Source organism: Salvelinus namaycush, chromosome 5 (genome assembly GCF_016432855.1).
Source record: "Salvelinus namaycush isolate Seneca chromosome 5, SaNama_1.0, whole genome shotgun sequence".
Classification (NCBI taxonomy): Eukaryota; Metazoa; Chordata; class Actinopteri; order Salmoniformes; family Salmonidae; genus Salvelinus; species Salvelinus namaycush.
The window spans coordinates 17,429,693-17,573,871 of record NC_052311.1 but is presented as its reverse complement, the minus strand read 5'-3'; positions in this window follow the sequence as shown (position 1 = coordinate 17,573,871).

Here is a 144,179-nt window from a genome sequence, read left to right as displayed (position 1 = left end):
GAATGCCTTCCTCTCATGCTGGTCTATATTTGCCTATTACAAAACAAGAAAAAAATCCCATCTATCAGAGTGGGAGAAAGGAATCATCTTCGCATGTTCTGCCAGTCACATTCTGTTAAAAGTCTCCAAGGAACACATCCCTGGGTCGCTCCTCTATTCAGTTCGCAGCAGCTGGTGACTGGAACGAGCTGCAAAAAACATTCAAACTGGACAGTTTTATCTCCATCAATACATTCAGAATAAATCATGGACACTTACTGACACTCATATAACATGTGTATATACTGTATTTTATACCATCTGATGCACCTTGCCTATGCCGCTCGGCCATCGCTCATCCATATATTTATATGTACATATTCTCATTCGGTAGTTGTTGAGCAATTGTTAGATTACTTGTTAGATATGTGTGTATTAGGTAGTTGTTGAGAATTGTTCGATTATTTGTTAGATATTGCTGCACTGTTGGAACTAGAAGCACAAGCATTTCGCTACACTCGCATTAACATCTGCTAACCATGTGTATGTGACCAATAAAATTGTATTTTATTTTATTTGATCATCAATTAAATTGTGAGTTTTAATACTTGGTTGCAAATAATTTGCAGTCAATGAATGCCTGAAGTCTGGAACCCATAGACATCACCAGATGCTGGGTTTCTTCCCTGGTGATGCTCTGCCAGGCCTTTACTGCAGCTGTCTTAAGTTCCTGCTTGTTCTTGAGGCATTTTGCCTTCAGCAAGTGAAATGCACGCTCAATTGTATTCAGGTCAGGTGATTGACTTGGCATTTCCGAACATTCCACTTCTTTACCTTAAAAAAGTATTGGGTTGCTTTCACAGTATGCATCGGGTCACTGTCCATCTGCACTGTGAAGCGCCGTCCAATGAGTTTTGAAGCATTTGGCTGAATCTGAGCAGATAATATAGCCCTAAACACTTCAGAATTTATCCTGCTGCTTTTGTCAGCAGTCACAGCATCAATAAATACAAGGGAACCAGTTCCATTGGCAGCCATACATGCCCACAACATAACACTACCTCCACCATGCTTCACAGATGATGTGGTATGCTTCGGATCATGAGCAGTTCCTTCCCTTCTCCATACTCTTCTCTTCCCATCATGCTGGTACAAGTTGATCTTTGTCTCATCTGTCCATAGGATGTTGTTCCAGAACTGTAGACCTATTTAGATGTTTTTTCGCAAACTATAATCTGTTATTCCTGTTTTTGAGGCTTACCAATGGTTTACATCTTGTGGTAAACCCTCTGTATTTACTCTGGGGAAGTTTTCTCTTGATTGTTGACTTTGACACAGATACACCTAAACTCAGCAAAAAAAAAACATCCCTCTTTCAGGACCCTGTCTTTCAAAGATAATTCGTAAAAATCCGAATAACTTCACAGATGTTCATTGTAAAGGGTTTAAACACTGTTTCCCATGCTTGTTCAATGAACCATAAACAATTAATGAACGTGCACCTGTGGAATGGTCATTAAGACACAAACAGCTTACAAACGGTAGGCAATTAAGGTCACAGTTATGAAAACTTAGGACACTAAATAGGCCTTTCTACTGACTCTGAAAAACACCAAAAGAAAGATGCCCAGGGTCCCTGCTCATCTGCGTAAACGTGCCTTTGGCATGCTGCGAGGAGGCATGAGGACTGCAGATGTGGCCAGGGCAATAAATTGCAATGTCTGTACTGTGAGACGCCTAAGACAGCACTACAGGGAGACAGGATGGGCAGCTGATCGTCCTCGCAGTGGCAGACCACGTGTAACAACACCTGCACAGGATCGGTACATCCGAACATCACACCTGTGGGACAGGTACAGGATGGCAACAACAACTGCCCGAGTTACACCAGGAACACACAATCCCTCCATCAATGCTCAGACTGTCCGCAATAGGCTGAGAGAGGCTGGACTGAGGGCCTGTAGGCCTGTTGTAAGGCAGGTCCTCACCAGACATCACCGGCAACAAGGTCGCCTATGGGCACAAACCCCCCGTCGCTGGACCAGACAGGACTGGCAAAAAATGCTCTTCACTGACGAGTCGCGGTTTTGTCTCACCAGGGGTGATGGTCGGATTCGCGTGTATCGTTGAAGGAATGAGCGTTACACCGAGGCCTGTACTCTGGAGCGGGATTGATTTGGAGGTAGAGGGTCCATCATGGTCTGGGGCGGTGTGTCACAGCATCATCGGACTGAGCTTGTTGTCATTGCAGGCAATCTCAACGCTGTGCGTTACAGGGAAGACATCCTCCTCCCTCATGTGGTACCCTTCCTGCAGGCTCATCCTGACATGACCCTCCAGTATGACAATGCCACCAGCCATACTGCTCGTTCTGTGCGTGATTTCCTGCAAGACAGGAATGTCAGTGGTCTGCCATGGCCAGCGATGAGTCCGGATCTCAATCCCATTGTCTGGTACCTGTTGGATCGGAGGGTGAGGGCTAGGGCCATTCCCCCAGAAATGTCCTGGAACTTGCAGATGCCTTGGTGGAAGAGTGGGGTAACATCTCGGAGGAAGAACTGGCTAATCTGGTGCAATCCATGAGGAGGAGATGCACTGCAGTACTTAACGCAGTTGGTGGCCACACCAGATACTGACTGTTACTTTTGATTGTGACCCCACCCCTTTGTTCAGAGACACATTATTCCATTTCTGTTAGTCACATGTCTGTGGAACTTGTTCAGTTTATGTCTCTGTTGTTGAATTTTGTTATGTTCATACAAATATTTACACATGTTAAGTTTGCTGAAAATAAACGCAGTTGACAGTGAGAGGACGTGTCTTTTTTTGCTGAGTTTACCTCCTGGAGGTGTTCTTGAACCGGCCAACTGTTGTGAAGGGGTTTTTCTTCACCAGGGAAAAGATTATTCTGTCATGCACCACAGCTGTTTTCCGTGGTCTTCCAGGCCTTTTGATATTCCTGAGCTCACCAGTACGTTTTTTCTCTTAGTAAAGAATGTACCAAATAGTTGATTTGGCCATACAATGTTTTTGCTATCTCTCTGATGGGTTTGTTTTGATTTTTCAGCCTAATGATGGCTTGCATCACTGGAAGTGACAGTTCTTTGGACTTCATATTGAGGGTTAACAGCAACAGATTCCAAATGCAAATCAACTCTAGACCTTTTATCTGCTTACTTGTAAATTAACTAATTAAGTGATAATGCCGAGAAGCCGGTGTTTGTTGAATATATTGGCATGTGTGTTGTTAAACCGTGTCAACATATCTAACATACACCGGCTTCAAGGACATTGTCACTTTTATACAACAGGTTACCAACATAATCAAATAATGATTGACATATTTTCATTAAAAACGTTATTTTGATGAATTTATTGGTACTATTTCATCCTTCCACAAGATATAGCCCCGACACAAATCTAGGGATGCTAGAGACGTTCTTTTTGTTCCGTATCTATGGATGCGACCCTGTCGTTCGTTCTAAATGTTCCGTTGACATACTGACTGCCAACGTTCTTATCCCTTGCTTGCTAGCTAGCCAACTATGGCTAATTTACAGTCACGTCAAAAAGCCAGAATAACAGCAAAGTAGCTTAATTTACATAAACTGGTTTCTAGTTAAGATGTATTTGGATACATCCAACAACTTTGCCTGGCAGAAAAAAATGTGCTCTCATCAGGACACTGTTCAGACAAAAAAAACACAATCAATGACATTCATTTGAGCTGATTTTTATACATGAAACTACACATTTTCTTTGTTATCCACCACAGCTGACTTAAGTGATAATGCCCGAGAAGCCAGTGTTTGTTAGATATATTGGCAGGGGTGTCTCCCTTGGGTCCAGATGATTCTTTGTGGCCTCGTTATATGCGAGAGTGGCATATCTGAGCTGGGCCATGTCCTTATCGGGGATGGGAGGGTGGCTGTTAGTGATATATTTTCCTTGCCACCTTAGCTGTTTGATGTTGCCCAGAAATATATGATTTGAGGTGGTAAATTCAGTGTCCTTCATATGGCACCAGCTTCGACCGATGGGTGGGTCATTTAGAAACCGGTTGAGCCCACTACGGAGTGCCAGGTAGCTACTTGTGCTGTACTGCTCCCCCTTCCCATTTGGCACATTTCCATAAAACTTTCGAGAAGGATGATAAACTTTGAAGTCAACAATTTTTTTATTCTCTGCTAGCCAGCCCTCGAAGCAACGCAAAGCCCAGTTTGTATTCTTAACTGTGTTTTTTTCTTTCTTCGTTTTTTTGCTTCTTTAGGCCGTTCAACGCAGTATCCTACAAATCTTGTTGCCTGGGTATTATTGCTCTCTCTTTTCCCCATTCATCCATAGTCATGCCACCGAAAAGATCAAAATAAATGTTCCACTCATCCATTTTAGTTTTTACAACAAAGTATCAATTTAGCCAGTCAACTGAATTTCTTTTGCTATGACAACCAACTAAAAATGATGTAAGTGTCGTTGGGACACATTTACTTTATATTCGACCGTGGAGATCGCAATTCAATATTGAAACAATATTGAAAAGGTTGGAGAGACAGACAGCATGGTTTATACAAATCTCTGCTGTAGAAAACCAAATGCTAGTCTAAAAGAAATGGGAGATAATGTCTAGATGCTTTTTATAGTGGAGATCAACTGTATACATTTCCTGGCAGGGCTGATGAGACAATGGATTGCGCAGTGAGATGGAACAGAGTAAACAGGCATTTCAACGTCATAGATTTATCCGGTGGTAACTTGTGAAATAGACACCGGCTGGAATGCGGTTTTAACCAATCAGCATTCAAGATTAGAACCACCCGTTGTATAACGAGGGAATAACATACACCTGGCCATGGGACAGTTGAGCAGCCAATTGCCCAATTACTTTTGGTCCCTTAAAAAAGGAGAGGGGGCACATATAAAAAGTGCTGTAATTCCTACACGTTCACCTGATTTTGATGTAAATACCCTCATTGTAACGATCATCTGTTGAAGAAGGAGTGGACCAAAGCGCAGCGTGGTACGTGTTCATGATTTATTAATAAAACTGAACACTAAATAACAAAACAACAAAGAGAACGAACGAAACCGAAACAGTTCTGTCAGGTGCAGAAACACAAAACAGAAAACAACTACCCACAAAGCATCGGCGGGGAAAAGCTACCTAAGTATGGTTCTCAATCAGAGACAACGATAGACAGCTGCCTCTGATTGAGAACCACACCCGGCCAAAACCAAAGAAATACAAAACATAGACCAAAATAGAGACGTAAAAAGATCTCTACGGTCAGGGCGTGACACATTCATCAGCTCCAATATGCTAGTAAACAGCTAAAATAATAATAACTTGGTCAATGTCCAAATATTTATGGACCTGACTGTTTATACAGTGTGTATAAAAGGAGTAGAGGTTTTCCTCTTAGACTTAACATACTATACTGAACTACAATACTGGGCAGGAGTAAAACCCCACCCTACAGATCCTGAAAAAGAGTACTGTCCAGGAGTAAAACCCTACCTTACAGTCCTGAAAACAGTACTGTCCAGGAGTCAAAACCTACCCTAACATACAGTACTGTCCAGGAGTAATACCCTACCCTAACATACAGTACTGTCCAGGAGTAAAACCCTACCCTACAGTCCTGAAAACAGTACTGTCCAGGAGTAAAACCCTACCCTAACATACAGTACTGTCCAGGAGTAATACCCTACCCTAACATACAGTACTGTCCAGGAGTAAAACTCACCCTACAGTCCTGAAAACAGTACTGTCCAGAAGTAAAACCCTACCCTAACATACAGTACTGTCCAGGAGTAAAACCCTACCCTAACATACAGTACTGTCCAGGAGTAAAACCCCATTCTGTCTTGAAAGCTGCCACCCATTCTATCTACCACCATCATTAGAGTGTTCAAAGTTATATTCACTTGTTGGACAACACTGTTACAATGACTACATCTACCGTACTTAATTGGACAGTTTGGTCATCCCAATCTCTGGCCAGAAGAAGATGAGTAGTGTTGATATAGAGGTGCTGGTTGAGGTTGTGTTGATATATATATTTTTGTTTGTTGTCATTTTATCAGACGTTCTTATCCAGAGTAACTTAGAGTAGTGATTGCATACATTATTTGCTACTGGTCCCCCGTGGGAATCAAACCCACAACCCTGGCATTGAATGCACCATGCTCTACCAACTGAGCCACACAGGATAGAGGTGCTGGTTAGGAGTTCCAGCACTGAGTCAGCTTTACAAAAACACCCACAGTATTTCTGTCAAAGCAGACCTGAACCTTGGAAGTGAAAGCCTTCAAGAGATGACACATTTAGAAACTGAAGCCGCCGGGCTAGTGCAAATCCCTGCCACAGTAGAATCACACAGCCTGCTCGACCAGAAACACATCCATGTTGATTCTTGATGAGGTATACAATGTGACTGCTCTGTAGGGAGAGAGGTCTGTCAAATCATGGCCATCCATTTGAGTTGCAGGATCAGTTGTCCTCAGCCACTGATACAGGGTTTGGTATTTTCTATCCCTATAATGGTTAAGGTTAGGATTGAAGGACAGGGTAATATGGTCCTAAATCAATGTTCAAGAACATCTTCTTCCTTGATCCAATAACAACCGAAAAATAACTGATGGAGGATAAAGAAAATGTGTATACATTTGCGTGTGTACCTTGCATGTTGGACAAAACAACCATTAGGATGCCTACCAATGTAAACAGACAAAACAGGAAGTCGACGTGTGTTACATGTAGCCTGTTATTTTGGAGGGTTGGTAATGTAGCCCGTTATTTTGGAGGGTTGGTAAACCACATGACAAGAGAATGCCCCAGTTTCGTTTTCTCTTCATTCGAATGGAAGGTTGCCAACATGTTTGAGATGTTTGTGTGTTTGTACAAAAGTTTGAGGAACAAAAGGATAAATAAACAATATTCAGCATAATATATACTGGTTTAATTGAAAGAACAAACAGTAGCTATTCAAGAAGATACACAGTATATAACTATACTCTTCATTTTGGGACATGGTCACTATGTGACAGTTGAGACAGTACATTCACTATAACTATATTCATGCCCTAGGGAGTGCTTTACTCACACAGAGACAATGAGCTCATATTTTCAACATCAATTAGTCATTGCATTGTTCCTCTTTCTCCAATGGCCTCTAGCAACAGACCCACCCACTTGAAACACACAGAGTGTTCATGGGACAGTGTCATCTAACAACAATGGAAGCCCCTAAACAACAGAGCAAAGCTATCTTTCTCTTCTTGTGAAAACAAGTTTTTTTTTTTTTTTGCACGTCAAACAAAAGCATGCAACAGGGCAGACGTCTCAGAAAAACCCACATTCACACCTTCCTGCAGCTCTGACAGATCTGTTGTCATGCAATGGCCCCCGTCTCGCTGGCAGTAGTTCTTCACATGGCACAGCTAGACGAACCTCTAGAGCTGGGGGGTTAGTCATATCAGACAGTGACAGTGGCTGCTTTTAGAGACATTGATTAACACTCAAGAGTGTGATGATGAACCCCATTATCTGTCCCTTACAAAGTGCTAACAGGCACAGATTACACTACGACATTCACCTTGTCATCATGGCCATCTTGTGCTATATTGAGTTTGTTTGGTTCCACTTTTTCTTCAGGGACAAAGTATGTTTGATATGCAATCAAAGCAAACACAGACAGTAAGTAGTGGACAACAGGCTGGTTAACAAATGGTAATCAGAAGCTTTAAAATAGTTCTCAATTAATAAACTACAAATCCATTTACACTGACTACAGGCAAGGAGACGGCAGCAGAGGCCGAGGAGCTTTAGATTGGTTCTGTGTGTTTCAGCATCCACTCCTTAACCTTTTCCATGCCCTGCCAGTCCATCTCAGCCCCCATCAGCTTCATATGGTCAGGTAGTACATATCCAGCCACTGCAGCTGAAGGGGAGAGGGAACAATGTGAGGGACACACACGTGAGCAGCAACCCAGTGCCACACACCACAGTAGACTGGCACGCACACACATGCACACACGCACACATGCCACATACCACATGTCACATATCACATGCCACATATTACATTCCACATATCACATGCCACTAGCCTATTCAACCTCTCATTGGTATCATCAGAGATCCCATAAAATTGGAAAGCTGCCGTGGTCGTCCCCACCGTCATCCCCTCTTCAAAGGGGGAGACACTCTAGACCCAAACTGTTATAGACATATATCCATCCTGCCCTGCCTTTCTAAAATCTTCGAAAGCCAAGTTAATAAACAGATCACCGACCATTTCGAATCCCACCGTACCTTCTCCATTATGCAATCTGGTTTCCGAGCTGGTCATGGGTGCACCTCAGCCACGCTCAAGGTCCTAAACGATATCATAACCGCCATCGATAAAAGACATTACTGTGCAGCCATCTTCATCGACCTGGCCAAGGCTTTCGACTCTGTCAATCACCGCATTCTTATCAGCAGACTCAATAGCCTTGGCTTCTCAAATGACTGCCTCGCCTGGTTCACCAACTACTTCTCAGATAGAGTTCAGTGTGTCACATCGGAGGGCCTGTTGTCCGGACCTCTGACAGTCTCTATGGGGGTGCCACAGGGTTAAATTCTCGGGCCGACTCTTTTCTCTGTATATATCAATAATGTCGCTCTTGCTGCTAGTGACTCTCTGATCCACCTCTACGCAGACGACACCATTCTGTATACATCTGGCCCTTCTTTGGACACTGTGCTAACAAACCTCCAAACGAGCTTCAGTGCCATACAACACTCCTTCCGTGGCCTCCAACTGCTTTAAACGCTAGTGAAACTAAGTGCATGCTCTTCAACCGATTGCTGCCAGCACCCTCCCGCCCGTCCAGCATCACTACTCTGGACGGTTCTGACTTAGAATATGTGGACAACTACAAATACCTAGGTGTCTGGTTAGACTGTAAACTCTCCTTCCAGACTCACATTAAGCATCTCCAATCCAAAATGAAATCTAGAATCGGCTTCTAATTTCACAAACAAAGCCTCCTTCACTCATGCTGCCAAACATACCCTTGTAAAACTGACTATCCTACCGATCCTTGACTTCGGCGACAGTCATTTACAAAATAGCCTCCAACACTCTACTCAGCAAACTGGATCTAGTCTATCACAGTGCCATCTGTTTTATCACCAAAGCCCCATATACTACCCACCACTGCGACCTGTATGCTCTCGTTGGCTGGCCCTCACTACATACCCGTCGCCAAACCCACTGGCTCCAGGTCATCTATAAGTCTTTGCTAGATAAAGCCCTGCCTTATCTCAGCTCACTGGTCACCATAGCAACACCCACCCGTAGCACACGCTCCAGCAGGTATATTGCACTAGTCATCCACAAAGCCAACACTTCCTTTGGCTGCCTTTCCTTCCAGTTCTCTGCTGCCAATGACTGGAACGAATTGCAAAAATCTCTGAAGCTGGAGTCTTATATCTCCCTCTCTAACTTTAAGCATCAACTGTCTGAGCAGCTTACCAATCACTGTACCTGTACACAGTCAATCTGTAAATAGCACACCCGACTACCTCATCCCCATATTATTACTTACCGTCTTGCTCTTTTGCGCCCCAGTATCTCTACTTGCACATCATCATCTGCACATCTATCACTCCAGTATTAATGCTAAATTGTAATTATTTTTATTGCCTACCTCCCTACTCTTCTACATTTGCACACACTGTACATAGATCTTTATATTTTTATTTTATTTTGTGTTATTGACTGCACGTTTGTTTACATGGAACTCTGTGTTGTTGTTTTGTCGCATTAAAAAAATAAAAAAAGAATTATAATAAATGCCACATTCCACATGTCACATGTAACATACACAGAAGCAGTATTTAAGTAGGTTTTTTACAGTAGTCATATGGTTTTTACAGTAGTCTTGTGGTTTTTACTGTAGATGCATTACAAAGGGAAGCACGGCTGAACATGCAGTAAACATTAGTAGATTACAGATTCAATTACATTTACAAAATGAAATTGCTAGCTTTGTTTTCTCTGAAACAAATAGAAAGTAATATCACTGCTGATGAAGTTCATACATGGTTTCTCAAGAAAACATGCAGGTGTTGAAAGCTGTCTGTAAACTACGAGGGGGATTTTCTGAGGAAATAATCTCAACCTGTAAATCTGAAAGTCTGATGTGTATTTACCCCATGCTCTCATAGCTACTAGCTAGATGTCGCAGACAATTGAACCCTTCAATGTTTTTTAACCTTCAGTCATTAGAGCTACATACTATAATACAGTCCTAATAATGACCTAATGTGTATCACAGAGATTCTGTCAAATTACACACACACACAGTAATTTCACTGACCCAGTCTCCATGGACTCCTTTCTGACATTTTACAATTGGGATTCTACATAATAAATAGCACATGAACTGTAATAAAGGAAATTCAATTAAATGAAATGTCAGTGTTATTGCAGATGTTCATTAAGCTGACACCAGCTGTGATGACAGGTGAAGATGTTTTATCATGATTGCTGATGATGTCTTTATGATATCTGCTGTCATTAGAGTAAGAAGACCTCAGGACAGAGGGTACAAGTAAAGTGTCACCACACCATGTGTTTCTTACCTGTTGCGGCTCATGAGGGAGGTGTCAATCAGCTTCCTGTCATACGGGACTAATGCCACGTCTCCAAGGTCAGGTAATTATGGCCATACTGCAAGAGACAAATACAAAGGGCAGAAAGTCATTGATTGTCAGTCTTTGGCTGTGTTTCTAGCTGACTACATTGCAGACACATGCCAGATCTTACAACATCTGGGCTCTTTACATCTGACATTTTACATGCAACATCTGACAATTGACATCATATTATGTACAGCAAGCATACAGTATTTTCACAGCTTTAATACATTCCCATCATAGTTAAAAATGCATCAGTATTTAGCCACACTTATCTGATGTTTCCACATGTTCAATATAGAAGCTTTAGTTCTATAGTTTACCTACCTTAGCATGAGCTGGTACGATGACGACAACATCTTCAATACGGATCCCAAAATAATTTTACTTGTAATATCCTGGTTCTGGACGAGATTACAATCTGCTTATGAAATATAGATCTCCATTCTCTTCCTTTTCATTCAAGTCAAAATGGCAGCCCACAAATCTAAATAAACCTTATGGCATCAATATGTTCATTACAGATAAGGAATCAGGCTTTTACAACCATAAGACACATGACATTGACATTGGTTTGCTCTTTTCTGACCAAATCAGGAACACATTTGATTTGGTCAGATCTTATAGAGGTGAACATGCCTTCCTAGAATGGAATGTTTATGCTATGAAAGCCAGCAGGCCCTGTGATGGAATGAAGGTTATACATCCAAACACATTGTACAGCTACCCTAATCTTAATCAAATATTTTTAATAGTGGAGTGGAGGATTTTTTGTAAAAGCAATTCCTTAAGCACGAGAAAGAACAAACAGCAAAATGATAAAGTACGATTAACACATTTCTTTCATGTCACATGGGCGTTGACTACAATAAAATCATAACAACTCTGAATAACAGTATCATGAAACACTACACTCTTATTAAAATGGTGCCATCTAGAACCTAAAACAATTATTTGACTGTCCCCATAGGATAACCCTTTGAAGAACCCTTTTTGGTTCCAGGTAGAACACTTTTGGGTTCCATGTAAAACCTTTTCCAGAGAGGGTTTTACATGGAACCAAAAATAGTTCTACTTGGAACGAAAAATTGTTCTACCTGGAACCAAAAAGGGTTCTCCTATGGGGACAGCCGAAGAACCCTTTCGGAACCCTATTTTCTAAGAGTGTACTAAATGGTAGACTAAAAAGAAACAATGATAAATGTATGTAAAGCCATCATACGCACATTTCCACGCCGTGGCAAGCCCTGTGGCCGTGGTTCAGGTCCACTTCCCACAATGCCCGGCGCCCCAGCAACTCCATGTTTACAGCCATTGATAAACAAAAGTGTTAACGTGCCCTGTGGGGTATACTACAAAACAGGATCAATGAGCAGCTAATTTTGATACTTTGATACACAACCAGAAATAACTGTTGATTGTCTGGTTCATTAAGAAAGCTAAAAGTATATATGTGTTTTTGGTTGTTGAGATAATTAGACCAAGCCCATTTCAAGCTTATCTTTCGAAAACTAAAAATATTTCAGAATATTCAGCCTTTACAATCACTTCTTGTTTGCATAATTTAAAACAGGGATGGGCAACTTTGATGGGGGTGGGGGCCACAAAAAATCTGAACTCATCATGAGGGGCTGCAGTTGCTCACGGGTATGCGTACCCACATCCATACACTCCACACCACATTGCGAGTAAAACATTTTGGTGGCTCCCCTCTTGAGAGCGGAGACAAAAATATTTTTGCACAAAAATACATTTTGTGCAATTATACACATTTTGCCATGGAGTGTAGAGAACTTTATGCAGTTTTAAAGCAAGTTTGCTGCAATTCTACACATTGTGTCATGGGGCGGAGAGAGATTTTGAAATTTTATTTAAAAAATCCAGCAATTCTACACATTTTCCATAGGGTAGAGAGAAATGTTTGCAGTTTTCAATAGGATATCTGAGTGAGACTGACTAACAAAATCAATGGGGCCCCCCCGGCCAGTAATTCAACTATAACAAGTTTAGATAGCTGGTCTCTAAACTAATTTAGCAATCTGATTGACTATCAGTGACTGACATAACAAGAGAACATCTGCTGGTGCACAACTACATTTTGAAAATGCACCTTGTGTATTGTACTATTACAACTCTCAACAGTATTGAATTGATCCGAGGACCGCCAGTTGCCGATCCCTGCTTTAAAACATGTATTTTTCCTTCCTCTCTTGAAGTAATCACTGATTTAACACAACTGAATAGGTGACTGTGAAACTACATGTTTCCTCATATACCTTTCAATACAGTCATAACAGATCAAGAGCCTCAAAGAAGGAAAAATGCATTTTCAAAGTATTCATTGAACAGGTCCTCAGACAGACCGAGAGTGCTTTGTGTAAAATAAATCACCTTGCTGGGGGACAAGTAGACAAAATACCGCCCTCTTGTGGTTGTATTGAATGTCACTCTAATTCTTTTACATATCCACCAGTAGTAACCCCTGACAGTGTGATGAGAATGAGCAGCTGTTTCTGAGCACTTGTACATTGCATTGCATTCACCTTCTGTCCCTGAGGGGAAGATGGTCCGAGAGATGCCAATATTTCCCATGAGCACACAAGTAACGGCCTCCTTTGGTGTGAGAGATATAGACAGGTGTTGATAGAGACTTGGTTTGAAATGATAATTATAGACATATGAAATACCTGTAGGCTGTATATAAAGCTGCTGAGACCCGTAGGGCCACCTTAATACATAGCTGTACTATCTGCATGTCAGTGGGGGTCCTCCAGTCAACAGTTTGTGTGATGTCAGTGGTCTCATCTCTACAAGAACACAAGTGGGTCACAAGAACACGATATCAAAGAACACAAGTCATGGATCACATTTGAATCAATATGGATAATAACTGAAACTAATGTTTTCTTTCTAGGTCTATGGTTTATACTACACCCTCAGCTGTTCTCTACTCACAGATACTGGCCACCAGGGCTATGGTTTATACTACATCCTCAGCTGTTCTCTACTCACAGATACTGGCCACCAGAGCTATGGTTTATACTACATCCTCAGCTGTTCTCTACTCACAGATACTGGCCAACAGGGCTATGGTTTATACTACACCCTCAGCTGTTCTATACTCACAGATACTGGCCACCAGGGCTATGGTTTATACTACACCCTCAGCTGTTCTCTACTCACAGATACTGGCCACCAGGGCTATGGTTTATACTACATCCTCAGCTGTTCTCTACTCACAGATACTGGCCACCAGGGCTATGGTTTATACTACACCCTCAGCTTTTCTCTACTCACAGATACTGGCCACCAGGGCTATGGTTTATACTACACCCTCAGCAGTTCTCTACTCACAGATACTGGCCACCAGGGCTATGGTTTATACTACATCCTCAGCTGTTCTCTACTCACAGATACTGGCCACCAGAGTCTACCATCTCATCTAGTCAGCTTTCTACTGGTTGCATTAGAAGGGCTATAATACAACGTTTGTGACAAAACAATAGAGTTAGTGGTACTGTGAGGCAGATACTAAGTAACATTAGGAGACAAGGTGGAAAAGATAGTTCCAGATACCTGTGGTGGGCCAGAACAGCATTGGGCCCTCTGGCAGATATGGTTTCAAAGCTTGGTCCCCTGCTGTTCTTCTACTTGCTGTCAATTGTCAAAGGGGTTCAAGTGCTTTTACTGCATTTCTATACAATTTTAAACTCTAAAATGATATTTTTAGAACAGCAAAAACAAACAAAAATTACCCCAGCCTCATTTACCTCAGTCGATCTACAAACACATAGCCAATTAGCTACACAGTTAGCCACTACACATTAACTCACATTAACCTAGCACCGGGATTAAACACTATTAGTAAAGAGCCCAGTTGCTCTCGGGTCTGCGTGTAATGGGCAGTAATATTTTTTTATTTATTTAACTAGGCAAATCAGTTAAGAACAAATTCTTATTTCCAACGACGGCCTACACCGGCCAAACCCGGACGACGCTGGGCCAATTGTGCGCTGCCCTATGGGACTGTCACGGATTCCCCCGGTACTGCTGCTCATTCCGTGCACCAGCTCCGGAGTTCTACGCCACCGGCCTCTAGGCGTCACTGAACTGTTTCATTACGCACACCTGGTTCCCATTCCCCCCTGATAGTACTTGAATATATATGCCCTTTATTCACCATTGTCTGGTTGGTTATTGTTCCCATGTCACGTTGGTCTTGTGAGTACCTGTGCTTTGTTGTTTCGGCTTTTGTGCAGCGTGTTGTCACGCCCTGGCCATAGAGAGGCTTTTTTTTTTACAACTTCGGCAGGTGCAACTGGCCCGTCTGATGCCGACGCAACTGCCCCGTCCGACGCCGCCGCAACTGGCCCGTCAGACGACAACGCAACTTCGGCAGGTGCAACTGGCCCGTCCGACACCACTGCAACTGGCCCGTCTGACGCCACCGCAACTTCGGCAGCTGCAACTGACCTTGACCATCCCTGTGGTCGTCCTTGAGGCCGGTGTCATCCCACAAAACACCAGTCTCAACGTCAACAGTTAAGAGGCGACTCCGGGATGCTGGCCTAGGCAGAGTTCCTCTGTCCAGTGTCTGTGTTCTTTTGCCCATCTTAATCTTTTCTTTTTATTGGCCAGTCTGAGACATGGCTTTTTCTTGGCAACTCTGCCTAGGAGGCCAGCATCCCGGAGTCGCCTCTTCACTGTTGACATTGAGACTGGTGTTTTGCGAGTACTATTTAATGAAGCTGCCAGTTGAGGACTTGTGAGACGTTTGTTTCTCAAACTAGACACACTAATGTACTTGTCCACTTACTCAGTTGTGCACCGCGTTGTACGAGCTCATTCGTTTCTTGGCAATTTCTCGCATGGAATAGCCTTCATTTCTCAGAACAAGGATAGACTGATGAGTTTCAGAAGAAAGTGCTTTGTTTCTGGCCATTTTGAGCCTGTAATCGAACTCACAAATGCTGATGCTCCAGATACTCAACTAGTCGAAAGAAGGCCAGTTTTATTGCTTCTTTAATAAGTCAACAGTTTTCAGCTGTGCTAACATAATTGCAAAAGGGTTTTCTAATGATCAATTAGCCTTTTAAGAATGACAAACTTGGATTAGCTAACACAACGTGCCATTGGAACACAGGAGTGATGGTTGCTGATAATGGGCCTCTGTACACCTATGTAGATATTCCGTTAAAAATCTGCCATTTCCAGCAACAATAGTAATTTACAACATTAACAATGTCTACACTGTATTTCTGATCAATTTGATGTTATTTTAATGGACAAAAAATGTACTTTTCTTTCAAAAACAAGGACATTTCTAAGTGACCCCAAACTTTTGAACGGTAGTGTACATGCAAACATTAGGCAATGCGTTGACGTAGACTAGCAAGAATTGGTCTGAGAATGGTCAATATCAAAGACAGACATTTAATTAACATTGTAAAATGAATGGATTCACATACAAGGCATAAAGCTTAAGTTACAAGCGTTAACAAGCATGACATGGCATTATTTCGAGCATATACTGTAAATCCTAAAGTTAACTTAGAGGACAAAGCATGAACAAAGATATGCTTATTCCATGGACTGGATACAGGATAACAGCGATACGCTTATTCCATGGACTGGATACAGGATAACAGCGATATGCTTATTCCAGAAGCAACAATAGCACTGATCAGTAATTTATTCCCCACGTTTCTTAATGATTTTAGAACATCAAGTATGATTGTTTAATTAATGAAGGGATTACTGTGAAATCTATCCGTTTTATGCAGATTTAAAACTTTTACAACTTTAAAATAGCTTCACTGATGAACATTGCTTGCTCATTGGGGTTTTAGGCTGTAAAGCACTTTGTGACAACATCTGATGGTAAAAGGGCTTTATAAAATACATTTGATTGATGCCTATCACTATGAGCTTTTTTTGTGTATGTTTTTTCAGTGGAATTCCTCTTTCTTTTCATAGTTTCATTCAGCTAGAGATAGGGATTTGAAATGAGAGGAGGTAGACAGGAGAGCAACGCAGTCAGCAGGTCTAGTCAACACAGTCTGCAGGTCTAGTCAACACAGTCTGCAATTCTAGTCGAGTCAACGCGGTCTGCAATTCTAGTCAACACGGTCTGCAATTCTAGTCAACACAGTCTGGGGTTCTAGTCTAGTCAACACAGTCTGCAATTCTAGTCGAGTCAACACAGTCTGCAATTCTAGTCAACACAGTGTGGGGTTCTAGTCTAGTCAACACAGTCTGCGGTGCTAGTCTAGTCAACACAGTCTGCGGTGCTAGTCTAGTCAACACAGTCTGTGGTTCGAGTCTAGTCAACACACTCTGCCGTTCTAGTCAAGTCAACACAGTGTGGGGTTCTAGTCTAGTCAACACAGTCTGCGGTGCTAGTCGAGTCAACACAGTCTGCAATTCTAGTCGAGTCAACACAGTCTGCAATTCTAGTCGAGTCAACACAGTCTGCAATTCTAGTCGAGTCAACACAGTCTGCAATTCTAGTCGAGTCAACACAGTCTGCAATTCTAGTCGAGTCAACACAGTCTGCAATTCTAGTCGAGTCAACACAGTCTGCAATTCTAGTCGAGTCAACACAGTCTGCAATTCTAGTCGAGTCAACACAGTCTGCAATTCTAGTCGAGTCAACACAGTCTGCAATTCTAGTCGAGTCAACACAGTCTGCATTTCTAGTCTAGTCAACACAGTCTGCGGTGCTAGTCTAGTCAACACAGTCTGCAATTCTAGTCGAGTCAACACAGTCTGCAATTCTAGTCGAGTCAACACAGTCTGCAATTCTAGTCGAGTCAACACAGTCTGCAATTCTAGTCGAGTCAACACAGTCTGCAATTCTAGTCTAGTCAACACAGTCTGCAATTCTAGTCTAGTCAACACAGTCTGCAAATCTAGTCGAGTCAACACAGTCTGCAATTCTAGTCAGGTCAACACAGTCTGCAATTCTAGTCGAGTCAAAAAAGTCTGCAATTCTAGTCAACACAGTCTGCAATTCTAGTCGAGTCAACACGGTCTGCAATTCTAGTCGAGTCAACACAGTCTGCAATTCTAGTCTAGCCAACACAGTCTGCAATTCTAGTCGAATCAACACAGTTTGCAATTCTAGTCAACACAGTCTGCTGTTCTAGTCTAGTCAACACAGTCTGCAATTCTAGTCTAGTCAAAACAGTCTGCAGTTCTAGTCAACACAGTCTGCAATTCTAGTCGAGTCAGCACGGTCTGCAATTCTAGTCGAGTCAACACAGTCTGCAATTCTAGTCTAGTCAACACAGTCTGCGGTTCTAGTCTAGTCAACACAGTCTGCGGTTCGAGTCTAGTCAACACAGTGTGGGGTTCTAGTCTAGTCAACACAGTCTGCGGTGCTAGTCTAGTCAACACAGTCTGCGGTGCTAGTCTAGTCAACACAGTCTGCAATTCTAGTCGAGTCAACACAGTCTGCAATTCTAGTCGAGTCAACACAGTCTGCAATTCTAGTCGAGTCAACACAGTCTGCAATTCTAGTCGAGTCAACACAGTCTGCAATTCTAGTCTAGTCAACACAGTCTGCAATTCTAGTCGAGTCAACACAGTCTGCAAATCTAGTCGAGTCAACACAGTCTGCAATTCTAGTCGGGTCAACACAGGCTGCAATTCTAGTCGAGTCAACACAGTCTGCAATTCTAGTCAACACAGTCTGCAATTCTAGTCGAGTCAACACGGTCTGCAATTCTAGTCAAGTTAACACAGTCTGCAATTCTAGTCGAGTCAACACAGTCTGCAATTCTAGTCTAGCCAACACAGTGTCACACCCTGGCCTTAGTTATCTTTGTTTTCATTATTATTTTAGTTAGGTCAGGGTGTGACATGGGGAAGTTTGTGTGTTTTTGTATTGTCTAGGGTGTTGTATGGTTTAGGGGGTTTAGTAGAGTAGATGGTTTAGTGTTCAGTGTAGGTGTCTAGGAAAGTCTATGGTTGCCTGAATTGGGTCTCAATTAGAGACAGCTGGTTATTGTTGTCTCTGATTGGGAGCCATATTTAAGGCAACCATAGGCTTTAGCTGTTTTGTGGGTAATTGTCTATGTGTAGTGTTTGTGTCAGCACTATCTGCATTTATATAGCTTCACGGTCGTCTGTTTGTTGTTTTGTTTCGTTTTCCTTCTTATTATAAAAAGAAGATGTATTTTTCACGCGCTGCGCCTTGGTCCTCTCTCTCTCCCTTTGACGATCGTGACAGAATGACCCACCAAACCCGGATCAAGCAGCGTGACAAGCGGCAACAGGATCAAGGCATCAAGGATTCATGGACATGGGAGGAGATATTAGATGGAAAGGGACCTTGGGCACAACCGGGAGAATATCGCCTCCCTCGTGAAGAGCTGGAGGCAGCGAAAGCCGAGAGGAGGCGATATGAGGAGGCAGCACGGAGGCAAGGCTGGAAGCCCGCGAGTACTACCCAAAAATTTCTTGGGGGGGGGGCTAAGAGGTAGTGGGCCGAGGGCAGGTAGGAGACCTGCGCCCACTTCCCAGGCTAACCGTGGAGAGCGGGAGTACGGGCGGACACCGTGTTACGCAATAGAGCGCACGGTGTCTCCTGTACGTGTTCATAGCCCGGTGCGGGTTATTCCACCTCCCCGCACTGGTAGGGCTAGATTGGGCATTGAGCCAGGTGCCATGATGCCGGCTCAAAGCGTCTGGTCTCCAGTGCGTCTCCTCGGGCCGGCATACATGGCACCAGCCTTACGCATGGTGTCCCCGGTTCGCCTACATAGCCCGGTGCGGGTTATTCCACCTCCCCGCACTGGTCGGGCGACGGGGAGCATTCAACCAGGTAAGGTTGGGCAGGCTCGGTGTTCAAGGGAACCAGTACGCCTGCACGGTCCGGTATTTCCGGCGCCACCTCCCCGCCCCAGTCCAGTACCACCAGTGCCTCCTCCACGCACTAGCCCTATGGTGCGTGTCTCCAGCCCTTTACTACCAGTGCCTAAACCACGCACCAAGCCTCCTGTGTGTCCCCAGAGTCCTGTGCGTCCTGTTGCTGCTCCCCGCACTAGCCCTGAGATGCGTGTCCCCAGTCCGGTACCACCAGTTCCGGCACCACGCACTAGGCCTAATATGCGCTCCCAGGGTCCAGTATGCCCTGTTCCTTCTCCCCGCACTAGCCTGAAGGTGCGTGTCCTTAGCCCGGTGACTCCAGTTCCGGCACCACGCACCAGGCCTACAGTGCGCCTCATCCGGCCAGAGCCATCCGTCTGCCCAGTGCCATCTGAGCCATCCGTCTCCCCAGCGCCATCTGAGCCATCCGTCTCCCCAGCGCCATCTGAGCCATCCGTCTCCCCAGCGCCATCTGAGCCATCCGTCTCCCCAGCGCCATCTGAGCCATCCGTCTCCCCAGCGCCATCTGAGCCATCCGTCTGCCCAGTGCCGTCTGAGCCATCCGTCTGTCCCGAGCCATTAGAGCCGCCCGTCTGTCCCGAGCCGTCAGAGCCGTTAGTCAGTCAGGAGCCGCTAGAGCCATTCGTCAGTCAGGATCTGCCAGAGCCGCCAACCAGACAGGATCTGCCAGAGCCGCCAACCAGACAGGATCTGCCAGAGCCGCCAACCAGACAGGATCTGCCAGAGCCGCCAACCAGACAGGATCCGCCAGAGCCGCCAACCAGACAGGATCCGCCAGAGCCGCCAACCAGACAGGATCCGCCAGAGCCGTCAGCCAGCCATGAGCAGCCAGATCCGTCAGCCAGCCATGAGCAGCCAGATCCGTCAGCCAGGCATGAGCAGCCAGATCCGTCAGCCAGCCATGAGCAGCCAGATCTGTCAGCCAGCCATGAGCAGCCAGATCCGTCAGCCAGCCATGAGCAGCCAGATCCGTCAGCCAGCCATGAGCAGCCAGATCCGTCAGCCAGCCATGAGCCGTCCAGCCAGGATCCGCCAGAGCCGTCCAGCCAGGATCCGCCAGAGCCGTCCAGCCAGGATCCGCCAGAGCCGTCCAGCCAGGATCCGCCAGAGCCGTCCAGCCAGGATCCGCCAGAGCCGTCCAGCCAGGATCCGCCAGAGCCAGCCAGCCAGGATCCGGCAGCCAGCCAGGATCCGCCAGAGCCAGCCAGCCAGGATCCGCCATTCAGTCCGGTGCTGCCCTTCAGTCCGGTGCTGTCCCTCAGTCCGGAGCTGCCGTCCCTCAGTCCGGAGCTGCCCCTTATCCTGGTGCTGCCCCTTATCCTGGTGCTGCCCCTTATCCTGGTGCTGCCCCTTATCCTGGTGCTACCCCTTATCCTGGTGCTGCCCCTTAGTCCGGTACTGCCCCTTAGTCCGGTGCTGCCCCTTAGTCCGGTGCTGCCACTTAGTCCGGTGCTGCCCCTTATTCCAGTGGGGTTAAGAAAGCGGGTAGTGACTATGGTGGGGTGGGGACCACGACCAGTGCCAGAGCCGCCACCGTGGACAGACGCCCACCCAGACCCTCCCCTAGACTTTATGCTGGTGCGCCCGGAGTTCGCACCTTAAGGGGGGGGTTATGTCACACCCTGGCCTTAGTTATCTTTGTTTTCATTATTATTTTAGTTAGGTCAGGGTGTGACATGGGGAAGTTTGTGTGTTTTTGTATTGTCTAGGGTGTTGTATGGTTTAGGGGGTTTAGTAGAGTAGATGGTTTAGTGTTCAGTGTAGGTGTCTAGGAAAGTCTATGGTTGCCTGAATTGGGTCTCAATTAGAGACAGCTGGTTATTGTTGTCTCTGATTGGGAGCCATATTTAAGGCAACCATAGGCTTTAGCTGTTTTGTGGGTAATTGTCTATGTGTAGTGTTTGTGTCAGCACTATCTGCATTTATATAGCTTCACGGTCGTCTGTTTGTTGTTTTGTTTCGTTTTCCTTCTTATTATAAAAAGAAGATGTATTTTTCACGCGCTGCGCCTTGGTCCTCTCTCTCTCCCTTTGACGATCGTGACACACAGTCTGCAATTCTAGTCGAATCAACACAGTTTGCAATTCTAGTCAACACAGTCTGCTGTTCTAGTCTAGTCAACACAGTCTGCAATTCTAGTCTAGTCAAAACAGTCTGCAGTTCTAGTCAACACAGTCTGCAATTCTAGTCGAGTCAGCACGGTCTGCAATTCTAGTCGAGTCAACACAGTCTGCAATTCTAGTCTAGCCAACACAGTCTGCAATTCTAGTCGAGTCAACACAGTCTGCAATTCTAGTCGAGTCAACACAGTCTGCAATTCTAGTCGAGTCAACACAGTCTGCAATTCTAGTCAACACAGTCTGCAATTCTAGTCAACACAGTCTGCGGTTCTAGTCTAGTCAACACAGTCTGCGGTTCGAGTCTAGTTAACACAGTGTGGGGTTCTAGTCTAGTCAACGCAGTCTGCTATGCTAGTCTAGTCAACACAGTCTGCGGTGCTAGTCTAGTCAACACAGTCTGCGGTTCGAGTCTAGTCAACACAGTCTGCAATTCTAGTCGAGTCAACACAGTCTGCAATTCTAGTCTAGTCAACACAGTCTGTGGTGCTAGTCTAGTCAACACAGTCTGCAATTCTAGTCGAGTCAACACAGTCTGCAATTCTAGTCAAGTCAACCCAGTCTGCGGTGCTAGTCTAGTCAACACAGTCTGCAATTCTAGTCGAGTCAACACAGTCTGCAATTCTAGTCTAGTCAACACCGTCTGCAATTCTAGTCGAGTCAACACAGTCTGCAATTCTAGTCTAGTCAACACAGTCTGCAAATCTAGTCGAGTCAACACAGTCTGCAATTCTAGTCGGGTCAACACAGTCTGCAATTCTAGTCGAGTCAACACAGTCTGCAATTCTAGTCGAGTCAACACAGTCTGCATTTCTAGTCTAGTCAACACAGTCTGCAATTCTAGTCGAGTCAACACAGTCTGCAATTCTAGTCGAGTCAACACAGTCTGCAATTCTAGTCAACACAGTCTGCAATTCTAGTCAACACAGTCTGCAATTCTAGTCGAGTCAACACGGTCTGCAATTCTAGTCGAGTCAACACGGTCTGCAATTCTAGTCGAGTCAACACAGTCCGCAATTCTAGTCTAGTCAACACAGTCTGCAATTCTAGTCTAGTCAATACAGTCTGCAATTCTAGTCGAGTCAACACAGTATGCAATTCTAGTCAACACAGTCTGGGTTTCTAGTCTAGTCAACACAGTCTGGGTTTCTAGTCTAGTCAACAGTCTGCAATTCTAGTCAACACAGTCTGCAATTCTAGTCAAGTCAACACAGTCTGCGGTGCTAGTCTAGTCAACACAGTCTGCAATTCTAGTCAACACAGTCTGCAATTCTCGTCAAGTCAAAACAGTCTGCGGTGCTAGTCTAGTCAACACAGTCTGCAATTCTAGTCGAGTCAACACATTTTCCAATTCTAGTCAACACAGTCTGCCGTTCTTGTCTAGTCAACACAGTCTGGGGTTCTAGTCTAGTCAACAGTCTGCAATTCTAGTCTAGTCAACACAGTCTGCAATTCTAGTCGAGTCAACACAGTCTGCAATTCTAGTCTAGTCAACAGTCTGCAATTCTAGTCTAGTCAACACAGTCTGTGGTTCGAGTCTAGTCAACACACACTGCCGTTCTTGTCTAGTCAACACACTCTGCCGTTCTAGTCAACACACTCTGCCGTTCTAGTCAAGTCAACACAGTCTGCGATGCTAGTCTAGTCAACACACTCTGCCGTTCTAGTCTAGTCAACACAGTCTGTGGTTCGAGTCTAGTCAACACACACTGCTGTTCTAGTCTAGTCAACACACTCTGCCGTTCTAGTCTAGTCAACACAGTCTGCAATTCTAGTCTAGTCAACACACTCTGCCGTTCTAGTCTAGTCAACACACTCTGCCGTTCTAGTCTAGTCAACACACTCTGCCGTTCTAGTCTAGTCAACACACTCTGCCGTTCTAGTCTAGTCAACACAGTCTGCAATTCTAGTCTAGTCAACACAGTCTGCAATTCGAGTCAAGTCAACACAGTCTGCAATTCTAGTTGAGTCAACACAGTCTGCAATTCTAGTCTAGTCAACACACTCTGCCGTTCTAGTCTAGTCAACACACTCTGCCGTTCTAGTCTAGTCAACACACTCTGCCGGTCTAGTCTAGTTAACACACCTTGCCGGTCTAGTCTAGTCAACACAGTCTGCAATTCTAGTTGAGTCAACACAGTCTGCAATTCTAGTTGAGTCAACACAGTCTGCAATTCTAGTCTAGTCAACACACTCTGCCGTTCTAGTCTAGTCAACACACTCTGCCGTTCTAGTCTAGTCAACACACTCTGCCGTTCTAGTCTAGTCAACACACTCTGCCGGTCTAGTCTAGTTAACACACCTTGCCGGTCTAGTCTAGTCAACACAGTCTGCCGGTCTAGTCTAGTCAACACACTCTGCCGGTCTAGTCTAGTTAACACACTCTGCCGGTCTAGTCTAGTCAACACACTCTGCCGTTCTAGTCTAGTCAACACACTCTGCCGTTCTAGTCTAGTCAACACACTCTGCCGTTCTAGTCTAGTCAACACACTCTGCCGTTCTAGTCTAGTCAACACACTCTGCCGGTCTAGTCTAGTCAACACACTCTGCCGTTCTAGTCTAGTCAACACACTCTGCCGTTCTAGTCTAGTCAACACACTCTGCCGGTCTAGTCTAGTCAACACACTCTGCCGTTCTAGTCTAGTCAACACAGTCTGCCGTTCTAGTCTAGTCAACACAGTCTGCCGTTCTAGTCTAGTCAACACACTCTGCCGTTCTAGTCTAGTCAACACACTCTGCCGGTCTAGTCTAGTCAACACACTCTGCCGGTCTAGTCTAGTCAACACACTCTGCCGGTCTAGTCTAGTCAACACACTCTGCCGGTCTAGTCTAGTCAACACACTCTGCCGTTCTAGTCTAGTCAACACACTCTGCCGGTCTAGTCTAGTCAACACAGTCTGCAATTCTAGTCTAGTCAACACACTCTGCCGTTCTAGTCTAGTCAACACACTCTGCCGTTCTAGTCTAGTCAACACACTCTGCCGGTCTAGTCTAGTCAACACACTCTGCTGTTCTAGTCTAGTCAACACACTCTGCCGGTCTAGTCTAGTCAACACACTCTGCTGTTCTAGTCTAGTCAACACACTCTGCCGGTCTAGTCTAGTCAACACACTCTGCCGGTCTAGTCTAGTCAACACAGTCTGCGGTGCTAGTCTAGTCAACACACTCTGCTGTTCTAGTCTAGTCAACACACTCTGCCGTTCTAGTCTAGTCAACACACTCTGCCGGTCTAGTCTAGTCAACACAGTCTGCGGTTCTAGTCTAGTCAACACAGTCTGCAATTCTAGTCAAGTCAACACACTCTGCCGGTCTAGTCTAGTCAACACAGTCTGCGGTTCTAGTCTAGTCAACACAGTCTGCGGTTCTAGTCTAGTCAACACAGTCTGCCGTTCTAGTCTAGCCAACACAGTCTGCGGTTCTAGTCTAGTCAACACAGTCTGCGGTTCTAGTCTAGTCAACACAGTCTGCCGTTCTAGTCTAGTCAACAGTCTGCAGGTCTAGACTACACAGTCTGCAGGTCTTGTCAACACAGTCTGTGGTTCTAGTCTTGTCAACACAGTCTGCGGTTCTAGTCTTGTCAACACAGTCTGCAATTCTAGTGTAGTCAACACACTCTGTCGGTCTAGTCTAGTCAACACAGTCTGCCGTTCTAGTCTAGTCTACACAGTCTGCAGGTCTAGACTACACAGTCTGCAGGTCTTGTCAACACAGTCTGTGGTTCTAGTCTTGTCAACACACTCTGCCGTTCTAGTCAACACACTCTGCCGTTCTAGTCTAGTCAACACAGTCTGCCGTTCTAGTCTAGTCAACACACTCTGCCGTTCTAGTCTAGTCAACACACTCTGCCGTTCTAGTCTAGTCAACACACTCTGCCGTTCTAGTCTAGTCAACACACTCTGCCGTTCTAGTCTAGTCAACACACTCTGCCGTTCTAGTCAACACACTCTGCCGTTCTAGTCTAGTCAACACAGTCTGCCGTTCTAGTCTAGTCAACACACTCTGCCGTTCTAGTCTAGTCAACACACTCTGCCGTTCTAGTCAACACACTCTGCCGTTCTAGTCTAGTCAACACAGTCTGCCGTTCTAGTCTAGTCAACACAGTCTGCCGTTCTAGTCTAGTCAACACACTCTGCCGTTCTAGTCTAGTCAACACACTCTGCCGTTCTAGTCTAGTCAACACAGTTTGCAATTCTAGTCAAGTCAACACAGTCTGCAATTCTAGTTGAGTCAACACAGTCTGCAATTCTAGTCTAGTCAACACAGTCTGCAATTCTAGTCTAGCCAACACAGTCTGCAATTCTAGTCTAGCCAACACAGTCTGCGGGTCTAGTCTAGTCAACACGCTCTGCCGTTCTAGTCTAGTCAACACAGTCTGCAATTCTAGTCTAGCCAACACAGTCTGCAATTCTAGTCTAGCCAACACAGTCTGCAATTCTAGTCTAGTCAACACAGTCTGCAATTCTAGTCTAGCCAACACAGTCTGCAATTCTAGTCTAGCCAACACAGTCTGCAATTCTAGTCTAGCCAACACAGTCTGCAATTCTAGTCTAGCCAACACAGTCTGCGGGTCTAGTCTAGTCAACACGCTCTGCCGTTCTAGTCTAGTCAACACAGTCTGCAATTCTAGTCTAGCCAACACAGTCTGCAATTCTAGTCTAGCCAACACAGTCTGCAATTCTAGTCTAGCCAACACAGTCTGCAATTCTAGTCTAGCCAACACAGTCTGCAATTCTAGTCTAGTCAACACAGTCTGCAATTCTAGTCTAGCCAACACAGTCTGCAATTCTAGTCTAGTCAACACAGTCTGCAATTCTAGTCTAGCCAACACAGTCTGCAATTCTAGTCTAGTCAACACACTCTGCCGGTCTAGTCTAGTCAACACACTCTGCCGGTCTAGTCTAGTCAACACACTCTGCCGTTCTAGTCTAGTCAACACACTCTGCCGTTCTAGTCTAGTCAACACACTCTGCCGTTCTAGTCTAGTCAACACAGTCTGCAATTCTAGTTGAGTCAACACAGTCTGCAATTCTAGTCTAGTCAACACACTCTGCCGTTCTAGTCTAGTCAACACACTCTGCCGTTCTAGTCTAGTCAACACAGTCTGCCGTTCTAGTCTAGTCAACACACTCTGCCGTTCTAGTCTAGTCAACACACTCTGCCGTTCTAGTCTAGTCAACACACTCTGCCGTTCTAGTCTAGTCAACACACTCTGCCGTTCTAGTCTAGTCAACACACTCTGCCGTTCTAGTCTAGTCAACACACTCTGCCGTTCTAGTCTAGTCAACACAGTCTGCGGTGCTAGTCTAGTCAACACACTCTGCTGTTCTAGTCTAGTCAACACACTCTGCCGTTCTAGTCTAGTCAACACACTCTGCCGTTCTAGTCTAGTCAACACAGTCTGCGGTGCTAGTCTAGTCAACACACTCTGCAATTCTAGTCAAGTCAACACACTCTGCCGGTCTAGTCTAGTCAACACAGTCTGCAATTCTAGTCTAGCCAACACAGTCTGCGGTTCTAGTCTAGTCAACACAGTCTGCGGTTCTAGTCTAGTCAACACAGTCTGCCGTTCTAGTCTAGTCTACACAGTCTGCAGGTCTAGACTACACAGTCTGCAGGTCTTGTCTAGTCAACACACTCTGCCGTTCTAGTCTAGTCAACACACTCTGCCGTTCTAGTCTAGTCAAGACACTCTGCCGTTCTAGTCTAGTCAACACACTCTGCCGTTCTAGTCTAGTCAACACACTCTGCCGTTCTAGTCTAGTCAACACAGTCTGCGGTGCTAGTCTAGTCAACACACTCTGCAATTCTAGTCAAGTCAACACACTCTGCCGGTCTAGTCTAGTCAACACAGTCTGCAATTCTAGTCTAGTCAACACACTCTGCCGTTCTAGTCAACACACTCTGCCGTTCTAGTCTAGTCAACACAGTCTGCCGTTCTAGTCTAGTCAACACAGTCTGCCGTTCTAGTCTAGTCAACACACTCTGCCGTTCTAGTCTAGTCAACACACTCTGCCGTTCTAGTCTAGTCAACACAGTTTGCAATTCTAGTCAAGTCAACACAGTCTGCAATTCTAGTTGAGTCAACACAGTCTGCAATTCTAGTCTAGTCAACACAGTCTGCAATTCTAGTCTAGCCAACACAGTCTGCAATTCTAGTCTAGCCAACACAGTCTGCGGGTCTAGTCTAGTCAACACGCTCTGCCGTTCTAGTCTAGTCAACACAGTCTGCAATTCTAGTCTAGCCAACACAGTCTGCAATTCTAGTCTAGCCAACACAGTCTGCAATTCTAGTCTAGTCAACACAGTCTGCAATTCTAGTCTAGCCAACACAGTCTGCAATTCTAGTCTAGCCAACACAGTCTGCAATTCTAGTCTAGCCAACACAGTCTGCAATTCTAGTCTAGCCAACACAGTCTGCGGGTCTAGTCTAGTCAACACGCTCTGCCGTTCTAGTCTAGTCAACACAGTCTGCAATTCTAGTCTAGCCAACACAGTCTGCAATTCTAGTCTAGCCAACACAGTCTGCAATTCTAGTCTAGCCAACACAGTCTGCAATTCTAGTCTAGCCAACACAGTCTGCAATTCTAGTCTAGTCAACACAGTCTGCAATTCTAGTCTAGCCAACACAGTCTGCAATTCTAGTCTAGTCAACACAGTCTGCAATTCTAGTCTAGCCAACACAGTCTGCAATTCTAGTCTAGTCAACACACTCTGCCGGTCTAGTCTAGTCAACACACTCTGCCGGTCTAGTCTAGTCAACACACTCTGCCGTTCTAGTCTAGTCAACACACTCTGCCGTTCTAGTCTAGTCAACACACTCTGCCGTTCTAGTCTAGTCAACACAGTCTGCAATTCTAGTTGAGTCAACACAGTCTGCAATTCTAGTCTAGTCAACACACTCTGCCGTTCTAGTCTAGTCAACACACTCTGCCGTTCTAGTCTAGTCAACACAGTCTGCCGTTCTAGTCTAGTCAACACACTCTGCCGTTCTAGTCTAGTCAACACACTCTGCCGTTCTAGTCTAGTCAACACACTCTGCCGTTCTAGTCTAGTCAACACACTCTGCCGTTCTAGTCTAGTCAACACACTCTGCCGTTCTAGTCTAGTCAACACACTCTGCCGTTCTAGTCTAGTCAACACAGTCTGCGGTGCTAGTCTAGTCAACACACTCTGCTGTTCTAGTCTAGTCAACACACTCTGCCGTTCTAGTCTAGTCAACACACTCTGCCGTTCTAGTCTAGTCAACACAGTCTGCGGTGCTAGTCTAGTCAACACACTCTGCAATTCTAGTCAAGTCAACACACTCTGCCGGTCTAGTCTAGTCAACACAGTCTGCAATTCTAGTCTAGCCAACACAGTCTGCGGTTCTAGTCTAGTCAACACAGTCTGCGGTTCTAGTCTAGTCAACACAGTCTGCCGTTCTAGTCTAGTCTACACAGTCTGCAGGTCTAGACTACACAGTCTGCAGGTCTTGTCAACACAGTCTGTGGTTCTAGTCTTGTCAACACAGTCTGCGGTTCTAGTCTTGTCAACACAGTCTGCAATTCTAGTGTAGTCAACACACTCTGTCGGTCTAGTCTAGTCAACACAGTCTGCCGTTCTAGTCTAGTCTACACAGTCTGCAGGTCTAGACTACACAGTCTGCAGGTCTTGTCAACACAGTCTGTGGTTCTAGTCTTGTCAACACAGTCTGCGGTTCTAGTCTTGTCAACACAGTCTGCAGTTCTAGTCTAGTCTCTTCTCACCATCTCTCTCCAGCTCACAGTTGCAGTCCATTTAGCGTTCAGCCTTGACCCAGTAGTGACTGTCTGTCCAGAGGACTGTTGTTCTGGGTCACCACTGCTGTGCCTACTAGGGAGGGTTACATTACATTACTGGCTGAGGTAGAGTTAAGTGTACTTTTTAATGCATAGGCTACTTACAGGACAGGTACATAACAGAGGGACTTACATTTTGTAATCATTGGAACTGTTGTATCAACTCATTCACAGCATTATCATAACAGAATCATAATAGTTGTTTTACTCTTTGTAACACTGGTGTTGACCTCTGTGTTTTTCGTAAACGGCCAGACACAGAAGAATCTGAACGTCTGGCACATTCAAATATAAAATAACCTCTTATTCTCATGGGAGATATTCTAACAGTACTCAGAATGATCCATTATTCTGCCTGAGCTCTAGTACAGAAATGGCTTTGATCATCCGTTCATGTCAGTCATTAGTCCAGGAATAGATCTCCCCATCAATCTGTCTATGGAAGCTCCCTGATTCAAATCTCATCTGTCACTCATCAATGGCCCTTTTATGGTGGGGAGGGGTTAATAGATGTGAGAAGGAGAAGCAGTGAGGATGGAGGAGTGGAAGAGGGGAGTGGAGGGGAGGAGGACAGGGGTTGGTGGGGGGGTTAGGAGAGGACAGGGGAGTAGAGGAGAAGGAGGAGGGAGAGGACATGAGGAGGAGGAGGAAGAGGAGGAGGTAGTGGAGAGGAGGAGGAATAATCAATCAATCAATCAAGTTTATTTTATATAGCCCTACGTACGTCAGCTAATATCTCGAAGTGCTGTACAGAAACCCAGCCTAAAACCCCAAACAGCTAGCAATGCAGGTGTAGAAGCACGGTGGCTAGGAAAAACTCCCTAGAAAGGCCAAAACCTAGGAAGAAACCTAGAGAGGAACCAGGCTATGAGGGGTGGCCAGTCCTCTTCTGGCTGTGCCGGGTGGAGATTATAACAGAACTATGCCAAGATGTTCAAAAATGTTCATAAGTGACAAGCATGGTCAAATAATAATCATGAATAATTTTCAGTTGGCTTTTCATAGCCGATCATTAAGAGTTGAAAAACAACAGGTCTGGGACAGGTGGCGGTTCCATAACCGCAGGCAGAACAGTTGAGACTGGAATAGCAGCAAGGCCAGGCGGACTGGGGACAGCAAGGAGTCACCACGCCCGGTAGTCCCGACGTATGGTCCTAGGGCTCAGGTCCTCCGAGAGAAAGAAAGAGAGAAGGAGAAAATTAGAGAGAGCCAAGATTTTCAAAATGTTCATAAATGACAAGCATGGTCAAATAATAATCAGGAATAAATCTCAGTTGGCTTTTCATAGCCGATCATTAAGAGTTGAAAACAGCAGGTCTGGGACAGGTAGGGGTTCCGTAACCGCAGGCAGAACAGTTGAAACTGGAATAGCAGCAAGGCCAGGCGGACTGGGGACAGCAAGGAGGCATCATGCCCGGTAGTCCTGACGTATGGTCCTAGGGCTCAGGTTCTCAGAGAGAGAGAAAGAAAGAGAGAACGAGAGAATTAGAGAGAGCATACTTAAATTCACACAGGACACTGGATAAGACAGGAGAAGTACTCCAGGTATAACCAACTGACCCTAGCCCCCCGACACATAAACTACTGCAGCATAAATACTGGAGGCTGAGACAGGAGCGGTCAGGAGACACTGTGGCCCCATCCGAAGATACCCCCGGACAGGGCCAAACAGGAAGGATATAACCCCACCCACTTTGCCAAAGTGGGTGAATAAGGGAGAGAGGAGGAGGTAGGGGAGAGGAGGGGGATGAGGTAGGGGAGAGGAGGAGGTAGGGGAGAGGAGGAGGTAGGGGAGAGGATGAGGTAGGAGAGAGGAGGAGGTAGGAGAGAGGAGGAGGTAGGGAGGAGGAGGAGGTAGTGAGGAGGAGGTATGGGAGAGGAGGAGGATGAGGTAGGGAGGAGGAGGGGGAGGTAGGGGTGAAGAGAGATGAGAGATGATGTGGAACTGAGAAGTAAGGAGGTGAGATGAATGGGAAGGACTGAAACTGAGCCACAGGAGGAGAGGAAGGGAGTGTGTTATTTTAGGATGGAGGGGAGGGGAAGTAAGGGAGGAGGGGAGAAAGGGAGAACAGAGGAAAGAGAGAGACCCACCTGCAGAGCCTGTGAAGCCTGTCATAAAGGCCATCCGTGCGTCACATGTACTCACTCTGTAGGAGATACACACTGTCAGCACCACACACACACACACTTAGTCACCACGCGTGCACACATGCGCAAACACGCACACACACGCACGCACGCACACACACAAACACACACACAAACACGCATCTGTCCCATGGATTATGTAGGCAGAGATATTAAGGGAACTCATAGCCTCCCTCAGGCCCTGCAGCCATATGGTAGTATTGACGGTGGGTGTCAGGTACTGAAACAGACAATAGAGAGAGCCAGAGGGCTGAATTCCAACCTGAAAATCGATGTGTGAATCGCCTATTGTCATGAAGGCATGATTAACATCAAAGTCATAATGTGGGATTTCTCAAAACAGGATTGGACCCAAATAGAGAGTTTACTGGTACCTAAAGTTCCTCTATTTGTCCTGACTGAATTAATTAATTAAAACAACAGTGCAACAGAGCAATATTTAGTGTAGATTCCAGGGTCTGTATTCATAAAGGGTTTCAGAATAGGAGTGCTAATCTAGGATCAGTTTAGACTTTTAGATTCTAATTAATTAAATTATATTGACAGGGAGGACCTGATTCTAAATCAGAACTCCTACTCTGAGTCTCTTTATAAAAACAGACACAGGCTAATTTTGCCAATCAGTGAACCTTGGAGTTGTAAAAGCAAGGTTAAAAATGTTTTATTGAACCTTTATTTAACTAGGCAAGTCAGTTAAGAACAAATTTACAATGACGGTCTACCCCGGCCAAACCCTAACGACGCTGGGCCAATTGTGCGCCGCCCTATGGGACTCCCAGTCACGGCCGGTTGTGATACAGCCTGGAATCGAATCAGCGCCTGTAGTGACGCCTCTAGCATTGAGATGCAGGGCCTTAGACCGCTGCACCACTCAAGAGCCCAATACATACAGTGTGTCTGACCTGATTACACATTCACTATACTGTATACACTGAACAACAATATAAACGCAACATGTAACATTTTCCAGAGGCACAAATATGTTTACATCCCTGTTAGTGAGCATTTCTCCTTTGCCAAGATAATTAATCCACCTGACAGGTGTATCATATCAAGAAGCTGATTAAACAGCATGCTCATTACACAGGTGCACCTTGTGCTGGGGACAATAAAAGGACACTCTAAAATGTGCAGTTTTGTCAGACAACACAAAGCCACAGATGTCTCAAGTTTTGAGGGAGATTGCAATTGGCATGCTGACTGCAGGAATGTCCACCAGAGCTGTTGCCTGAGAATTAAATGTTAATTACTCTATCATAAGCAGCCTCCAATGTCGTTTTTGTGAATTTGGCAGCACGTCCAACTGGCCTCACAACCACAGACCATGTGTAACCACACCAGCCCAGGAACCTCCACATCCGGCTTCACCTGTGGGATCGACTGAGACACAACCAAAGAATTTCTGCACAAATTGTCAGAAACCGTCTCAGGGAAGCTCATTTGCGTGCTCGCTGTCCTCAACAGGGTCTTGACCTGACTGCAATTCGGCGTCGTAACCGACTTCAGTGGAAAAATGCTCACCTTCGATGGCCACTGGTACGCTGGAGAAATGTGCTCTTCACAGATGAATCCCCGTTTCAACTGTACCGGGCAGACGGTTAGCGTTGTGTGGGCGAGCGGTTTGCTGATGTCAACGTTGTGAACAGAGTGCCCCATGGTGGCGGTGGGGTTATGGTATGGGCAGGCATAAGCTAAGGACAATGAACACAGTTTAATTTTGTTCATGGCAATTTGAATGCACAGAGATACCGTGACGAGATCCTAATGACCATTGTTCATCCGCCGCCATCACCTCATGTTTCAGCATGATAAATGACGGCCCCATGTCGCAAGGATCTGTACACAATTCCTGGAAGCTGAAAATGTCCCAGTTCTTCCACTGTCTGCATACTCACCAGACATGTCACCCATTGAGCAAGTTCGGGATGCTCTGGATCGATGTGTATGATAGCGTGTTCCAGGTCCCGCCAATATCCAGCAACTTCGCACAGCCATTGAAGAGGAGTGGGACAACAATCCACAGGCCACAATCAACAGCCTGATCAACTCTATGCGAAGGAAATGTGGAAAATGGTGGTCACCCCCCTATCTTTTTTAAAGGTACTGCATCTGTGGCCAACAGATGCATATCTGTATTCCCAGTCATATGAAATCCATAGATTATGGTCTAATTTATTTATTTCAATCGAGTGATTTCCTTATATAAACTTTAACTCAGTAAAATCTTTGAAATTGTTGAAGGGTGAGTTTATATTTTTGTTCAGTGTATTTACTTTGAGTCCCCAGAAGTGACCCTGTACACAAGGACACATGGTATAACAGCACTAAATCAGGGCTAGATCATCATACCGGCGGGATTGTAGAGCAGTTCCTCTCAGACCCACCATCAACAGGAACGACATTCCAGCTTCCTGAAATGGGTAAAAAAATGATGAAGAAGAGACCTTCAAAATGTTTAATTATATGTGTCAGCACATTCCTAGATCAAAGTGTACCGTTGTTGTTCAGTCACTGATTTTATCAAACATTCCTCCAGGGGCAAACAAGGAGTAAATGCAATTGTGAGAAAATGATAAACCGTGGAAGCTCTGCAAGTAGGGAAAAGCCAGCCAAATCGTGTGTAATAATAACTCTCTTAAAAGCACAGTACAACACAATAGTTCTCTCAACCAAGACAATGAGAGCAATCAAAAGATATTCTAGAAAGCATGTCAGAATGGCATTGATAAGACTGTCATCCTTATTAGATTCCTTCTCAGGCAATTTCCATGCAAAGATATTATAATAAATAATCCAACAGGCATGACACAAACAGCAGGCTGAGGGATGGATCTCTTTGGCTGAGGGATGAAACTTTGGCTGAGGGTTGGATCTCTTTGGCTGAGGGATGGATCTCTTTGGCTGAGGGATGAAACTTTGGCTGAGGGTTGGATCTCTTTGGCTGAGGGATGAAACTTTGGCTGAGGGTTGGATCTCTTTGGCTGAGGGGTGGATCTCTTTGGCTGAGGGATGGATCTTTTTGGCTGAGGGGTGGATCTCTTTGGCTGAGGGATGGATCTTTTTGGCTGAGGGGTGGATCTCTTTGGCTGAGGGATGGAGTTTATTGGCTGAGAGATGGATATCTTTGCTCATGTTGATGCTGCCACTTCTCTCTTAACAGTCTGAAGAAGCTCCGGCAAGGCATTTAAAACAACATTCCCCTCAGGCTTCCCTTATTTTTCTATTTCCTGGTTAGAACTAATATAATTAATAGAAGAAGCAGGCATTTCTTCTATTTAATAGAAGTGGTCTCATTGAAATCAAATCTGTTTTGCAGTGCAGGAATGTTCTGCACAAGATGCCCCCTTGCTACATTACATGTCACACCCTGATCGGTTTCACCTGTCCTTGTGATTGTCTCCACCCCCTCCAGGTGTCGCTTGTTTGAAGGTTGAGTTCTAACTGTTGTCTGTACTGTGGTGAGGCAGGACATTATATAGCTAACTGCCCTATTAGGAAACACCTGTCTCTGGTTGGTACAAGTACTCTGGTGAGCCAGACTGGGAGTTCCCTAATTCCCATCACCCACACACCTTGTTTGTGCTTTTGCTGTGGGGAGACCAATCTAAGTCTCTCCGAGTGCTCATTGACTCTGGGGCTGATGAAAGATTTATGGGTGCTACCATGGTTTCTGAATTGGGTATTCCCACTCAACCTCTCTCTGTCCCCATGGATGCAAGGGCACTGGATCGCCGTTCTATTGGAAGAGTCACCCATAGCACTGTGCCCGTTCATTTACGGGTATCAGGAAACCATAGTGAGACTATACAGCTCCTCCTCATCGATTCACCTCATGTTCCTGTGGTTTTGGGGTTGGAGTCCGTTTTGTCATTCTCTTTGCCTTAAAATGGAACAGCCGTCCTTGAGACGTTCCCCGCAGGACGTGAGCAAAGCCACGGATGTCTCTGCCGTCCCCACTGAGTACCATGACCTCCTGGAGGTTTTCAATAAGGCACGGGCTACTTCTCTTCCCCCGCACCATCCTTATGATTGTGCCATTGATCTCCTCCCAGGCACCACACCACCTCGTGGTCGTCTATATTCTCTATCCGGCCCAGAGACCAAGGCCATGGAGGAGTACATTGAGGAATCTCTGGCTACTGGAGGCATCCGTCCATCTGCATCTCCTGCCGGCGCAAATGTGTCCCGCAAATGTGAGTTTCACCGCTCAACATTCCCCTTCCTGGGATATGTCATCGCTGATGGAAATGTCCAAATGGATCAGGAAAAAGTGAAAGCGGTGGTGGAGTGGCCTCAGCCTACGTCCAGGGTGCAGTTGCAACGTTCCCTGGGGTTCGCTAATTTCTACCGCCATTTCATTCGGGGCTACAGCACTCTGGCGGCCCCCCTCTCGGCACTCACCTCTCCCAAGGTACCGTTCACATGGTCTCCAGCGGTTGGCAAAGCCTTCGTGGACCTGAAACATCAGTTCACCACAGCACCCATCCTCGTCCATCCGGATCCATCCTGTGAATTTGTGGTAGAGGTTGATGCTTCTGATGTTGGAGTGGGGGCCATCCTGTCCCAGCGATCTGCACAGGACCAGAAGCTCCATCCTTGTGCCTTCCTGTCTCATCGTCTCAGTCCGGCAGAGAGGAACTATGATGTTGGCAACAGAGAACTCCTGGCTGTCAAGTTGGCGCTGGAGGAGTGGAGGCATTGGCTGGAAGGAGCAGAACAGCCCTTCGTGGTCTGGACAGATGATAAAAATGTGGAATATCTCCGTACAGCCAAGCGCCTTAACTCCAGGCAGGCCCGGTGGGCTTTATTGTTCACCAGATTCAACTTCACCATTTCCTACCGCCCAGGGTACAAAAATGTGAAGCCGGACGCCCTCTCCTGCATATACAGTTCCTCTGCCACACCCTCGGTCTCTGAAACCATTCTCCCTACCTCATGCCTTGCTGCTTCAGTGGATTGGGATATTGAAACCTTGGTTCGCAAGGCCCAATGTTCCCAGCCTGAACCTGAAGGGGGCCCGGCTAACCGGTTATTTGTTCCTAACTTAGTCCGGTCCCGGGTCCTGGAATGGGCTTATTTCTCAAGGCTGACCTGTCATCCAGATTCCCGTCATACCCTAGCCTTCAACCGACAATGTTTCTGGTGGCCCACAATGGTTCCTGATGTCTCTGCCTTCGTCACAGTGTTTTCATCAGACGGAGGGAGCCCAGTGACAAAGTCCAGAGAGACACAGTGTGTGCTCAGAACAAGACTCCACGGCAAGCTCCTTCTGACCTCCTTCAGCCACTACCTGTCCCTCATCGTTCCTGGTCCCATATCTCTCTGGACTTTGTCACTGGGCTCCCTCCGTCTGATGAAAACACTGTCATTCACTACCCTCTGCCAAGGAGACGGCCCGGCTTATGGTGCAGCACGTCTTCCGGATCCATGGACTCCTGGTGGACGTGGTCTCCGACCGGGGTCCTCAGTTCTCGTCTCAGTTCTGGAAGGCGTTTTTTTAAATAATTTATAATTTATAATTTTAGAGCCTTCACAAAAGCCCACAAGGTACAGATGGTCCCCAGACATCCTCTTAACCAGGAGTTTCAGCTACTCCCCTCGGGGCGATGTTACAGGGCACAAAAGACATAGGGCCAAACGATCCTTTGTCCCAGCAGCAGTAAGGCTCCTGAATGTTTAAAACCAGACCAGAGGGCTGGCCTACATCTAACATTGTAGTTGACAGTGTGTTCTGTTGTGTATATAGTGGACAGATGATCATTGATTGCTCGTGAATTTTCTACAGTTTGTATTGTCTGTATATGTCCTTTTTTCTATCTTCCATTATGCATTTATATTTTTGTTCAGTATATCTTAAACACGACAAGAAAGATCTGCTGAGTTTATCAGGTGTGTATTCATTAGTACACACCGTAGCAAACAGTAACAAAACATTTTGCAACAGAAAACATTTTGCAACATAAACAAGAGTTTCTTATTGTACACATTCAGGTATTCCTGTGTTCGGCCTATTTGCTTCCCTTTGGTGCCTAATGAACTTAACCCTGGAGAACCACATATCCACATTGAATGACTAGGTCTACACTGAGTGAGGTTGTTAATGGAGCTGTTAAGTTAAAGATGAACTTGTGATGAACTTGGGAAGCTCAGATGTACTTCAGACTTTGATCAAAATACTGTAGCCTCTATGGGAGCCGGGAGGCGAAGTTATGATATGCAGCTGTTAATGTTTGGTCAGTGGCCACCATCTGTTGTGTACAGGGGAAGATGCTTACAGGTCAATAAAAACACACAGAGCACAGATGTTTTACCGTTGCTCAACTGCTAAACACACATGAACACCAGAATACATAACCTGGCCACAATAGCATCATGTGATGAGCACTAAATGGGATTTTTGTTGTTGTTGATACAGTGGGAAGAAGAAGTATTTGATACACTGCCGATTTTGCAGGTTTTCCTACTTACAAAGAATGTAGAGGTCTGTAATTTTTATCATAAGTACACTTCAACTGTGAGAGACGGAATCTAAAACAAAAATCCAGAAAATCACATTGTATGATTTTTAAGTAATTAATTTGCATTTTATTGCATGACATAAGTATTTGATCACCTACCAACCAGTAAGAATTCCGGCTCTCACAGACCTGTTAGTTTTTCTTTAAGAAAAACCCTCCTGTTCTCCACTCATTACCTGTATTAACTGCACCTGTTTGAACTCGTTACCTGTATAAAAGACACCTGTCCACACACTCAATCAAACAGATTCCAACCTCTCCACAATGGCCAAGACCAGAGAGCTGTGTAAGGACATCAGGGATAAAATTGTAGACCTGCACAAGGCTGGGATGGGCTACAGGACAATAGACAAGCAGCTTGGTGAGAAGGCAACAACTGTTGGCGCAATTATTAGAAAATGGAAGAAGTTCAAGATGACGGTCAATCACCCTCGGTCTGGGGCTCCATGCAAGATCTCACCTCGTGGGGCATCAATGATCATGAGGAAGGTGAGGGATCAGCCCAGAACTACACGGGAGGACCTGGTCAATGACCTGAAGAGAGCTGGGACCACTGTCTCAAAGAAAACCATTAGTAACACACTACGCCGTCATGGATTAAAATCCTGCAGCGCACGCAAGGTCCCCCTGCCCGAGCCAGCGCATGTCCAGGCCCGTCTGAAGTTTGCCAATGACCATCTGGATGATCCAGAGGAGGAATGGGAGAAGGTCATGTGGTCTGATGAGACAAAAATAGAGCTTTTTGGTCTAAACTCCACTCGCCGTGTTTGGAGGAAGAAGAAGGATGAGTACAACCCCAAGAACACCATCCCAACCGTGAAGCATGGAGGTGGTAACATCATTCTTTGGGGATACTTTTCTGCAAAGGGGACAGGACGACTGCACCGTATTGAGGGGAGGATGGATGGGGCCATGTATCGCGAGATCTTGGCCAACAACCTCCTTCCCTCAGTAAAAGCATTGAAGATGGGTCGTGGCTGGGTCTTCCAGCATGACAACGACCCAAAACACACAGCCAGGGCAACTAAGGAGTGGCTCCGTAAGAAGAATCTCAAGGTCCTGGAGTGGCCTAGCCAGTCTCCAGACCTGAACCCAATAGAAAATCTTTGGAGGGAGCTGAAAGTCCGTATTGCCCAGCGACAGCCCCGAAACCTGAAGGATCTGGAGAAGGTCTGCATGGAGGAGTGGGCCAAAATCCCTGCTGCAGTGTGTGCAAACCTGGTCAAGAACTACAGGAAACGTATGATCTCTGTAATTGCAAACAAAGGTTTCTGTACCAAATATTAAATATTAAATATTAAATATTATGCTTTTCTGATGTATCAAATACTTATGTCATGCAATAAAATGGAAATTAATTACTTAAAAATCATACAATGTGATTTTCTGGATTTTTGTTTTAGATTCCGTCTCTCACAGTTGAAGTGTACCTATGATAAAAATTACAGACCTCTACATGCTTTGTAAGTAGGAAAACCTGCAAAATCGGCAGTGTATCAAATACTTCTTCTCCCCACTGTATATATTAATTTATCTAATGATATAATTGAGAGACAAGTGATCCATCAAGCTACCAGAAGGGGTATTTGCGCCATGCGTGTTTCATGCAGAGGGCATCTAAAGCACTTGAAGTTTTTTCTTGTTACTTCATCACGTTAAGATAAACATAACTTTATAGCCTATTTAATGCTATGTTGCCATACTTTTCTCTAATTGGTGGCTCGGTTGCCTTTATTTGCAATGGATAACAGTGAAGAGCCTATATACAGCCTTTTTCATGTGTGTTATAACTTGTTGTGTAATTTGTGTTATAGTGTGTGTTGTAATGTTATAATGTGTGTTGTAATGTGTTATAATGTGTGTTGTAATATGTTCTAATGTGTGCTGTAATGTTATAATGTGTGCTGTAGTGTGTTATAATGTGTGTTGTAATGTTAGAATGTGTGTTATAACGGCTGTTGTAATGTTATGTGTGTTGTAGTGTGTTATAATGTGTGTTTTAATGTTAGAATGTGTGTTGTAGTGTGTTATGTGTGTTGTAATGTTATAATGTGTGCTGTAGTGTGTTATGTGTGTTGTAATGTTAGAATGTGTGCTGTAGTGTGTTATAATGTGTGTTGTAATGTTAGAATGTGTGTTATAACGGCTGTTGTAATGTTATGTGTGTTGTAGTGTGTTATAATGTGTGTTTTAATGTTAGAATGTGTGTTGTAGTGTGTTATGTGTGTTGTAATGTTAGAATGTGTGCTGTAGTGTGTTATGTGTGTTGTAATGTTAGAATGTGTGCTGTAGTGTGTTATAATGTGTGTTGTAATGTTAGAATGTGTGTTATAACGGCTGTTGTAATGTTATGTGTGTTGTAGTGTGTTATAATGTGTGTTTTAATGTTAGAATGTGTGTTGTAGTGTGTTATGTGTGTTGTAATGTTAGAATGTGTGCTGTAGTGTGTTATGTGTGTTGTAATGTTAGAATGTGTGCTGTAGTGTGTTATAATGTGTGTTGTAATGTTAGAATGTGTGTTATAACGGCTGTTGTAATGTTATGTGTGTTGTAGTGTGTTATAATGTGTGTTTTAATGTTAGAATGTGTGTTGTAGTGTGTTATGTGTGTTGTAATGTTATAATGTGTGCTGTAGTGTGTTATGTGTGTTGTAATGTTAGAATGTGTGCTGTAGTGTGTTATAATGTGTGTTGTAATGTTAGAATGTGTGTTATAACGGCTGTTGTAATGTTATGTGTGTTGTAGTGTGTTATAATGTGTGTTTTAATGTTAGAATGTGTGTTGTAGTGTGTTATGTGTGTTGTAATGTTAGAATGTGTGCTGTAGTGTGTTAGAATGTGTGTTGTAGTGTGTTATGTGTGTTGTAATGTTAGAATGTGTGTTATAATGGCTGTTGTAATGTTATGTGTGTTGTAGTGTGTTATAATGTGTGTTTTAATGGTATAATGTGTGTTGTAGTGTTATACTGTGTGTTGCAATGTTATAATGTGTGTTGTAATATGTGTGTTGTAATGTTGTGTTATAATGTGTGTTGTAATGTGTTGTAATGATATATAATGTGTTCTGTAGTGTTATAATATGTGTTATAGCGTTATGTGTGTTGTAATGTTATAATGTGTGTTGTTGTGTGTTGTAATGTTATAATGTGTGTTGTAGTGTTATAATGTGTGTTGTAGTGTTATAATGTGTGTTGCAATGTTATAACGTGTGTTCTAGTGTATTATAATATGGGTTGTAGTGTTATAATGTATGTTGTAGTGTGTTATGTGTCTTGTAATGTTATAATGTGTCTTGTAATGTTATAATGTGTGTTGTAATGGTATGTGTGTTGTAATGTTATAATGTGTGTTTTAATGCGTGTTGTAATGTTATAATGTGTGTTGTAGTGTGTTATGTGTGTTGTAATGTTATGTGTGTTGTAGTGTGTTATAATGTGTGTTGTGAAGTGTCCAGTAGTTTCAATGAACTGATAACACAGGATCCGAATGCTATGTTTGAGCCATTGGTGTCTCTGTTGTGAGACTTTATGGCTTAATGGGAGCACAACTCAATGGATGTCTCTTAATCTATAAAGAAGGAATATGGAGCCTTGTGTTTCTATCTGAACAGAGCAGACTGCATCGTGTGAGTGTGTGTGCATGTGCGTGTGTGCTTCACACTCAGGAAAACAGAAACACACTCTGGGTCACCATCATGACCATTAGTTTTCCAGCCTCCCCATTTACTAACTGTCATGATAATAAAAGCCAAAAAGGTAGGACCATAGAGTAAACAGAGAACTATCAGGGAATATTAACAGGGAAACAGACCCGACTAATGGAGCCAACCCCTCTCCCTGACTCTCTTCCAGAGTTATTACCTGCAGTGATAACCAGCCATAAACAACTGAATGGAATGTTTATGGCAGTATTTGTGATATGCTTATGGCCATTCCATTACCTGACCAGAGGGAGGCACATTTGCACCATACTTGTTTCACACAGAGAGCAATACAGTGAGCATGATGCATTTTGTCCTTACTTTATTTCATTTTTATAAAGATTTTGTGTTTTGATGCAAATGTTGATGGCGGCAGTGGGGTTTAAGTTATCACTACTGTCACAATATTAATTCCTTGAAAAAGTGAAATGGCAATGAGGGCAATTTCAAAATGCATTTTCAAAAAGGTCAACCTGTCAGCTGTTCCTCAGTTGCTTTACCCACATAAAATATGGGAGAATCTCAATTGATTTTCCTTGATTTCTCGCGTCCTCTCTCCTCACCTCCTTCTCAAAACCCATTAGATGAGAAGGTCAGAGGTCCCTCCCCTCTGTTCATCTCATCCAATAGGTTTTGAGAAGGAGGCGAGAAGAGGGGATGTGAGGAATCATGGAAATGAGATTGAGATTCTCCCTAGGAAACAGGTTGAAATGACCTGCTTCTACCTATCAAACCAGTAGGGGGCACTAATTACCAACAGAACCTAGAGACAACACTCCCACTAGTTGTGTTTAAATTGTACCCTGGTCTGATAGATGCATTGACCACGGTCTAATACAGTATGTGTGGGATATGTTCAGTATAAAGGTCTATAGTCAGGATTCAGTGGCTGTCTCTCGCTGTTATTCGTTCAAATGAGGCTGGTGGCGGCTCTCAAAGTTATGGACTGATATTAATAAATGGTAGCCCTGGCAACACTTCCATGTTCAGTGGGTGAGTCGGAGTAGCTAGCTAGTACAGACACAGAGGAGGGTAGGGGGCTGAGGTGGGTTGGAGTAGCTAGCTAGTACAGACACAGAGGAGGGTAGGGGGCTGAGGTGGGTTGGAGTAGCTAGCTAGTACAGACACAGAGGAGGGTAGGGGGCTGAGGTGGGTTGGAGTAGCTAGCTAGTACAGGCACAGAGGAGGGATAGGGGGCTGAGGTGGGTTGGAGTAGCTAGCTAGTACAGACACAGAGGAGGGTAGGGGGCTGAGGTGGGTTGGAGTAGCTAGCTAGTACAGACACAGAGGAGGGTAGGGGGCTGAGGTGGGTTGGAGTAGCTAGCTAGTGCAGACACAGAGGAGGGTAGGGGGCTGAGGTGGGTTGGAGTAGCTAGCTAGTGCAGACACAGGGGAAGGGAGGGGGCTGAGAGGCCACAGGCACCTACTGTACTGTTAGACCCAGCATGGCTGCTTGCTAGCAAACCAGCCCAACCTATAGGAAACCGGCAAATGTCTATGGACGAGACACAGTAAACAAAACAGAGCAATACATCAGAAATTTCCAAGAACGCTGGTACCATATCTTTAATTGTAGATTTCAACACTAGCTAAAACAAGTAAATATGTTTACAGTCTACCTTGCAGATATTCCAAACGCAGGAGGCATGAGGGTTGTTAGATGATGCAGGAAGGCTGAGGGATGTTAGGGGATGCAGGAAGGCTGAGGGATGTTATGGGATGCAGGAAGGCTGAGAGATGTTAGGGATGCAGGAAGGCTGAGGGTTGTTAGGGGATGCAGGAAGGCTTAGAGATGTTAGGGGATGCAGGAAGGCTGAGGGTTGTTAGGGGATGCAGGAATGCTTAGAGATGTTGGGGGATGCAGGAAGGCTTAGAGATGTTAGGGGATGCAGGAAGGCTGAGGGTTGTTAGGGGATGCAGGAATGCTTAGAGATGTTGGGGGATGCAGGAAGGCTTAGAGATGTTAGGGGATGCAGGAAGGCTGAGAGATGTTAGGGATGCAGGAAGGCTGAGGGTTGTTAGGGGATGCAGGAAGGCTTAGAGATGTTAGGGGATGCAGGAAGGCTGAGAGATGTTAGGGATGCAGGAAGGCTGAGGGTTGTTAGGGGATGCAGGAAGGCTTAGAGATGTTAGGGGATGCAGGAAGGCTGAGAGATGTTAGGGATGCAGGAAGGCTGAGGGTTGTTAGGGGATGCAGGAAGGCTTAGAGATGTTAGGGGATGCAGGAAGGCTGAGAGATGTTAGGGGATGCAGGAAGGCTGAGAGATGTTAGATGATGCAGGAAGGCTGAGGGATGTTAGGGGATGCAGGAAGGCTGAGAGATGTTAGGGGATGCAGGAAGGCTGAGAGATGTTAGATGATGCAGGAAGGCTGAGGGATGTTAGGGGATGCAGGAAGGCTTAGAGATGTTGGGGGATGCAGGAAGGCTGAGGGATGTTAGGGGATGCAGGAAGGCTGAGGGTTGTTAAGGGATACAGGAAGGCTGAGGGTTGTGAGGGGATGCAGTAAGGCTGATGGTTGTGAGGGATGCAGGAAGGCTGAGGGATGTTAGGGGATGCAGGAAGGCTGAGGGTTGTTAAGGGATACAGGAAGGCTGAGGGTTGTGAGGGGATGCAGGAAGGCTGAGGGTTGTTAGGGGATGCAGTAAGGCTGATGGTTGTGAGGGATGCAGGAAGGCTGAGGGTTGTTAAGGGATGCCTGAAGGATGAGGGGACAAATGGGGTTGTTTAGCCCTGGACCTCAGTTTCTCTCCACAATCCTTCACCCTGGGTGTCCTAACCCAGGGTTTCCCAAACTTGGTCCTGGGCCCCGCCCCCCAGGTGCATGTCTTTTTTTATTCTCCCTAGCACTACACAACTGATTCAAATAACCAATTCATCATGAGGCTTTGATTATTTGAGCACCTCAAGTACCTCCAACAGCACACATTTTTGTTGTAGCTCTGGACAAACACACCTGACTCAACTCATTGAGGGCTTGATGATTAGTTGACAAGTTGAATCAGGTGTGTTTGTCCGGGGCTATAACAAAAATGTGTGCTGTTGAAGGTAGTTGAGGACTGGAGTTGGGAAATCCTGTCCTAACCAATACACAATGACTTGGTATAGAGATGTTGGGATATAATTGTTGTTTTGGTCCAAATTCCTTTATCTCTGTGGGATTGATATTTTAAATGTGACCATATTTTTTGTGAAGCAACAGAGGCTGTTTGGGTTCTGTCAACGGAATAGAAATCAGAGACAGAGCCACAGACAGTAGATGCCAGAGAGCGCCCCTCTCTCTCTTTCCGACCTACAGGACTCATCCATTGTAAACATCTGAAATATGGTATTATTTAACATGGGTAGAGGGAAAGAGAGAGGGATGAGTGTGTCAGTATGAGAGAACTATCTAGGTCAAATAGGGGAGAGGCATTGTGCTGTGAGGTGTTGCTTTATCTGTTTTTTTTAAAAACCGGGTTTGCTGTTTATTTGAGCAATATGAGATGGGAGTGCATGCAATAACGGCTCTATATAATACTGCACGCGTTCTTGAATTTGTTCTGGGCCTCCCGAGTGGTGCAGCGGTCTAAGGCACTGCATCGCAGTGCTTGAGGCGTCACTACAGATCCAGGTCTGATCCTGGGCTGTGTCGCAGCCGACCGTGACCGTCAGACCCATGAGGCAGGGATGTCCTTGTCCCATCGCGCTCTAGTGACTCCTGTGGTGGGCCGGGTGCAGTGCACGCTGACACGGTCGCCAGTTGTACGGTGTTTCCTTCGACACATTGGTACGGCTGGCTTCTGGGTTAAGCGAGCAGTGCGGCATGGCAGGGTCGTGTTTCGGGGGACGCATGACTCTCGACCTTCGGCTCTCCTGAGTCCATACAGGAGTTGCAGCGATGGGACGATGAAAAGACCGCTGGTGGCATGTCTGGTGGGGTAAGTGTGTGTGTCAGAGCTGTGTGTAAGTTGATTATGCAAACTATTTGGAATTTTCAACACATTAATGTTTCTTATAAAAAGAAGAAGTGACGCAGTCAGTCTCTTCTCAACTCTTAGCCAAGAGATACTGGTATGAATGGTATTTATATCAGCCCTCTGATTACAATGAAGAGCAAGCCATGTCGCTCTGTTCTGGGCCAGCTGCAGCTTAAAGTCTTTCCTTGCAGCACTCGACCACACAACTGGACAATAATCAAGATAAGATAAAACTAGAGCCTGCAGGCTTTATGGAGTGTGGTGTCAATAAAGCAGAACATCTCTTTATTACGGACAGGCATTTCCCCATCTTTACAACCATTGAATCTATATGTTTTGACCATGACAGTTTACAATCTAAGGTAACACCAAGGAATTTAGTCTCCTCAACTTGTTCAACACCCACACCATTCATTACCAGATTTAGTTGAGGTCTAGAATTTAGGGAATGATTTTTACCAAATACAATGCTTTTAGTTTAAGAGATGTTCAGGACCAGTTAATTACTGGCCACCCATTCAAAAACAGACTGCAACTATTTGTTAAGGGTTTCAGTGACTTTGTTATCTTTGGTTGCTGATGCGTATATGGTTAAATCATCAGCATACAGCATACATGGATAGAGAGAGAGAGACAGAGGGGGAGAGACAGACAGACACGCAGACAGAAACAACAAAACAGAGACAGAGGTAATACAACTCCTCTTATGAGCTGCTGTATCAAAGATCTGGTAGCTTTGTGACCTCAGTCATATATACAGAGTAGAGTAGTAAACAGCTACTAGCCACTGTGGGGTCACTCACGTCCACAACCCTTTGTTTAAAATGCCACTTCAAGGTCCTCGGGAAGCACATTACAAATCAAACTGTTTCCCTTTGATTACATCTAGCCTATATGACTGTACAGATGTAGGATCTTAATTTGATCACCCTGTTGCAGAAGAACTTTACTGAAATGCAAATGTAAGACTTTTTGTGTATTTGAGGTTTAAAAAGGCTTCTGAAGTTTGTAATTTCCACTTTGACATTTCAGATCTGATTTTCCCTTACAAAATATGTATCAAACTCTACAAAAAAATATCCAAGAATTATAATTCACATTTCCTGTTGCTGCATGAATATCTTCCTGCTGTAGCAAATTGGTTCAAATTAAGATCTGTAGCTGAATCTTGGCATTGCTTCTTTGACAAAGTTTTTCTCCCCTCAAAATGTCGACAGCCGCCCCAAAAAGTCTTAAGTGCTCAAGATAAACGACGGAAATCAACACACTTAACATTTTGTTCTGCATTGCAGAACAATTCAGATGTGATTGCATTTTGCCGCGTTGGAAAAATACAACCTCTTACAACTTCTTGTTATGTGCACCATAAAGTGTCCAAAAGTTTCCAACATCTTGAAGGCATTACAGATTTCAGCACTGGCTTCGTTAAATAAGTCTTCTCTTTCTCTGGTACACAAAACATAATTTTGGGTGCTTCAGCTGAGTAGGAGCAATATCTCCTCCTTTCATTCTGTTGACAAAGTGCTCTTCAATGTAGCCAGGAGCCAGGAGCACAACTGAAAGCAGATTGTGCAGACAGATAGGTGAAACGAGGGATAACGTGTGCTGTAAATCAGGTGAGGTAAACTAACACACTGAGGCTGAGACCCACAGATAGAGACAGAGTAACACCATGGCATAGTATCACTGGTGTTGTGCTACATTGCGTTGATTACACCATTTGAAATAAAAGCGTTTTGGACCTTGTAGATTGTTGGAGTGTAGACAGACAAACATTGCTTTGGTGGTCAATCTTGAGATATGTTTAGGCAGTACTTTTCCTATGAACATACTAAGGCCACACCAGACACTACTGGGCAGGACATAGGAGAGGACTGACAGACTCCCATGACTGGAATATAAGAAGGATGACACTGGTGTCTGGTCAAGGGTGGACACAGAGGAGGCATGGGTGATGTTGTCTGTCACTCTATGTGCTGGATGACCAGGCAAGCTTTGAGGCACCTCGAAGCTCTGCTGGGTTGTGTGCGCATCTTAGGTAATGGGGATGAGATAGTGAAGAATAGCGGGATTAGGAGGAGGTCGGGAGGGGTCAGGCAGGACTTCCCCCTCAGTTCTTTTGCGCCACACACACTGAGGCATTTTTCTTTTTACAAAATCAGCGGGTGGTCCCTGGGGTGCCGACCCCTCGCTACGCATATACACATATAGAAGACACACACAGACATGCACACACGTACACACACACGCCCTATGCAGTCCCAGAACTGGAGATCCAACTGAGCTACGTTCCAATCAGCAGAATTAATGAAGAAGTATCATGTTTTACCGTCGAGTGGTGTGTGAGGCTCAGGGGGAACAAATGGGTGGAGACTGTTATTTCTCACGTCTGTCTTCAATAATGTAATGGACCCCGGGTTACGAGATAGCATAGTGAAGGCAATTTGCAGAACTTTGTGTCACAGCTGAATTATTTTGGCTGACAAGCACATCACATGTAATCAGTAATACAATATAAAGATCCTAATGCTACGTCCTCATGAATATTTAGTCTATTCAACATACAAGGAGACATGGTGTTGAGCTTCATCAGGGGGTATTTGGTGCAGGTAGTGTGTGTGTGTGTGTGTGTGTGTGTGTGTGTGTGTGTGTGTGTGTGTGTGTGTGTGTGTGTGTGTGTGTGTGTGTGTGTGTGTGTGTGTGTGTGTGTGTCAGTGGAGGCTCCTCAGATGAGGAAGGGGAGGACCATCCTCAGTGGATTTCAGATTTTCTTTTATAATGAAACATTAAAAGGTTATCATTTTTAGGTAAAACTATACTCTATATTTTCACATGTCACCAAATAATTGATTTAAACACTATGTTTTGCAATGAAGGTCTACAGTAGCCTCAACAGCACGGTGTTGAGGCACCATGGTGCAGCCGGAGGACACCCCCTTCCATAGACTTACACAGTAAATATGACAACTTCCGGAGGACGTCCTCCAACCTATCAGAGCTCTTGCAGCATGAACTGACATGTTCTCCACCCAATCAAAGGATCAGAGAATGAATCTAGTACTGAAAGCATAAGCTACAGCTAGCTAGCACAGCAGTACATAAAATGTGGTGAGTATTTGACTCAAAGAGAGAGAAAGACAATAGTTGAACAGTTTTTAACAACTACATTTCTTCAAAAAACGAAGGAGAAGCAAGAGAGAGAAAGAGAAAGAGTGAGCGCTATCTATATACTGTCTACGTATATATATTTGTGTAACTTTCACATTCACTTACTTAGCTAGGAAATGCAGCTAGCTAGTTTAGCCTACTCAAACACCCTGCTCAAAAAGAGAGGGATGCTATGTTACCAAGCTGGCTATGGCTATAAACTCTTCCAAGTCAAGGTAAGCTTTTGGTTTTATTAATTTATTGCCACAGGGGCCCGCCGGTGTAACTGCTAAACTGCTTGCTGTACACTGTACTGCATGATTGTAGCGGGTTTACTAACGCGTTAGTTCTAATAGACTATAATGTGACAACAATGTGGTCTGTGTGTAGCGGTTAGTGGTTATGATATGAAGATTTGGCTTGGAAAGGTTTTTTCGCCTGGTCACAGACTGCTGATGTGTTGTGCACTGAAGTCACAACCGAAGGGAAAAGGTGAGAGGAGGAAAACGTGTAGATGCGAGAAGTAATTATCTAACGATCAAAGCGATCATGCTGTTTGTATGTGGCTGCTATGAAAGTGAACTGTGTTTACGTGTAATCAGGGGTGTATTCATTCCTCCAATTCTATTGAAAAACGTTTCTTTAACGATAGAAAACCTAACGAAACATGGATTAACATACCTGAATTTGTCCAGTAGAAACTCTCGTTTGCAACTGTTAGACTAATGATTACATCCTAGTTCAGCTAGATGCAGGAAAGAGTGTGCAAGGCGGTGTTGAATGTGTCAATGTCGGTCACTTTGATTACTCAGATTTGTCTCGGTCTGTGCACCTACATTGTAAAGTCATGTAGCAACCTCATGATGGGTCGAGGGAAAATTTGTGTATCATGTAGTAGCCTAAACCTATCGATGTTACATTGAACTGGGTGAACGGAATATGAGTGACAGTCATCCAATATGCTGTAATAGAAATAAGGCCATGCTCATTAACAAAATAATCTGCACTGACCACCGCTGGTGTGTGTGTGTCCAGGAGCATGTGTGTGTATGATAACAAGGAATCTGTAAGAGGATTTTGCTATTATGCATTCATGGCTAAAAGTGTTGCATTTGGTGATAAGCACACACACACACACACACACACATCCAATGTCATCAGAAGCCTAAATTAACCTCAATGAACCAAAAAGGAGCCTAGAATAACCTAAGAAGACGATGATAACCCTTTATGGAGGTTAACACAGTGTTATGGGGAAGAAGACTGATAATAAACACCAAAGATAATTATTCACCTCTGAAGGAATTATGTGAAATATCTAAAGATTAAAAGCAGGGAATTCATGTACTTTGGAATTACACTGTACAACAAATAAGAATAGTTTCAGAATGTCATCATTCTACATTCAGCGCAATGAATGTAGACGGGATTAGGCAAGACTTGTTGGCAGCGACCAGTATAGCAGAGGAGAAAAAACTCTCCTGTAGTTTGTTCTCTCTCTCTCTCTCTCTCTCTATCTCTCTCTCTCTCGCTCTCTCTCTCTCTCTCGTTAAGGACAAGAGCTGCGACACTGTAGCCGAGGTTCAGGATTTACAGCTGGAGCTGCTGAGGTGCTGCTGGCATGTTGTTCACAGCGCTTTTGGGAGATAACACTGTCGACTTGGTGTGGGGTGACAGGGTCTCACTCCACTAGCCCAGTGCTATGGACACTCCCCAGGGAGCCTGGTCCTGCCTCCCCCACTTTCCCAGAGTGGCACATTCCAAACCGTTGAGGGAATAACCAACAATTGTAACGAGGAATTTGAGAGACAACAAGGGCTCATTTTCCAAATGTATTTATGGTTTCGATAAACATTTGGAGACTAAATATAGTTTGCATGTAGTCAACATGGGCTCCCGAGTGGCGGAGCGGTTTAAGGCACTGCATCTCAATGCTTGAGGCGTCACTACAGACACCCTGGTTCAAATCCAGGCTGTATCACAACCGGGCGTGATTGGGAGTCCCATAGGGAGGTGCACAATTGGCCCAGCGTTGTCCAGGTTTGTCCGGTGTAGGCCGTCATTGTAAATAAGAATTTGTTCCTAACTGACTTGTCTGGTTAAATAAAATAAAATTACAATTAAAATCTAAGCCAAGCTCAAGTTACTTGATCTTGGGTCTTGATGAAAGGACAGCTGGGGTGTCTGACAGCAGACGGGGACAGCGCAGCGTGTGTGCATGTAGCCTAGATGCTGAGCCAATTTTACCTTGTTTTAGAGAACATCTCTGTGCAACATTTCCACCCTGAGCTCTCCATTACAGGGTGATAAAACATGTGAACGCAAAGGCCAACCAAAAGGACCAATAAGAGACCTCGATACTGGGCCTGAGTGCACCGCATCTGAACAATTTCACAGCAAAGGCTCACGGAGGTCATTGAGACAACGGGAGGATTCTGTGTCCTCCCCTGACTGATACTGAAGTGCTGTAGTGCAGAGCAGACTAAGAGTGGCAATGCCAACAACAACAAAAACATTCAAGTCAGCCATTTTGGCAAAGCCAGCCTTATTGTTTATTACCACTGTAATTCCAATGCTCTGCCATTCATTCATAACATGACATTATCTGTAATTCCATTGTTCCACCGTTCATCCATAAAATTACATTATCTGTAATTCCAATGCTCCGCCGTTCATACATAACATGACATTATCTGTAATTCCAATGCTACGCCATTCATTCATAACATCAATTTATTTTTGATATCCAAATTAAGCATGAAATGTATGTAACTCAGTAGTTTGAATAACATTTCAGCATTTCATTTTAGAGAGGAGGGCAAGACAGTTCAGAGGAGGAGAGGAATTCATATGTTCGGAAATCCTTGGAAGTGGCTTTGTTTGATTTTATGATGCCGGACTCTTGGGTGGAAAATCCCTGTCTTTATCCAGTTTGGATACAGTCAAAGTGAGGGAGGCGATCAGTGCTCCAGAAATAGCCATAGCCAAACCAGGGCGGTTTCAAAACAATGTGCCTGCACACACAGGACTCCATCAGACATCCCGGGGTCGATATTCTAAACCCTTTAATGACGTCCGGACAGCCAGAAAAGAGCAGTGAGGTCAGATGAGAGCCTTGGAGAGCAAAAAGAAAACATCCAAACAAGTGAGTGGGTAAACAGGGAAATACAGGGAGGAGGGGGAGGAGGAGGAGGAGGAGGAGGCAGACAGAGAGGAAGGGGAGGAGGAGGAGGAGGCAGACAGAGAGGAAGGGGAGGAGGAGGAGGAGGCAGACAGACAGAGAGGAAGGGGAGGAGGAGGAGGAGGAGGCAGAGGGGGAAGAGGAGCTGAGCGGGAGGGGGAGGAGGAGGAGGAGGCAGAGGGGGAAGAGGAGCAGAGCGGGAGGGGGAGGAGGATAAGGGGGAAGAGGAGCAGAGAGGGAGGAGGAGGGGGCAGATGTGGCACCATGCTGCTTTCAGCGACAGGGGGACACAGTCCGGCTCCCGCCGTGTTGTTTTCTTTCTACCACCTCTGTTTCCTCACTTTGGGGCATCCTGTGTGTGTGTGTGTGTATGTGTATGTGTATGTGTATGTGTATGTGTGTGTGTGTGTGTGTGTGTGTGTGTGTGTGTGTGTGTGTGTGTGTGTGTGTGTGTGTGTGTGTGTGTGTGTGTGTGTGTGTGTGTGTGTGTGTCACGGTATGTCACTGTGTGTGTCTGCTTGTTTGTCCCCTATTATTGGTGCCGTTAATTGGCTGTTGGAATTTATCCATGTAAATTGTGTAGGATGTTACATGGAGCTGAGGATTTCTGTTGCGCTCCCTGGCCTCCGTCAATGAGCAACTGTTGAAACACAAAGACACGTGTCCCTCAACCATGTAGCGCTGCTCTGACTGCCAACTGAACTCTGTTTACATCTTCATTAGGGTTGGGTCTTTTTTTAATTCCCTTCTTTTTAGTGAAGCCCAATCTTGGATAAGTGATTGATTTTCTAATAGGTAGCCCATGTTAGAAATAAATTAATTTAAAAAATATATATCAAGAGCAAAATGTACCTCTGGCAATGACACTAAATGACAACTAACAACATGCAGTACAACACACAGAGTTCCATCTGGTTACCCATGCTTACTGCATAGGAAACAAAGAGCAGCTATCAAAGAAGCTGTAGACCTGTTGCACTGCTCTGCTCATATCTACACACCCAGTATCTTATAGTAAGCTTGAGAAGGGATTGATATGCTGCCTAGCCTGACCCTGTGACCCCTGAACCAATCCACCCTCTGCTAACAGACGGCAGCCAAAAAAAGGTGCCCACCTTTCTCTCTCTTTCGTTCTTTCTCTCGTCTCTCTCCCTCTGAAATCCATCTGACACTTGCAAGTGCCCTGTCATGGCTGGCTCTGACCCTGCCACAATAGAGGAGTACTGGGTTTCTAGGCAGCCAGTCAAGTTACCCTATTGTGAGCACTGTTTTGGAGGTCAAGCTCTGCTCCCTAAGACACTGGAGCAGAGAAAGGAGTTGTGTTAAGGGGAGCTGTGTGCCCGTGAGCTGCCTTAATGCAGATACTGTATATTTAGTAAGGCAGAGTAACTAGTCAAAGTTCTCAGTATCAATAACATTTCATTGAAATAAGCAACAGGCATGCAACCCAGAAATCTGAGAGGGCACAAAGTACGTGAGGATGGCTGGGTGGTGGTAGTCGGATACTTTTTCATTTCATCAAACACCTGAAACCATTTCATCAAACACCTTTCCTGCAATCTAGAGCCATAATCATTATGCTTAATTCTATGTAAAAAAACAACAACATACCTCTTGAGCTGTCTGTATCCTCCTGACTGGTGTTTTTTTTCAAAGAAAATAAATATGCTTCTCTGCAACTCTGCTAAAACTGGGGTAAAAGATTAAAAGGAATGTGATTCTTATTCAGAACATTTAGTTATTGCTTGCTTTTCTAAAGTCTACCAACCTTGCCAGCAGGCATGCCAGCTAAGATACTTGGTAGCTAGTTACAGTATGAGGTTGGAAGATTGGAAACCTATCTGGGCTAGCTAAAGCTAACTTCATAAAATAACTAGGTGGCTAGTAGTATTACAGAGAAACAACAACATTTAAAACAGGACAAATCTGAGGGGGCACGTGACGCTGTGGCCCCTAAAATATGTGGACACCTGTTCGTCGAATATCTCATTCCAAAATCATGGGCATTAATATGGAGTTGATCCCGCCTTTGCTGTTATAACAGCCTACACTCTTCTGGGAAGCCTTTCCACTAGATGTTGGAACATTGCTGCAGAGACTTGCTTTCATTCAGCCACAACAAGCATTAGTGAGGTCGGGCACTGATGTTGGGCGATTAGACCTGGCTCACAGTCGCCGTTGAAATTCATCCCAAAGGTGTTCGATGGGGTTGAGGTCTGGGCTCTGTGCAGGCCAGTCAAGTTCTTCTACACCGATCTTGACAAACCATTTCTGTATGGACCTCGTTTTGAGCACGGGGACATTGTCATGCTGAATTAGGAAAGGGTCAAACTGTTGCCACAAAGTTGGAAGCACAAAATTGTCTACAATGTCATTGTATGCTGTAGCGTTAAGATTTCCCTTCACTGGAACTACGGGGCCTAGCCCGAACCATGAAAAACAGCCCCAGACCATCATTTCTCCACCACCAAACTTTACAGTTTGCACTATGCATTCAGGCAGACAGGTAGCGTTCTCCTGGAATCCGCCAAACCCAGATTCGTCTGTCGGACTGCTAAATGGTGAAGTGTGATTAATCTGCTCCAGAGTCCAATGGCGGCGAGCTTTACATCACTCCAACTGAAGCTTGGCATTGCATATGGTGACCTTAGGCTTGTGTGCGGCTGCTTGGCCGTGGAAACTAATTTTATGATGCTCCTGACGAACAGTTCTTGTGCTGACGTCGCTTCCAGAGGCAGTTTGGAACTAGGAGTGTTGCAACCGAGGACAGACAATTTTTATGCGCTACGCGCTTCAGCACTTGTTGGTGCTGTTCTGTGAGCTTGTGTGGCCTACCAATTCGCGGCTGAGCCGTCGTTGCTCCTAGACGTTTCCACTTCACAATAACAACACTTACAGTTGACCAGGGCAGCTCTAGCAGAGCAGAAATTTGACAAACCGACTTGTTGGAAAGGTGGGATCTTATGACGGTGCCACATTGAACGTCACTGAGCTCTTCAGTAAGGCCATTCTATTGTCAATGTTTGTTTATGGAGATTGCATGGCTGTGTGCTCGATTGTATACACGTGTCAGCAAATGGTGTCGCTGAAATAGCCAAATTCACTAATTTGAAGGGGTGTCCACATACCTTTGACCTTGTAGTGTACATTGTTGAAAATATGTTGAAATACATTGTGTAGAGATGATTAACACCTCTAGAGTGACAGATGCAGCACTGAGAGAAGGGGAATATTAAACACAGGATGGAATGTCACTGGGTAATGCTAGAAAACAATAAACCAGATTGTATCAGATGTGTTTGTGCATCGGTCCTTATTCGAATAAATGATAAAAGTACATTTTAGACTGTGGCATATTGCGCTTCGAAAAGCATTCTCTCGAAGGATGTCAAAACAATGGATAAAATGATTAAATAGTATAAAGAGGAAATCTAATTAGCAGCTCTAAACCATAATGTTTACGTGTTCCTCCTAATTCAAGCCGCCTGGATAACTGTCCAGTTGAGAACCACAAATCCATTACTATCCATTCCATTATTTTCTATTGAAAAACAGGCTTTCAGTTTGGCAGGCTCTTGACAAAAAAAGATCGTAATAGATTCACGTAATTCACGTGCACGCAGCACCTCAAATGATTTATTCAGAGGTACTGTAGATCCCTAAAAGGCAATATATCATAGTGGAGCATTGATATCTGAAACAAAAGCTTGGGTGATGAGAACCCCGATGCAATCCTGTCAGATGCACTACTTGTGTGGGTGTCCACATTGACACGGTGGAAACATGGAGGCACAGCAATCTGCACGCACACACTGTCCTCCCTCCACATATCAACCAGTCTGCCTGTTAGCCCTGACCCTGTTGAATACCATCCTCTCACTGCTCTGGTGACAAGCGCTATTTTTATCTCGTTTATATCCCCGTCACGGCTTATTCATGCTAGATCACCTTCCACTGTCTGCCCTTTCATCTAACATTTAAAGGGGTATTAAATCTGCCACCATTTTTCTATTGTTTTTATTCAGTCATTCTCTCAGACTCTCTTGCAGGTGAACAGTATTTATTCATTCTCCCTGCAACTATCACAAAACCAATGTGCCTGATATGCAGTGAGTCTGTAGCTCTCGTGAAAAGTGCCAATGTTAAGCGCCATTATGACACCAGGCATAGTAAATTCGATCAGATGTATGCCCTGAACACAGAGGTGAGAACAACTCAAATCCCAATATGAGAGGTCCACCAAAGTCCTTGACAGGTCAACCACAATTCCCTGAGAGGTCCACCACAATTCCCTGACAGCCCAACAATGTGCAATGGAGTGTTCACTAAGGATAGCTTTGGTTTTGGGAATAAACAAAAAACATTTTTCAGACGCTGAGATGGTAAAATAATGCATGTGTGAAGTTGCTGACACCTTCCTTGAAGGTAAACAAAAGATGAGCTCAGAGAAAAGGCAGACAGACAGACTGTTAGACGGACAGCATGCTCAATCCTCCATGCTAACTCTGTGTGAATCACTCCAGGGGTTGGAGAACATCTGCTGCAGAAAGTAGCATCTCAAGTTAGTTTGGCCGCTTCAATAATCTATAGGGCCCAAAACACATGACAGAAAGAAATCTCCTGTCCCAGGGCATCAAACAAATGGTCAAACCAGATGACCAAGATTTCAAAAGAGGCTCTCAGTGGATACGTGACCTCTAACCTCTCACTGTTGATTCATTATCTCAACGTGCAGTCTCTAAAAGTGAAGTAAAATAAGCAAGAGCCTTGGCTAAACAAAAGCAAGACGCTCACAAATCCAAGCAGCAGCCCGGCCAGCACCATTGGGTGCCTTGTTGGTTCAGCACCGCTGGGTGCCTTGTTGGTTCAGCACCGCTGGGTGCCTTGTTGGTTCAGCACTGCTGGGTGCCTTGTTGGTTAAGCGCCGCAGAGGAAAGGGAGAAGCAGGACATGGTGGATCAGAAGGAATCCAAACACCCGCTGGGGCACCATCATGGAGAATTTCCTGATTGTACATCTAACCTTTCAGCACCTCCTCCGGCAGCCTGTGGCGTTTAACCCTGTGCTGCCCAAAGGACGTGGCGGCCCTGGTTATGCACACGCTCACTAGTCATTACGCAGTGCTGTGGCCGTGACCCTAAGTCCAGCTCAAAGAGGATGTATTGAGGAAGGATGGTAAAAGGAAGAGATTAGTGTTGCCTAATGGAAATAATGGCAATGATTGAAATATGTGGCACTTCAAATGACCCCTGAACCATAGGTTAAACAAGGGAAGAAAACATGCTCTATAATCCTCATATAAAGAAAGACAAGTTACTGTTCATGGATTAGGAAAGAGTCATTTATTTTGTAAGAGCACCATGTTCGGGGCGGTACCACATAGCTCAAAGCATTAACAGTGCAGTCAAAGTGTTCACAAGAGGGGCCCATAAGCCCTCTCAACAGGTCCTGGATATCCGGGGGTCCATCAAGAGCCATTACAGTCCGCGCAGAACTCTGTTACAGGTTTTCAATGCAGAGACACTGAAAGCAGCACTTACAGAGGCAATGACTCTGATGTATTTGTCACATAGGATAACTCCACTGAAAGATTCCTCCCTCTGCTGTCTCATCATCACAGCAAACTACTTTAAGTGAGTGCCATTCAATGTTGGATCTGTTTTGTGTGGATAGCCTTGGTCCAATGAGATAGACTAGATCAAAAACAATGACCATCACATTTAATAGAACAGCGGTGATAGGTGGATGAGGAGTCTATCCATTGAACAAGTCGATCCATTGAACAAGTCGATCCATTGAACAAGTCGATCCATTGAACAAGTCGATCCATTGAACAAGTCGATCCATTGAACACGTCAATCCCTTGAACATAAAAGTTGAACACAGTCTGGCGCACACTGGTTGAATGAAATTACATTGAACCAACATGGAATAGACATGTCTGTGCCAAGTGGGCATGCTCTGGCACTCCTCGTCCCAGATGTCTGTTCACATGGGACAGTGTCAAGGCAGAGTGTTTTAGTGCTTTGTTTGTGGCATGACATGAGTAAGGTCCTAATGAACTCCATTGGTCATGGCTTTTGACTCTTCGTCAGTAGACAATCAAGTTGCTATGCATCCTGAGGGACCTTTCCCCTCCCTACCCCAGGCATGCCCATCCGTCTGTCTGCTAAGGCCTTAAATCATTGTCCCAATCAAACACAGCTGCCAGGCTAAATGCCCATGCACTCAGTGACATTATCATACACCGTATGACATGTAGGGCCACAAGGTATTACTGGTCAGGAAAACCTCTAGGCCCTTTAAAGGGCCAATCTGCAGTTCTTACATCCATTTTTTGACATATAAATTAATGATATGTACCCATTGATTCTTGAAGGATATAACTTAGAAATGTCTCAATAGTTTAGTTCAACTGTCGTACCCCATCAGAACCCCAAATATAAGCTTGTTTTACTCCAATGTTTATAAACAAAGTAAATGTAAACACAAACTGTAAAGCCTCATAACATGGTTAAAACTATAATGTTGATATCATGGATGGCCAGTCCTTGCAACCATAGCTCTGTCTATGAATTTGAGTGTGGGAACATTTCTCCAGACCGTTCCCTCAGCTTTTTACCGAAACAGTGGTGGGTAAAATGCCTTGTAATTGTTTCAACTGCTGATTGCTGTTTTAAGTATGAGTATCAGTTGCAGTCAGATCAAATGGTTTGGCAATTGCACTTTACCCACACTTCTTTATCCCTGCATTCAATCTTCATCCCTGCACTCATACATTAACCAACAACTTCAAAGTGTCACACTCCAGTCGTCAGGTCAAGCACCTTTTGACCTCGGAGCGCCAGTCAAAACAAGGGGAAAACCCCCAAACAATAGGGGATAGGAGTGTATATTAAGTCTACAGGTGGTCAATATCAGTGAAACAATGCTTGAATTCTTGGCTGCCTGGGTGGATGTAGAGGCAACGACCAGGTTGACATTCTTCACCATTTCCTCACCCTGCATTACCTTGAAGGTCTCTTAACGGCCCGCATAGTTTTCAGGTGACACATCCTTTACGGCCGTCACGCAGGGATTTCAGCGGGCCTTGGCAGCAGGTGTGAGGTGCGAAGCAGACTTTCCAAGGATGTCAAGTCGACGGAAGACTCATTAATGTCCTTCCCTTCGCTCGGCAAACAAAGGGACTGGAATTCAGGAGGACGCCTGCCGACATGCTGCAGATGGAGGAGATAGGCCTCTTTCAATAGGCTCCTGAACTCTGGGCCAAGATTGGGTGTATTCACTGGGGGTATTTGTTCTGTCACTTCAGGTCAATGGAAAGAAAAGCAGCATGGCTGATATAACGCTTCTCTAAAGGGCCTTGTAGGGATGTTATCCTCTAGACCTGGGCAACAGCGGTCAAAGCGACCCTGATGGAAAATATTTGTGATCAACAATATACTTACGTGGCAAAAATGCAAGTCATTTAATGAGCCAATAGCAACAGGACTAATAATTAGCTTGTTTTTGAATGAAAATCCGACATGAAAAAAGCTAAGGAACAGACAGACTGTTGTCAGCGAGGAGAAAAGAGAACATTTCCACTTCCTGTGGCTGCTCTCTGACTTTAATCACATTTTGAATATCACCATGGTGATTGCTGGAGATGGGCTTGAGAGCTGAAATTGCGCATAATTGCTCTGTCTCAGCTTGAGTGAGTTCTCCGAGGGTTTAAAGTACAGGGCTGACCAAATAATAAACCCTTAAAACAGCAGTGACGTCAGCAAAAAAAGCTATTTCTGCTAGCAACACAGTCTGTTTCAGAAAACATGTCGGTTGGATTTCTGCTAGCTCAAAGCCCATGTTCCCACATCATTTTGTTGCTCAGGTTTTTCTCTGTTTATCAATATTCACTAGATTTCAAGGGAGGTTTTTTGACAAGCATACAAGAATGTGGTTTTATCTTTTGGCACTATGCTGTTTGACATACAGTATGTGTTTATTTATTTTTTTAATTTTTGTAAAGTAAACAATGGAACCTACAGGGTATCAGGGTCAAATCTGTACCACTTGTCTCAGTTCTCTGATGTCAGCCCTAGTTCACCACCAAAAAACCACAAAATGAGATATTTTGACCGCAGGCTTGACCTTTTGACTTTGTACACTGGAAGTATAATCAACAAACCAGCCAAGGTAAAAGCTCAGTAAACCTAATGATGAGAACGAGGTCCATTACAGGAGGCTTTGGGCTCTGGGTGAATGTATTTCCTTGACTACTGCCTGCGAAGGAAATGTCTACCTTTAGACTGGTCACCATGGCCACTGGAGAAGTGTAGTCTCAGCAGGCTTGTCAAGGTGTTTTAATTGGGGCTGTTTTAATTGAGGATATCACCTAATTGTTTGCATTAGAGGAAACAAATACATTTGCAAAACAAACAAACAAAAATATCTTCCCTCAACACAAAAACCTCCTGACAATAAGAGAGGCACTTGATTACAGAGGAGAGCAGCTGGGAGGAGTTGAGGAAAGTGTTGTTGGCAGTGGTCGCGCAGAGGGACTATTTCCTGTTGGATATGGCTGCCCTATGTCAGGATCTGTCGTGAGGAAACACACGGCCGAACATAGGACCTGGCCAGAGACTTTGTTCAAATGGTTGTCTATTAAAATATTCTGACAGCTATTCTTTCAACTAATTGGTAAACATTTCAACTGTATTAAATTATTACTTTTTTCAATTCCACAAAAAATGAACACCCATCAAAATAAAGTTATCTTTCTTTTCTTTCTTGTGATGCGTTAAATCCCAGACTAAGCATTAAGGATCTTATAGATGCAACGGAAAGACAATGTATTTTATTGAGCCCATTTCAGCCATTACCGTGTTTGACAGGTCATTACAGACATTTCCGCGGTCGTAACGTTGACGTCAAAACGACAGGCACATGCAAGAATATGAAAGAGTTGCAGGATTAAAATGAAATCAATCCAGCAAGATTTAAGTGCCAAGTGGATTTTGAACCCCTCAAACACAGGAAAAAGACATTAGTCATGTCCGACAAGCCTCCTTACCACCCCATACCACCACTGAAGGTGGATGAGTTGAAGATGGGGTCGGTTAAAATGGCAGACTGAAAACCTATAGCACCAGACAGGACAGATGCAAGTAGAAATAAGAAAATAATCAAGTTGAGGCGGGTAGTCACTATACCTCTCTGTATGGCTACATGTGTATGTACTAATGAATCCCATGTGGTCACAGGTCATAGAAGTGTTAAACCCTGAGGGGCCCTGCTCTGTCTGCCCTCGGGACAGGTCTGGCCTGGTCTGGGGTCAGATCCTGAGGGATACCACCACAGGATAATGACATGCTCATTCTGCTACTTGGAGGTTGATAGAATACAGCCTTGGTGTTGCTAGGAGGTAAAGACGTCCCTGGTTCGGGTGCTGTGGGGTGCACCTCTGCACCTGTCTGGTAGGATCATTGGTACATGAGACACCCGACTCTCCATTTAATCCTGAGAGGGAGACCGACATAGACACAGCCAGACCCTACAGACAGGGTTGGGTCACTCTCTGAATGCGTGCGTGTGTGTCTGAGGGGGCAGGTTGTGAAGATGTCAAGGGTCATTCACTCTGGGACTGATAAAAAATGTACCACCCGCAATACATTGCAAGGACAAAAACCTTGCACAGTTCCAGCTGGAAAAGTATAGCAGAGGATGAGAGGTATAAGGATACAACAAGATTTATGAAACCTCAAAACAGAGCACGCAGTGCTACTTCACATAAGTCATCAGTATCATGCATGCTTAATTGGATGTCATATCCTACCAAGATTATTCCAAACACGTGGAATGTTCATTAGGCTTTGTCTACACTTGATTGATATAAAGCATGCAGGGTATAGGGCCTATGGCTTGCATGTGCTGCCAATTTTCCTCGAACAAGTAGAACAGAATATGACTGCAGGGTGAATATGTCATTTAGGATCCTGATTAAATCTGCACTAAAGCAAGTTAAGGGTGTGTATGTGGTCAGGAGACTCTCAAATCATCTGTTTGGTTATCTGCTTAATATTGTGGTTTATAATAATGCATTTTTAATTCAACCCTTCAGGCTTCTTCAACTACAAAAACATGCAAATTGCGATGGGAGTTGCAATTTCCTTTTTGATGATGACTTTCTGTTTGATGATTTTTTTTCCCGGTTGCCAATTCATCGACCTGCCATGTCTCGAACACAAATCAATCAGATCCGACCTGGCACCTAAACTCAAGGTGACATAAGCTGAGCTGTATCTCTCTCTCTCTCTCTCTCTCTCTCTCTCTCTCTCTCTCTCTCTCTCTCTCTCTCTCTCTCTCTCTCTCTCTCTCTCTCTCTCTCTCTCTCTCTCTCTCTCTCTCTCTCTCTCTCTCTCTCTCTCTCTCTCTCTCTCTCTCTCTCTCTCTCTCTCTCTCTCTCTCTCTCTCTCTCAGAACAATTTAAATGTTGAGACAAATGGAATGTGTTGCAACATTTCCTTTGTGTTAATAGTTTATTATAAGTCGGTGAGAAACAAGGAAACGGAAGCCTCTGGGCATTAATCAAGGACGGGCAAATTCGTTGCGAACAGAAACGTGAGAAATGGAGCCATAGTGAACCCCGCTGAACCCTCTTGAGCTCCTTGGGCACCTGTTTTCTGTAAACACCCCAGTAAGCATCTGCACTTACAACAGACACCCCCAACCCACCATAATACTCTCCCCACCTCCCACGCAAATTCCTGTCCCAAGCGATTCAGACTTATCACAGTTCCATGGATCCTCTTCCCAGGATTATTCCCATCCTGCTCAGTGGCTGGTGGGTGCCAACGGGCCGCGGCGGACGACACAGATGGGAGCACAGCCCTGTGATGTCTTCCATATGTCACATCACTCTCGTGTGTCGGCTCTTTTTTTTCTTCTGTGTTTTTCTTTCCATCTCTCATCTCTCTCTCAGTTTCTCTTTAAACGGACTGACCAGGGAAGGAGAGGAGAGGGTGCCTCGGTATGGAGGTCGACAACCATGCCTGTTCACTAAATTGATCATTTTCTACTCTCAGCATAGGGGTGAATGCTAACTTCGAAGTACAAGCAATAGCACATTTTACAGGGGGGAGGCTCAATGTTGTCAGAGCCTTGGAAAAGGACCCAGGCTGCCTTTTCCCACCATAACTCCTTCCCGTCATTACCTGTCACATCTCTTAGACGGCTTTAAACCACTCTTAGGAAGCTGCGACATGAATCCATGTATGACCCAATCAGAAGCCAAAAAGCCTTATTCCGGCTCACTCCGACATCTCGGCCCTAGGAGGTTTTCCCTGGTCCAAGGCTGACACCCGAGAAGGCTAATATTCCCCACTCTGATTGTAATCCCTGAAGGAGACCTCATTAGCCAGACAGCCGAGTTGAACCCTGGCGGAACAGGGGCATCAAGCTGGGCTGTCAATCAACACCAATTGCCTTTAAACATCAGGAGAAATAATCCAACTCTGCCTCTGTGGAGCTTTAAACCAGCAGCCATCAGAATTTATTCGACTCACACACCATACCGCCTTGCTTGCTGGAGGTGTTGAGATATTAAGGCACACAATCAAATAAAGTGGTTTTATAGTCAGGCATGCATAACATACTGTATATAAAAAGCACATGATACAAGTCTCCTGAGTGTTAATAAAACCCCGAGTTACTCAGAATTAGTTACGTATTTTCAATAGGCTACATAGTTACATGGGGACCTAGACATGGCCCAGATCTTTTTTGCAATGGATCCAAACCCAAACCATTCATCTCCTTTACTCTAAAGCTCTCCCCTGAGCCCTGTGAGACAAAGTCATTAATTGTACACACAAGTGCATGTTACTATGAGCTAACACACACGTTCAAGCTCACATCATCATAACAAGCAATAAACCTGCACTTTCCGTTCTAGGGGAATTAGCTAGAGTTCATTTTCTGGACAAAAGTTAACTTGAGGTTCAGGTTCTCCAGTTAGCTAAGGTCTCTGACAGTTTTTCCAATATGATGTCTCTTGAAAGACACCTCTTCAGGCAAAAAGCACCAGCATCAAAAGCATTTGTGATTTCTCAGCTCCCTGGCGTGAAATAACAACCGATACAGTGACACTGGCTAGAGGCAGTCTTCAGCTTCAAAAAACTGGCCTCACTTTTCCTCAGGGTGACAGGAGAGAGAGAGAGAGAGAGAGAGAGAGAGAGAGAGAGAGAGAGAGAGAGAGAGAGAGAGAGATGGGGCTTTTGTGAGGTCCTCTCATAAAGGTTGAGCGATGAGACCCCATTGCTCCCATTACATTCCTGCGCTGTTTGGATAACACACTCAAAACAGAAAACGATACGGCATATCCGGCATGTGCCCATGTCACACAACACTGGCTCCACTTCCAGTCCTGTGCATTTCCCCATAAGAGACACAGGAAGAGAGAATGGGAAACAGGAAGAGCCAGGACCCAAAATGGCACTTCATGGGAAAGTCAGACGGATCAGTAACCTCGGGCAAAGACGTGGAAGCAAATAAACAATTGCACTTATTCACTAATCGCCTGTCTGTATGTTATGTCTGCATTCTGTAACTTTATAGCTCAACAATGTGAAGCAAAATGAGAGAAATCACTGCCAAGCCCCCCCCCCCCCCCCCCCCCCCCCCCCCTGTTGAATTGAGACAGTACCATGGGCATGGGCTTTCAGGGAAGTCAGGAACCAATACACACAGTCAGATAGGAAAGCAAAGGCTAGCTTTTTCAAACAGTAATTTGCATCCTGTAGCTCTAACTCCAGAAAGTTTTGGGACAATGTAAAGTCCATGGAGAAAAAGAGTACCTCCTCCCAGCTGCCCACTGCACTGAGGCAAGGAAACACTGTCACCACCGATAAAATCCACGATAATCGATCATTTCAATAAGCATTTCTCTACGGCTGGCCATGCTTTCCTCCTGGCTACCCTAACCCTGGCCAACTGCCCCACATCCCCTGCAGCTACTTGCCCTGCAGCTACTTGCCCAAGCCTCCCCAGCTTCTCCTTCACCCAAATCCAGATAGCAGATGTTCTGAAAGAACTGCAAAACCTGGACTCTTACAAATCAGCTGGGCTAGAAAATCTGGACCCACTCTTTCTAAAATTATCCCCTGCCATTGTTGCAACCCCTATTACCAGTCTCTTCAACCTCTATTTCGTATCGTCCGAGATTCCTAAAGATTGGAAAGCTGCCGCGGTCATCCCCCTCTTCAAAGGGGGTGACACTCTAGCCGTCTTCATCGACCTGGCCAAGGCTTTCGACTCTGTCAATCACTGCATTCTTATCGGCAGACTCAACAGCCTTGGTTTCTCAAATGACTGCCTCTCCTGGTTCACTAACTACTGCTCAGACAGAGTTCAGTGTGTCAAATCGGAGGGCCTGTTGTCCGGACCTCTGGCAGTCTCTATGGGGGTGCCACAGGGTTCAATTCTTGGGCCGACTCTTTTCTCTGTATATATCAACGATGTCGCTCTGCTCCAGGTGATTCCTTGATCCACCTCTACGCGGACGACACCATTCTGTATACATCTCGCCCTTCTTTGGACACTGTGTTAGCAAACCTCCAAACGAGCTTCAATGCCATACAACACTCCTTCCGTGGCCTCCAACTGCTCTTAAACGCTAGTAAAACTAAATGCATGCTCTTCAACCGATCGCTGCCCGTACCCACCCGCCCGACTAGAATCACTACTCTGGACGGTTCTAACTTAGAATATGTGGACAACGACAAATACCTAGGTGTCTGGCTAGACTGTAAACTCTCCTTCCAGACTCATATTAAACATCTCCGATCCAAAATTAAATCTAGAATCGGCTTTCTATTTCACAACAAAGCCTCCATCATTCAAGCTGCCAAATATACCCTCGTAAAACTGACTATCCTACCGATCCTCGACTTCGGCGATGTCTTTTGCAAAATAGCCTCCAACACTCTACTCAGCAAACTGGATGCAGTCTATCACAGTACCATCCTTTTTGTCAACAAAGCCCCATATACCACCCACCACTGCGACCTGTATGCTCTCGTCGGCTGGCCCTTGCTAGATATTCGTCGCCAGACCAACTGGCTCCAGGTCATCTATAAGTCTCTGCTAGGTAAAGCTCAACCTTATCTCAGCTCACTGGTCACCATAGCAGCACCCACCCGTAGCACGCGCTCCAGCAGGTATATCTCACTGATCATCCCCAAAGCCAACATCTACTTTGTCCATCTTTCCTTCCAGTTCTCTGCTGCTAATGACTGGAACGAATTACAAAAATTGCTGAAGTTGGAGACTTATATCTCCCTCACTAACTTTAAGCATCAGCTATCTGAGCAGCTTACCCATCACTGCAGCTGTACACAGCCCATCTGTAAATAGCCCATCCAACTATCTACCTCATTCCCATATTGTTAAATTTACTTTTTTGCTCTTTTGCACACTAGTATTTCCAGTATTTCTACTTGCACATTCATCATCTGTACATCTATCACTCTAGTGTTAATTTGCTAAATTGTAATTACTTCGCTACTATGGCCTATTTATTGCCTTACCTCCTCACGCCATTTGCACACACTGTATATAGACTTTTTCTATTGTGTTATTGACTGTATGTTTGTTTATTCCATGTGTAACTCTGTGCTGTTGTTTGTGTCACACACTGCTTTGCTTTATCTTGGCCAGGTCGCAGTTGTAAATGAGAACTTGTTCCCTTGCTGGCCTACCTGGTTAAATAAATGAGAAAAAAAAAGGAAAAAAAGGGCGATAGACAGACAGACCACTGGGCCCAAACTGGTTAAATCAACGTTGTTTCAACATAAATTGTCAATGTATTGTGATGTGGAATTTACGTGGAAAATACAATGGATTTGCAAAAAGTCATCAATACAGTAAATAGCCTATTAACTGTTGTTTTGAGGACGACATTTCAACCACAGGATTATGTCGTCATGGTAACCAATTTTCAACATGAATTTGTACCTTTGAAACAATGTCAGATCTTCAACATAATATCCACCATAAGAAAAAAACAATAGGCTGGGCAGTACCAGTTGATATTTCTACAGCTATCCATTTGGTCTCCCATCCAGGGTTTTAATCAAGCCCTGCTTAGCTTTGATACATATTTTGTCACTGACTACTACCAATGTGCTATGGTGAGAATGACTGTTGAGGAATCTCCACTTAATAGATTCACTGTTGCTATCAAAGTCATTCCAAGGGGCAGGTTCAACAGAGCAAATTAAATATAACCATACTTTATAAGTCATATATCATCAATGATGCTATTTAGGTCTATATAGCATTTGGGAAGTCATCAACAGCTATTGTTTCAATTCAACCCAGAATTTAACTAAATATAGACAATACAATAGGCTAGGGCTTCAAGCTCTGGTTGATTTCAAATGGAATCTACAAGTTAATAATAAACATGTTGGATTCGCGTCTCCATCTCAACCAGAAATCTAAATGAAAGATTAGGACTAAATCAAATTAAACTGTATTTAAAGTGCATTTAAAGTTTGATTTGATGTAGTCCTATTCTTCAATTTAGATGTTTGGTTGAAACAGAGACATGGATCAACATATCAATCATTCATTTGTAGACAAACTGGAATTAATGTCAGACTCAGTGGCACAGATGGAGATATCCAAGCGTTTGTGTTTGGTTGACAACGCAACTGTCACGCCCTGGCCATAGAGATGTTTTTATTCTCTATTTTGGTTAGGCCAGGGTGTGACTAGGGTGGGCATTCTAGTTTCTTTATTTCTATGTTTTCTGTTTCTATGTTTTGGCCGGGTATGGTTCTCCATCAGGGACAGCTGTCTATCGTTGTCTCTGATTGGGAATCATACTTAGGCAGCCTTTTTTCCTTTGGTGTTTGTGGGTAGTTGTCTGTGTTAGTGGCCTGTATAGCCCTAGTCAGCGTCACGTTCGTGTTTGGTATTTCTTATTTTTGTTGGCGACATGTATATCATTAAAAGTAATGTAGGCTCACAACGCTGCACCTTGGTCCTGTCATTTCCACCCTGACGATGATCGTGACAGAAACCAAATATCAACATTTAAATTAGATGTGTAGTAGACATGTTTTGCTCCTATTACATTCTTTCTACCTTCTGAAAATACCTCTCATCTTTTGCGACAACTGACGCATCCTCTCCTTCAGTGTAGAACTGCATGTAACTATGTTGACAGCCATTGATGCATGTTGTTTTGCATGCTGGACAACCCCAGGCAATATCAGTAGCCTAGTCAAACTGCTCACTGTGCCCAGCTTGGTCCGCTGACCAACGCGAGGTAGGCGGCCTGTTACTGATCTTGTAAAACTGTGTCTGCATCTTCAGAATTCAAATTATCAAATGGCTTGCGTGACATTAGTCTTTATTAGTTGATTGACAACCTATGTAATTTGCTAAATTATTGTTATTTATGTACTGTTGAAAATTATGCTGTTTTATTATTATAAAAGTAAGCTACCAGAGACAACTGTCATCTGGCAATACCTGCTGAACGGGGCTTACAATATATTTGATTTTGATTATTCAGGTTCACCATCAGCAATAGTTTTGGTAGTTTTACTTTACACAATCAGTGTATATTGTCATTTTTAGATATACAGGGTTAAATTTATAATTTCATAATGAGGACAGAAATCACTTGAGAAACTTCCAAATGGTCCAAACCATTTGATTTTAAAATGGGGGGGGAATCCAAAATTGTGCTCTATATTCATTGGCTATGTCATCGCAAATTTGTAAATGATAAATATTGATAGATTACTAGCGCAAACACTTAATTTGCAAAAATGTCTGTTAATTAGTGGGTGATGGTGATTTCTGAACCAAAGTGGGAGGACAAAAAAACATAGGCTACATTGCCCCCTCCCCTAATCTGAAAGTGGTTGTGGGTTGGTAGATGCCTAGTCTCCTTAATGGCTCTAATCTGATGGTGGTTGTGGGTTGGTAGATGCCTAGTCTCCTTAATGGCTCTAATCTGATAGTGGTAGTGGGTTGGTAGATGCCTAGTCTCCTTAATGGCTCTAATTTGATGGTGGTAGTGGGTTGGTAGATGCCTAGTCTCCTTCATGGCTCTAATCTTAATGGCTCTAATCTGATCGTGGTAGTGGGTTGGTAGATGCCTAGTCTCCTTTATGGCTCTAATCTGATAGTGGTAGTGGGTTGGTAGATGCCAAGTCTCCTTAATGGCCCTAATCTGATAGTGGTAGTGGGTTGGTAGATGCCTAGTCTCCTTAATGGCTCTAATCTGATAGTGGTAGTGGGTTGGTAGATGCCTCGTCTCCTTCATGGCTCTAATCTGATAGTGCTAGTGGGCTGGTAGATGCCTAGTCTTCTTAATGGCTCTAATCTGATCATGGTAGTGGGTTGGTAGATGCCTAGTCTCCTTAATGGCCCTAATCTGATAGTGGTAGTGGGTTGGTAGATGCCTAGTCTCCTTTATGGCTAAGTTTAGGTGCCTACATAGTACATACACCATATACAATACACATATCATTTACACACACACACACCACGCACACCACACTCACGCACACACACACACAAACAGATAGACGTCAGCGCAGACAAATCCAGCTCAGAGAGTCCCAGGTCATGAGCTCCATCAGCTTCCATTCAGATTTGAATTAAGGAAAAATGTATGTGGTTTTGCAACAAAATGTTGGTGCATTGAATTGTAGCGCATCGAATCGTATCGATTCGTTCTCTAATCAAACCGTATCGCACCGAATCGTTTCAAAGTAAAATGTATCGTTCCTGTATCATATCAGAGCCCATGTATCTAGATACGTATAGAATCATCTTGAAAGGGAAAGATCCCCATCCTTACTAGGCTATCTGGCAAACTAATGTAACAGTATTATTATAACTTTCAAATGAGTAACTCATCCATGGCCATATTTTGAGGTTGCTGTAACTATAAAAGTCTTATGTAATCAGAAAGCATGCATGTTTAAAACAGCATGCAAGGGTCGTGTAGTCTGTGCCGAATTTCAAATGGCAATTATCACTTGCACCATGTACTTTAATAATCTCAACTGCAATCCAGGTAATTTGGTTGTGCTATTAGATTCAGCAGTGATAAAACAAAATATCTGACATTTTATTCCCATTTGAACTTTCTTGTGCTTTTAAATTGTTGAAAGTGCAGTGATATCACATTTAGGTGACAACTAAACCAAAAATCAGACATAACTTTTCCATTGGAATTTGGTTGTGCTTTAAGATGGTTGAAAGCATACTAATAACACGTTGAATTTAAAAAATCTTTGGGATGTCTTTTTGAGTAGGTGAAAATATTGTAGTTTGTAATCTCGTTGATCAACGTATCAACCAAATATTAACAAATTCTCCACGTTGAAATGACGTGGTGTGCCAAACGGGAGAGAAAGACGGGAGGTAGAGGCTGGGTGGGATCATTCCTGATTCTTTGGCAGGAATGGGAGTCTGGATATAATGTGTTTCACCCCAACGATGAGGCGTGGGATGGGGCATACTGTCTGAGAGGATCAGGAGAATACTGCAGTGGTACCGCATGGTGTACTGTACTGAGCCCGGTAGGTTCAATAGCACTGCTGGACCGCCGCCTGGGAAACAGATGGTAGGGAATAACACTGTCCCCCCCACCCCACCCCAACACACACACCGAACACTAACTTCCTGGGCCAGTCTTTTTGCCTGCTTTGAGACTCAGTATCGGTCGGTCTGTCTGTCTGTATCGCAAAGGAAATCCCCCAATTATCCTCGAGAGCACTCCGAAGATTAGGAGATATACGTGAGTGAAACTGACAGGGCAGCTGAGCCTCATTAGCCCAACATACACATTTTGAGAATGGGGATCTGGTCTGGATTCCTTTAGTTATCTAACCGGTGTAGTGTTCTGTTGGGAGCAGTGCTGCAGGTTAGCACTGTGACACTGGGACGGACAAACAGATTGGCCAACCTACTTGGCTAGCCCTGAGCACCTGATCCTTTAAGGACAGAATTGGAGGCCCAGAGACCTACTGATAAAGACTTTCATAATTAGACAATTAGCCATTGTAAGAGGGATCAATGGACCACAGGATTATCAAAGCCAATTTGCACTGTTGAAATAGATTACAAAGGGTACATAATGTACTTCAATCAGATTAAAAGAGGAATCAGTCCTCTTGCACACAATGCATCGCCTCGGTTTATACACTTAGGCATAAAGCACAATCAAAGACAATGAAAAAGCACCTTAAGATGCACCTCGCTGTGTGCACCACTCAGTCGACACGGAAAAAGAACACAGACTATCATTACAGGGTAAGACAAGGGCACATTTTTCGCCGGAGGTGTTCTTGGCCTCACTTGGAAAAGTGTTCGGGAACAGGCACATCCGTCTTCAGTCTCTGTACTCTCTCTGCTCTCCCTGTTCAAAGAACGCTGTCAACAGCAGGTTGCCATTTTAATATAAGCCTGCTAGCCCACACTGTACCCCCCACCAGCACCTCTAATCTGGTCGGGGAAGAAGGGATTTGATCTCGGTGGAAAGCAGTGGCATCCGAAAATCAAATAGATTGTGAACATAAAGGAAAAGCCCTGGCGGTTTGACCTTGAGTTGTCGTTCTGATGTTGGAGGGACAATCTCCTGAGGCTGAGATGGTCACAGCAGGCTGTCAGACACCTGGGTACTGAGGATCTTCTGTGGCAGCATGCAAGCCCTCTCATCTTCCACTTCTGAGTGAAGACTATCAGTGGCAATAGAAATGGTCGCCTGACAGATGATTCCATTTTTTATTTAGTCACATGCACAGGGTGGCAGATGTAATTGCAGTGTACAGTGAAATACTTATGCTCTGACCTCCAACAGTGCAGGTGTGAATGAAACAATAATAATAATAATAATCATTTATAAATATTTACAACTGTGACAATGATAAATATAAATGTCCAATGGGGTGTGGGCAGGGTAATTGTCCTTTGAGTGGGGGGGATAAAATGTCCATAGGGGGAGTAGATGACTGGGGGTTGTCCAAAGGGGGAGCAGCAGGGGGGGTAGGAAGTCTGGGGGGGGGGGGGGGGGGGCAGGAGGGGGACAGAGGGAACAGGTAGCTGACTAGTGGTGGCTATTCATCAGCCTGATTGTCTGGGGGTAGAAGCTATTGACCAGTCTGTTAGTTTTAGCCATGATGCTCTTGTACTGCCTGTGTCTAAGTGATGGAAGCGGGGAGAACAGGTCGTGGCTCGGGTAGCTGAGATGCTGTAGCTGTCCTGGAAGGCAGGCAACGCACGCATACAATGGTGTATTCGGCTGAGCGTACCACCCTCTGTATTGCTTTGTGGTCAGAGGCGGTGGAGCGGCTGTACCAGGCTGTGATGCAGCCCGACAGTTTGCTCTCGATAGTGCTCCTGTAGAACACTGCAAGGGCCATCATGAAAAGGACACATTTTTTCAGCCTCCTGATGTTAAAGAGTCGCTGTCCTGTCTTCTTCACCAGGGTGTCCATGTGGTTTGAAAATGTCAGCTCCTCCACGGCAGCCCCGTGGATGAGGATGGGGCGTGCCCAGCCTGGTTCCTCCTGAAGTCCACAATCAGCTCCTTTGTTTTGCTGACATTGAAGGAGAGGTTGTTTACCTGGCACCACACATTCAGAGTGCCTATCTCCTCCCTGTAGGCAGTCTCATTGTTGTTGGTAATCAGGCCTACTACTGTCGTGTTGTCGGCGCACTTGATGATGAAGTTGGAAATGTGTGAGGCCAGTCGTGGGTCTACAGAGAGTACAGGAGGGAACTGAGGACACACTCTTGTTGGGCCCCTTGTATATAGCCTCGTTATTGTTATTTTATTGTGTTACTTTCTATTATTTTTTACTTTCGTTTATTTGGTAAACATTTTCTTAACTCTTTCTTGAACTGCACTGTTGGTTAAGGGCTTGTAAGTACGCATTTCACGGTAAAGCCGACACATGTTGTATTCGGCGCATGTGACAAATAAAGTTTGATTTGATTTGTGTTGAGAATCCCATGTTGAGGAGGAAATGTTGCCTACCTTCACCACCTGGGGACGGCCAGTTAGGAAGTCCAGGACCCAGTTGCATAGGGAGGAGTTCAGTCCCCGGGCTGTGAGCTTTGTGTTGACCTTAGAGGTCACTATGGTATTGAAGGCCGAGCTGTTGTCGATGAACAGCATCCTCACATATGCATTCCTCTTGTCCAGGTGGGTGCAATTACGATTTTGTTGTCCGTGGATCTGTCGGGCGGTAGGTGAATTGGAGAGGGTCGAGTGTGACAGGGAGGGAGGAGGTGATATGGTCTTTGACACGTCTATCGAAGCACTTCATAATAACGGAAGTGAGTGGTCAGTAGTCATTTAGTTCAGTTACTTTCCCTTTCTTGGGCACAGGGATGATTGTGGACATCTTAAAGCAGGTCGGGATAACAGCCTGAGCTAGAGATTGAAAATGTCCGAAAACACAAGACCTAGCTGGTCTGCACATTCTCTGAGGGCAAGGCTAAGGATGCCATCTGAGTCTTGCGAGGGCTAACGCGTTTGAATGACTTATATACACTTAGTATACCAAACATTAGGAACACCTTCCTAATATTGAATATTGAGTTTCACCCCCCCTTTGCCCTAAGAACAGCCTCAATTCCTCAGGGCATGGACTCTATAAGTTATCGAAAGCGTTCTACAAGGATGCTGGCCCATGTTGACTCCAATGCTTCCCACAGTTGTGTCTAGTTGGCTGTTCTTGCCACAAACTGGTGCGCCTGGCACCTACTACCATATCCTGTGATTGTTAGGAGCCCCTGCCACATAGGAGCCCCTGCCATATAACTGTGATCGTTAGGACCCCCTGCCAAATACGCCTCATGTCCGACCCTGTAACGGCGTTCCTCCTCCTCTTCATCCGAAAAGGAGGAGTAGTGATTTGACCAAACTGCAGCGTTGTAGTTCGACATAATATTTATTAAACAAAACAGAAAACACGACGAACACGAAACACTTGAGAATTTACAAAATAACAAACGCAGTCAACAGACCTGGACACGAACTTACATATAACGTGAAGAACGCAATAACAGGAAAACTGACTACATAAAACGAACGAACAAACAAAACCGAAAACAGTCCCGTGTGGCGTAACATACACTTACACAGACACAGGAGACAACCACCCACAACCAACAGTGTGAAAACACCTACCTTAATATGACTCTCAATCAGAGGAAATGAAAACCACCTGCCTCTAATTGAGAGCCATATCAGGTCACCCTTAAACCAACATAGAAACAGAAAACATAGACTGCCCACCCAAACTCACGTCCTGACCAACTAACACATACAAAACTAACAGAAAACAGGTCAGGAACGTGACAGACCCGCTGAATTGCTCCTCCACTTTGTCCCTATACTTGTGTCTTGCCATCTTGATCAATCTGCATAGGTCGTATTTGAACTGTTTAATCATACAATTGTCCACGGTCACCTTGCCGTGTTTATAAGCACACAGTACCATCAGTACCTCATCATCTATGCATTTTTTAATGAATCCGGTGACAGAGTCAGCATATTCATTGATGTTATCCCAAGAGGCGACCCGGAACATATTCCAGTCCACGTGATCAAAACAGTCTTGGAGCATGGATTCTGATTGGTCAGACCAGCGTTGTACAGACCTGACCACCGGAACTTATATCTTGAGTCTTTGTTCGTAGGCGGGGAGGAGTAAAATGGAGAGTTGTACAGTCAATGTGTTGATAGTAATTCGAGAGCACGGTTCTCAAATAATTTTTGTTAAAGTCCCCCGCGACAATGAACGCTGTCTCCGGGTACGCAGTCTCCCATTTGTTCAGGGTCCAATGAAGATCTTTGAGAGAGTTTTTTGTGTTGGCTTGGGGCGGGACGAAAACAGCCATAACGGTAATCTCGAGAACTCTCTCGGAAGGTAAAAAGGGTGACATTTGATGATGTCGCAAGTTTCTGTACGTTTCCCCTCATCACACCACTTGTTATTGGTCATAAAGCAGAGCTCTCCGCCCTTCTTCTTGCTAGTGAGAGCTCTCTTCCTATCTGCTCGATAAACTATCAAACCTGTTGGTTGTATATAATCCATTTGGAGGTCAGAGGAAAACCAGGTCTCAGAATCTGACCCCACTGGAAGGAGATCCTCGCTCTGAGTTCGTCAAGTTTATTCACTAATGATTGAACATTGCCGAGTAGTATGCTTGGTAATGGAGGATGGGTCGCCCGGAGTCTCAATCTCACCCCCTCACGTCTGCCTCTCCGTCAGCATCTTCGTTTCCAACTCTCCGGTAGGACTACCAGGCAACCCAGCACCTCACGGAAGAAGCTAGACCATTGTTCTTCTTGGAATTCAGCAAGGTCTCATTGACGGTGAGTACCCAGCAATTCATATTCCAATAGTTCTACCTGGGTGTACGAAGTCATGCACAAAACAAGCTGAGTAAGAACATTTGAGAAAAACACAAGAAAAAACATTAGAAAAAGTATAGAAACCTACAATGTTTTGAAGGAGCTCGAGGCGAGGAGCCATCAGTCGGCACCATCTTAGCTTAGTGCCGGACTGCAAGGCATTTAGATATGGTGTTAAAGTATGGAATGTAAGAGGATTTAGAATGAGATTGTATTTACAGTGACACCAATGTAACTTCTATTCTGAGAAGGTCATTGACTCTTTTCAACAGCAAAAACTCTACGAGGTACTGTATTTGTCACATTCATTTGAGAGGAACGCTATGTATATTTCAATTATGATTCAAAGGGGATTACCTAACCGAGCTAAGAATGTGTTTATTCTGTCTCACCCTTGAACTTCCAGGGAAAAATAGCATACTCAGTGTGTCATTGGCTTCAGCACAGGTGACTAACTATTAAATAGTACTATTAAATAGTACCCGCAAAACACCAGTCTCAACGTCAACAGTTAAGAGGCGACTCCGGGATGCTGGCCTAGGCAAAGTTCCTCTGTCCAGTGTCTGTGTTCTTTTGCCCATCCTAATCCTTTCTTTTTTTTGGCCAGTCTGAGATGTGGCTTTTTCTTTGCAACTCTGCCTAGAAGGCCAGCATCCCAGAGTCACCTCTTCACTGTTGACGTTGAGACGGGTGTTTTGCGAGTACTACTTAATGAAGCTGCCAGTTGAGGACTTGTGAGGCATCTGTTTCTCAAACTAGACACTTTAATGTACTTGTCCTCTTGCTCAGTTGTACACCGGGGCCTCAGACTCCTCTTTCTATTCTGGTTAGAGACAGTTTGCGCTGTTCTGTGAATGGAGTAGGACACAGCGTTGTACGAGATCTTCAGTTTCTTGGCAATTTCTCACATGGAATAGCCTTCATTTCTCAGAACAAGAATAGACTGACGAGTTTCAGAAGAAAGTTCTTTGTTTCTGGCCATTTTGAGCCTGTAATCTAACCAAAAAATGCTGCTGCTCCAGATACTCAACTAGTCTAAAGAAGGCCAGTTTTATTGCTTCTTTAATCAGGACAACAGTTTCCAGCTGTGCTAACATAATTGCAAAAGGGTTTTCTAATGATCAATTAGCCTTTTAAAATTATAAACTTAGATTAGCTAACACAACGTGCCATTGGAACACATTAGTGATGGTTGCTGATAATGGGCCTCTGTACACCTGTGTAGATTTTCCATTCAATAAATCATTCATTTCCACCTACAATAGCCATTTACAACATTAACAATGGCTACACTGTATTTCTGATTAATTTGATGTTATTTTAATGCACAAAAAGTGACCCCAAACTTTTGAACGGTAGTGTAACGATTTGCGCTGAGAGTCGGGAAGCAAGTTCAGGGAGTGAGTGTTTTAATAAAATAAACGGAACATAATACAAAACAAGAAACACTAACAGCACACAGACAAGAAACAGAAACAATGATGCCTGGGGAAGGAATCAAAAGGAGTGACATATATAGGGAAGGTAATCAGGGAAGTGATGTCTGATGAGAGTCTGATGTTGCGCAGGTACGTGTAATGATGGTGACAGGTGTGCGCCATAACGAGCAGCCTGGCGACCTAGAGGCCGGAGAGGGAGCACACATGACAGTACCCCCTCCCAGACGTGCGGCTCCAGCCGCAGGACGAGATCAAAATGACGATCCCGAGGATCAGGAGCGCACCGGTCACCTCTGCTGAGGCGCAGAAATCTGTCAGTCCGGCTGAGATGCGAGAGCATGGCGACCTCAAGTGCCGGAGAGAGCATACATGACGATAACCCCTCCCCGACGTGTTCGGCTCCAGCCTTAGGATGCCAACCAAAGGGACGATCCCGGGGATCAGGAGCAGTCCAGTCACCACTGCTGATGCGCGGGAACCTGTCAGCGGCTGGGGCTCGGGAACCTGACAGACCGGTTGAGGCATGAAAGCCCGACGAGCCGGCTATAGCAGGGAAGCCTGGCGATCCAGCTGAGGCATGAGAGCCTGACGATCCAGCGGAGGCAGGGGAACCTGGCGATCTGTCTGAGGCATGTGAGCCTGTAGCGACTACAGGACGCGAAATCATTCCCACCGAAACAACAACAAAAAACACTCCCTGATGCTTCCCTTAGGTGAGGCGTCATTCTGTAACAATTTGCTGTCGGGTAGCAAGTTCAGGGAGTGAGTGTTTTAATAAAATAAACGGAACATAATACAAAACAAGAAACACTAACAGCACACAGACAAGAAACAGAAACAATGACACCTGGAAAAGGAACCAAAGGGAGTGACATATATAGGGAAGGTAATCAGGGAAGTGATGGAGTCCAGGTGAGTCTGATGATGCGCAGGTGCGCGTAACAACGGTGTCAGGTGTGCGCCATAACGAGCAGCCTGGTGACCTAGAGGCCGGAGAGGGAGCACACGTGACAGGTATTGTACATATCGGTCTGATTCAGTATTTGGAGGGTGTTTGACACTTTCCATACAGGTTCCTATTGCACTCTGTTCAACGTCAGAAAACCTTACACATTCCACTTGTATTTTCTCTCCCAGACCCTGACTGCGGTCCCTGCGGTGTGTCATGTCCGTCATCCATTCGGATTGTATTTGAAGTGTCGGCCCCACCGACCCTAACCCTAGCCCTAACCCTACCTCACTCTCACCACCAGGGGTGGCCTTGGGGGCTGTCTCCAGTTCCACTGGTCCTGAGAGTGGGGGGACACGTTTTAAAACATTTCGCAACAGAACACAAAATGTAGCATTTCTTACTGGGCAAGTCTAGGTAGCCCCTCCTTGTTTCAGACCGTTTTCTTTAGTTTGATGCCTAATGAACATGACCCAGGTCTGCGGCTTTCTCTGCTCTCTGGCACAAAGGAAGCAGGTGGGAGGAGCTATAGAAGGACAGGCTCATTGCAATGGCTGAAATTGATTAATTGGAACGGTATCAAACACATCAAACATATGGAAACCACATTTGACTCTGTTACATTGATTAAATTCCAGCCATTACAATGAGCCCGTCCTCCTATAGCTCCCCCCACCAGCCTCCAGTGTTCTGGCAGGTGGCCCCCCTATTTCACAGGCAGAGAAGCTTCACATCTGGAGGCTCCGACTGCAGCTGGGGCAGCCTGGATGGAAAGTGCAGATGGATAGGTGCTTTGTGGCTCGGTGGAAGACCTCATTATCCTCTGTCCAGCCTCTACTCAAATAGTTTCCCTATTGGAGGCCATTAATCCTCTGGCCATTTCCAGGGTCACGTGTCATTTCTAATCAGTCAATCACTTACGCACGCATGTGCTCATGCACATTCACACACTCTCCATGGAGACAGAGGGGTGTTGTTGCGGGACGGAGGCAGCCGTGCATAAGGTGCCCGCTGGATGTTTTCACTACTGACACCACCAGAGTCAGTGAGTGGTAGTCTCAACAGTTCAACCACACTGAATGGCCAAGTCTGTGTCCGTGTAAATCAATCTCTTCCCACTGGGCACAGATGTCAATTCAAAGTCTATTCCACATTGGTTCAACGTAATTTCCTTGAAACGGTGTGGAAACAACGTTGATTCAACCAGTGTATTCCCAGTGGGTTATGTCTTCATGATGTACATGGGATGTTCTGGAATTTAAAAAAAAACATGTTTTTAAGATAACAAGGTAGGATAACGTGAGAAACAATTTAATTTATAAGCAGAAAAAAAGACTGGATATCTTTATATTTGTATTCCCTGATATACTGTATGGTATTGTGTATTCCCAAGTTCCTCATAACAATAAAGGCTGAGTAGAAACGTTATGGGTATGCAGGTTATTATGGTTTCCAGAGGTAGACCTAACTATATCTAATGTACTTCATTCCACAGTAGACAAACCAAACACCTGTCAAAACCTATTTAATAGAGCATAGCATAATACAGTAAGATTACAAAAGATTCATCAAAATGTCACAGAATCATGTGGGAGTGGGAAAAACTACAGCTCCCTCATTGTACAAAGTGCGGAAGTGGAACAAGCTAAGATAAGCTATACCGAGAATCCAGTCTCAACAAGAGCAACTATGTCATGCTTACCACAAATAGCTCTCTCTGTTTTTTAGTGGTGCTAGCGTTAGCCTAATTGCTCTACTTTAACTAATTAGTTGTAAATACCAGCAATAAGAGCAGTTCAGGTGGAATGTAAATTAGAAATCTGTAACTTTCCACTAATGGCATATTGAACACATTTGTGATAATCAAACCATTAATTAGGATGATGGGGTGAAATTATTTAATTTCGCAATCGCGAGGCATAATCATTATCTAACAACACGGGTGACTGAATTAATGAAATGGCTTTTTAAATAGCATTTGATTTTCCATATTTGAACGGTGCATCTGTAGTCCTATGGTTCTACAAGAGATGCTGAGGAGCCCAAGGGAGTTTGGACCCTGTGATGATGACTCCAACAGCTGTCCTTATGCTTAAAACCCTTGTACTGTATGAGTGCACACACGCACGCCACCCTCTCATGCTGCCTTCCTGCTCCCCGCCTGCTTCAGGAAGAACACTGTAATCTTGCCTCAATGTCAAATGTGGCACTTCCACTATCCCTCATCCTCCAGAGAACATCCTCCTTGTCTTCGGGAAACACGATATCAAGTCAAAACAGCGGGGGAACTGGAAATAACTTACAGGTTGAAAGTGCCTGGGACTCTTTGAAAACGCTGGATGACACAAAAATATGACCGCCGCCCTCTCTGGTCTACTAACAAAACACAGTTGCTCTTTGACCCATGAAATGTGAGATAATTGGTTTGGTTTACAGGGGTTAGAATCATTAATACCAATTTTTCATCGTCACGAATGTAGTGTAATGCCTCACTTCTTCCCCTGTGTCTAAACAGCCGTGTGGAATATTTAGAAGGAGGAACTCCTCATCTTAACTAGCGTTCTCAATTGGCTCAACACTACATCATGCATGCTGCTACACGCAATGTGTATTAATGTGTTGCGTCAGAACTTGAGTGACCTGCTGCCATTATACCAGAGCTGCAGGTCGTTGATGGAGTCTCACAGGTGTGTTTGCTACTGAACATGGTACTTAATGTTCACTTGTGTGTGCCATCCAACAAAGTCAATGACGATCCTGTAACGGGCTTCCTCCTTCTCTTCATCCGAAGAGGAGTAGCAAGGATTGGACCAAAGTGCAGCGGGGTGTGAATTCATAATGCTTTATTAAACAAAAACGACGAAACACGAAATAACACTATAGAAATACAAAATAACAAAACGAAGTAAACAGACCTAAACTTACGAACTTACATGAAACGAAGAACACACGAACAGGAACAGACAAACCGAAACAGTCCCGTGTGGTAACATCTACTGACACGGAAGACAATCACCCACAAACAAACAGTGAGAACAACCTACCTTAATATGACTCTCAATCAGAGGAAACGTCAAACACCTGCCTCTAATTGAGAGCCATACCAGGCAACCCAAAACCAACATAGAAACAGAAAACATAGACTGCCCACCCAAAACTCACGCCCTGACCAATAAACACATACCAAACAACAGAAAACAGGTCAGGAACGTGACAGATCCATTCTTGTCAGTTGTTGTTCTTTTAGCCCTCCTCTCTTTGGTTTGGTTGTAGGAACAGATTCTGTTCAGGAAGTTTACTGAACACTTTAATACCAGCCATAAATCAGCCACTCAGTGGATTATCTAACAGAATCCTACGGAGCAGGCTGTTGGCTCCGTTCCAACTCCCGCCAACAAAGGAGTGCCTCCCTTCTAGCTTCTGCCAAACGCGTTTCACTTGTTAAATTCGCCTTGAGGTTGGTCTTTGGTTTGCTGTGCTTAGCGCTGTAACCAAACTTTCGGTTCTCTGTCTTTGAAATGATTTTCCCCCCTCAGTCTTGCCTCTATCCTCTTTTATCCTGGTCACAGTTAGAAATCATTCAACTGAGACTTGTCAGTAAGTCTCTGCAGTGCCTCTGCTGCCTACAGCACAGCTAGCTTGCAGCAATGCACGGGGGAGGCTTTCCGAGGCAAAAGTCAATAAGGATGGTCATCATCAGGCTTGTTCCACTACAGTGCACAGAACAACACTTGTGACAGCTGCCTGAAATAGGCCCTGAAATACACCTCCGCTCTCCCAGGAATAGAGAAATAATGAGATGAGTGTCCTTAGCGTGTTATATTTATGATGTTTTTTCCAAGTTTCTCCACGACATGAGAAGAAAAACTGAGAATGGGCTACTCTCTATAGACAAATTGTATCCGGGTGAGGATGAACTAAGTCAGTCAGTCAAGTTGCCGGCTGACACCAACTTAAGTCCGGAATGTGGCCAAAGTCCAATTTGGAGCCATCAACATGTCTGACATCCTCTGCTGTGATGAGATATAGACTGAGCTGCACTTGAGTTATAAAGGGTATTAAACGTGACACTTCTTCCCCTTTGGGGATTATGTGCTTACTTGAGAGCCTACTGGGCACCAGAGTGAGAACACGAAAAAAGTGTTAATTGAAAAATGGAATTCTCTGCAACTCAGCAGTATAGCAAGTGCCCCTGCTTCTCCATCAAGGTCTCACCCCTTCGGCTAACAAAGAGGCCAGCGGTCCACAAGGTATCGTGGGGAAGAAAAGCTCAAAACGAATTTCCCTCAAACAGCTTTTCAAATGTATACAGCATATTGTTCTGCCTCTTGAGATTTGTCCCAAACTCTGGAAAGTTTAATGCACTGCGTCGACTAGGAAAGTGAAAACCAGCAGTGCAGTTCCGTCTGTCTAGAGTGTAAGTATAAATTCTGTCCTGAAGCTTCTGGAGCCGAGAGCGTATACATTATGATATCCAGACCCACACTGCTATAGTGGATCAGAGCCAGTTGCAATAATTTCCTGATAGGGAGCCAAAAATACTGGCCCCCTCTCACACCTGGAAATGCATGCTGGGAGCCTGACGGGCAAGTACACGGTGATACAGTGATGAATGAGTGGGTGATGGAACACATAGGCTGGGTGTATTACGCTCAGAACCTATGGCCATGGAAATATGTAAATATCATGATGCAAAATGGGAGAGTTAGATGTTGCTGGTTCATTGAGGCCTCCTTTAGTTGGCCACTGTGAACAGCTTTCCTCTCTTTATCAATGGAACCTGACTATGTATCTCCTCAGCAAGCCAAACAGAAACTCTACTACTACTCCCAGAATTCAAGGCATTAGGTCCCGGTGTGGCCCAAGTGGCAATGAACTAATGAAGTTCCTTGTCTGTAACCATTACGGGGAAGGAAGCTGATGACATGATTGGTCTGTCGAAAAGGCCAGCGCTTCCTAATTAAAACAGGAAGAGTGATGACTCGGCTCATCCTTGGTGAGTTATCGCTCTCAAGGCCTCGCCGCTCCTTGGTGACTCAGCTATCTACGTCTTCCTCTAAGATAGCAGAGCCAGGGCAGCAGGCTTCATGACAAGAGCAGGCTGCAGTTACATGGCGTCACACAACACAATAAATGACCCCACCCCATAGGAACCACTGTGGATTACAGCTTGTTATGAAACAACCATGATGCAATGTTTAAAACAAAGTAATTGTAGTGGGCACAAGCATAGGGGCTGGACCACAAAACTCCACTTTGTCGTAGATGTAGTGTCTTCAATTAAGAACTGACTCGAAGCAGGCTGAGGGAGTGGGTGACACTGACAGGAGGATTTTTTACGTGCGTTGGGGAACGTGCCTTAAGAGCCCAAATGGCCATAATTCACAGGCTATTTAAGGGTTCCCCTTGGCCTACATAATCTTTAATGAGTCGGTGTGTATTTAAACAAGAGGGTCAGTTGATTCACTTGAATGCAAGTCCACTGCTGCAGCACTGAACCGCAAAACCTGACATTAATCCTGAGGGTAATGTGGCCCTTCCTGTGGCTATTGAAATCTGAAGCCTAATGACACTCCCTGACAGATTCTGAATTAAGCAGCCATGGCCATTGGGAGCAGGCTAAATAGCACACAGATGGCCCACACCAAGGTTTAGCTTTTTTTCCCACCTGCTTTCGCCCTCGAGCGGTTGCATGCTGTGTTTATTTGAGCAACAAAAAGCTTTGAAACAGGACAGCAGGGATCTTACCTTGCTATAGTCAATGGCAGTAGAGGCCTAGAGCATTTTTTTCCACAAGTACAACCTATTTGGTCAAACAAACACACTTAAGAATACTTCTAGTCACTGACTGATGTAATAGATACCCCTAATTTAACATGAAAACAGCTCAAATGGCCAGATGCCAACCAATGCACCATTACCACATCGACCTACATTATTTCTATACATTTTCAATGATAGGAAGGAAATGACTGATTTCCCTACTCCCAATATACATTTTCATTCAATTATGTCATCCCAATCAGATATATCTGGATGTATTCATTAGTGTGATATTAACCATTTCTACCAATGAAAAAATAAACATTTAAAATATCTCGGGGTTAAAACCCAATTGGACATTTCAAAGACATCCAATACATTTCCTACTAGCCTGGCTTTTGCTGAAACTATAACCTGCTACCCCACTTCCTGAAATGCTGGTTGGCTGCATATGATTTGCCCAGAGGTCAGGGTTAAACTTCCTGTTTGCAATTTGGCTCCAAGTAGATGAAGGTACAGATGTAGGATTTTCATTTGATCACTCTTGTTGCTGAGAATTTTCCTACACCACAGGAAATGCAGATGAGTGTCGTGATTTACATAAATTCATTGAAGACCCACACTAACACAAGGTTATATTAACAGTATTACACTTTTCATGTAACATACAGTACATTTGGCCAGCTAATAGCCTAACCATTGATCAAGCAACATTGTGGATTTAACTTTCAAATCCTGTTTCTGCAGGATTATTCTGCTGTGTTAACATAGGTCAAATGAAGATCCAACATCTGTCCTAGAGAATATGGGAAAGCTATGGAATACAGTTATTTACAGTACCAGTACTATTTTCTACATTGTAGAATAATAGTGAAGACATCAAAACTATGAAATAACACATATGGAATCATGTAGTAACCAAAAAAGTATTAAACAAATCAAAATAGATGTTATATTTTAGATTCTTCAAAGTAGCGACCCTTTGCCTTGATGACAGCTTTGCACACTCTTGGCATTCTCTCGACCAACTTCATGAGGTAGTCACCTGGAATGCTTTTCCAATAGTCTTGAAGTTTCCACATATGCTGAGCACTTGTTGGCTGCTTTTCCTTCACTCTGTGGTCCAACTCATCCCAAACCATCTAAATTGGGTTCAGGTCGGAGGCCAGGTCATCTGAAAGAGCTGCTTCCTGTGCTTGGCCCTCCTATGTTGAACATAATAAACGGCTCCCTATCCACTGGATGTGTACCAACTCACTAAAAGGGGCAGTAATAAAGCCTCTCTTGAAAAAGTCAAACCTTGACCCAGAAAATCTAAAAAACTATCGGCCTATATCAAATCTCCCATTCCTCCCAACAATTATTTTTTTGGTGGGGGGGGGTAAAATTAAAATATACATTTTTAAATGTACAAAAATTAAACTGACTGCCTTCCTGAAGACTAACAATGTATACGAAACGGTTTTAGACCCCATCATAGCACTGAGACTGCACTCGTGAAGGTGTCAAATTACCTTTTAACTGCGTCAAACCCGAGGCTCTGCATCTGTCCTCATGCTCCTAGACCTTAGTGCTGCTTTGAATACCATCAATCTTTTTTGAAAGATTGGAAACCCAAATTGGTCTGCACAGACAAGTTCTGACCTGGTTTAGATCTTATCTGTCAGAAAGATATCAGTTTGTCTCTATGGATGGTTTGTCCTCTGACAAATCAACGGTACATTTCAGTGTTCCTCAAGGTTCCGTTTTAGGACCTCTACTGTTTTCACTATATATTTTACCTCTTGGTGATGTCATTCGGAAACATAATGGTAACTTTCACTGCTATGCGGACGATACACAGCTGTACATTTCGATGAAACATGGTGAACCACCAAAATTGCCCTCCCTGGAAGCCTGTGTTTCGGACATACGGAAGTTGATGGCGGCAAATACTTTACTTTTAAACTCGGACAAAACAGAGATGCTAGTTCTAGATCCCAAGAAACAAAGAGATCTTCTGTTGGATCTGACAATTAATCTTGACGGTTGTACAGTTGTCTCAAATAAAACTGTAAAGGACCTCGGTGTTACTCTGGACCCTGATCTCTCTTTTGATGAACTTATCAAGACTGTTTCAAGGACATCTTTTTTTCATCTACGTAACATTCCAAATGTGATCATATTACTCCAGTGCAAGCCTCTCTACGCTGGCCTCCTGTTAAGGCTAGGGATGATTTCAAGATTTTACTGCTAACCTGCAAAGCATTACATGGGCTTGCTCCTATCTATCTTTCCGATTTGGTCCTGCATACATACCTAGACGTATGCTACCGTCACAAGACGCAGGCCTCCTTATTGTCCCTAGAATTTCTAAGCAAACAGCTGGAGGCAGGGCTTTCTCCTATAGTTCCATTTTTATGGAATGGTCTGCCAATCCATGTGAGAGACGTAGACTCGGTCTCGACCTTTAAGTCTTTATTGAAAACCCATCTCTTTAGTAGGTCCTATGATTGAGTGTAGTCTGGCCCAGGGGTGTGAAGGTGAATGGAAAGGCACTGGAGCCTCCAGTAATTATGCTGCAATAGTTAATGTGTCGAATGATCGGCTAGGGTCAGTCTGTTATATCTGGAGTATTTCTCCTGTCTTATCCGGTGTCCTGTGTGGATTTAAGTATGCTCCCTCTAATTCTCTCTCTTTCTCTTTCTCTTTCTCTTTCTCTTTCTCTTTCTCTTTCTCTTCTCTCGGAGGACCTGAGCCCTAGGACCATGCCGCAGGACTACCGGGCCTGATGACTCCTTGCTGTCCCCAGTCCACCTGGTCGTGCTGCTGCTCCAGTTTCAACTGTTCTGCCTGCGGCTATGGAACCCTGACCTGTTCACCGAACGTGCAACTGTACCTTGTCCCGGACCTGCTGTTTTCGATTCTCTCTCTCTACCGCACCTGCTGTCTCTAACTCTGAATGATCGGCTATGAAAAGACAACTGACATTTACTCCTGAGGCGCTGACCTGTTGTACCCTCTACAACCACTGTGATTATTATTATTTGACCATGCTGGTCATCTATGAATGTTTGAACATCTTGGCCATGTAGTGTTATAATCTCCACCCGGCACAGCAAGAAGAGGACTGGCCACCCCTCAGAGCCTGATTCCACTCTAGGTTCATTCCTAGGTTCCTGCTTTTCTAGGGAGTTTTTCCTAGCCACTGTTCTTCTACATCTGCATTGCTTGCTGTTTGGGGTTTTAGACTGGGTTTCTGCACAGCACTTTGTGACATCGGCTGATGTAAAAAGGGCTTTATAAATACATTTGATTGATTGATCTAATGCAGCACTCCATTACTCTCCTTCTTGGTCAAATAGCCCTTACACAGCTTGGAGGTGTGTTTTGGGTCATTGTCCTGTTGAAAAACAAAGATCACATGGCATATCGCTGCAGAATGCTGTGGTAGCCGTGCTAGTTAAGTGTGCCTTGAATCACTGACAGTGTCACCAGCAAAGCACCCCCACACCATCCCACCTCCTCCTCCATGCTTCACGGTGGGAACCACACATGCGGAGATCATCCGTTCACCTAATCTGCGTCTCACAAAGACACAGCAGTTGGAACCAAAACTCTCAAATTCGGACTCATCAGACCAAAGAACAGATTCCCACCGATCTAATGTCCATTGCTCATGTTTCTTGGCCCAAGAAAGTCTCTTCTTTTACTGGTGTCCTTTAGTAGTGGTTTCTTTGCAGCAATTCAACCATGAAGGCCTGATTCACGCAGTCTCCTCTGAACAGTTGATGTTGAGATGTGTCTGTTACTTGAACTCTGTGAAGCATTTCTTTGGGCTGCAATCTGAGGTGCAGTTAATTGCCGATTTCTGAGGCGGGTAACTCTAATGAACATATCCTCTGCAGCAGAGGTAACTCTGGGTCTTTCTTTCCTGTGGCGGTCCTCACAAGAGCCAGTTTCATCATAGCGCTTGATGGTTTTTGCGACTGCCCTTTAAAAGTTATTGAAATCTTCAGCATTGACTGACCTTCATATCTTAAAGTAATGATGAATTGTAATTTCTCTTTGCTTATTTGAGCTGTTCTTGCCATAATATGGACTTGGTCTTTTGCCAAATAGGGCTATCTTCTGTATACCAACCGTACCTTGTCACAACACAACTGAATGGCTCAAACGTATTAAGAAGGAAAGAAATTCCACGAATTAACTTTTAACAAGGCACTCCTGTTAATTGAAATGCATTCCACGTGACTACCTCATGAAGCTGGTTGAGAGAATGCCAATAGTGTGCAAAGATGTCATCAAGGCAAAGGGTGGCTACTTTAAAGAATCTCAAATATAAAATATATTCATGATTTTCTTAACACTTTTTTAGTTACTACATGATTCCATATGTGTAATTTCATAGTTTTAATGTCCACTATTATTCTACAATGTAGAAAATTGTAAAACATTAAGAAAAACCCTGGAATGGGTAGGTGTGTTCAAACTTTTGACTGGTTCTGAATGTGCAAAACGTTCATTTAATCACTTGTACATGGTGTTATTTTCTTATCTGGTCCCAACTTCCATTTCACTTAACAGATAACACTAAAAGGGTACAATTTACTCCCTAGTTTAAAAATGTATATATAACATATACAATTCTAAAAAAAAACATAAATATCACTTTGGAAAGGGGATACCTAGGCAGTTGCATAACTGAATGCATTCAACTGAAATGTGTCTTCTGCATTTAACCCAACCTCTCTGAATCAGAGAGGTGCGGGGGGCTGCCTTAATAGACGTCCACGCTATCTGCGCCCACGGAGCAGTTGTTGTTGGGGGTTAACTGCCTTGCTCAAGGGCAGAACAGCAGATTTTTACATCTTGCCGTCTCTGGGATTTGAACCAGCGACCTTTTGATTATTGGCCCAATGCTCTTAACCGCTAGGCTACCAGGAGGAAAATCAAGATGTTTTAGAAGTCATATAACTTTATAAGGAACCATCGGCAATGAACAATGGAAGGAACAGTCCTTTTTGCAGGGGAGCAATCTTTGTTCAGGATTTGAAGAACAATATTTACAATCAATATTTAGCTTACCCAGTGGCAGTGTCCACAAGATACATTAGGATGTAATATTCACAATTTCTACATTCATTGCTGAGATTAATCCTATTTTCAGACCAAAAAATAATTGAAATAATTCTACTGCATTTTGATTTGAGACAATGCTAAGCCTCCATTTGATATGCATGTATAAATCTATAGTCCTATACCTGTATCTTGCATTACTGTACTACAGTATGTATTGGCCCCAATGAATACAGTCACAGGGCCACAGAATACACAGTTCAGCTTCTAAAGGAGTTAAATAGATTAGCCATACAACACAATGGCTAACTCTATACTGTGGGCATGTGCTCAGTGAAAATAACGCTGAATTACATTTGTTCAGTTTGACTCATGTAATCCCTAAGTATAGGCACATTTTACAGAGATCCTCTTTCGTGTGAGTCACGAACAAGAAAGACATTTTCTGTCAGTTCAGGTTGTCTGAGGTCAGCATTAACAGTGGCAAATGTAGCATTGCTAATTTGTCATGTAGCTACAAATTCCCAGGCTTCAGAGAGCTAATGAGGATGAACTGGGATTGTTCGGATTACCTGCAGATTTTTACATGCACACCTGATGGTAAGGATGTCTGATAGTCCCTCTCTACTGTGTTAATGGTTAGGATGTCTGATAGTCCCTCTCTACTGTGTTATTAATGGTTAGGATGTCTGATAGTCCATCTCTACTGTGTTAGGGTATATCAGACATCCTAACCACTATCTGCTGTGTTAGTCACCAGGGTAATAAATATATGTTGACTCTTCAATTCTCAAATTGTAAGGATATATGCCAAAGGAGACATGTGAAGAGATTGAACATGTTGTAATATAAACAATTACATACATGTCTGTAATTCAATACATAACAAATGTCCTGCGGTGTTGTTGACATATTCTACATTGACACCTCCATGTTCTTCCCATGTGTACACATTATTTCCTCTAGTTAGAGGCCTCCAGAAAAGGGAGTAAAACATATTTTCTTCTCAAATTGTCAAAGATGTCAGATTCTGATGAGAATAGCAAACCAACAAATGAACAACCTCAGAGACAAATATCAACCCAAAAGCATCACCAAAACGCATATGAAGAAGATCCATAGCAGAGCATTTTCTTTACAGTGTAAATATATTGTATTGTCCTGCCTGTTTTCAAGTTGTTAGACATACAGCTATTTTCTACTGTGGTGCAACCAGCCAAACTTCTCCTGAAGACAGTTAAGCCTGTCATAACTGGGTATAAACGTGAAATTTGAACCCACATAATTGCAGATATGATTTTTTCAAGTATGTAATGTTGTGTAAAATCTTCCTCAGCCAAATAAATCAATTCATTCATCCAACTGCGAACCACAGGGGGAAATTTCTCTTGGAGATGTCATACCCTGTTCCATGGTGAATCTACATCTGTTGAGGAGCACTCAGGCCCATTTACTTCATGGACAACAAACAAAACATTCCAGCCAACTACCGAGTTGTCATATACACTCCAGGAAAGACATTCTGAAGGGAGCATTTGAGAAAACTGTCAAATGATGCTAGCAAAAAAGAGCCTCCCTTTTGATGGGTAAGGGTACTTCTCAATACTAACAAAATCTAACTTAGAAAACAAGCAAACGTAGCTACATTCCCCTATCCACACACAACATAATTTAAAGAAACACTTATAGAAAGCATTCCAGGCTTATCCTACAGTATGAAGTAGAGTCCTGATAGTGAACACTAAGGGGCCTGATCATTTGATCACAGACACATCCAGCCTCGTAGGGCCAGATACTTCACTAGCTACTGTATGCTTGCTCACTCAACTAGGTTGGCAGTAGACAGAGTGATGACACAGGGAAGAGAATGTGCTACCATGTTGGAGCCCTTGCCAGGCACACATGGGTGCTTTCCCAGCACCTACAGCTGTTTCCTCAGATCGATGGCACCAGGGTTCACAGCCCGGGGGATAGCGTCATCCTCCCACCCTCTTTGAGTCCCTTCTGGATCAGGCTGGGGCTGACAGAAGGCTGGGGCTGTCAGAGGGGCCTGGGGTCAAGGGAACCGCTCCCAATGGCACTGAGTACAGTATGAGGCCTGGGGTCAAGGGAACTGCTCCCAATGACACTGAGTGCAGTATGAGGCCTGGGGTCAATGGAACTGCTCCCAATGAAACTGAATACAGTATGAGGCCTGGGATAAAGGGAACCGCTCCCAATGACACTGAGTACAGTATGAGGCATGGGGTCAATGGAACTGCTCCCAATGAAACTGAATACAGTATGAGGCCTGGGATAAAGGGAACCGCTCCCAATGACACTGAGTACAGTATGAGCCCTGGGGTCAATGGAACTGCTCCCAATGAAACTGAATACAGTATGAGGCCTGGGGTCAATGCAACTGCTCCCAATGAAACTGAGTACAGTATGAGGCCTGGGATAAAGGGAACCGCTCCCAATGACACTGAGTACAGTATGAGCCTTGGGGTCAAGGGAACTGCTCTCAATGACACTGAGTGCAGTATGAGGCCTGGGGTCAAGGGAACTGCTCCCAATGACACTGAGTACAGTATGAGCCTTGGGGTCAAGGGAACTGCTCCCAATGACACTGAGTGCAGTATGAGGCCTGGGGTCAAGGGAACCGCTCCCAATGACACTGAATACAGTATGAGGCCTGGGGTCAAGGGAACCACTCCAAATGACACTGAGTACAGTATGAGGCCTGGGATCAATGGAACTGCTCCCAATGAAACTGAATACAGTATGAGGCCTGGGATAAAGGGAACCGCTCCCAATGACACTGAGTACAGTATGAGCCTTGGGGTCAAGGGAACTGCTCCCAATGACACTGAGTACAGTATGAGCCTTGGGGTCAATGGAACTGCTCCCAATGACACTGAGTGCAGTATGAGGCCTGGGGTCAAGGGAACCGCTCCCAATGACACTGAGTACAGTATGAAGCCTGGGGTCAAGAGAACCGCTCCCAATGACACTGAATACAGTATGAGGCCTGGGGTCAAGGGAACTGCTCCCAATGACACTGAGTACAGTATGAGCCCTGGGGTCAAGGGAACTGCTCCCAATGACACTGAGTGCAGTATGAGGCCTGGGGTCAAGGGAACCGCTCCCAATGACACTGAGTACAGTATGAGGCCTGGGGTCAATGGAACCGCTCCCAATGACACTGAGTACAGTATGAGGCCTGGGGTCAAGGGAACTACTCCCAATGACACTGAGTACAGTATGAGTTCTGGGGTCAAGGGAACCACTCCCAATGAGCCGCTCCACACCCTACACACTCAGCACATCCCTTGATATCAGATCAGGTCTTCAGGGTGGATATGCACGTTAGAACCAGCCACGTCCCACTTCCCTGTGTTTCCTATGGGGTGGTGAGACGGTGTGTGGTTTGTTGGCGCGGATGGTATACAGCATGGCTGTAATATGAGGCAGTGGCAAACGGAATGCGGCGTGCGCCCAGATCCAAAACACCCTGTACAGGGCTTTGAGTGACAGCCTAGTCATCGGTTTCACTCTCACAACAACTGAGGTGTCCTCCAATGTCAGTGGTTACAGAGATGCCATGTCATAAGTGTGGCGAGAAGATTTCATGGCCTAAGCCAAAGGGTTATGATACAGCTTAGAATGTCAATGTTCTCTGAATATCACCCTCGCAAGAACCTTGAATTACCAAAACTAGTTTTCATTTCCCCCTAGTTTTCCCAATCAGCCTCACTCTCTGATGAAATTGCTGAAATTGAAATTGCTAGCCTACAGTTGGTGCACATCCGATGTTTTATGCTGTAAGAAATAAACATTCATATCCTAGTACTTTTTCTCCTCCAAGGACAAGTTTTTTGGCTTTCTGTCTCTAAAACGTTGCAAATTTGCAATTATCTTAATTTGCAATTATCTTGACTAGAAAAGAATGTCAGCATACCTCACAGCAAAATGATTCCACACAGTTTCTCTCAAGCTGTCAGCCAGCGATTGCAGAATCTATTCGGAGGCTGGAATGCCTAGTACAATAACCATAAATGTTTTTCTCAGAATTGCTTTGGATGGTGGCCTGAAGCCTTTGAATCAAAGTCAGTTTTATAAAAAACGAATAAAACGCCTGACTGATCTGGTAATATTTATGCACTTCAAATCAGATTTTGGGGGTTTGGTTTCACTAAACGGAAACAAATATGTGGATAATTGACCACTGTTCAATGGTCCAAATGTGTTGATTGTCCATTTTTATTGTGAGATCAGAACTGTCAAGTTTGAGGGTTTGATGGGAAACGTTATACTATCAGACACTGTACTACTACCAGTGGTGACATGGTTGTGGTGGGTGTGTAGGGGTCTTGCGAGGACACTGTGGGGGCGTGAGACATGATTGTGGCTGTGTCAGACATAATGTGATTCTAACAATGTCCAGCGGCTCTGAAACAACATCACAGGAACAATTCATTAATCCTCAAGCATAGGGTTCAAAAATGTTTTATCCTCGTTCTCAATGGAAACACATGCCTCAGGTTTATGACTTGTGTTCTCTTATAGATAACAATATGATGTAAAATACAATTCCGGCCGTAAAAAGTCTAGTTGCTACGTAACTGAGAGAGGTCAAACACACTGTGCGAGGGGAACAGGTTTTTCACCAGAGAAGTCAATTTATCAAGTGCCGCCAACATGCTAAACACACAAAGGACAACACATCCTTCACTGGCTTCATTTCTTTCTTTTTTCTGTCCCTTTCTCTGCTATTTTCTTCTTTTTACCTATTAACAACTACTCACAACACAAAGAACTAACACTATTTCTTCTTTGTGAGAAGGACATGGACTTTCTTATAGCACTAATATGTATGTTTAACGGTGAAGAAGAACATTTTCCTTTCTCTAGGAGAGACTCAACTTCCTACTGAGCCTATTCTTCCTTTACTACCAAACACTCTTTAACTATTAGGTTACAGTTCTTAAAACAAATGTAGCGGCTTTAGGCCTGTATATTCCATTGAATTTAACTGCCATGAGGAACATTTTCAGGTGTTTTCCATCTTTGTTTCATTGAGGTACGAATTAAACTCTTCTTAATGGGTCCCTGAGCCCATGTCGAGAAATGCCCTGAAACTATACTGCCGGAGGCAGGTGGGAAACAGAGTGGCTCATAACAAAAAGAAACGATTTATGATTGGGATATTTGAAGTTCCAAGATGGCTATGAAACATTATAGGTCATTACTGGATTTGCTCTTTCTTGCACGTTTCTCTTTCAATTGATAACAATACACAGCTGGAGAAAAAGTGTCACAAGATCTATTGGCTTTGACTTTATATGTGGCAGAATATATATTACTTTTATTACACGCCAGCGCAGAGAAAATGGTAAATGATGAAGTGTGAATGGTGATGTTATTCTTCCAGGAAAGAGTAAAGAGAATTATTTAATAGAAAAGGTGACAGCACATCAAAGACACATTTCACAGAGAGACTAGAGACAAAAAAAACACTGGGTTCAAAACACTGCCAGTCTGCTGTGGCTTTTGTAGAGCCTGTTCACCCCCCCCCCCCTCACTCGAGTCCGAAAGAAAGAGTTTCCCATTTCTAAAGTTTTGTTTCATCCTATCGCTCCTTCTACCTCAAGGCATGGCTTACCTTGTTTCAAAGTAGCCTAGCCTAGCAAAAATGTTATTTTATTTTGCCAATTTGCCATTGAAACCAGTGTTTTACTCATGTTCTATTGGTTTTCAAATCAACGTTATTTTATTGTCCAGCAGTCAAAGACATAATCCCAGTCATATTAGTAACCCATGCTAGTTGATGCATCTTTAGATCTCCCCTCTTCTTAATTTAAAACTGATATTTGTATGTCTGTCATATGAAATCGCTCTGGATGCAGTGCACTTTTGAGAATGGTGGTTTCCCGCTAATTGCATTTTGGAACATTCGTAGCCTACAGCCATGTGCGCATTGTTGATCTTATAAAACGAAGAAATAAAACATTTGAAGCTAAACGGTTTGATCTGTTGCATCATCCTCATTGCTTAAAAAAAAAGTATGTGCAGTGGTTGTATGAATTTTGGATCTGTCGTCCCAGAGCTTTTCGAGAGTCTGTTTTGAAGTGTAGACATATGACGGGACGCCTTTCCTTTCGAGCCCTGGGGGGAATTATTATATAAAGACATAACAAGTATTTGGTTGTAATTGTAATGTTGCAATATTTTATAGGCTACCAAGGGTGGTCAATCATCCTCCAGGAGAGCCTTAAAGGGGCAGTGTTGTATTTTGAGATAGGCTTGAATAAGCAAAGAAGCCAAGTCAGTGTAGCCTCCATTTTGTATGATTCTTTATGGTAAAAAAGATAGTAATGCATTTTACTTTTTAAAGTGGTTCCTTGCATCATGCAATGATGTAAAAATGGTCCTACAGACCATTTTGTACTTGAAATTTTGGACAAGTAAAAAATCTGTCCTACTTGTCTGAAGAACAAGTGGCTAAAAAAGTTAATGTCAAGCCTTGCCGTGACAGCACTCCTACAACTTTCTCTTTATTGACACTTCTACCCCTCTCTGTTTTGTTCACCTTGGCCTGATTGCGTCAGCACCAGAATGACCTCTGAGAAAATGACAGCAATTTTCCTGTGAAAGTCTCACTGCATTGGCAGAGACCCATGGCAAAGCATGGACAGAGAACAGCAGTCCCAGAGCTTTGGCTCATGATGACATTTACAACACGACTCCTTACAGCGGTAATGAGGACAGGAAAAGGATCATTTAAAAACGAGCCAAATCAGCCCACAGTAACATGGTGGTTTCTTAATGACTTTAAGACTGTTCACCAGCCTTAGATTACCATCTTTTGGGACATGTTAGCAGAGTTTCATGCTCAGAAAAGCTTTTGTCCTTGAACTTTTCTGAACTTGTATCACAGAGGAAGAAAAAATTGTAAACAGGAGAAACTTCCAGTGAAAGGTTCAGTGAATCGGCGCGTAGAGAGACAGCGATCTTCAAGCTTTTATTATTCGATGGAGGCTTGGGCTTTGTGCACTTTCAAAGACCCATTCAGTGACACCTTACGCTTGTCTGTAGAGTCTGTCCTCCCCCTCAGAAAACAACCCTCTTATCTTTCATCTGTCAAGTCGCATCTCTCAGTCTCACAATGTGTCAGAGAAACCAAGCCAGAGCACGCTCGGACTCCATTTGATCTCCTGCTAGAATGAAGGAACTGCAGATGATCAACATATTTTCTCTCCAGAAATACAGAGAAAATACTCAAAGAATGAGGGCCACTCGGGAAGCACACTAGAAGGATTGGCATTTTGAAGCTCATGGAGACATGTAAAAAGCTGGCAGCCTTCCACTCTCCACTGGGGGACACACCCTACGCACAAGCACAGCAAAGCCAGAAGTGAGGATCAAACTCTAAGCTTTAGATGATTTCTCTGGCACCCTGATCACTTCGACAGGGCATTCAACACTGCCATTGAGACATACAGTATTGTGGGCGAGGTCAGGAGCAAGGCTCCTCTCACCTGCCACCTGGAGAAAGAAAATCCTCAGAAGATCTAAGTTCTGATTGGAGGCCAGCAGTGTAAAAGAATTCAAAAGCCAGCCTTTGTTTGTTGTTTTACGATATCTATAGAGAATCTGGATCTGAGCTCATGAGGGTGCGGAGCAGGTTTTATACATTAGGGTTTGATCACGCCCCTGCTTCAGAATAGGACAACACAGTAGGCGCATGCTCGTCGGCCAACGCTACACAAGGTTTCTAGGATTTTAGTGCATAAGGAAAAAGAGACCATTCCTGCAGGTGCAACATCACAGGAAACTAACTCTGGTCCCTTTACCACAAATCAGCCGATGCTGAAGTCAAGTCACCTGACAGAAATATTATGCTTTAGAAAACTGCCTGAAAGGATGATAGCAGTGCATAGCGGTGTATAGTGTCCCAGTGATTATTTTCATTCCCTCTGTCAACGGCGACCCTAAACTGTCATCTCCCATATCAGAGACTCAGTTACTGCTCTGGGACTGATGGGCCAGATAGCCTGGATTATGGAGACAGCAGCTGTGGAGTCACACAACACTGGAGCAAATGGTCATAGGGGATAATTGGCCCAGGGCGGCTTAAAGTGTGTGTTAGCAGTGAGGGATACGTTAAGTCCCATGTTATACCTTATGCATAATGGGATGAATGGCAAATATTCCCATCAATTTGAAACCTCAAACACATCCTAGAGTTTTCTGGCCATGGCAACAACCTTGTGATCTGAAGGGTTATACTTGGAACAATTTGAGAACATTATTCGAACATTCACTGCAAACAACTTTTTTTTCTCTCTCAATTTCAAGGCACTTGTTTTTTTTTCAACAAGGTTAAATCATTTTTGATAACAGCAAGAGTGTTCATTCATTATTTGGATGTCGGAGAAGAAGACAATTATCTCATGACATTTGCACCTGTCTGCTCCCTATGTCAAAACTACTGAGGATGTTCCAATGGGAAGAGGAGGGAAAATACTAGGATGGAGAGTTGATATGTATTGGTGGGAATGCGGAATCATTAAGGGACAGACTAGGTGGGATAACTGTGTACAGAAGTGTCTGTTTTAAGTCTTAAGAAAAGCTTTGTGGTATTTGTGACCGACCCCCCCAGATTCACAAGATAAAACCCAGACGCGTTGCCAGATAGCAGGAGAAACAGAGCATCTCCCCCTTTTTTTCTGCTAGCACAGCAGACTAAACCAAATGTCTCTGCAATACATCTGGAAGATAAAACTATTTTGTTTAAAGTGTAAATTCATCAGAGAGATAATAGCCCATTAAAGCCATTTCAAGACACCTCTGCCTGTTGCCTGTTGCCTGGTTCTTTATGCTGCCAAGAAACCCTTCAAACTACTGCAGCAGTGCTACTGTATACTGAGGGTGACCTTATGGAAGAAATGGGACTGTGATTGTTCAGAGGTGAGGGGATGGAGTGAGAATCAAAGACAGGTAGAAAATTGCTATCTTCCATCCAGGGCCTCTGGGAGCAGAGAACAATTTCTCAGTTGAATTGTGGAGCCACCGATAATGTTGCGATTGAAGGCAGATAAGTTCATCCACCGGCCCTGAGATTCTTGACATTTGTGATATGAAGCATTGGGCCGCCTGAGAGGAGGATCGCGTTCGTTTAAGGTGTCTGCTCCGGCTCAGTTTCCTCAGATCCATTCCATAAGACACAACCTTTTACATTACTGATCACAAGAGAACCACATCTTAATCACTCTCTTACTGACGACTTGCATACAGTAGCAGGAATGAGACTCCATCTTAATCTGTCTCAATGGACGGGTTGGCCGACAGCGTCACAAAAATGATGCGTGCCCATCGCAGAGGCAGAAGGACAGGTGTTGTTATGATTCTGAATGGTCAGATAGCGAGCAACAATGACAAGAAGCTGCCATGCGGGAAATCATGGATCGTTGCAAAATGTCTATTAAGTCGCTAGCAAACCAACCAACAACTGTAATTATGTATTTAAGAGACAACAAGTGCTCATTGTGCATATTTATTTATGTTTTCAATGAACATTTGAAGACGAAATACAGTTTACATGTTGTCAACAATCTAAGCCAACCCTGTTTGTTTAGCCCCATAGTTGTGCATGCCTCAGTTTTGTTGCTAAACAACAATTTTACAGTGGGCTGAATATAATGGAGAGCTGGGGAATGCTGCCGGATGGTCAGGTATGCTCCCCTCTGCATAACAACAATCGGAAAAACAACAGCCCTCCGCTTCTGCTCATTTAATCAAGACAATTCAAACAAACATCCGCCCACTTATGATTAGACATTTCTCGAGACAGGAGGTCTACCAATGGAATTGCAGACTTCAGATTCTTAACTTAGAGTTAAATGGTAAACAGGAAATACATTAATCTTGAATCAAGAAAATAATGCTGGAATTCTTCCACATAGATCAGGGACCTGGATAGGTAATAATGGATAGGGATGGAAAAACATGCTTAAGAAGTGAAGCACCTTTTTCCTACACTCTTTCCTATTACACATGCCAGAGGAATTATGGAATGGATGTTTAACTATTAATAATACAAGCTAACAGCCAGGAATGAACTAGTCATTTACAAACCACAAGGGCATCACCAGTGTCGTCATGGCTGACCAAATCCAGGGATAGATTTTGATAAGACATGTTTCCTGTCAACATCCAAGTGCTTCCTGTGTCAGGACAGATGTGGTTGGGCGGAGGCAGACCATTACTGGACCATCAGGCACACCATTACTGGCCCATCAGGGAGACCATTACTGGACCAGCAGGGAGACCGTTACTGGACCATCAGTCAGACCGTTACTGGACCATCAGTCAGACCATTACTGGACCATCAGTCAGACCGTTACTGGAACTTCAGGCAGACCGTTACTGGAACATCAGGGAGACCGTTACTGGACCATCAGTCAGACCGTTACTGGAACTTCAGGCAGAGCATTACTGGACCATCAGGGAGACCGTTACTGGACCATCAGACAGACCGTTACTGGACCATCAGGCAGACCGTTACTAAACCATCAGGCAGACCCTTACTGGACCATCAGGCAGACCATTACTGGAACATCAGGCAGACCGTTACTGGAACATCAGGCAGACCGTTACTGGCCCATCAGGCAGACCGTTACTGGACCATCAGGGAGAGCGTTACTGGACCATCAGGGAGAGCATTACTGGACCATCAGGCAGACCGTTACTGGCCCATCAGTCAGACCGTTACTGGACCATCAGGCAGACCGTTACTGGACCATCAGGCAGACCGTTACTGGACCATCAGGGAGACCGTTACTGGCCCATCAGGCAAACCGTTACTGGAACTTCAGGCAGACCGTTACTGGACCATCAGGCAGACCGTTACTGGACCATCAGGCAGACCGTTACTGGACCATCAGGAAGACCGTTACTGGACCATCAGGGAGACCTTTACTGGACCATCAGGCAGACCGTTACTGGCCCATCAGGCAGACCGTTACTGGAACTTCAGGCAGACCGTTACTGGACCATCAGGCAGACCGTTACTGGACCATCAGGCAGACCGTTACTGGACCATCAGGAAGACCGTTACTGGACCATCAGGGAGACCTTTACTGGACCATCAGGGAGACCGTTACTGGAACTTCAGGCAGAGCATTACTGGACTATCAGGCAGAGCATTACTGGACTATCAGGCAGACCGTTACTGGACCATCAGGGAGACCATTACTGGACCATCAGGCAGACCGTTACTGGAACATCAGGCAGACCGTTACTGGAACTTCAGGCAGAGCATTACTGGACTACCAGGCAGAGCATTACTGGACCATCAGGCAGACCGTTACTGGACCATCAGGCAGAGCATTACTGGACCATCAGGCAGAGCATTACTGGACCATCAGGCAGACCGTTACTGGCCCATCAGTCAGACCGTTACTGGACCATCAGGCAGACCGTTACTGGACCATCAGGCAGACCGTTACTGGACCATCAGGGAGACCGTTACTGGCCCATCAGGCAGATCGTTACTGGACCATCAGGGAGACCGTTACTGGCCCATCAGGCAGACCGTTACTGGACCATCAGGCAGACCGTTACTGGACCATCAGGCAGACCGTTACTGGACCATCAGGCAGACCGTTACTGGACCATCAGGCAGACCGTTACTGGACCATCAGGGAGACCTTTACTGGACCATCAGGCAGACCGTTACTGGCCCATCAGGCAGACCGTTACTGGAACTTCAGGCAGACCGTTACTGGACCATCAGGCAGACCGTTACTGGACCATCAGGCAGACCGTTACTGGACCATCAGGAAGACCGTTACTGGACCATCAGGGAGACCTTTACTGGACCATCAGGGAGACTGTTACTGGAACTTCAGGCAGAGCATTACTGGACTATCAGGCAGAGCATTACTGGACTATCAGGCAGACCGTTACTGGACCATCAGGGAGACCATTACTGGACCATCAGGCAGACCGTTACTGGAACATCAGGCAGACCGTTACTGGAACTTCAGGCAGAGCATTACTGGACTACCAGGCAGAGCATTACTGGACCATCAGGCAGACCGTTACTGGACCATCAGGCAGAGCATTACTGGACCATCAGGCAGAGCATTACTGGAACTTCAGGCAGACCATAACTGGACCATCAGGCAGACCGCTACTGGATGATCAGGCAGACGGTCACATGCCCATCAGTCAGACTGTTACTGGACCATCAGGCAGACCATTACTGGACCATCAGGCAGACCATTACTGGACCATCAGGCAGACCATTACTGGACCATCAGGCAGACCATTACTGGACCATCAGGCAGACCATTACTAGATCCTCAGGCAGACAATTACTGGACCATCAGGCAGAGCATTACTGGACCATCAGGCAGAGAATTACTGGACCATCAGGCAGACTGTTACTGGACCATCAGGCAAACTTTTACTGGACCATCAGGAAGACCGTTACTGGAACTTCAGGAAGACCGTTACTGGACCATCAGGTAGAACGTTACTGGACCATCAGGAAGACCGTTACTGGACCATCAGGGAGACCGTTACTGGACCATCAGGGAGACCGTTACTGGACCATCAGGCAGACCGTTACTGGTCCATCAGGCAGACCATTACTGGCCCATCAGGCAGACCGTTACTGGACCATCAGGCAGACCGTTACTGGCCCATCAGGCAGACCGTTACTGGACCTTCAGGCAGACCGTTACTGGACCATCAGGAAGACCGTTACTGGGCCATCAGGGAGACCTTTACTGGACCATCAGGGAGACTAATACTGAAACTTCAGGGAGAGCATTACTGGACTATCAGGCAGAGCATTACTGGACCATCAGGCAGACCGTTACTGGAACTTCATGTAGACCGTTACTGGACTATCAGGCAGAGCATTACTGGACCATCAGGCAGACCGTTACTGGAACTTCATGTAGACCGTTACTGGACTATCAGGCAGAGCATTACTGAACCATCAGGCAGACCGTTACTGGACCATCAGGCAGACCATTACTGGAACTTCAGGCAGAGCATTACTGGACTATCAGGCAGAGCATTACTGAACCATCAGGCAGACCGTTACTGGACCATCAGGCAGACCGTTACTGGAACTTCAGGCAGACCGTTACTGGATGATCAGGCAGACGATTACATGCCCATCAGTCAGACCGTTACTGGACCATCAGGCAGACCATTACTGGACCGTCAGGCAGACCATTACTGGACCATCAGGCAGACCGTTACTGGACCATCAGGCAGATTATTACTGGACCATCAGGCAGACCGTTACTAGATCCTCAGGCAGACTTACTGGACCATCAGGCAGACTGTTATTGGATCATCAGGCAGACTGTTACTGGACCATCGGGAAGACCGTTACTGGAACTTCAGGCAGACCATTACTGGGCCTTCAGGCTGACCGTTACTGGACCATCAGGCAGACCGTTACTGGCCTACACTCACGTCACCACAAAGATCACCTCCTTCGACTGCATTCTGGGGAAACCTACAACTCTCTCATTATTAATTTTAATTTATATCATAAGCTTTTCTTAATGCTGACATAATTAAGGGTAATACAGGGCAATTGATTTTAACTTTATTGCCAAGTTTATTGTCTCACACGTTCTTATCTTAACTCGGGACGTTTTAACGATTTGTAAACCCAGCACCATCAATGTCCGCCGTCTGATGCACCTGGATCTGCGCAAGTATGCACAGCTCACTCAATATAAACAGACAAATCAGTACTGATATCCGACAGTAGTAAATTCAACTTAATACAGTCATCCCAAAAGGCATAGCAATAAGTCCTAAAACACAGAACATGTTAAAATTTGAGTATGATGGAATGTGGGAATTCTATTCCAAACCCCAGACTGAGCAGGGAATATGTTATTTCCAAAATAGTGATTGTGCAACGTCAGTGAAAAAACACCATGTTTTCTGGTAAAGCGATTATGAAAGTGTGTATATGGGATAATGCATGCCAAGGACTGATTCTTCGGACAAATGATCTCAAGGATAAAAATAGAACAGGCTGGGGGATAAGAATCTTTAGCCTGGGCCTCAGTCATCAGCCACCCCCGAGGTGAGAGCATTACTTCATGAAGTGAATGTTCCAAGTGCCGCATGTAAAAATGGAAGGTGCTCCTGTTGTTGGCTCTCAAGTGGGTGGCACAGACATACCGGCCCCTGGGACACAGGAGCTTCAAGAGACAATGGCTGGGCTGTGTGAGGTTTGGGGTGGGGCCCTGGGGGCCAAAGTCCCCGTTCTCAGGTCTCCACACCAGTAAAGTGACTTTTTTTGTGACATCACATTGAGAAGGGGTTGTTGTGTGTGGAGCTCTTTGATGATGGGCTCTCTGTCTCGGGGGTTGTGACCAAGGGCAGTCCATCCATCATTTGTCACAGTTCCCATTTAGGGACCCTATAGGACAGCCTCAGTTAGCCTATGTGAACAACCATATATCTACATATATACAGTTGAAGTCGGAAGTTTACATACACCTTAGCCAAATACATTTAAACTCAGTTTTTCATAATTCCTGACATTTAATCCTAGTTAAAATTCCCTGTCTTACGTCAGTTAGGATCACCACTTTATTTTAAGATTGTGAAATGTCAGAATAATAGTAGAAATAATTATTTATTTCAGCTTTTATTTCTTTCATCACATTCCCAGTGGGTCAGAAGTTTACATACACTCAATTAGTATTTGTTAGCATTACCTTTAAATTGTTTAACTTGGGTCAAACGTTTCGGGTAGCCTTCCACAAGCTTCCCACAATAAGTTGGTTGAATTTTGGCCCATTCCTCCTGACAGAGCTGGTGTAACTGAATCAGGTTTGTAGGCCTCCTTGCTTGCACACGCTTTTTCAGTTCTGCCCAGAAATGTTCGATAGGATTGAGGTCAGGGCTTTGTGATGGCCACTCCAATACCTTGACTTTGTTGTCCTTAAGCCATTTTGCCACAACTTTGGAAGTATGCATGGTGTCATTGTCATTGTCATTGTCCATTTGGAAGACCCATTTGCAACCAGGCTTTAACTTCCTGGCTGATGTCTTGAGATGTTGCTTCAATATATCCACATAATTTGCCATCTATTTTGTGAAGTGCACCAGTCCCTCCTGCAGCAAAGCAACCCCACAACATGATGCTGCCACCCCCATGCTTCACGGTTGGGATGGTGTTCTTCGGCTTGCAAGCCTCCCTCTTTTTCCTCCAAACATAGCGATGGTCATTATGGCCAAACAGTTCCATTTTTGGCCAGAGGACATTTCTCCGAAAAGTACGATATTTTCCCCCTTGTGCAGTTGCAAACCGTAGTCTGGCTTTTTTATGGCAGTTTTGGAGCAGTGGCCTCTTCCTTGCTGAACGGCCTTTCAGGTTACGTCGATATAGGACTTGTTTACTATGGATATAGATACTTTTGTACCTGTTTCCTCCAGCACCTTCACAAGGTCCTTGCTGTTGTTCTGGGATTGATTTGCACTTTTCGCTTCAAAGTACGTTCATCTCTAGGAGACAGAACCCATCTCCTTCTTGAGCGGTATGATGGCTGCGTGGTCCCATGGTGTTTATACTTGTGTACTATTGCTTGTACAGATGAACATGGTACCTTCAGGCATTTGGAAATTGCTCGCAAGGATGAACCAGACTTGTGGAGGTCTACAATTTATTTTCTGAGGTCTTGGCTGATTTCTTTTGATTTTCCCATGATGTCAAGCAAAGAGGCACTGAGATTGAAGGTAGGCCTTGAAATTCATCCACAGGTACACCTCCAATTGACTCAAATTATGTCAATTAGCCTATCAGAAGCTTCTAAAGCCATGACATCATTTTCTGGAATTTTCCAAGCTGTTTAAAGGCAGTCAACTTAGTGTATGTAAACTTCTGACCCACTGGAATTATGATACAGTGAATTATAAGTGAAGTAATCTGTCTGTAATCAACTGTTGGAAAAATTACTTGTGTCATGCAAAGTAGATGTCCTAACCGACTTGCCAAAACTATAGTTTGTTATCAAGAAATGTGTGGAGTGGTTGATAAACGAGTTTTAATGACTCCAACCTAAGTGTATGTAAACTTCCGACTTCAACTGTATATTATACCAAACATCGTTTGTGTTTAAATAGAAATTAATGGAAAAAACAATGTGTCCTGAGTAAAAAGTGAAATAATCATGAGTTACGGTTTCAATTTCCTACATCTTTTCTATGTAGTTTGATAGATTCTTGTGCAATAACATAACATCATTGTTCAATAAAATTTTGACTGCAGCTTTTATGTACTCTGCTTAAAAAGGTGGACCTAAGAAAACATGTGCAAAATCAATGTGATGGGGTAAGGGTGAGATTTTGTAGATGCTTCTGATTTGAACAAATATATCCAGGAAATCTTTCGGTTTTTACCCCAAAACATATAAATTCCCTTTTGGAAATCAACCAGCCATATTACTCCAACGGCGATAGCGAAACATGTTGAATTATACGTGATGTGAAAAACTAGACCTATTCCTCCTATCTAAGGGACAAAGCCGATAAGACTAGTTGTTATAGTTGTAGTGGTCGCATGGATAGTTCTCACAATTCAGCACAAGAAATGCAACATTTCCTGTTTACCATCTATTAAAACAAATAAAAAACATTTGAATTTATTTCGGAGCCGTACAGGGAGGGTCGTTTTATGGTTGCTTTGTTCACCAACAATAACATGTCGGAAACAAAACAAAACCTCCGGGTACACCCAATGTCACGGACACTGACTTGAAATACTGCAAAACATTTGCCACCATGGCTTAGTCCCTAAGGACTGGAGTTTTAAACAGAGGATAATAGAAGGGAGCTACTTCCATACAGACACAAAAGGAGGAAAACATGAACCTTTTTTCTTCTTTCCTCTAAGCTCCTACCTTCCCCTCTTTCTGCCTTCCCATGTAAATTGGTATTTAGATTATTATATTTACAATCCAAATGCTACTTTTTCAAAAAGAGCATGTGTTTGGATATTATGATAAACCTGGACACCCCCCACTGCTCCTCCTTCCCAAACCCTGCCTGCCTTTCCTTCCCTCTCTCTCTTTAGGGGGAGGGGCAATGTGTGTTTGGGGGGTAACATTGGGGGTAGGGAGGCCCCCTTTTCCATGACCCACAGAGTCAATCATACATAAACCACATGACCGACTGGGCTCCTGTTATCCAGGGCAAACAGAGGACTTGTACACACAGAAAGACAACCAGACAGACAGACCTGCTGCACGCTGATTCCCAGCACAGCCACAGCTCTACTGAACTTGGCACCGGCTGCCGTATTCTCTGAGAAGGAAAAAACGCTGCACACCTCCGTGGGAGAACTCAGATAAAGACTTGCCTTCAGTCTTGTAGTGGCGCTGTCACACACTGATATACAAATACGCATTTAGACACACGCATACAGAAACACACACACACCAGGCAGTCAGCCAGGCAGTCAGCCAGGCAGTCAGCCAGGCACACACTCACTCACACTCACAGAGGAGCAAACAGTCTCTTTCTCTCCCCCTCTCTCTCACCCTTGCTCGCTCAGCCGCTCTCCCTCTCTCTCTCTGTGTCTCCCTCCCCCTCTCTCTCTCTCTCTCCCTCCCTCCCTTCCATCCACACACACACACACACACACACACACCACTACAGTATATCAGCTAGCGACTACCGGAGAGCCAGAGGGGAGTGCAGAAATGAATGTGAAGATCCTGACGCTGGTGATTGTGCTCTTGGTGTCTCTGCTGTGTTCTGCCAGTGCTGGTGAGTACAGGGCTCGCTCGGGCGTCTGCCTATAGCCTCCCTAAGCTTTCTATTTTCTCTCTCTATATCAGCTCTTAGGCTCGGCCAAGGCAGCTGTAGTTGATCAGTTATCTAGTGTGCTTAGTCTTGTGTGCCTCTAAAAGGGAAGGAATATCAATTCAGAACCTGACTGTGTAAAGTACTGCAGTGCAGTGGTTTCCTTGTTGTCGTAGCTGGGGCTGTATTTTGCATTGAAGTTTATAAGGTGCTATTAGCTAATGGTCATATGCTTTCACTTGATTCAGTTTGAGGGATAGCAGAGATTTTGCCTGATATGAAATATTTAGGGGCTTTTATTGCTGGTCATTGTTGTTTATGCTGAGTGCTGTGGCTGTGTTGTTGAGGCTGTAGTATTATGTGACTGTTGTTAAATGGACCTAGGCATGGCACATGTACTGCAAGGTAGTGTGGTGGAGGAAACTACCCATAGCTGATAGAGGTATAACTGGTTTAACAATTCCAATTCCAACTGACTAAATGTATCACTGTATCATTATAACTACATTACAGCAACAGCATGCCTGTTCTCATGGCAATCCAGCGCTCTGATTCATTTGGTATGGTGTTGATGGTGATTGTATTTAGGTTGTCTACAGGAGCGGCACATAATCCCAGATGCATGGATGGATGGTCTCTTAAGGAACTCAATTTGTGCTGCTTTGTCACAGTACATTTCCGTAAAGTGCTGCCGCAGCTCTGGAGCCATTGTGTTGAACTCCAGTGTGAAATTAGAATATCTGTGCTTACAAATTACAACAAGCAACAATGAAGCAGGAGAATAGTATCTAGAGGTATTTACTCAGTAGGGGGTCTCGGGAGTCTTTAGCGATGTGCCGTGGGGTGGGGTGGGGGGGTCAGTTAGTTGACCATTGGCCAGCCTGCTGGTGGTGCAGGTAACAGTGGAGTGTGAAAACACAACAGTGGGTCTTGTGTCAATATTTCTAGCTACCTCTCTGAGGATTCACACCTATCTATTAACCACTGGCATGTGTGCTTACATGTGTGTGCGTGTGTGTGTGTGTGTCAGGTGTGCTCACGTGCACATGTGAGTCTGTGTATATCTAGCTGTATTATGTGCTGTGTATGTATCTGAAGTGTACAGGTCAAACACGGTGTATCAAACTGCAGTGGGCAACAGTGAGGGCTCATGACTCCCATGCTTCCAAGCGTAAGGTGTGACATGCTATTTTTGTCTCGGCCACCCGAGTAAATGGGAAGCAATTATCCTGTATCGCAGTCAGTGTCATTCTCCACGCCCCTGTGTGTGCCTGACCATGTTCCACACCACCGTGTTACGCATCCCTTTCCCTGTGCTCAGATGACAGAGGAAAAGAGGCTGTATGTGCAGATGCTTATTCTAGTTATTCAACGACTTCTTCCAGGACATACTTCCTATATCTGCTCTATCACCTGTTTCCCTGGCTGGTACTGTAGTATTGACTCCATTGACAGAGAGGGAGAGAGAGGGAGGGAGGCTACTGTATTGCAGTGTTAGTGGGTGTGGGGATGGATGCTGCTAGCTCTAGCTGAAGTCTGTGTCTGTCCCTGTGCAGCACCAGCCTCCGCTATATGCGCTGTGTTGTAGCGGGAAGGTGTCGGGAGTAGACTCTGTGTGTAGGCAGTGGGTGTGAAGCCTTTCATCTTGAGACAAACGCTTTTCCAGTTCACCGGGAGTTTTCCGGGCCATCTGTTTTCAGGCGTGTGTGTATGCGTGCGTGTGTGTCTGGCTAAAAAGGTTTTATGGAGGCTGAATCACTGGCTTGGTCAAGCAGAGAAAGGGTGGGGGCCTGTGTGTGTGTGTGTGTGTGTGTGTGTGTGTGTGTGTGTGTGTGTGTGTGTGTGTGTGTGTGTGTGTGTGTGTGTGTGTGTGTGTGTGTGTGTGTGTGTGTGTGTGTGTGTGTGTGTGTGTGTGTGTGTGTGTGTCAGTCAGAAGTCATGGTGCAACAGGCGACAGAGTCTCAATCGAACACTCTCCTTCGGCAGTCTTTCAGTGTCACAGTAGATTCAGTAACAACACGGTGGCCATCCTGGTGTTACATCCCCATACCTGAACAGCATACCTCAATTACCCATCTTTAAAAGATACACTCTACCTAGAGAGCAAGAGAGAGCAGTCAAAGCCTCAGCCATGTGGTATTGATAGTTCATTTTGAAGGCGATCGCTCGTCTTCCTGCCCCATCTAACTCTTAAGGGCTCCTATGTAAGCAATCCTTATTGTGGAAACGGTCTGGCCTCTCAGGCCTGTCAGCCCAGATAGCAAAGCCCCATCTTTCACAGGCACGGAAATACCTCTGCCCAAATCCCTTAACACAGAGAGACGCACAGGAGGAAAACAACAGACGCTGACACACACGCGCACTCACACACACACACACACACACACACACACACACACACACACACACACACACACACACACACACACACACACACACACACACACACACACACACACACACACACACACACACACACACACACACACACACACACAAAGCTCCTGAGGTGTGTGATGTCAGCTGCCTGGTTGGCTCCCAGTTGACACCCAGACACATTTGAATAGGTGAGGTGGTTGGTGTTTTTTTGAGGGGGGGCATAATAGGGGGACTCCACTCCCTGGCATTATCTATGGGAGAAATCTTCTGGCGTACAGTAGGGGGAAATTTCACACCAGCTGTCAGCAATGCTATTATTCCGTATTAAACGTTGATTTATTGTCGGTTCTGGGGATATGGCACAAGCAAAGTCCCTACTCAGCTGTGCCAGTGGTGCATTCTGGGTCAGGAAGTGCCCCAGAGAAGCCAGGGAAAATAAATACAGGCTCTCATTGAGACACCTACAACCACAAAATTATCATTTTTAACAACAAAAAGACAGGAGGAAAAAAGGAGGCGGCGAGGATAAGCCAGGATATTTGGTGAAACAACATCAAAGTGACCTACACTAACGGTACCCAGGAAGCCTTAAATCATACTCCCAGCTCCTTCACACCGGCTCTGGTCATTTAAAGAGGGTGTTTCTGTCCGCTGTTGCCGCAGTGATCATAGGGGCCGTAGAGAGAACAAAAACTAACTTTTCCAGATGTCCTGCAATAACATAATAATGGTGGGCAACTGGTTACGTCGAAGAGGGTGCAGTGGAGAGGTTATTAGGGGATTGTGGGGAATCATTCAGTGGGTCTTTGTGGCACGGGGGCTAGCTTAGTTGAGCGAGCGGCAGCTGGGTTTCTCTCGTTCTCTCTCACACAAATAGATACACATGCAGAGACACACACACACATACACAAGGTCAGCGGTTCAGATCTATTTTGTGAATAACCTGGATTTCCTCTCTACGCAACGCTGGCAAGGAATCAGAGCCAAACCAATAGGATGCAGCAGCAGCTTCAAGAGAGGACAGCTAGTCCGACAGACAGGACACTGAGACACTCACGGCTCGGTCTCTTCACAACCAGAGGGCCTCAATAGATAGCAGCATGTCTACCCATAGCCATGTTTGACCATTGGCTACAGTAGGATAGTGACAATCCTGACTGGACACATGATGTAGGCCTAGTTTCATACCTTAACCCCCAAATCAGGAAGAGCAAATGATTTATCAGCAGCCTCTACTAACTATTAACTGCTTGTTGCACTCGCCAGTCGCCTGCCATGTAAATGAATGACAAACATGGAGAAACCGAAATCAAGTCGTAGGTCTCTTGTAAAATTAATTGCCTGCGAACATCAGATGTGATTTACTTTATTGAAAAACCAGTCTGGTCTTGGGACTTCAAGGAGAGGACTTTATTCAGGCTTGTTGGGATAACCACTTCATACATCAGTAAAACTCCCACTCACAGTGGACTTCATATAAACCATCCACAATTACTTCATAGGGGAGGGGAAGAGATTTGGGGGGGAACTCATAAGTCATTTGGTAGGGATAGAAGACTAACCTTCAGGGCTAACGCTCCCTGGGGGGTTGGCTTATGCGACTGCTGGGGTGCTGTAATGTAATTCAGAAATCCTTTGAATGAATAAATCAACTCACTAAGACTTTCGGTCGGAAGTGTAGGCCTATGTATAAGGAGAAAGATGGAGGGAGTGAAAAGAGAAAAAAAGAGGAAAGCTAGAGAGAGAGTGGCTATCGTGGAGCACAAGGATCGCTGTCTGTGGCGAGGGGAGCGCCACGCATGGTCACTGAAATATTCCAAAGCCTCTAAAAACTTCACAACTGGTGGTCTCGCTTGCCTTCCCAAATTTTTGCAGGTGAACGAACGAAGGGAATTCAAGGTGGTAAAGAAAGGAGTCTTTCCTCTGTCGGAAACCTGACTCCATTACTTGGCCCTAGCTGTTCCTGAGTCTGGCCTTGGTCCATGTCTCCCTTATATGAGAGTGATGAGAATGCTGCCCTGAGGGCGGATGGCTGAGGTTAGCCACCATGCTAGGCAGGCCTCTTCTGAGGACCACCAATCCCTATCCCCAGGCCCAGGGTACTCTCATTCTTTCACCCCATAGCTTAATCAAAGACAGATATTTTCAAAATCCGCACTAGTTCCACCAGGGGCCCAATATTCATGTGATTTATGGCTCCCTGTTCAAACATTAGTGTTACATTTATAGTGGTTGTCAATCGTGATCCGATCGGAGTGGACATTTTTATTAACAGCACACCAAAAACCACTGACTAAATATTCTGGGGTCATTGGAATGAATGGAGCTTATATTACTTTCACGGTCAATTTACACAAAACATGGAATAGCAAAATACACGACATGACCAAAAGTATGTGGACACCTACTCGTCGAATATCTCATTCCAAAATCATGGGCATTAATATGAAGTTGGTCCCCCCTTTGCTGCTATAACAGCCTACACTCCCCTGTGAAGGCTTTCCACTAGATGTTGGAACATTGCTGCAGGGACTTGCTTCCATTCAGCCACAAGAGCATTAGTGAGGTCGGGCACTGATTTTGGGCGACTAGGCCTGGCTCGCAGTCGCCGTTCCAATTCATCCCAAAGGTGTTTGATAGGGTTGAGGTCAGGGCTCTGTGGACGCCAGTCAAGTTCTTCCACACCGATCTCAACAAACCATTTCTGTACGGACCTCGCTTTGTTCACGGGGGCATTGTCATGCTGAAACAGGAAAGGGCCTTCCACAAACTGTTGCCACAAATCTGGAAGCACAAAATCGTCTAGAATGTCATTGTATGCTGTAGTGTTAAGATTTCCCTTCGCTGGAACTAAGGGGCCTAGCCCGAACCATGAAAAACAGCCTCGGACCATTATTCCTCCTCCACCAAACTTTACAATTGGCACTACGCATTCGGGCAGGTAGTGTTCTCTTGGCATCCTCAAAAAACCCACATTCGTCCGTCAGACTGCCAGATGGTGAAGCGTGTTTCTGAGCTTTACACCACTCCAACTGACGCTTAGCATTGCGCATGGTGATCTTAAGCTTGTGTGAGGCTGTGTGCTCGATTTTATACACCTGTCAGCAACGGGTGTGGCTGAAATACCCGAATTCACTAATTTGAAGGGTGTCCACATCCTTTTATATATATTATGTATTACTCTTGAACAGTGGTGGTCACAGATATAATTTCCCATCATTCCCTGTAGCCAAACATTGTATTGTTTCATCTCGTTCTTTCATGACAGGTATTCATAATTCACCTCTTGGAAATATATGCTGAGGAGCAGCTGGACTTTAGAATACGATGAAACAGAGAGAGGGGAATAAAGATTTGATCAAAAGTGACTTTGTGACCCTATTTATGCTGAACCTATATACAGTACAGTCAGGCAGCATCATGGACACGGTCCATTCACCTGGTCCAAAGCAAGACACAGCTGGCACTTGTTAGGTATTGCTATAGACAGTATAAGGAGGAATGGGCGATTGCATGTGAACTCTGGACTAGTGGATCATGCGTTGGGGCGATGGATCATGCAGAGGGGGCTTAGCAGAGTTTGGGAACACTTACCGGCGCCCCCACTGGGATCTGTCTTACCTCGCAGGCCCTAGGCCACAGGATATCTTGCCTATACCTCTATTCTCGCAAAGACACACGTACAAAGCCAAGGTGGTGGCGGTGCACCTCTCATCCTCCCTCCCACCCTCAGAGACTATTACAGGCGTGCAGAAGAGAGAGAACTCAAACGTGGGTCAATCTAGTGTTGGATTCTGCTGTCTGTGACTGATAGTGGGAAACTCTCAATTTGATGTTTATAGTGGCTATTTTTGGTTCACAGGCACGGCTGGGCCTCCCACAGTGCTTCTCTCTCCATTCATTTACTGATTAGGAGAGAGACAGGTTCCCTCCTTTCCTTGCTGACCCCTGACCATGAACAGATGTTTGTGAAAGGGGAAAACAAAGTGGGATTCATAAACATATATCCCCATCAGGCAAGCAGTTTACTCAAGTAGTGGCGGAACATCTCATGGATACTTCAGGACTTACACGCACAGGTTAGCATATACAGTACATTTGTCAACAAAACACCGGAAGAAGTTTGTAGATTTAAGTTTTATATTACACAATGTGACCCAAGGGATGGCTATCTATACCCCAGTTTGTGTATAAAACCCTTTCAGAAAAGTATGTTTCAAAAGTTGATATTAATGCTGTTATAAATGCAGGTGACATAAATCCTGTTTCTATAGGATGTCTGCCAGTCAGGTAACAGTAGCTGACTGGCTGTTCACCTATGTGTACATTTGCTGTTTACCTAATCATGTCTGACGTCAAAATGCCCTCATTGGCTGAGAAACAGCCTGACCTGATGCAATGTTGATGCTATTTTCCTTTAAAGCCCACCCTATGGGAGAGGCACAGATCCCTAAAGTAGCAGAGCTGCAGTGAACCTTGGGCATCACACACACACAAACACCTCCCCAAAGATGTGAGAGGGCACGTGGGGTCACAGCAGGGGAGCAGCGATAACACGAGAGGGGAGGGGCTAGTGCTGACGCTTCACATCTGATTAGCGTGCCCATGGAAACGGTCGGTTGGAGGATCCCTCTGTCCTTGCCATGCTGTCTCTGGAGATTAAGGCTATACAGATGGAAGCGCTCACCTCACCTCCCCACCGATTAGTCTACCTACCGACCGACAAGCAGAGCTCTCATCACAGCTACCAGAGCAGACTGCCCCGTCTCACACATCACAAAACACGCTCGCTAATTTGGGAGCATGTGTAGTTCTCTCAAAGGGCTGCAACTTCACAGCCAACATAAGGGGTGAGGGGGGCTCAAAGGGACAAATGTGTTTAAAATTTGTTCTGAGCCCTCAACTTAAGTGGGTGACAGTTAGCGGAGCTTAAAAAGGTGGTTAAGTTAGCGCTGGGGATATGCAGCGGGCGCAACGTTTCATGCACTTTAGTTTCCTCTAGGGAGTGGCCTGGGACAAAGCCGGCCTTCATTTCAACCCCACAAGCCCAGTATTATACCAGACAAGATGTTGCATATCAAACAGGGTCAAGCATCAGTGGAACACACCGCTTGGAACACTCTGCTCACCATGAAAACAAACGAGACACACACAGGGGCCAAGCCCTCTCATCCAGGGGAAAGGGTAAAAAAAAGGAGCCTGGTCAGGCAAATCATTGATTCAGGACTCGTGTGCTGAAATGTGTAAACTGGGAAAGCTGATCCATTCCAACTGACAATGTCATTCTTTTTGCTCCCTGGGTGCCTTTCACAGTGGCTGCCATGGTAACGTGGGTCTGAAAGTCCGTTAGAGATTGGTACCAGTTTCTGCCAAAGCCCAGAGTTACTGGTAGGCATGCGATAAGCAGCACACTGATAGACTATGACTTCAAAAGGCTGAATATTTCAGAATGGAGGCAGTCCATTCTGAATGCTGAACAGGGCAGGGGTGTCTGCTTCCTCCACTGGATTTCCATATCTGAGGTAGCGGTAGAGGTAAAGGCCAAACCTGGGCTAGCAGTCAGCAAGCAAATCCACCACCATACTATAGCAGCATCAGCAGATGCTTTGCTTATCCTATGCAAGCTTAACTAGGAGAACGGGTTGTCTTGTATGTACTGGCATGATTAATACGTCTCACTGTTGGTTAAGGGCTTGTAAGTTAGCCTTTCACGGTAAAGTCTACACTTGTTGTATTTGGCGCATGTGGCAAATAAAGTTTTATTTTATTTTATTTTTATTCAAACATTCTTGATCCCCTTATGTGCTCCTGGAGGGTGCATCCCTGGGCACAGTGTCCGGGGTGTGTCTGGGTCTGTAGGCTATCGTGTCTGTGGGGGTACTAAAGAGACTGGGAATCGCTGGCTGGAGACAGTCTGGGCTCGCTCCTCTCACGTCACACTAATAACCATGACTACAATCACTAGGGTATTTATTCTTACTCTCACACAAACACTTCAGAGCAGCATTACCCATAAGGATTACCCAGGCTTATTCATGTCAATAGTCACAAAACAAACAGTCTCAATTCTCTGTATATTACAGCTACAGACAATGTATATGCTGTACAATGCTGTGTATAAAATGCTGCAGATGGTGTCGATGATATTACATACACATAATAAACTGCTATTATGTCTCTTTTTGGAATACCATGACATATATAGCTGTTCTGCAGGGGTTATTCCTTCCATGGAAAAGGGACATGCTGTAACTGTAAGCTGCACTGAACATGGGCCTCTGGCTCAGTAGGTTTTGAACAGAACATTAATCTCTGGCTGAATATATGGGGCTCATTATTACATCGCGTCACCCGTGACATGAGGCACTTAGCCGTTGCCAGTATCAATTATGAGCCTGATGATGCCGCATGGAAGAGGTGGCATCATGCGGCTAGGCACTGGAGCCAGTGTTTTACCAGGCAAGGCTGCTGCGTCCCTTCTTTTCTTTCTCTTCTGTTCTCTCCTCTTTCCTCCACTCTCCTCTCCTGTTGTCTTTTCTCGTTTCCTTCACTCTGCTCTTTGCCATGGTTACTGCAAAGCAAAGCCCAGTTCCGGTCCGATGCTCTCGTTTCCAGTCTGTGGCAGCTGCTTGTTTACACATCAAGGGCCTCTCAGGCTGCATCAGCCTCTGCTTCACGGAAGGGGAGAACGAAGAGCAAGATGTAGGGTGTGGAGGAGTAGGAGGAAGGAGGGATGGAGGGACAGATGAGGAAAGAGAAAAAAACGAGGGAGAGGCAATGTTTTCCAACTGCTCTGCGAACCGTGAAAGTGAATCGATGAGACGGTGAACAATTGATTCATAATTAGTGTAGCTGAGCAATGAGCCAAGACCATTCCAGTAAACAAACATAAGATTAGTTGAAACGGTGTATTAATTCACTGTTACACAAAGACAATTAAACACAGCAAGGATTCAATTTCAAAGGATTCAGTTTCAGAGAGTCACGCTTGAGGAGCCTTGTTGATTCTTTATCCATAAATAACCTTCACACCTGTTGGTAGTTGACCTGGAAGGACATCTAATTTCATATTTCTTGGCAACTGAGTTAAGGCTGGAGCCACTGGTAAATGTACAAGGCCAGAGATTTGTCATGTGGTCCCTCTCGGCATTCTACATAAACCATATTTTCTCTACTAAAGAAATAGTGCCTAATTTTCCGTTCCCTGTGTGCTTGCCCCCACTGACGAGCCACATCTCAATGTGATATACAATTGACCCATGAGGCGATCGATCGATAAACTTGTTACCGGATCAGCAGGCATCCATTTCTCCCTACTTCTCCCCTCTCGGAAAGACAGATAAGCGCTGGGAGACAACTCAGCCCAGGTGATGGGGCTGCAGGGGCATTGACAGGGAAGGGCTGTCATAAACGCTGTGTATCGGCCGGGTCTGGGATGACAGAGAGCGCCAAGCCTGTGAAAAAGGCAACATAATGGATGGTACCTGAGGAGGGTGGTGAAGCGAAGGAAAGGGAATTAGATAGCAGCCGACTGGCGATTCATCATTAAGCCTGGAAACCGGCCAGTTTGTGACACAGCTCTGCTTCTCTCTGTCTTCCTCCCTCTCTCCCTCTCTCTTTCTCTCACCACTTCCCTCTCGGATGGGTCTGGAGAGGCAGCAGCCTTAGTTGCATTATTTCCTGACATTCCAGAAATTCCTTCTTTATTAAAGTTGAATTAAGGAATTACCAGGAGGGGGAAGAACCGTCTGGCTTTGGTTGTGATGAGGGAAACCCCTGGGCTCTGGGGTCAGATTATGAGATAAAGAGGGGTGGTATCGTGAGAACTATCTTATCTCTGCCATATTGCTTCCTTTCCCGTTTATCTTGTACATGGGAATCCCACAGGGTAAAGATGAAATGGGATGCTTCACACCAATAAGATAGAGTTTTTTTATTTTGGAGTAACAAATGATTACTCTGAGCTGGGCCTCAATTACAAGGTCTTATGCAATTTAGATGGCTGCTGCCGTAGATACATTAGATACATTCCTAAAACTGGAAGTTGCTATATCATGTCTGACACAGCTCGATACCTTGATATCTCCTTGCGGGAAGAGTTAATCCATAACTGCCAGTCTTATCACTGGGCCCTGGATTTCATTAGACATTTCTTTCCTATGACCAGACGGGCGGTAGGGCTGAGATCTATCAGGAGATGTGCTCCCCTCAGAGCCCAGCGTTGAGCAGCGTCTGACAGCTCGCCGTGGCAGGAAACATCTACATTGTCTCATTACAGACCCAGTTAATGACCGACTGAGCCGCCCAGAGCAAGTGATGAGTTGTGTTCAGCACAGGCGGCCCAGGTGTAATTACAGTGTGTGTGTGTGTGTGTGTGTGTGTGTGTGTGTGTGTGTGTGTGTGTGTGTGTGTGTGTGTGTGTGTGTGTGTGTGTGTGTGTGTGTGTGTGTGTGTGTGTGTGTGTGTGTGTGTGTGTGTACATACGTGCGCACACGTGTCAAAGTATCTTTTCTAACAGCACAGCCTTCACGTGAGGGGGGGGGGGGGGGGGGGGGGGGTTCTGGGACCAATCTACTAGAGGCTCCTTGAGGGAGGGAGCTCCTGTCAGGAACTAAAGCGGCTCACATATAAATACTTTTTTACATGTGAAACCCCCTAGATTAGAAAAAAATAAGCTGAACGCTGACAGAATGTGTAAACTTCCCTTATCTGGTACAATAACAACAGGATAATACATAGTTTAGAGAGCCTGGGGGAAGATGGGTTTTAGATGCTACAATATGCAACAGAGCCTTTTCTCCCAGTGCAAATTAATTAGCCCACTGTTCCTCTGCAAATATGTAATATGTGCCCAGAAGAAGATTAGCCCAGGGAATAGAACTTGAGACGTCTGGTACACTACATGACCAAAAGTATGTGGACACCTGCTCATCGAACATCTCATCCCAAAATCATGGGCAAAGAGGAAAAAGGCCTTCCACAAACTCTTGCCACAAAGTTGGAAGCACAGAATCGTCTAGAATGTCATTGTATGCTGTAGTGTTAAGATTTCCCTTCACTGGAACAAAGGGGCCTAGCCCGAACCATGAAAAACAGCCCCATACCATTATTCCTCCTCTACCAAACATTGCTTCCAGAGGCAGTTTGGAACTCGGTAGTGAATGTTGCAACAGAGGACAGACAATTTTTACATGCTACACGCTTCAGTACTCGGTGGTCCCGCTGTGTTTGTGTGGCCTACCACTTCGCGGCTGAGCCGTTGTTGTTCCTAGACGTTTCCTCTTCATAATAACAGCACTTACAGTTGACCGGGGCATCTCTAGCAGGGCAGAAATTTGACAAACTGACTTGTTGGAATGGTGGCATCCAATGACGGTGCCACATTGAAAGTCACTGATCTTTTCAGTAAGGCCATTCTACTGTCAATGTTTTCCTATGGAGACTGCATGACTGTGTGCTGGATTTTATACACCTGTCAATGGGTGTGGCTGAAATAGCCCAATCCACTAATTTGAAGGGGATCCACATACTTTTGTAGAAACAGGGCAATGTCAGGGAGGCAGGAATGGTCTCCTGACACTTTCCATAAACCTAGTCAATTAGAGGAATCACTGGAGCCTAGCGTCATCAAGACTTTGACAGCTTCTCCAACCTCCATGGGAGGCTGTAGATAAATTGTTCTAAGGAGATCTAGTTCAGGAGAAGACATCAAACCCAAAGAAGTTCTTCCCAGGAGAATTCCCCATGGGAGAAGCCTGGAATGTCATGACCCCATGTGAGTGATGTCACTCAGGGTTTTGAAGGGAAAAGTCCAATGGGAATTGTTTATTTTTTAGTGAAAGGTATTTATTTGTCTCTCAGCAAAATATGTCTCTTTTAGGAACGCAGATGCATCTGGTTTTCAGACTGAAATTAATTTGAGAACGGAAATGTGTGACCAATTCTGGTAGACAAAGTGTAACCTACATTTAAAATCTAATTTTTTTTCACTGGGTCGGAAATAAGGGTAGTGATTGATGGATGACTAAGCATTTTTAGGAGGTTGTCAATTAATTAGCAAATTGTAAATTAGTTGATCCTTCTTAGTTGATTTCATCCATGTCTTATTTACTAGAATTTCCCACTGTGAGACATTCAATCTTTTTGACAGATCACATAAAAAGTCAAAATAAGCTAAGTAGACCTACTGAAATTTCATGGACTAAAGCAATGAATGTGTGGTGTGAAAGATCACCCCCATTAAATATCATATAACAGTACCAAGATACTTGACAAAAAACCCTCGGAAGTCTGTACTCCCTCGAGAACGTCTGCGTTTGCAAAAAGGTTGGAGAGGTTATGGAGACACTGAAGTGGATCAAATCATTTGGAGTAGAGGGGCTTAAAGGATCAAACCACACTTATTGAGAGATGACTGGAAACATCTGGAATCACTCTATGACACACACACACACACACACACACACACACACACTCACACATCCAGTGGGAAGCATGCTAGTATTCAGCCCGTCTCTAATCTTGGGTCAAACACAGGGTGCCGTGGGATGCACCTCCACCAAACCTGGTGAGAGAGGGACATGAGACACTAGGGACATGACACACTAGGGACATGAGACACATGAGACATGATATGTTAGGGAAATGAGATGCTAGGGACATGAAACATGAGACACTGGGGACATGAGACACTAGGGACATGACACACTAGGGATATGAGACATGAGATGTTAGGGAAATGAGATGCTAGGGACATGAAACATGAGACACTGGGGACATGAGACACTAGGGACATGACACACTAGGGATATGAGACACAAGAGACATGAGATGTTAGGGAAATGAGATGCTAGGGACATGAAACATGAGACACTGGGGACATGACACACTAGGGACATGAGACACAGGAGACATGAGATGTTAGGGAAATGAGATGCTAGGGACATGAAACATGAGACACTGGGGACATGAGACACTAGGGACATGACACACTAGGGATATGAGACACAAGAGACATGAGATGTTAGGGAAATGAGATGCTAGGGACATGAAACATGAGACACTAGCGACATGAGACACTAGGGACACGACACACTAGGGATATGAGACACAAGAGACATGAGATGTTAGGGAAATGAGATGCTAGGGACATGAGAGATGAGGGTTTGAGTTTCTCACCGAGGTCGAGTTACATCTGCTGTGTTTTGGTTCCACCACATTGACTTGATGAACTTCAATGTATGGGTGGGCTAAGAGAGGCCCACACACACACACATTATCTTTGCATATCTTCGGTGGCCTCATCCGTTATAGCTCTTATCCATGTTTGTGTCTTTTGTACACATGTCTGAGATCCCAGAGTTCCCAATCAAAATTAGATACTATAGCTGAGGACTACAGTACCGCTACACACCTGTACTGTAGTCTATCAATGAGTTAAGCTCATTTATAGACTACAGTACAGGTGTGTAGCGGTGGCCATTTTGGGGTGCTAACAATAGTTTCTTGTCATTCTACAGGTCCCATCATGGACTCCACAGAGCATGGCACAGCACTAGAACAGGTGGGCGGCGTGAGAAGGCTGGTCCAGCAGAACCCCGGCAGGGGCAGCCAGAGCCACAGACCAGCCGGCTGGAAGAGGAGACGCCCACGACCTCGTCTCTCCCACAAGGGCCCCATGCCGTTCTAGAGCAAAGTGAGTCCCATACCGCACCACACATCTCATGCAGAGGCTATCACTGAATCAACTTTGGCCCCTGATGCCAAAGTTCATTCCATTTCAAGAGAATATTTTACCCTTTATCTGGTAATCAGGGCTAATGATAAAAACTGAGGTCAAGTGTGAGATCCGGTCTTCAAGACCGTTCCCTCTCTTGGCCGTATCACTGAGCATGTTTAGACAGCGTGTGGAAAAGTCAAACTGTAACAGGAAGGAAAGTACATCTGTTAATGGCTATCACATCCTCCCCTCTCATGTCAACCACAACACAGGGACGTTATTGTTGGCACAGACCAACAGCAAGTCCTTGCGAGATTATTGGACTTTAGCCTACTGGTTTAACATCTTCATCTTACTGCAGAAGTGTTGTTTACACAGTGAAACCTAATATATTAGTTTTTGAAGGTGGTCGATTATACTCAGAAGCGTCATCTGCGTGAGTCAACTGAAGAGGAACAAACATTTCCATCAAAACGACCCCGGATTCAAAACTTAGAATTGTTCAATTTAAATTATTATACAAAATTATTGCAACCAATAGAAGGTTATATATGGGGGATACAATCTTCCCAGCTCTGCAGATTTTTCTGCAAAGAGACAAAGTCATTAGATCATTTATTTTGGTACTGTCCATATGTAGCTTATATATATATATATATATACACTACCATTCAAAAGTTCGGGGTCACTTAGAAATGTCCTTGTTTTTGAAAGAAAAGCACATTTTTATGTCCATTAAAATAACATCAAATTTATCAGAAATACAGTGTAGACATTGTTAATAGTCATTTACAACATTAACAAGGTCTACACTGTATTTCTGTTCAATTTGATGGTTTTTTAATGGCCAAAAATTGATTTTCTTTCAAAAACAAGGACATTTCTAAGTGACCCCAAACTTTTGAACGGTAGTGTATAACTTATATATATTAAAAAACATTTCCATCAATCTGATAAAGTCAATTAAAACCATTTACCAAAGATGATACTTAGTGGAGTTGAGTTTCATAGCAGCACCACAGCTGTGTATCTGTATTGGCAGCACCACAGTAGTTTATCTTTCACATTAAAGAATATTTGACTTTCTGTCAAGAGAAACAAGGCTTTGTGTGAAACGTCTTTCATCCCACATGTGAAAATATTGGTTTCACCTTCTACCGGCACTGGCTGCACACAATTTTCAACCCCATTACAAAAACAGACCTTGTGTCATTCAATTAACTCCAAGCAGGATTTACGGAAGAAATAGCACTCAAGACACAAGAACACAGCTAGCATCTGAGCAGACATTCAGTCCCCTTGCTCAATATACGTAATCAGAGCTTTAATTCTAAAGCCTTAGTGTTGACCTACTGGAGAAGGTAGGTTCTACCATGAGGGTCTTGCATGGGGAGCCATTCGCCCAGGCATGTGCATGAACTGCCATGTAGTAAGGAGACCAGGACCCATTCACATCTCTCCTAGACCCCATGAGAGACAGGGGGAGCTTGGCAGAGTAAAACACCACTGCAGGAGGTGCCAACCATACAACACCAGCCTGCCATAAATTACCCCCAGTACTAGAGGCTGCTTGGGAAGAGACATACATGTCATTCCCTTAAAGGCATGCTTAATCAGTTTAAAAGGGAAGTGGATGAAAGCCCAAGAAGGTGAGAAGCTCCACTTGCTTTAGTCCCCACATGGGTTTTACAATCTATAGCGAATTATGGATTGTTACTGTTTTTTTGTAGCATTTTTAGGAGTGAGAATTCTTTTGACTCTCCTCTCTTCTCCACTCCTCTCCAAGGGAACTTCAGATGCAGAGGCACAAAGGTGCAAACAAAGAGTCAGGCCAGAGCTAGAGCACACTGTGCTCCTGGGACAACACAGGACCTTGAAGGTTCAATGCTCTGCACGGCCAATAAAATGTGAGCATTCTCTCTGGGCGTTGAGTGGTCAATGGCTTGTTTTCAGTGCCAGAATGGCGGCCGCACAATGAGGGAAGCTTCAGGAAGTTGGTGGAGCTCTATAAAAGAGGGACGGTTCACTGACTCACAATGCTTTCACCACAAATGGCACTTCAATCACAAATAGAGGAAGATTTCTATTTTTGTTCTCATCCCTCTCCGGTTCCTCTCGCCTTATTAAGTTCACCTCATTCAGAGATTTTTCCCTCCAAAGTTCTACATCCCCATAGTAAGGCATGCCAGTTAGCTCAACCTGAGCTGCATGCCAATCAAGCCATTAGTCTGCCATGGTTGTAGAAAGTTAGAAGAGCCTGTAGGAGGATGGGATTGTCTACTGTACTCCATAGAGCCCATGATGTAGCCATCAAAGCCCTTTAGAATGATATACCTAATTTCATTTAACAAAAAATTCTACATATGATTGAGGTTCTACATTTGAGTCTTTGGCCTGTACCACTAATCTCCAGTATTTGAGAAGAACCGTATACTCCCCAGTGCATCCATTCCCAGCCGAGTGCAGTCTGACTGGGGGAATGAACTCTTCACGAGGCCTGATTAACAGCAGGGATGCAGCCGGCAGGTCACATTGAGACCACTCTGTCTTTGTTCGTGTCTCCGCCTTTCCCCCCCTCTGCTTCTTCTGATTGTAGGAAGCAATTCTTGTAGGAAGCACATTGTTTCACACCAGAGGAAAGATCTAAGCTCGACCGAGTTCAACAGAGGCACGAGTTGGAGAAAAATGTGATTCCTCAATATGCCAGATTATGGATCCAAGTAATAAATGGCCCTAATTTATGAACGTTATGAGTAGAGAAGGTGCTTCACTCATCAATATCATCACCCTACTAGAACCACAACCTTCACCTTCCTCCATTTCCGTGTCAAAAGGCAGCTCATCCATTATATTCTGACACCTCAGGCAAGAGAGAGGTGAACTAACTTGTGGTTACACAATCCAGATGTGTGGATATATTAGAAGAGACAGGGTCATCCATTTGAGATCCTGTTGAGTCTCCGAGCTAAAGAGCTGCTACAGGATTAATAACCTTTAGAATGACAGTATTGCATCAAATGCATGTTTTAGGGAGCATCCATGTGAGATAGCTCTCTATTAAAACAATATAGAGACTTTTCACCCCTGACAATGACTCTCTGATACATTCAGAAGATGTTACCTGAAGGGTCTACCATGCTGAAATCATACCGTAGAGAAAACAAACAGAGTACCAATACAAACAGGGACACAAAGGATGAGCAGATACGCATCAGTATACTGGCATTACACAACCACAGAAATATGCCTTCTAGAAACAAGAGCATGCTCTTATCAATCAATGAACCCTGAAGTTATGCAACAAAGCTCGCTGAGAGCACTAGCCATGAAAATCTCTTTGAATTATCATACAACAAAAAATATAAAAGTCCAGGGAAAGACAAGAGATTGTCTGATTGACAGGAACTGACCCAATGCAGTTAGCATAGTACAAGAAACACAGGTAGTGTTCTTTTCCACAATGGTTTAGGTCATTTGTTTCTTTCCCTCCTTCCCCTCTTCAGAAAATGAAACTACGATCCCTGAAATTGAATCAGCTGGTTATATGTTTGTGGGCGATTTGATTCAACATTACTTTCCAGTCAAACACTGCATTATTTAACTTGAGAACAAATTATTTTCTGAAAAGTGCAGCAACCAAGCCTGCATACCAGATAGCTTCCTATTGTAATGGGGAAATAAAATTGCTACAGTTGAAGATGGGAGTTTACATACACTTAGTTTGGAGTCGTTAAATCACGTTTTCTAACCACTCCACAAATTTCTTGTTAACAAATTATAGTTTTGGCAAGTCGGTTAGAACATCTACTTTGAGAAAGGCACGCAAGTAATTTTCCAACAATTGTTTACAGACAGATTATTTCACTTATATCACTTGTATCACAATTCCAGTGGGTCAGAAGTTTACATACACTAAGTTGACTGTGCCTTTAAACAGCTTGGAAACTTCCAGAAAATGATGTCATGGCTTTAGAAGCTTCTGATAGGCTAATTGACATAATTTGAGTCAATTGGAGGAGTACCTGTGCATGTATTTCAAGGCCTACCTTCAAACTCAGTGCCTCTTTGCTTGACATCATGGGAAAATCAAAAGAAATCAGCCAAGACCTCAGAAAATAAATTGTACACCTCCACATGTCTGGTTCATCCTTGGGAGCAATTTCCAAACGCCTGAAGGTATCACATTCATCTGTACAAACAATAGTACACAAGTATAAACACCATGGGACCACGCAGCCATCATACCGCTCAGGAAGGAGATGGGTTCTGTCTCCTAGAGATGAACGTACTTTGAAGCGAAAAGTGCAAATCAATCCCAGAACAACAGCAACGGACCTTGTAAAGATGCTGGAGGAAACAGGTACAAAAGTATCTATATCCATGGTAAAATGAGTCCTATATTGACATAACCTGTAAGGCCGTTCAGCAAGGAAGAAGCCACTGCTCCAAAACCACCATAAAAATCCAGACTACGGTTTGCAACTGCACATGGGGACAAAGATCGTACTTTTTGGAGAAATGTCCTCTGATCTGATGAAACAAAAATAGAACCTTTTGACCATAATGACCATCGTTATGTTTGGAGGCAAAAGGGGGAGGCTTGCAAGCCGAAGAACACCATCCCAACCGTGAAGCACAGGGGTGGCAGCATCATGTTGTGGGGGTGCATTGCTGCAGGAGGGACTGGTGCACTTCACAAATAGATGGCATCATGAGGGAGGGAAATGATGTGGATATATTGAAGAAACATCTCAAGACATCAGTCAGGAAGTTAAAGCTTGGTCGCAAATGGGCCTTCCAAATGGACAATGACCCCAAGCATACTTCCAAAGTTGTGGCAAAATGGCTTCAGGGCAACAAAGTCAAGGTATTGGAGTGGCCATCACAAAGCCCTGACCTCAATCCTATAGAAAATTTGTGGGCAGAACTGAAAAAGCGTGTGTGTGCAAGGAGGCCTACAAACCTGACTCAGTTACACCAGCTCTGTGAGGAGGAATAGGCCAAAATTCACCCAACTTTTTGTGGGAAGCTTGTGGAAGGCTACAAGAAACGTTTGACCCAGGTTAAACAATTTAAAGGCAATGCTACCAAACACTAATTGACTGTATGTAAACTTCTGACCCACTGGGAATGTGATGAAAGAAATAAAAGCTGAAATAAATAAATTGCTCTACTATTATTCTGACATTTCACATTCTTAAAATAAAGTGGTGATCCTAACTGACGTAAGACAGGGAATTTTTACTAGGATTAAACGGCAGGAAATGTGAAAAACGGAGTTTAAATGTATTTGGCTAAGGTGTATGTAAACTTCTGACTTCAACTGTACATGACTCACATAAATGTTCATGAAAACTGCACTGGACTTATGGCACTTTTGTCATCTCTGTTTTTGTTTTGCAGGCACTGCTTCGACCGCCCACCCCCATGTTCTGATTTCTATGCTCTTCCTTTGCCTTGTGGGGCCTTGCAACGAAGGGGCCTACGCTTGCCCAGCCTGAAGAGTGATGTCCTATAGCACCTGCTGGTTCTTCAAGCAACTCTTTTCTGTCCACAAAACTATCAGGACAAGTCTATCACCCTCAACTCTAAGAAGAATTGGGGGCAGGGAAAGGGGGGTGGGGGGTACTGAGCCCAAGCTATCAGATTCTATTTCTCCATCTCTCACTCACTCACTCCCTTGCTCCCTATCTCTGCCCCCCGCCCACCCCCACCCCACCCCCAAGTGTTTTTGATCATTTGCTTTCTAGAGCCCTGTCATACAGTAGCTGGTCTCCTCTGTGTCGCACACTTTGCATGACGTGTGGTGGTTGACGGGGAGCATGCTTCCAGTCTTAGACTTAAAGCCTCAGTCACTTCTCCATGGTGTGGTATTCCCATCCTCTCAGATCCAAGGTGACCACAGTCGTTAGTTCCATTACTGTGCAGCTACTTCTGGCTTTACTAATGAACAGGTGATGATAGTGAGGAAAGGCAGTGGCAGAGTTCCAAAAGTTGACTTCTATATGTTTCGAGTTAGGCAGATCCATTGAAGCCAGGTTAGCAAATTCACCCAAGATATTGTCACCTACAGTATCTGCAGCAAAACTCAATCTGAGGTTTTCCTTATAGAAACTAGGGAAAGGCCAAAATCATTACCTTTTTATTTGATGTTCATTTTGGCAAAATATGTTAAGTTAACAAAAATTGGACCAGAGTGAGGATTCAATTTCACCGTTCCAAACAGCACATATAATCAAAACAATCTGCTGTAAGCATCACAGTAATTATTTCACCTGGGAGGTTCTTTAATCCAAAGCTCTTTCAGGGGGTTAAGCAATTTTCCCAAGGTTACAGACACCGTGTCCCAGCTGGGATAAGAGTCCTCTGATCCCAAATCCCAATCCCATTCCCAATCTCATTCCCAATCCCCGGCCCCCAGCAGCTGCTCTACACGACTGTTAACTGGCAGGACTGGTCTGGTCTGCTTTTGAACAACAGACTCCCTCGCCTTTTAATGAAGTGCCAAATAATAACCTACTCTACAATGCTGCCAGGAAGCAAGGAACGAAAAGGAAGAAAGAAAGGAGAAACACATGACCTCTTGTTTGTAGTCTGGGTTACTCACATGCATTACTATACATTTCTATACACAAGACAAATCCCAATTATAGGCAGTGGTAGCAAGGAGGACAGTTCAATTAGACCAAAAACACTTTTTCAAGCAGAGACATGCTGTCAGCTCAGTAAATATACCACCATGTTCTGCCTACCAATAGTGCTCTCTTCTCTGACTGTTTAGCGCGAGACTGGTTTCGACCCTTTGACCGAGATCTTTGATTGACGGAATGTGCTATGCCTTTCCATCGTACTGGAATAATATTACTGTTTTGTTCAAATGTTTTTCTATTTTCATAGATTTTTTTCTCAGGGTGCTGTGATAGAAGCCTGTACCAGAGCAATCTCTCTTTTGCGCATTTATTTAAGAAACACAAACATTTCTATTTGACAAGCATATTGCCATATACTGTATCTTTGCCCTCCCTGCCTATGTACAACACCACTATAGCCATGTATCCAGACTCAGTCCTTGCTTAGTCATTTTGGTTCTTTAGCCCCCTGTTGGGTACAGTTGCCTGTTTAGTTCACGCTTCCACACACAGGTGGTCATGGCTTTGATCATGATGTTCATTAAATCCCATGGCTAATCTCTCTCAGATGGGCCCTTCCCCTAGGCTGGGGCCTCTCACAGGCTCAGCTTATTGTCTAATTGGTTTAGATTGGAACCACACCCTTCCCCTCTCTACAACCATAAACCCCTTGTAGATCTATCTAACTATGTAACACGCTGCAATTGGGACCTGTAGAGCAGATGCCATCCAATCAGCATCCAGTTTGCTATTAGGTGTGGGAGGGATGTTGAAAACCGTTTTTTCGGTTGGTCTCTTAATCCAAATATGGTTTCAACTACAGTAAGAATGACTTTCACTACTAGACTGTTACCAATCATCCAACAAAAATGGTTTCATTGTGGCCAGGAGAGGAAATTGGAACTTAGTTTTGTAACCGGCTTGGTTTCAACCTAGAGTTCCAATATGTTACCTTCCCCCCATTGCTATTTCTCTCCCAGATTGGAATTGAAAAGCAGTTTCCCAGTAACTCTGCCTCCCATCACAAGAAGCTCTTAATAAGAGAGCATCTCAAATCACAGTGGTAACTCACCAATACAAGCTTGCCTTGATTAAACATGTATTAAATCTTAGGGCACTGTGAAGTAATAATTTTGGTCACACAATGATTATTTCATACCCTCTCAGACAAAGATGTAGATTTCATTAATTCTCCTTTGAAATGAGACTCCTTTTGCTCAGGGTGTCTCAACTAGTATTATACAGAGAGAGAGAGTTAGTAGGGGTAGGAGATGGGGGAGAGAGTTAGTAGGGGTAGGAGCAGGGGGAGAGAGTTATTTAGAGTTAGTAGGAGCTGGGGGAGAGAGTTAGTAGGGGTAGGAGCAGGGGGAGAGAGTTAATAAGGGTAGGAGCTGGGGGAGAGAGTAGGGGTAGGAGCAGGTGGAGAGAGTTAGTAGGGGTAGGAGCTGGGAATGGGCATTCTAAGCCACAGGAGTTGGGCTGGATTGGGTCAAAATAAGGGGTTTATAAATCACTATTTTCCTTTCTGAGAAGCAAGTGTTAAAGGAGCCGAGCAATGTCTGTATCCACACTGTTCTTCATGAATGTATACCCACCATCTGCACCAGCCAAGCTGCCCCTCCAGGGCAGTTGAGCAAACCCAATATTTATGTGTAGAGTACAATTTGAGTCTTGGTCTCCCCAAACTGCCCACATTACTGCTAGTCCACCCTGATGATGGTTATCAGATGGATCCAAACTTCCAAAGACAAATATCACATGATCCAAAGCCTCCCAATATCAATGACCTCCATCAATCATCTGGCTTTGGTCCAAGACTTCTCTGTACGGGCACGCAAGGCTGCACTTTTGAAATTCCATTATGCTGCTGGAAAAATAAACCCTGAAAACAAGTCTCTTCTTGATATGAAATGGCTTTCCAGTGTATTGTGACAATTTTTTTGTCATCTGATTCTTGTCTAGCTGGTTGTCCAAAGCTTATTTTTTTAATGCAGTGTGGAAAATAGCTGTTTCTTTTGTGGTCGTAAACAAAATAGAAAATGTAGTCTGCAGAACAATACGTCATGGACACGTGAGAGCTTTCGCGCATTCTCCTCCTATAGAACATAGCCTACAGCCCTACAGCCCTAACCATATCAGGTTAATCGAGATTGTATAGGGACAAGCTCAAACTGAAATGGTAAACCAATACATTATGCTCCAAGAGCAAAAAACATTTTCCTTAATGGTCTTTTCCAGCAAAGCTTACGCAAGAAACACTATTCTCAATCCTCTTCTTCATTACATCACAAGGCCTGAGTAATGTTCCTATGCACTTGTTAGCATGTCCCACTGGTATTTGTTCCGAGAAGGACGTACCACTTTTGTGTTCAGCACCTTTTCCACTTGTCAAAATTGTGCATTTGGCTGAGAGCGTGTACGGAGTAGGAATCAGCAGAGGGCTAAATGTGTAGGACTGGCAGGGACAAGAAAAGGGAGTCTAGTAGCTAGCAAGCTAGTGATGAAAATGCCAGCTTAGCCAGGGGTCACTGTCTCGCTCCAGCTGTAGGCAGTCCCCATAACCAGTCAGTCAAAACCACTAGGTTTTTAATCTTCGATGTTGCTGTCACTTTCTCTCAGCTCTTGACAAGCTACAGTAAATCCCCTTTTCAAACGTAACATGACCCGCCAAGGAGAAAGAAAAACGACTAGCTAGCATGCAATACATTCCATAGTTTTACCTTATGCATCTAAGCCCTATAATACAGACAGATTGAGGGTGTCTGCAGGATCAAGCCCAATGCATTCACACATTTCCACCGGCTGGGCCACCCAAAGGATAACTAGATTTCCCATGGGACTTGAGAATGATCTGTCATTATCTCACAGACTCAAATGAGACCTTCAGACTTCAGAATAGAGAAGGCTCCTCCTCCCATTGATTGGATCCACCACCAATACCATTCAGACAGTCGAAGTAGAGTTCCAGAGTGTGTAGGCTTACATGCCATTGCAACAGTGTTACTTACTAGGTCACAAGCAAACTGCAGTTTAAAAAATGTATTACAGCTGAACTTCTTCACTTCTGTCTAAGGTGTGTGCTCATATTACTCACCAGGCCAAATGTACAGTCCCTGTCTCTGTTTTGATGTTTAACTGGACAAAAAAACAAACATAAATAAATAAATGAATTAAACAACTGTCAGAAATGGTTGAAATACTGTGTACATATTTGAACTTTTGGTTTCTAATTTATAAAATATAAGCTTTGGCTCTTGGAGTACTTATTTTATTTTTCCTTTCATGCGTAGCTTTGTGTTTTTATTTTCTATTTCTGTAAAGTGTGTAAATATATCTTTATGATAATAAGTAATATTAAAAATCGTATTTTAAGAATCCATTGTGTTTTGTCCTCTTTGCTAAGGTCCCTCTGAAACGAGGCATGTTAATGGATGTTACTACTAACAGCAGTATTGCAGTATTGCAGAGGAAACTGGGTGAGATAATTATCATATGTACATGAATTATAATATAATTATAATATGTGCATGAAATTATAATATAATTAGAATATGTATATTTACATTTGACATTCGAAGGATATTCGCGTCAGCCCTGTCATCAGCTCCTGTGTTTAGCCGTGTTTAGCAGTCTTGAAACTCTGCTATAACAGAGAACCAACTTTGATCCCAAGGGAAGGCTGTAATAGGCAATGCCAAGTGATAGGACACATACAGCACAAAGAAATACAGCCACATCTCTGTTGGAATGCTATATTAAACCCATGACCATCAAGTAACACCTTGCATGTGACAGGCCCCTATAGCTTAAACTCCTTATTAAGCATAATGCATATTAATATGGTATAAATGCTGAGTATGGAGATCATGGATAAATCCAGCCATATAAGCATTTAGCAATCATGCAACTTATTGCTAACCCTGGTTCTAAGATTATTATGGACACTCAGCTGCTGGATAAAGGAATCCTGCTAAAGCAATTACAGTTGACGTATTGAGTCATAACATTTCTCTTTCTCCATGAAAACTTTGCATATTATTCAAGTCGCCTTAGGCTTAAAACTGCTCTCTTCTGGCTTATAAAAACCATAACGTCTTGAGACTGGTTTATATGACCACCTACACCAGCAAACCCTGCTTTGGTGCTGTCCTGTAATTGACCCTCATGAACCCATATGAATACTATTATCACAATAATAAAGTGTTTTACTTATAGAATTTTCTTTGGTCTCAATTAAAGTGACATCGCTGACTCCAGTGAAGTTGTATCAATTGACTTGTAACGTAAGAGACTACTTTAACCCTCAAAGTGAACTGTTGTACATAATGAGGAACAATATGTGAAATTATGAGTTTTTTTATGGAGTGCCCCTTTAAGTGTCTATCATGGCCTCACCTATCATGAAAGGAGTCTTTGAGAAGACCTCTGATGGGAGTTTGTGGGTGAATAAGTGAAGGGAAACATCTAAAGTTCTGTGTGGGAGCAACTCTCCTTCCACTACGCCTAGTGGGACCACTCTGGGAAGTCTGGTTAGCACGCAGTGTTGACACGTCATGACAGACAGCAGGTAGCCCCTCTGTGTTGTGACACCCCCCAAAAGCTGCCCAAGGTTATGTCATCAACCCCGGGTCAGCTGTATAATTGGACTCGGGGTCACTGGGGCGATATGGAGCATGACAATGAGGCTATAGAGTTACAGTGCAGTGCAGGGCAGAGAGCGTCGCCAGTGGAGCGTTACAGCCACCCCAGACGGCCCCTTTGAATGGGTCAAGGTTCAGTTCAAAGAGTGGCTCCAGTCTGTTCACTGTCATTGCTGGAATGTGTGTCACTGCTACTGCCTCCCAATCACAGAAGTGGTGAGGGGCTAAGAGAAGAGAGGCGCATCAGCTTCAATCGTGAGAGAAAAACGTCTGAGCCATAGAACATGATGAGCAAGGCACCATGGGTAATGAGTGTCAGATGCTGGCTCCCTTATGGTTCTCTTAGTTATTGACAACATCCCGACAGCAAGAGAGGGAAGGCAGGGGAATCAACAGTGGAGTGCTCAGCTAGCTATGGAATAGAGAGGAGATAGGTTGCAGGAGGCGGAACATCTGGACTGCTCTTGGCAGTCCAGATGTACCAGGATCACTTCTTCTGCCACATAAAATCCCTTTACTGCAGTTGACTGGCCACCAACAAAGCCCTCAGAACCACTGACAGACCAAATCATGTATTCTATCCAGTCCAACGCTCTATTTCACTGGAACTAAGATCTCACTAATTTGTGATCAAGTGGATCTGGCCAGATTGCTCACTGATGGACAGGCTCCGGTTCAAAGCTAAAAAAATCAGGGGGAACTAAAGGGAAAACAACACCACGGGAAATGAATTACACAACGGCCTGTGAGAGGTGCCACTTGGATGTGGTGAGGGGTGGTGTGGGGGTTGTGTCTGTGTCTTTTCCGAGGTGAAGAGAAAACACTGCAGATTACAAATAGAGAGCCCGGTGCCAGGTAAGAGGCAGGAACAACAGGCTGTCTAATGCACTTCAGCTGTGTTAACAGCAGCAGCCTCTGCAGCAGGCCACGGATCACTGGATTGGTCATAAAAACAAGGTCAGCTCAAACACTGGACAGCCAGGGAGGGGTAAGGGGAAGGGGGTGGGGTAGGGAGGAGGAGACTGGGAGAGGAGAGAGGGTGACTTTTGGCTCCTTCTGTTGTTAATAGGTCCCGTGTGGCTCAGTTGGTAGAGCATGGCACTTGCAACGCCAGGGTTGTGGGTTCATTTCCCACGGGGGGACCAGGATGAATATGTATGAACTTTCCAATTTGTAAGTCGCTCTGGATAAGTGCGTCTGCTAAATGACTTAAATGTTAATGGTAGACTCAACGATATGACATAATATAAAGCAGGGCGACTTCCTTATTACAGACATCATCAACAAAAGAAGTCAAATCTGCCAAGACTGACACAATTTTGTCTTCATAAGGAGTCCTTCCTTTGAGAATAGCCAATAGTGGCTGTCTTGGCAGATTTGATGATTTATTTAAGCAGGAAGTTGCCTTGCAGTGCATGATGACTTTATACTGATGAGTCTACTTTTAAGGTGGAGTGTGTAGGAGATAGGAAGAGAGTTTTTGCACAATCTTTTTTGACTCATTACATATGCTGCTGCTACTGTTTATTAACTATCCTGTTGCCTAGCCACTTTATTCCTAGTTATATTTATATGTACTTATCTACCTCAATTACCTCATACCCCTGCACATCGACTCAGTACTGGTGTCACGTTCTGACCTTAGTTCCTTTGTTTTGTCTTTTGTTTTAGTATGGTCAGGGCGTGAGTTGGGTGGGTTGTCTATGTTAGTTTTTCTATGATTTTCTATTTCTGTGTTTGGCCTGATATGGTTCTCAATCAGAGGCAGCTGTCAATCGTTGTCCCTGATTGGGAACCATATTTAGGTAGCCTGTTTTCTGTTGGGTTTTGTGGCTGGTTATTTTCAGTCTTTGTGTGGCTGCACCAGACAGAACTGTTTTCGGTTATTTCTTTGTTGTTTTGTTATTCAGTGTTCAGTTTTGATTATTATTAAATATCATGAACACTTTCCACGCTGCACCTTGGTCCTCACCTTCTTCCACCGACGACAGCCGTTATAGAACCACCCACCAAAAAAAGGACCAAGCAGCAGCAGCGGCCGAAAGCTCGAGAGGAATGGACATGGGAGGACGTTCTGGACAGCAAGGGAGTCTGCACATGGGAGGAGATCCTGGCGGGAAGGGATCGCCTTCCATGGGAACAGGTGGAGGCAGCTAGGAGAGCAGAGGCAGCCGGAGAGAGGAACCAGCAGTATGTGGGAACACGGCTGGCAAGGAAGCCCGAGAGGCAGCCCCAAAAATTTCTTGGGGGGAGGCACACGGGGAGTGGTGCTAAGCCAGGTAGGAGACCTGAGCCAACTCCCCGTGCTTACCGTGGAGAGAGAGGGACCGGGCAGGCACCGTGTTATGCCGTGAAGCGCACGGTGTCCCCGGTGCGTGTGCATAGCCCGGTGCGGTACATTGCAGCGCCTCGTATCGGCCGGGCTAGAGTGGGCATCGAGCCAGGTGCCATGAAGCCGGCTCAGCGCATCTGGTCTCCAGTGCGTCTCCTCGGGCCGGTGTACATGGCACCAGCCTTACGCATGGTGTCCCCGGTTCGCCAGCACAGCCCAGTGCGGGCTATTCAACCTCGCCGCACTGGCCTGGCTACGGGGAGCATTCAACCAGGTAAGGTTGGGCAGGCTCGGTGCTCGAGACCTCCTGTGCGTCTTCACGGTCCGGTCTATCCGGTGCCACCTCCACGCACCAGCCCTTCGGTGCCGGCACCACGTACCAGGGCTCCAGTTCCAGCACCCCGCACTCGCCCTGAGGTGCGTGTCCCCAACCCAGTACCACCAGTGCCAACACCATGCACCAGGCTTCCTGTGCGTCTTCAGAGCCCTGTACGCCCTGTTCCTCCTCCCCGCACTCGCCCTGAGGTGCGTGTCCTCAGGCCGGTACCACCAGTGCCGGTACCACGCACCAGGCCTACAGTGTGCCTCGGCAGGCCTGAGCCGTCCGTCTGTCCAGCACCGCCTGAGCTGCCCGTCTGTCCAGAGCCGCTAGAGCCGTCCGTCAGTCAGGAGCCGCTAGAGCCGTCCGTCAGTCAGGAGCCGCTAGAGCCGCCCGCCAGTCAGGAGCTGCCAGAGCCGCCCGCCAGTCAGGAGCTGCCAGAGCCGCCCGCCAGTCAGGAGCTGCCAGAGCCGCCCGCCAGTCAGGAGCTGCCAGAGCCGCCCGCCAGTCAGGAGCTGCCAGAGCCGCCCGCCAGTCAGGAGCTGCCAGAGCCGCCCGCCAGTCAGGAGCTGCTCTTCAGTCCGGAGCTGCCCTTCAGTCCGGAGTTGCCTTTCAGTCCTGAGCTGCCCCTCAGTCCTGAGCTGCCCCTCAGTCCTGAGCTACCCCTCAGTCCTGAGCTGCCCTTCAGTCCGGAGCTGCCCCTCAATCCGGAGCTGCCCGTCAGTCCTGAGCTACCCCTCAGTCCTGAGCTACCCGTCAGTCCTGACCTACCCGTCAGTCCTGAGCTACCCGTCAGTCCTGAGCTACCCGTCAGTCCGGAGCTGCCCCTCAGTCCGGAGCTGCCCCTCAGTCCGGAGTTGCCCCTCAGTCCGGAGCTGCCCCTCAGTCCAGAGGCGCCCCTCAGTCCAGTGGGGCCCTTTAGTAGGGTTGCCAGTCCTAGGTCGGCGGCGAGGGTCGCCGTTCCTAGGAGGCCACAGAAGCGGACTAAGACTATGGTGGAGTGGGCTCCAGAGGCGCCCCTCAGTCCAGTGGGGCCCTTTAGTAGGGTTGCCAGTCCTAGGTCGGCGGCGAGGGTCACCGTTCCTAGGAGGCCACAGAAGCGGACTAAGACTATGGTGGAGTGGGGTCCACGTCCAGCGCCAGAGCCGCCACCACGGGACAGATGCCCACCCAGACCCTCCCCTATAGGTTCAGGTTTTGCGGCCGGAGTCCGCACCTTGGGGGGGTACTGTCACGTTCTGACCATAGTTCTTTTGTATTTTCTTTGTTTTAGTGTGGTCAGGGCGTGAGTTGGGTGGGTTATCTATGTTTTGTGTTTCTGTGTTGGTTTTCTCGTTTGGCCTGATATTGTTCTCAATCAGAGGCAGGTGTTAGTCATTGTCTCTGATTGGGAACCATATTTAGGTAGCCTGTTTTCTGTTGGGTTTTGTGGGTGGTTATTTTCAGTCTTTGTGTGTCTGCACCAGACAGAACTGTTTCGGTTATTTCTTTGTTGTTTTGTTAGTCAGTGTTCAGTTTTGATTATTATTAAATATCATGAACACTTACCACGCTGCACCTTGGTCCTCACCTTCTTCCACCGACGACAGCCGTTACAACTGGTACCCTGTGTATATATCCAAGTTATCGTTACTCATTGTGTATTTATTATTACTTTTATTATTACGTGTTTTACTTTTCTATTATTTCTCTGCATTTTTGGGAAGGGCTCGTAAGTAAGCATTTCACTGTTAGTCTACACCTGTTGTTTACGAAGCATGTGAATACAATTTGATTTGATTTGACAAGTTCCTTTGAAGTCAGAGAGCACTTCTAAAACGGTAGGGTGAGAACGCCGTGGGGGTGTCGGGTGGTTTTGAACTCATTTCCCTCGTCACTGAGCCAGAACTGTCCTCCAGGATTAAACCGCACACTGTACAGCTCAGCAACATTAGCCCTACATCCCAGACTGGGAACAAAGCAAGTGCAGTGGCCCATAGGCTAATGTATTCAGGGTCATACCTTTCCCTTCATTATATTGTTACACATTTGTGATGCGAGGGGACAGAGAAAGTCACCTTCCCCAGGCCTTGTCTAAAAGCACATTTTGGGGGCATTCGGAGAAATGGACAATTCCTTCCCCCGACTGTTGGTGCCTGTCTCTTTCTGTTTGTCTGTCGGCTGTGGTCAGAATAGCGTGGAAGAGTGGTGTCCAGAGAGGCCCGAGGTTGTTGGGGGACGATGCACACAGTGCTGCAATCTTTACGCTTACATTTCTGGCAGTAAACACGAGTCCCCTAGGGGATCCAGTGACATTGGAAAATGGAGCAAGGCCCTTGGGCTGTGCTGTCACGTTTAAAATAACAAAATAACTTTTTATAGAGGTGTTTCCTGTTGTTGTTGTTGTTGGGAGTCTTGTAAGATTAACACTTCTTGGTTTTCAAAACTTTGTTTTTAGCAGGATGACACAAACAACATTTGAGGTGAGACAAGATCAACATTTGAGGTGTCCGTTTGTCCTTGAGTTCCATGAAGCAGGCCTATTTATACACCCCAGAGGCAGCCCATGCACAAACCAACGAAGAAGATGGGAGGAAGTCAGATCGCTAGGGTGTCACTCGCAAAGCTAAGTTTATCAGTTTATCAGGTAGAGATTACCCGATAGAAAGATTGTTGATGAATAGCCTACACCAGTAAACCTATCTCCCCCACCCACCCAACTCCAAAACAACAATTAAAGAAACTACTTGCTTCTGATCAGGGGTAGCCTTGCTGTATTATCTTGTTAGGGCCAGTTAAGAGGCCATGTCTGGAAGGCCCACTACGGGGATGTTAACTACCCGGACGCTACAGACAGACAGGAAACAAATAGGCAGGTAGAGAGAGAGACAGACAAGACTAATCTCTCAAGTGGGAAATTCTTATCCTTTCTCCCCCTATAAAGGGTTTGAATGGGCATTTTTGTTCAAGCCCGCTGGAGTTTGCAATATTTTGGGAGCTTGTTTTACCAAAATTAGGAAGCGAAGTTGTCAGGGCATGGCGAGGCAGTGAATTGTCTCTGTTCCCGCTTTTATGTTTTTTTGTCCTTTTTAACTGCCAACAGTGCAAATTCACTGCAAGGGCAGATCTAATGGAATTCTATGTGCAGCTTCATGCTGAAATAGTGGAACAATGACAATCCATAAAAGAACAGGGAAAAAACAAAGCACAAGGGAGGGAGAGAGGCAAGGTAGTGGCCTAATAGATATCAGCACAGTGATCTTAAAACACAATCCCTGAATAGGCTCCTTGAGCCCAGGAGAGGAGATGTTGAGCTTTTAAATCTCAATAGTGCTCCCCCACAATGACAACATTACCTCAAGCTGCTGGAGTGCATTGGGTTACTTGGAAAGTTGTGTAGTAGTAGCTACTTGAACAATCTTGTCTCTGGAGCTTAATTCATTCGATGAGACAGAAACAGGTTGCCTTAGTGAATACTGTATGGATCATAAATGCATTAGCTTTTGGATGGAGACATTACTGAGTGAAGCAGCACGTATTTGGGCGATGTCCAGACAGCTCTAATCCACCAGCATGGATTAGATGAACCCTATTAAAACTGTAATAGCAGATTTCCCTAAATCACTGCCAAAGCAGTCCTCTTTAACAATATTTTGAAGATGTGCACTAAGACCCTGTTAACTGCCAGGCTGTTCCTGATGTCTTAATAATGCAGGTCAACTCTCAGGCTTCACAAACCAGCTGCAGAGAGAAGAGATAGAGGAAACAAGAACACAAGAAGGAGAGAGAGAGAGAGAGAGTGGGAGAGAGGTAGCCAAGAGCAGAGAGAGAAAAAGGAGGGAGAGAAAGGGTGCTAAGAGCAGAGAGAGAGGGGAGAGAGATGGGGTGAGAGGGAGCTAAGAGCAGAGATAGAGAGGGTGAGCGAGAGGGTGAGCGTGAGGTGCAGAGAGAGGGGAAGTGAGAGGTGGAGAGAGAGGGGAAGCGAGAGGTGGAGAGAGGGGAAACGAGAGCGAGAGGTGGAGAGAGAGGGGAAGCGAGAGGTGGAGAGAGAGGGGGAGCGAGAGGTGGAGAGAGAGGGGAAACGAGAGCGAGAGGTGGAGAGAGAGGGGAAGCGAGAGGTGGAGAGAGGGGGGAGCGAGAGGTGGAGAGAGAGGGGGAGCGAGAGGTGGAGAGAGAGGGGGAGCAAGAGTGAGAACGAGATGGGGAGAGAGAGGGAGAGAGAGGGGGAGAGAGAGCTAAGAGCAGAAAGGGGGGAGAAAGAGGGGAGAGATAAGGAGAGAGAGGGGTAGAGAGTGAGCTAAGAGCAAAGAGAGCGAGGGGAGGAGAGAATATCATGCCAATAAAGTAGTTTGAATTGAATTTGAATCTAACTGAGTGAGAATGAGAGAGAAGGAGCAAGTAAAAACATGGAGTGGGCCCAGAAACCAGCCGGTTCCCTCCTCTTTCTATCGCTTTCTCTCTCTCTCACTCACTCACTCCCTCCCTCTCTTATCTGTTAGCACAGCCAGCTGAGCAGCACACAGGCAGAAGTAGAATTTTCATGCCCAGCCAAGCTTTCCTGGCAGCTTTCCCCCACTAAGGAGAAGACTGTAAACCCATCTACACCTCAGTATGAAGCCAATGCTGCAAGCATCAACATCAGTCAGGAAGCAGCAGTGGCAGGCGCATCGTTTATCGACCAGATGTCTCAGTGGTCTGGTCTGAGCCACTGATTGCCTTGGAAATGGCAAACAACCACTCTAATCAGGCCAAGCTGAACTGTACTGAGCTGGCTCTGATGTTTTCTCTTAATATTGTCCAGTTCCAGCAACTATGGTGCATGCGTAACCAGGCCAGAACAATACAATTTCGCTTGGCTCTCTAGTATGGAAACGGTATTAGACAGCCACTATGTGTGTACTGCATTACACTGTATACAAGAGTGCAAATATGAGCCATATGCAAATAAAGAGAATTGTCCTTTCCCCCCCAATCCCCACTGGAGAAAAATTAGCATTTTCTAATTTCTACCTTTAGGTCTTTAATTCATAAAAAATATATATATGGTATGGTAATATCAGGCAGGCTTCTAACTGTGACTGGTTTGGGAGGTGATGTATGAAGTTGGAGTCCCTGTGGTAAATCAAAGTGGTGTCTTACCTGTTAATTATTTTCTCTGAATTGTTTATCAAACCCAAACCCTGAATACCTTCCTTTCCTCCTCCACTCTAGGTGTGTGTGATGTGAGCGCAGGGTTAGTAAACACAGAAGGGAGGAATATACACAGCAGACTACACAGAAGACATGCTTGGCTTGCTAAGGGCTAGCTTAGGCAACTCGCTCGTTATCTCTCCCAGAACCATCTTCTTGACCCTAACCAGTCAGGCTTCAAGACAGGTCACTCAAACGACACTGCTCTTCTCTGTGTCACGAAGGCTCTCAGCACTGCAAAAGCTGACTCTCTCGCCTCTGTTCTCATCCTTCTAGAACTATCCGCTGCCTGCGACACAATGAACCATCAGATCCTCCTCTCCACCCTCTCAGGGCTGGGTGGCTCAGGCTCTGCACACTCTTGGATTGCATCCTACCTGGCAGACCGCTCCTACCAAGTGATGTGGAGAGGATCTGTGTCTGCACCAAGTACTCTCACTACTGGTGTCCCCTTGGGCTCGGTTATAGGCCCTCTCCTCTTCACAAGCCAGTCAAAACTCACATCCACCACAAGACCATGGTGCTTGCTTTCAGGCTATGCTCAAACCCTACCCCCCAACCCGAGCACTCTGTTCTGCCACCTCTGGTCTCTTGACCTTCCCACCCCTATGGGAGGGCAGCTCCTGCTCGGCCCAGTCCAAGCTCTTCTTTGTCCTGGCACCCAAATGGTGGAACCAGCTTCCCCCTAAAGCTAGGACAGCAGAGTCCCTGCCCATCTTCTGTAAGCACCTGAAACCCTACCTCTTCAAAGAGTATCTTAAATAATCCCCCTCCTCACCACGACCCCCCCACTCCCGAGAAAAACGTTCCTGAACCAATACTTGCACTTGACTCCCCACACACCGTGGAGGTACATCCTGGAATAATAGTCTCATTATCAGAGGCATGGTTTCAACACAACCAAGTTAGCCTGGCTGGTGAGCTGAGCCAAGCCCCTGAGTTCTCAGAGTTTGTAGGGTTCCTGGAGAATGGATCGGTCCACCGCGGGGCAGGCAGCTGCTGCCAAGGCCACAGAACAGGGGTGCTGCCGCCCAAATCTAGCCAATCACAGCTCAGAATGACACAGAGGAATTATCAAAATGTACACACACAGAGATCAGGGTAGCACTGCAGAGGGGCTATTTGGCAGGTTAGCTGGACCTGTTCTCCAAAGGTCATGTGTGTGTTAACAATCACGTAAAAAGTGGAGAAAACCACAACATAATCTAGAATTGTATTGGAAATCGTTACAATGTCATTACCGTTACAATGTCATTAAATATTTTATGTATCTATCTGTTTGTGTTCAGCATTGTCTACGACATTTTGGGAAGTCAATATTGACAAGCCTAATATTCTGGAGTTAACTATTCACAGCTGTAAACTTGGCTACAGTAATAGTCACACACTTACCAAGATATGAATAATGTTCATCACGCTGCAGTTGTATCCATTCAAAGCACTTCAACTCAATAGCCTCACAGTGTATGGTGAGAAAATTTCCAAGGTTTTGAAAATTAACAGCCAACTCACTTTTCTCTCTTTGCCCAGGAACATTTATCCACATGGGGGCCATCTCCTCAACAGCTCTTCTAGTTGTGTAAACATAACGTCTGGTACATTAACAGCCTGAACTATTGTAAATGTAATCTCATTCCAAGGGGGACACACTGTAAAAACCATGCCAGACACTTTAAAAATTCCCAAGCATGTTTGGCTCTGGCTCAAACCCTGACATAAACAAAACAGCTGATCAGAAAGCTCCAGAGACACATACAGTCCACAGCTTAGTGGATATATTCCCTTCACATTATTCCTGTATATAGTAGAAGGATTTGTTACATTTACTACCACAATGATTAAAATAGAGCTTCAAAAATGGTGTGTGTATGTTTTGTTAATGTGATTAACCTCCAATAGCTATGTGGTCCCAGTAAGCTGTAAGCAGTAAGCACCTCACAACAGTGGCTCTAGTCTCGCTGGCTCCTCTCCATGGACTTTGCCATGTGCCAACAACACAATTCAAAAGGCAACAAGGACAGAAACACAAACAAACCCAAATGCCCTGTGAATTAGTCTTGGTCAACATCTGCTGGACAACAATGCTGCTCTATGCCTGACTTGGGTATCTGACACGTTATTAACCCATTCGTTACACTTCATTTACAGTCGGGTAAACAGGCAAAAGCTTAAGGTGGCCACAACAGAAAGCCTAAGATAGAGATCTGCTGCTGTTCATGACCACTATTAAGGGTCATTCCCAGACTAATTTTGTGGACCTCAGGAAGACTAAATCAAATCAAATTCATTTTTATTTGTCACCGAAAACATCAGAAGCAGACTTGACCGTGAAATGTTTGCTAAATAAAAAAAAAAGGAATTAGTAATACAATAAAATAACAATAACGAGGCTATATACAAGGAGTACCGGTACTGAGTCAATGTGCAGGGGTATGAGGTAGTTGAGGTAATTGAGGTAATATGTACATGTAGGTAGGGGTGAAAGTGACTAAGGAAACAGGATAGACAATAAACAGAGTAGCAGCAGCGTGTGTGAAAGAGTGTCTAGATATGAGTGTGTGTGGCATCAACGTGCAGGTGTGTGTGTGTGTGTGTGTGTGTGTGTGTGTGTGTGTGTGTGTGTGTGTGTGTGTGTGTGTGTGTGTGTGTGTGTGTGTGTGTGTGTGTGTGTGTGTGTGTGTGTGTGTGTGTGTGTGTGTGTGTGTGTGTGAGCATATGTAGTGTGTGTGTGTGAGCATATGTAGTGTGTGTGTCAGTGGAGGATCCTCAGAGGAGGAAGGGATGGAGCATCCTCCTCAGCAAATTTATTTGTATTTTTATGTGAAGCATCACAAAAGTTATCCTTTTTAGATAAAACTACAGTATACTAAATACATTTACGTCACCAAATAATTGATTAAAACACACTGTTTTGCACTCTGTAGGGTAGCACAATGGTGTAGCCGGGGAACAGTTAGTTTCCGTCCTTCTCTGGGTACATTGACTTCAATACAAAAGCTTGAAAACTCATGGTTCTCACACCCTTCCATAGACTTACACAGTAATTATGACAACTTCCAGAGGACGATAGCTAGCTGGCTATGGCTATCCAAAACTGGAACTCAAAAAAAAAAAAAGAAAAAAAAAATGGAACTCTTCCAAGTCAAGGGAAGCTTTTGGTTTTATTAATTTATTGCCACTGGAGCCTGCCAGTGTAACTGCTAAACTGCTTGATAACTATACACTTCACTGAATGATTGTTGCAGGTTTACTAACATGTTAGTTCTAGTAGCTATGTTGACTATGACATTAGCTAATATGGTGACAACAATGTAGGCTGTAGTGGTTTTAACAGTTATAATATGAAGGTTTCGCATCGAAGGGTGTTTTCGCCTGGTCACAGACAAGCGAAGGGAAAAGGTAAGAGGAGGAGAGCGCATAGATGTGAGAAGGAATTATACAATGTGCAAAGTGATTGTGCTGTTTGTATGTGGCTGCTATGAAAGTGAACTGTGTTTGTGTGTGATCAGGGGAGCATCCATTCTGCCAATTCTGTTGAAAAAACATTTCTTAAAACGGAAGCAAATGAAACAAACAGGGATAAACATACCTGAATTTGTCCAATAGAAACTCTTGTTTGCAACTGTTGGACTAATGATTACACCCTAGATCAGCTAGATGCAGGCAAAGGTGTACAAGTCGATATTGAATGTGTCACTGTCTGTCACCCTGTCTGTCACTCAAACTTTTCTCTAGACCTGTGAACCTGCGTTGTATACTTTCATTCATAGGCTAGGTTGTCGCAAACTCATGATGGGTATAGGAAAAATTTGAGTATCATGTAGTAGCCTAAACCTATCTACAGTTGAAGTCGGAAGTTTACATGTACTTAGGTTGGAGACATTAAAACTAATTTGTCAATCACTCCACAAATGTCTTGTGAACAAACTATAGTTTTGGCAAGTCGGTTAGGACATCTACTTTGTGCATGACACAAGTAATTTTTCCATCAATTGTTTACAGACAGATTATTTCACTTATAACTCACTATATCACAATTCCAGTGGATCAGATGATTGCATACGCTAAGTTGACTGTGCATTTAAAAGGCTTGCAAAATTCCAGAAAATTATGTCATGGCTTTAGAAGCTTCAGATAGGCCAATTGACATAATTTGAGTCAATTGGAGAAGAACCTGTGGATGTATTTAAAGGCCTACCTTCAAACTCAGTGCCTCTTTGCTTGACATCATGGGAAAATCAAAAGAAATCAGCCAAGACATCAGAAAATAATTGTACACCTCCACAAGTCTGGTTCATCATTGGGAGCAATTTCCAAATGCCTGAAGGTACCACGTTCATCTTTACAAACAATAGAACACAAGTATAA